Genomic DNA, 125,807 nt, shown 5'->3' with positions numbered 1-125,807 from the left:
TCACTTTCCCATCATGCGTTTTCTCCTCGTGGCCCCTGGGTAATAAATCTAATGGTGTAAACTTCTGCTACATCTCATTGCTGTTTCTCCAAAAAAACTATGCGCTTTATGTTCTCTCGAACTTCGTTACGCTGGGCCAGAAAGGAACGATTTCACAGGAAAATGTATATATCGGCTTTGATTTTTGTCTACTTTCTCGCAATATGGGCCCGCTTTAGTGGAATAAAAATTGATTTTTTTAAGCTTTTTGTGCATTAGCTTTTAAATTTGAGATTGTATTTGCAGAACCTGTTTGTGATCAATGGGAGAAATCAAGATTTATAGCTGTGATGTAATATAGGAGGAACAGTAACATCTGACAGCCCACGACGAGTATTACATCCTGTATTTGGACGGTGTTGAGTGTCTGTGCAGTCTGTCTATCTATCTATCTATCTATCTGTCTATCTATCTATCTATCTATCTGTGCTGTCTATCCTCTGTTATTGTTTTTTTTTCCGTATTTACCTTCTTTCTCTTAATTGCTTGCTCCAAACTCTTATGTCTTTACTTTACTCTTTAAGGGCCAAAGAGATAAAAGCGGTGAATCCATTTTCTCTCATCTCCTCCTAATTACTCCTCCTCATCATCATCTTCATCACCTGCCTCTTTTTTCTGTGAAAGCTCTTTAATAACTGGGTTTGATGTCCTGGCTGCCTGTCTCCAACTTCGGAGAGCTTCCTTGAAGACCAGCAAGTGGTCTTTCATATATATATATACACACAAATACTGTAAACAGTCCCTCACACACACAAACACACACACACTCGCACTGCCGCCCATGCTCCAGACTGTCCATTGTGTGTATCTGCAGCCTTGAAGAATCTTGAGGAGTGTCTTAAAAGCATGAAGGGGGTTCTAAGAGGGACACACAAACAAACACACACACTAATGGCCTCACATTAGCCATCAGTGGCAGGAGAGACACACACACACACACACACACACACACACACTTTACAGGGTCGTTTCTTCTGAGCAGTCTTCAAGAGGGGAGAACACTTACAAAATGTAATAATTGTTTTTTAGTTAGTTTGGAAGTAAGGACAAAAATCTCAAACTGTGTCCCTGGCCCTGAAAGTCTTGAGAGTAACTCGTAACTGTTTGTGTTAAATACCACAACTCTGTGTGTCAGTGGCTGTGAATGAATGTAAGGATGCTGGATGGGTGAGATCAGATCAAAATGGAAATCAAATGGCCAACACATAAGGCGCATACGTACATTTTATGGAAAATTCTTCCGAATGTTCAATCACAAAAAGATTATTTTCAACACTTCTTCAAATATCTATTTCTTAGATCAGAAAGTCAAGTCTCTTGACTATCTTGAGTAAGGACACTTTCCATGACTGGTGAGTTTGGTAAGGACAAGAAAAAAAATACAATATTAATGATTTCATGTACTTGAGCCTACGTACTTCTGACTGATTCGACTATAATTGAACATTGCAGGAAAAACGTAGTGTAATTCAGCTAAATCAACTGTGAGGGGTGAGCGACAACCCTAAAACACAGAAGGTATCAGGAATTGTGTGCTAGATTGTACAGATAAATTGCACATATAAGTTGAAGTCTTGGCTCATATATGAGAGCACCCATAAATTTAGTTTACATCCTGCAACACATTTCTCCAGAGGCTCATCATGCATGATAGGCTGATGGTGAGCGAGACTTCAGACTGCTCTCCTGCATTGTTCGTATGTGTACCTAGAAAAAGTAATGCACCACAGTTACAATATAACTCGTGTTATCATCAACCAGTGATTTGTGTAATTGGTAGGGCCACGTAACTAATGCACTGACGGGGGTAAAGATGGAAGTAGTGGTTAGGAGGCACATTGGTGTGGTGGATGGGTCAAACATCAACAACAGAGGACTTTCACCCAGGAGAACGGTGTTCAGAACCATGTGGAACAAAGTGAACTCTGCGTTATTTCTAAGGTAAGTGGTCACCATGTTTCTTTTCCTAAACCTGACCTACATAACTTTACCTGCCTAAACGTATCCTGACCTAACTAATATCATATGGACTATTATATCTGGATACATTAGAGACTCTATTACTTTGAACATTTCTGCTTTTGTAAATTATTGATTGTGACATTTCTATGGATCTACAAGGACACACCAGTCCAATGGATATGTGAGAAGTCTTATTTTCAACATTGATGTTACTGTAAAAGACAAACACAAAACATGTCACATGAAATTGAACAGTAGACCCTTAAAACTAAAACTACATCACTGGAAACTAAACCAAAAAAAAAATGATACACTTATGTACAACAAAACATAATTATCAATATAAAAGCTCTGACCTGACTCTTAAAAGTCCCTATACTTTTTGCCAGCTTCATAAAAAAGGAAGGCTGTTCCACATTATGGCACCATTAATACAAAAAAGGAGCTTCTGGCTACATTATTTACTCACTTTACATGAAAACAATCTGCCCCCAGTGTTAAACATGCAGGAGCATGGCCATTGGTGACATTGTACACACTGTATAATGTGTTTGAGGAGATGCACTCAGTAAATACCAAATAATGTTATTGTGCATTACCCACTGACTGTATTAAATAATGGATGTAGCTACTGTGATGTCTTCCATTAGTTTGTTGACTCCCATTTTCAAGCCTAGAGTTCAACATTTCGGCCGTCGCCATCTTTGTTTTTTGGAGCCAGAAGTGAAAGTATTGGGTGTGAGGCTGGCACCATGGAGGAGGGGCAGTGGATCTGACTGTGATGCTAAGGACACTATTGGCAGACAGCCTGTCACTGAAAGTGGCTGTGCCTTCAATTATGCATAACTTTAAGCCTTCGTTACATTTATACAGGTGAGTTATATTAAAATTCACCCTCCATACATTTGTCGCTCTTTTTATATTTTCTTCATATTTTTATATTTATTGTATAGCCTATATTTGTGTTGTCTACAACGTTTACATGGGCTATACCGGGACCTGAGAATCGAAATCTCGTTCCACTGCATGTAAATGTGATGTAAATGACAATAAATGATCCTTGAATCCTTGAATTATGAGGGGGGAAATTGGCTGCAGAGATGCTAACCATTTTTGTGCCTGGCTGTAAAATATGTTTATATGTGCTTTAAAGTTGGGTAATTTAACATGGGGGTCTACAGGGATTAACTCACTTCTGGTGCAAGACTCAAGTGGCCATTTTAGGAACTGCAGTTTTGGAACTTCTGCGATAGCTTCATTTTTCAGTCCCCAGGGTTGCTATTTGGCATCACCCTTAAAATGCTCATGAATTTAGTCGATTTAGCTGATTGCAAACAATAGAAAAACACAATTAAATGGAAATGGAAAATGTTTTAACTTCAGCATACCATTTGAGGTTATTCCGGGGCTTTATGAATCTGTTCCGGCTTATGGCCCTTTGCTGCATGTCACTCCCCACTCTCTCTCTGTTTCCTCATTTCACTCACTGTCCTGTCCATTAAAGGCAAAAAGCCCACAAAAATAATATTTAAAAAAAAAAAGAAAGAGCTGGTGAGTCCTGAGTTCAGTCAGAGGCTGAGTTGAGGACACAAACAGTGTACATGTTGCAAGCTAGTTTACAGCAGGTTAGTACCACAGACTGTAAAAATAATGGATGTAGCTAATGTGACATCACCCATTGATTCGTGGACTCCCATTTTGAACTCTCAAATCTGGCTTTGGCCATCATCACGTTGGTTTTTAAAACAAGAAGTGACCATATTTGGACATGAGGGTGGAGCTGACTCACAGACCGTGGTGACACCTTGCAGGCAGCTTAAACTGGCCATTCTTAAATTATGTGTAAATTTAAGACTTAAAAAAAGGTAAACAGTAGAGTCATATAAAAATTCACCCCCATACAGTTTTCATAATAGTAGAAATTAGCTATAGAGACCAAAATCTTTTTTCGTACCAGGCTGTAAACATGTTTATTTCCGCCGTAAAGATGGACATTTTAAGATGGAGCCAGCCTCAAGTGGCCATTAGAGGAAATGCAGTATTTGGCACTTAATGTTGGCTTCATTTTTCAGCTTTGGAGGCTGCCGCTTGGTTGGTACCGGGTACCATAAATATGGATGGTGCAGGCAGTGTGGTTGCACTGTGGTCCGTGGGGTGGAGGAGCACATAGAGAGAACGGGCCCTTGCAAGTGACTCAGATTGCCACCTTGAATGTATTCCTGTTTTCAAAGAAAAATAAATAAATAATGTTTCTAATTCTAAAATGGTGGCATTTATTATATATGTCCTCAAAAAGGCAAACCCATCTACATCAAGGTTTACTTTTTTATTTTAATTTCTTTAAATAGTCAGTAGCTATTGAAAATAAATTATGTGCTTTTTCTACATAAGATTTAAAATCTTTAAATTAACTATAAAAACTACTCAATTAAATGATTCTTGTCTTTGATATTATTGACAGATATGCAATGATGATTGCTGGGTATGTATGTGTGCTGATGGTGTCCAATGTCAAGTCTCTATTTGTGTCAAGACAATACATGGACGATAGCATACGCTAGGGCTGTCATGTGCACTGGGGCCATCATAATAGTGTGCATTGGGGTCTGCCGTAACTTCCCTATGCCACTGGTTGATACATTTGCTTTTGGAGGTAAACAAACATAAATGACTTCTCACTAATGTTGCAAGGCAGAAATTTGCTTCGCTCTCTGTCAGAACACACCTTAAGATAATATTCTAGAAACAGCAGATTCACAAGAAGTCCAATATGATCCCTAAATAATGAAACAGATGTTCACCTTCAGCACCTCCCTCTCACTTCTAAACAGGATCAAACTAAGTTTTATTAAAAGAAGCTTATTATTTATGGGCCTCTCTGTTACCCTAATCCCTCAGAATAGTGATGTTATATCTTTTCCAGATGCCACTAATGCGGAATCATTGGTATACAATAGATGCTTGCATTTTACAGCAGCTGGCATATCATCAATATGAAAAAACGATCACCTCCTGATACAGTTTAAATGGTGTAGTGTGTTAGCATGGCAGTTTGATTTTATTCACCTGTCATCCCTGCCATCTCCTTCAGCATTTCAGTGTTTATCACAGGTTGGTATCAAAAGGACGAATCCCTTCAAAATAATTCAAAAAGCCTTTGACAGTCTCTGCTCTCCATCCTATGAATCCCTGTCTCATGTTTTTTTCTGTATAATGTTTCACACTCACAGTTTTTATCATATTTCTGGGGCTTATTAAGACTCAGATGACGTTCAGTGTTTAGGCTCATGTGTCTTTGGTCACTGCCTGTTATCTTTAAAAGGACACATATACTGCATTTTACAACAACATACCATTGAACAAATGTCATTTACGCCTCACCATGTAACTCTGGATTTCTTTGAGAAGATGATGTCTCTAACAGACACATCCTGTAATGACACAGACCTGCTGAGAGATGTGAGACTGTGAGAGTAAATTACATTCCCTGCTCTTCAAACTCAGTGCAGGCAGTGACTATAATGTCGATATGTTCTGAATCTACTGGTTATATGAGTGTTATAAAAGGATAGAGAACTTCTCAGGATCATTTCCTTTTTTAAGCATTTGTCCACTATTATCAAAAATATCCAACATATACTGTTGTCCACTTCCTCCAGTGAAATAAAATCAAATAAACAGATTTAAGTCGCAAGGGCAACTTTTTTCTATTTTCGTGTCTTCCACTGTCTGTGTATGCATGTGCTGGCGTGTGTACTTGCATGGCGGCAGCCTGCTAGGCTGAGACTGCTGTTGGTGATGGGGGACATTGATTTTTTTTTTCTCCCCCCTCTGTTTTCTCTGGGATTTTGACAGAATCATAGCACCATGGAAACAAAGAAACTGCTTTGTGACAGAGGAAAACCTTTCATTTCAGCTGGAGTGAATGGCGGCTTGCCGCTGATAACAGCATGGGTAATCACACACACACACACACACACACACACACGCACGCACACACACACTTACAGAAATACACACGCACACCCATGTAAGGAACCACAAAGCACTCACATATAAGGTTAAAGTATGATTGTTGCACGTGATTGTGAAAATAAACAACTCAAAGGTCCCTTTTCACTAAGCTACAGCTCAGACACACAATCACAGCTATTATCAGCCTCTGCACGAATAGATGTCAGGCGAAGGGTTATTTCTTACCCTGTGTCACAAATAAAACAGATACATGTAACTAGCGTTTTATGACATACAGATCTTATTCATCAGAAGCAGTTTCCTTGTTGTAGCCTAATTTGGAATAATTTGGCACATGTTAAAGATATTGTCTTAGACCGTTAAAGTATTTCATTGAGCCTACTTTACTGTAATATTCATTTGGTAATCAGTGCACAACTGCAGAGTGTCATACACACTCTTTCATCTACAAACTTCTAAGTTTGTTCACCCACCACACAGATTTAACTGATTTAAATCGTAGCTGAGTCGTAGCTGAAAATGAACGCTGCCTGTTTTCATGCTGCATTTAGAAACAAACAAACAGAAATTATTAATTGGTTGGATTCAGATTTCTGATTTTTTGCCCAGTGTTTCTGTCAAAGACTTGTCAGTTTGGCAGCGATAGCTATTTTTGATTTTTCTTCTGACCCTTTTGTTTAAACTATGGACTGTGCCTTTAAACCTTACTCCAAGTAAGAGCTCAGTCAGCCACATGCCTAAAATGTAATTTTATTATTGAGAACCGTTTGGTTAGAGTTCCTTCAGACAATTCTGCAGTTATCGTTTTAAGATTCCCGTAATCTAACAAAGCATCTGGAAAAACAACATCCTAATAGATTGCGTGCAGTACGAACAGTGAAAGTCCAGAGTCAGATTGCTCTTCATTAAACGATTTGACCCCAAAATATTAGATTTCAGAGATTCTATTGCATTTAGCATCTTTTCTATCATTATTGAGATGACGAGGGATCAGATCGATTCTGTGTCAAATTAAGCTGAAGAACACCAGACTGCCAGCCTTTCTTTGTGTATGTGTGTGTGTGTGTGTGTGTGTGTGTGTGTGTGTGCATGTTTCCAGATGTGTTTAGGTGCACTTAAACAAAATTAATGTCTATGTGCAGGCATGTGTGTCTTCATATACAGTTAACTGCGATTGTGCAGTGCGTGCGTGCGCATGTGTGTGTGAATGTGTGTGTGTGCTGCAGCATGCTGAGTTTGTCTGTATTGAGCTGTTGGTGTAATCTGAACATCTCTACTGAGAGGCTCCTAACCTGAACCAGAACAGACGGACAGCAGTCAGTGGTCACTGAGAATGGACAGTTAAAAGGACAATCTGCTCTAAAAACATAACGCACCCTGCAGATGTTACAGAAGCTCATCGGATAGAAGGGGCCTCCACCATCAGACTGCCTTCTTAGAAAAGCCTTTGGGGAATTGAGGCCCCTGTTACTCCTGCTCAGTGACGATCACACCAGCCGTTGGGAGCTGCTGTAAGAAGTGAATTTATACAGCTTCCCTACATGACTGAATGGCAGCGTGTGACTGAAATGTTTTAAAAAGTTTCTCTGGATGATTTAAAGCTCATCCAAAGGGATTAGTGATTTGCACTTCATACAGTACACTTTGTTTTTTTGTGAACATCCTGATGGTAATTTTCAAAGATTATTTTTCCATTTATAGGTCTGAAACAGAGCAATTTAAAATGTACTAGTGCAGTTCAGAATGTGCCTGCTAGGAACAGAGCAATTGCCTTGCCTCTGGAATTGCAGCTTTCTCGAGAACAGCTCATCCAAATAACTTGTATGACACACTGGACACTACGCTTCCTTGTATCCTTAGCAAAACACCTGCCATGACATGTCCCCTAGCAATGCTAAAATAAACTAAGCCACCACAAATGGCATCCTGCTTTGAGGCCGATTTTACAAAGTGGCCAAATGTTGAATTATAATTTCCCATTCCATCATGTGATGCCATGGAGCCCAAAAGACATTGAGAAAGAAATGTGTGTCAACATGTGTAAATCAGTGGAGGAAATGACAAGGAAATGACTCTCTTCCTATCAGGATTTGATCCATTTGGTCAGATAACATTTCCAAAGTCTAGAGGAGCCATATGATTAAATCGATTCATCTCCATTCAAGTTAGCAGAGTAAACCAAAAACCAAACCAAACCAAACCAAAAGTTAGCCAATCAGCCGTGCTCTCAGTCTCCAGTGGGCCTGCTCTATGGGCCCACAATGCGGAAGATCTATGTGCCACTAAGTAACTTTCATGGGAATGAACAGGAGCCTGCCTCCAAAGCTGTATCCAGTTCTATTTATATATCTATGGAATATACACATCATACACATAGCTTTCTGAGACCAGGCTAAATCTGGAAAAAAAGTGTTCATTTCAAAAGTCACTGATGCTTGAAATGTTTGTGTTTAATGCAATGTAACATCTCCAGTCTGTCTTTCCTCATCTGTTCTTGAATGTACTGTATCAAATGACAAAGAGCGTGTTGTACCCAGCTTGCCATTCAGCAGTGTGACAGTTAATGGGGATCTCCTCTCAATACACTACAGTGTAAATATGTCCCATAGTTCTCAAGAGCTCACAATCAACACTGTAATTCTTTGGGTCCTCAACAATATACTTGTCAAGTGTTATATCAATTGAAATTGTTGTCGAGAAAATCGAAGGACAGACAGACAGACAGAGACTCTTTCCATTTTAGTTAGATATGTGCGTGTATTGGCTCAGACATGTTATACAGCAAAACTAGATGGCAAATTCAAATTCTGTTTAAATCAGCAGGGCAGCCATACAGGTGTCTCGTGATAATGTTGCTTCATTTGAGTTTTTGACCAATAACTATTCAGCCCACAAGCTATTGGCTGAATATGGGGACTGTTAGCTTGTTTAGCATGGCATGAAGCTGACAACGTAAACACTGTTTGAAGGTGTGAAGGCTCACGTTTCTATCTGTGCGAACCATTTTAAGGTCTCAATGCCACTGTGGCTGCTGCTCATTTTGTAGCAGGGATGCATACCAAAGAGGACCGTAAAAGAAAATAAAAATAGGCAAAAGAAGATCTACCAGGTTTTGTACAGAATAACTTAGACTTAGTTTGACTTTTTGTTCATAAATTCCAAAGAATAACCTCTCAGAAAAGACCAGGAGCATGACTGTAATCACAGAGGGTCAAGAAGGGCAGCCATTTTAGTTTGGGTATGCCATTTTCTGGCTTGTGAGAAAAAAGTCTGGTTTCTGTTGTGTGGTGCCCTCCCTAAGCACATTGCAGGCTTTCTTTACCTCAACCCACTCACTGTCTGAGCATCAGATACACTGCTGTACCTATATGTTTATTTTAACGCTAAAAAAATCAACAAATGACAACTATTAATTTAAACAGAAATCCATTTAAAGTTAAATGTTTGATCAAAATCTATTATCTTTGATCCAATACATAAGCTACAATCTCCATGCACATGAAGTAATATACCTCAGAGTTTGATGGTGAATTGTGGATTCATCCTGAGGGAAGGTCTGGACAGCGTTTGGTGTTTTGATGTGCGTTCGCTGCATCTCTCTGCCCTGGCCTTTCGAGGATGACTCGTCTCATCCCAAGCCACTCACAGCTAAATGTCCCATCTGGTAACATTTCCACGTTTCTCCGCCTTAAATCAATAGCAATAATTTTCCTAAGACCCTGATACGGGCACACACACACACACACACACACACACACACACACACAAACACAAGAACACATGCGTAGGTCCGCTTCTCTTTGTTTCAACTGCCATTTAATTTGATTGTTTTTTGTGTGTGGATCTCCGTCCTTTGAGCAATCGGCTTTGAATGTGCATTTCAGTTTGAAACAAAACAATATGCCTGTTCCTTGATGTGCACTGCATATCCTTCACATGTTCTCATCTCTCGATTTAATTCTTTGATTGTTTCCTCTCCAATATTGTTGATTTGTGGCTCATTCTTTGAGCGCTTTCACTTTCTTACCAATCCATACGACGATGTGATACTGCAGAAGCACAGGAGCTGACACACACATGCACTGGTCTCCATTTTAGCTCGCTCCTGCTGCAGGTTGAGCTGTGTGATGGCCGACACTCTGCTTCGAGGTGCAACGCATCGATGCAGCTTCTTTGAACATGCATGTTAACAAAACAAGAATGAATACACACAAATGCACACACTCTCTTTCGCTCTCTCACACACACAAACAACACACTTCGCTGTGATTGATCCGGGACTGGCGGAGCCGAGGTAACGGTGAGTGATGCTTCGTTATTAATGTATCCAAATGAGATAATTACTCAGCCCTTCTGCTCCTCCGCCGGTTGGCCAGTTAGTTAAACACGCGTCGGGGATTATGATGTCAGCCAGATTAAATGATCAATTACACGCACACAGCAGAGTGCACACTCCTGCTCCCTCTCTCTGAAAGCACACACATCAACACACAAACACAGGCGGCGGGATGTGTGTGGATGTTAAGTGTGTTTGTGTGTGGATACTGTATGTGTGTGTTTTGGTCAGTGGCCGGTTGGTTGGGGGCCCTGGCTTTTGACCTTGAGCTCAGGGGTCAGGCAGCAGACGGCCAGCCAGCTGGACATTTCCATCTCAAAGACCCCGAGGACCCCTCTCTCTTGTGCACACACGCACACATACACACACACACACACACGCACACACACACTACCTCTAAGATCCCCTCCCTCCTTTTACTTGTATCTCATTTTCTCCTGCTGTGGATGGTTGGATGGTTTATGAGTGCGGAGAAGCTACAGCCATTCATTTCTCCCTAACTGGGGGTCTAATGGAGAGGTCTACGCTGGAAACCTGAGCTCTCACTGAGTAATGAGCCGCCCTTTACTGTCCAGTGTGTGTGCTCGTAGGCTTGTGTGTTTCTCCTGTGTGTGTGTGCACTGCCCAGCCGGCTCTGTGCGGCCAGGCTCTGACCCTGTAAATGATGTCTCTCCTCCCCTCATCCACAGTGGCTCTTTACTGCTAATAACCTCTGATCAGATCTTAGATGGCAGAGCCCTCCGCTGGGCCTGGACTACCTCCAGCCCAACAGCCTGCTAATACGCTCCAATCAACCATGGGCTTCTCTATTGGAGGTTGATACGCAGGGATCCACGGCAGGGACGGGTCACGCCCAGCACCCCCCACGTAGTAGCCCAAACCAAAAGCCCCGCCGACTACCTTTGCCATCTCTGAAGGAGTGGAGGCGCTGGGAGGGAGCGGCAGTAGTGGTGTGTATGGGGGAGGGAAAGGGAGCCAGCCACTTCTCCACAGTCTAATGTAGTTAGGGCAAGGCCGATCAGTCATCCCGACCAATACTAACCATGTCGCTGGGCCTCTCCTCCCATCTTCTCCACACAGGAGCCACAGAGAGCAGCACTGTACATTTACCTGCAATTAGATTTGCCCGAGTATCCTGCTGGGAGTGATGGAGGCCCCTCAGACCCGGAGATGGCAACAACTCTTTGTGTGTGTGTGTGTGTGTGTGCGTGTATGTGTGTGTGTGTGTATGTATTTCATTCATATGTACGTGTATATCATGCTTGTATTTGCTTATTTTTGCTTGTATATTCATTCCTTTAAGATAATGTAACACTTTTAGAGAGTGTGTGTGTGTGTGTGTGTGTGTGTGTGTGTCAGTAACATATTAAGGACTAGTGCTGCTTGGTGACAGCCCATTAGTGTTTGCCTGGCCCTTTGCTAAGGTGGTGGATGGATAATGATTTAACCATTGAAGATTAGTGATCGGATGAATACAATGGAGAGGCTGATAGCTGCCTCTGTCTGTTTGCTCTGTCCCTACTGGGAACAAGGCAGATCACACACACACACACACACACACACACACACACACACACTGGTTACATTAGTTTCATCCCCTATCGCCGAGCTCAATGCTAAACTCAATGTAAGCATGCACACGACACAGGAGCACCTTAACTAGAGGGAGGGCTCGACTCTTGCGTGTGTGTGTGTGTGTGTGTGTGCACTTGTACAAGCGACTGTGTGAACCTGTGCTGTGTAAACACGCCTGCAGTTTCAGAGCGACGCTCTCTCTGCCTCGTCAGAATGCACACACACAGATTCCATTCCCTTGTCCCTGAACCTCCTCCCCTCCCTCTCCTTTCCTTTCGTCTCCCCTCTCCTCTCCTTTCCTCTCCAATCACTCCTTTCTTCACCTCCAGTCCCCCCTCCTCCCCTCTGGCCCCCGGTTTCTCTGTGATTTACAGCTCCTGGCCCCTCCCCACACCTCGGCAGCACATTAAGAGCATTTAAACTGTGGCCGTTACTAAACAGGGGTCTTTATGGAGCTGGTCCACACATCTAAAGCCCATTACAGCTACATCAAAGCTGGATAACAATGACTAATGAACAATAGATATCATGAGAGACTGTGCCAAATCAGTATTCACTGTTACCAAGAGTGTGTGTGTATGTGTGTGAGGGGCAATCATAGCTCCATTCATTTTTTTCTCTCATAGAATGTGTGTGTGTCTGCAGTGTGTGCTTTCAGTTGTGTAGCGGGACTGTAATTGAACTTATCAGCATGTGAGTATGTGTGAATGCAGCGATGTCTTTAAGGCACCATGTGTGTGTTTTCGTGCATCCAGTGGGTTTAAATTGTGGTTTCTATTACTATAGGGTGTCCATGTCTACGCCCACAAGGTCTTCACTGTTTGACTCACCAAACATGCTGTATGAAGAACATTTTTATCCACACAACACAGGTGCATACAGTCTTACCTTGGATTAAAACAGTGGGTTCCAGTCAAACTCCAACAGGCAGCTTTAGTGCTGCACTCTACCTGTTGACCTAAACAGGACCACCCTCATCCCCTCCCTTGTTGAAGGTGTGTGAGTACAGAGGTATTTTGAAGGCTTTGCCCTGCACTGCAGTGCTGAATAGAGAAGGTAGAAGTGGCGTCCTTAATCCCATAATGGCAGGTACATGATGACAGGGGGAACCCGTGTAATCCTCTTTTAGATGCAGCTATCATTGTCCTTACCCCAGCCACTTTCCCTACTAATCCCTCCACCTGCCCCGCCACACACAACCCCCAAACACACACACTGAAATGCAGCAACACACCTGTGTGCATTATACTCACCACATCATGTATGAAGATTAATGTGTACCCATACTTTGCACACAAGATAAATGCATGAAACTAAAACAACAGTTTTATTTCCACATGTATCCATGGACACTCACCTGCACTGACTCTGGAGCACATGTCAGCACACACATAAACCATAGCCACACACCTGCAAACAGTTGGACAGAGATCAGTTCACTTAATTTCTCCAATTATAAATATATTTGAATGATACTAATGATAGGAGTGGAAATATCCAATACTTCTCTAGAAATGTCATGTCAAGGTGATGACACCTAATAGCACACATAACATACTAGCCAAAGGGACCAATGGGCAATGCTAGATGACAAATTTGACATTTGGAGAAGTGGAAATCAATGAAATAAAAGATATTGCTGCCATCAACATAATCCATAACACCAATTTCATGCTGAAATGCTTATTTCAGCATGCTTATTTTTTTGAATCAAGGTTATTACCTGAAACTCTGCATTTATTATAGGCTTATGTACAAAAAGAAAAAAATAATTAACTGTCATCCAACTGAAAGAATCACCTTGCTGTCATAACACCACCTTGACTATGGACCATTATTTTAGAAATGTATTGGTAACATAAAACTCCATTCATCTTGCATCTCATGTCGAAATCTTGACATTAATGTTTATTAAATCTGGCAGAATTTCAAACCAATAAACCTCAATAAAACTGATTTTACTGAAGAAATATGTGTGCTTGCTAGCAATGATAGATTTCCTTAAAATGTGTCTATGCTTGTCTAGAAAATGTAGTGACCATGTTGACTAAGTAAAGAGAAGTTAAATGAAATTTCAGCTGTGAATATATAATGCTGTGTATGACCGTATGAGCCGCAGTTGCATGAAGAAGTTCACCTGTAAAGGTTCAGAAACACCCCACACCGTATAGCATACACCATGTCAATGAAGTCTCTTTCCTTCTCACACACAAAGACTTACACATCAACACTCGTAGTTTCATACACATGCTAGCAAGCACCTATTGTGCACAATGGTAAGCCACCTACAGCCATACACACACGCGCACACACACACACACACAGGAGAGGACAGTCTCTTGTTGACATAAAATATATAATCCTTCCCCTTTCTGAGATATAGATTTTCAGGCAAGTAAAGGACAGCAATCCTTGACCTAACCACTGAGCGCCTTGTTAAATCTGCACACACTGTGCACTGCGCACACATCACTTTTAACAGATGGAAGCCAGTTATTAAATATGACACTTCCTATAGTGTAAGTGGCTGAGAGGATCTTAACTGATCAAGAGGGACACTCCTGTTCAAAGCGTTTATTAAAGTTTAAACAAGCATATTCGCTTCTGAGCTTCTCGGCTTCATGGGACACTACAGAGAACTGTTGGTGTGTAAAAACTTCCTTATTTATTTCAGAATTAGCTGTCATACAACTTTACTTCTCTTGGTATTATCATTGTGTAATTGATTGAAATGATTAAAAACAACAATAAAACATGGATTCAGGGGGGGTAATTTTCTCATCATTTTATTTACAGCTCTGGCAACGATATAAACAGCCAAAAGAGTATTGCACCTTACTGGTCATTTTCAATCTGCTAGCTACAATGAGGTCATTGATTAGTAGATGCATATAAATATATAGGTAAATACAAATTAATTGCATCTTTCAGCAACCAAACTTAAATAAATTACATCTGAAATCACTAAAAAAAGCTAATTTAATGCTCAAAGATTCTCTCCTGGTATTATTATCTGACATATATGCTGTAAATATACAAATAAATACGGACAAGAAGTCCTTTAAGTACCTGAAATGGAAACAATTACATGCAGCTGAGTAAACGCCATCTGCTAATGAAGATCATGTGATATGGTCAAAAGCTCCAGATCAGCCATTAAATTAACCCTGTGGTGATGTTGTTTGTCAACAACATTGGGCATATTGTGTAATTCCTGTCAAAAACATTTAAGAAAAAAAGCTTTAAATTGAAGCAAACCATTTTGAAAGGGTGTAAACGTACAAATAAAATGCACTTCCTCCCATTTCAGATACATTTTAAATAGAGTTATTATATAATTTATTTTATTTAAGAGTAAAATCAGTATCTTTGTGTTAGCTATCTGTGCAAGACAATATTTTTAGAAGGAAAACATCCAGCTTTTTTATTTACCTTATATTCCCGTCCCCAGTGTGTACCTGCCAGCGGACTGACCACGGAGCCCTCAGGCCAAGGGGTCATCGACCCTTCACCCCTGACCCCCCTCAGCTGGTCAAACTCTAACCCTGGAACAGATGGATAACGGACTCTATGCTTTATCTCCTCCTGACCACACTCTCCTTCTCCCTGCCCTTGCCACAGCCTTTCCTTTCACCTCTCGTTGCCCTTCCTCTCTTTTCCTTCATCTTCCCCGTCCTGCTCTTGATTGCCTAAACTCTCAGATCCACTCCTGTCGTCACCTGTGCTCCACTTTCTGTGTGTTTCACCATTACTCTTTTTTTCCTCCTGCTGCACTCCTCCCCTGTAACAGTGCTCTCAGATATTTCACCCCCATCACTTATTGTACCTTTACTCTTTTTCATTTCCTCTCTGCACCTAACTTCACCCAGGTGCATCTTTTCTGCAGTGTGTTTTATCAGAGCTGTTTGGCTGCATGCTTTAGTGGGATTATCAGAATATGACAAACAGAGAGAGCTGTGCTGGGAAATGTGACAGCCTATTACTGTGAGCCAAATCATATGACTCCTGTGCAAAGTCATAAAACACTACTCAAAATTCAATGACTCATTTTGAAACAAGTGTTGACTCCTGTTTTGGGTCTGCAGAATATGTTATGTTAAAATGAACAATATAATTTCAGCCTTCAGTTTTGGGCAAAATCCAAAGGAGTAATTATACTTTCACACAAGCTTAGATAACCTCCATCACAGGCAAACGAAATCAATTACAGATTAAATATTAATTATAGCATATAAATACTTTAGTGCTATTCATATGATACACCCTGTGATTGTGTGTGCGGGTTTGTTCCACTAATAAAAATGTCTTTAAACTAAGTCTAAGTCTGAGTCTGAGGCACCATCCCCCCTGCAATCCTAAATTTACATTTTATTTATAAAGAATATTTTAGTTATATCTCAATAATAGTGCAGCATTTTCTCCCATCGCTGTGTGTGTGTGTGTGTGTGTGTGTGTGTGTGTTAATATATGGGGTCATTATAAACATTTATGCAGCAAAGGAGCCTCTCGTGCCAAAGGGGCTGACGCTCTGGCGGATCGAACCTTTCGATTGATACTGAAACAATTTGCATACTGATTCTCTTTCAGTGCGCACGGATCCATAACAACACCGGCCAGCTATTCAAATGCGCCTGCATCGAGAAAAGCACGGAGAGAAGCACGGCACCGGAGCAGGAAAAGAGAGGCTTTTTGCGGGACGGATAATTTGCGTTTGGAAACGGTGTCGCGTGAAGCGGCTAAGGATGTTTACCTCGGTCCGGATTTGGGACTGTGGCAGCTCTGGAGGAAAAGCTGGAAGCCGGAGGAGGAGGACGAGGGAAGAGGGTGGGACGGGGAAAAACACACACACGGAGGAGATGCGCGGATGCGAGCGCACCCTCTGTGTTTTTACAACTCGTATGTTTGGAGTTAAAGAGTTTCTGTACATTGATGCTGAAGCTCTGCGCGCTGCTGTTATGGGAGTGAGCTGGGAGGCTGTTACAGATGCATGACAGGATGGGATCCTGCGGTAAAGTCGGGAACTACAGTGTGAGTGTGTGAGTGTGCGTCCACCGTGCGTGTACGCGCGTGTGTGTTTAAGTGTGGCGCAGAAGAAGAGGAGTTTAAATGCAGACATTTTCCACCCTTGGCACCCTGTTGAGAAGAGACGTGGACAAAAGAGTGCCGTCCAAGTCTGACGCACTATTTCTCTGCACGCTGATGCATCTGCACACACACACACACACACACACACTTACACACACTTACAGCAGCTGCGACACATCTCAACCTGTAATATCTGCATACTGGCACTAGATCATGGCCAAACAGGTTGTCTGGAGGAGAGCTTTCTTAATTAAACACTCGGGTTCATTTAAATGCTGTTACAATAATGCGGTGCCAAACCCACAGTGGGTAATACTGGAAAGAATTGCTGATTGATTTTCTACATAATGCAGCTCTGTGTATCTGTAAAGCCAAGTTGCGTTATTTTAAATGCGGGTTTAGCTCACTAAGAGTTGCCTTCACGTTATGAAATAAGCAAAAACAAAAAGCTATTGGTGACAACAGCTGATTAATACATTATCCAGTATGGCTGAGCGTACGCGCGCAAGCACACACATACAGCTTTAGATTTTCTTGTAAAATAAAATTAGCCTAATTGTAAATGCATGTATCTGAAACATTAAAGTTTCTCTTGGTGACCATCAGGTGAATTTACATGCAAAGACAACGATGTACTAAAAAGGCATGCTGTCAAATCTCTTATTGGAAAGCAGCCCCACCCTGTCGTTGTTAGCAGATGGAAAAATATTCATGTAATTTACAATGCTAAAAAATAATCCCTAATTATCAAGCCTAAAAATTGAGAGGACATTCTTGTCTAAATTAGGAAATATTCAGGGAGGTCATTATTTGCTGTGTTTGTGATAAAATAAATAGACAACATAGTGTGGAAATTGTTCTTTTAGTGATTTTAGCCGGACCTGCTATCCTTGTAAATTCACAAAATATCAAATGTTTTCACAGGCAACTTACTGTTAAAGTAATTTAAAAGTATGATTATTTCCCCAAAACTATTTTTAAAGCAGGGAAATTAAGGCGCCAGAAATTATAGCACCACCCTACATTTCCAGTAATCTCCCCAGTAATGAAGAAGACGCTCCTCAATTTCCCAAACACTGATTATTGCTGCTCATGAAGGCGCCGTCTGTTTAGGGAAGAAGTCATTTGGCTGTTGAAGTGCACATTTAGAGCATCACGGTGGGGCTGGTTTGGCTATCGTTAACACGGTTTTGTTGTCATAATTGGAGTCTCACCAAAGTTACAGGGAGTAATTGGGCGGCATATGGACACCTTAATGTAAAGTGATGCCTTATTAATTTCACATGAGTGCGCGAATCAGAGCAAGTGACGCGGAATAACACGAGGGAAGAGGCAGTTGATTTACCCCTGAGCAAGGCAGCAGGTCCGGCATCTGCTGCTCGGCCATGAAGGCATTTAGATTAATTAGGGACACATTTTAATAAAGTAAATTCCTGAATCAAAGGGGTAGAAACTGGAGTGGTTTTATTATTATTATTTTAGCTCTGGTGCGTAAATGTTCCTGTTTGGTGACTTTGCTCACACGTTTTTACTTACAAAACTTAGACCAGCTCGCCTTAAATGCTGTTAAATGGGATTTAAAACTGTAGAAGCTTAAAGAGAAGATGATCTGTGTTTAGTTCTTAATGTAATCTTGGCTTATCGCCTGCTAGCTGATTTACCAGTGAGGTCGAAATGGTGATTTTTTTTTAAGTGACTTAATTTTACTTTACTGTTTCAGCCCCAGAATAAAGTACAACACATTTTAAAACCTTATTCTGCACAGCTTTAATACTAATTTAATTTATACATGTGTTTTACTTAAAGATAAAACTCGGCTGCTGATTTAAATAATAAGAATTGAATAAAAAAATATTTATAACACAGATACAGACGCATAAAATGCCAAGGAGAACATGTGCGTAAAAACGTTGATTTTAAGGTTTGGTTTATTCTAATAATTCAAAGGCCTTAGCCCGGGTTCCTCCAGGAATTATAATTTTATTCAGTATCGATTGGCGCGATGTGGTGTGTTTTCAAGGCCTATACTTCAAATATGCTGTATAAAGGCCAGCCACAAACACTGCAATGCACATTTTAAGAGCAGAGCGCAGTGAGGCATAATCACATCTCTTCTCAAATATTGCAACTTTTATCATATCTGTATTTTGCACTAACATGTTTTGCTTTTAGGGGGAGAATTTCAGGGAAACATGTCAGAGCAATAATATTTATGAAGCTGGAGACTTTAAAGGTGAACCAATAAATTAGTTTATAGGCTGAAAAGGATAAAAGAGCAATGTGATTTGTTTTTCAAAAGGCTAATTCAGTTTCCCCCCTTATATCACATAGGTCCATCCGCCATAAATGACCATATAGGCCAAACTCAAGTAGCCTCATTTATAAAAGTTCAGTTTCACCAGATGCCATTTAGCAGTGGCTTATTCCCAAACAGGCTGTAATTGTCATTTTGAACATCTATAAGGCTTGCAACGCTGTGTCACTTTGCAGAGCTGCCGAAATATTGATCCACGGTCCTCTCTGCGAGGCATTATATTGTTTCTGCTCGGATATGCTGCTGTGGGCTTCACGGGAATGACGCCCTTGATTAATAATCAGTGTGAAACCTGTAAGTAAATGACACGGTGCCTTCAGGTGCCCATTGCCTGGCCTCCGTTTAGCCATGGCACAGACTTCTCTTTTTCTCATAAAGATAGATTATATTTAAAAAGAGAATCAATCTATTTTTCTAAACTCGTCTGCATATCCACATCCGCACACGTGAGGCTCTATATTGGTCTGCGCCTCTGTTTCTTTTGTACTAATTGAATTGAATCCTGCTTGAGATGTATCTTCTTTCAGAAGTGCTCAGAAAAAACGTGTCCCCTTATATTCTCTGCAAAGCAAATGTCACCGGCTCGTAGGGCCAGGCCTATCTCGGCACAATGGCCACAGAAAGCCAACACACATAAACACACAGCTCAGGTCGTGCAGACATGGCAGGAGCCTATCGATCTGTATGAGAATGTGTAGATGAGGTTTGCTGCCATGTAAGGCCAAAGCTTGGCCTTTCATATTCCTCTGTCTTTCTGCATCTTGTCTCTGCGCGTCTGAGCGAGTGTGCAGAAATAAAAAGGGAATCATGTGGCCTACTCTTGAAAAATAAAACTTGTATTACCAGATGGAGAGTTATTTAAGGATAATGTAAAACTGTGTGCACTAGTTTTTAAAGTTAGAATTTAAAAAGTCGGATTAAATACAAATTGTGTCCCATAATATGGAGTGTGACACACCTGATTTAAAATTAATATATATATTAACAGTGTTTTTGTTTCCCTGTTGTCAGCCTTATTAGCCTGCCTCTTAAGTCCATTATGTCCACAGGACTGCACGGTTGGACAGCCACACTTCGAGGAATTAGTCCCCCTTTGTCTCGACACACGTCACACACACGCCGTTGACATTGACTTCACATCAGAGACAGTTTAACTTCTTCTCTTCTTTTTTTTCTTTTTTTTTTCTTTTATTTAACTCGTTCAACCGAGCGCTGGCTCTATTGTGGGGACCCTGACAGATGCGGGGCCCCTAGCAGGTCCTGGACAGGGAAAAGTCTGAAAGGTTAATCTGTCCCCCCGCAGATGTTGGCTGTGGGAGTCTTGAAGCGTCACCTTTGACATGTCCCTCATTCAGCAGGGGGTCCAGCAGGACACTGACCGCTGCAAGCTGTCACCTCGGGCCGGCTGAGGACGCCCTGCGCTACCGCTCTATTAGGCTAAACGGCCCCTGACATGTAAGCAGGGGCCCGGCTTTTAGGGGGCTGCAGGTTTTGGGGGGGGGAGACATAATGCACTACAACAACACGGGGATAGCAGTCATGTTATGTGTCAGCATGTCACTTCCGCCATGGTCTTGGATTTTATAGAGATGCTGTGAGTGTGTGTGTGTGTGTGTGTGTGTGTGTGTGTGTGTGTGTGTGTGTGTGTGTGAATTTGTATTATTTTCTGTGGACAAAAATAAATAAGCTCCTGCTCGAATAAATAACATGCTGGCGTTTTTTCTTTGTAATGTGCATGCGCAAATGATTCTTATAAACTTAAGGATTAAATGTGCATGTGTCCATCTCCAAATAGGACAGGCACACACACACACATACGCACACACATACACTGCTGGGCTTGGTTCGTTAAGCCTAATGGTTGAACAATAGACACATCTGCTCATCTTTTTCTATCAAAGGAGAAGGTACTACAGTCTCCTTGGTTTGGTTAAACCGCCACATATTTGGCAGGGCTGTGGGGGTGGTGCAACTGATGTAGCCTAATAATCAAAGAATGGATCCACATGGATACATAGGGTATAACTTTAGTGCTGCTAATTAAATAATTATGCTTTGTTGTAATTTCTGAAGCCTCCTTTTTGTGTTTTCCAGAGAAGAATTGAGTGTGTGTTCATCCGAGGTTTGGAGGTTTTTCTATCCCAGACCTCACTAGTTAAAAATCAACTCCAAATGAACCCGGAAGTTTACTTCATTTGCACTTAATCATTTAAGGAGGACTGAAGATAAAGCCTCATTATGGCCCTAATGAATGAAACATTTTGTAAATAACAATTGGCAATCAAACATTAGGCGTTGCATCCAGCCCATTTGCACGGGTCGATCCTGTGAGGGTTTTATCAGAGAGCCGTCTATTTGCATTTTTAACATTTCAGTAAAGTCTGGATGTGGCTGATCGGGGAGAGGAGCTTTTAGCAGGTGGTTTGATACCTCCCTTCCTTAATAAGGTAGCTGACGTCAGAGCAACGGGGCGGTGTGTGCGCGCGTGTGTTTGAGAGAGAAAGAGAGAGAGAGTATGGGAGGAGATGGGCGCTCGTAGTGCGCATGTGCAGACAGTGATCTGTGCTGCGGTGGAAGAGGGGCTGGACACACACAACTAGAGAGATGGCGCGGCACCCGACCGGAGCGCAAGGACAGCTGGTTGGCGGTGGGGGGGCTTGAATTATAAAGAGAAACAGAAATTTAATTTAAAGAAGAAAAAAAAAACAAGAAAAATATCGAGAAAAAAAAGGATCCGGAAAAAGGAGTTTCCATTCTGCAACACAGCGTCAGAGGTAGGAGAATATATGTGTATATAAGAACAGCATAGCAAAGGAGGCAGCTGCAAGAAGAAGAAAATAAGCAACAAAAGAAAACTGAACTTTACTGGATGTGAGGACTTCTGGACATCAGCTAACTGCGGTAGATCAGATAGATGGTTTGTCCACAGCGCTGCCCGGATCATGAACGCACAGCTGTCGATGGAGAATATTGGCGACCTGCACGGAGTGAGCCATGAGTCCGTGGCCGGTCACGGAGAGCTGCTGAGTGGCCACAGTCCGCATGCCCGTCCGAGCCCCCGGGGTCTAAGCCACCGCGCTATGGGCATGGCAACCCTGTTGGACAGCGGAGACTATCACCCCGGACACCATGGACACCTGCATCCAGCCATCAGCATGTGCGAAGCCCCCCCTGGCATGAGTGCAAGCAGCACTTACACCACCCTAACCCCCCTGCAGCCCCTACCCCCCATCTCCACCGTGTCCGACAAGTTTCCTCCCCATCATCACCACCACCATCCCCATCATCCTCACCATCACCCCCACCAGAGGATCCCCGGAAATGTCAGCGGCAGCTTCACGTTGATGCGTGAGGACCGGAGTCTGGCGCCTATGAACAGTCTGTATCCCGCATATCATCACAAAGACCCCTGCATGGGCCAGAGCCTCTCCCCGCTGTCTGGTTCCGGTCTGGCCAGCATACACACGTCCCAGGCCGGCATCCCTCCCTACGCTCATCCCGGTGCCGCCATGCCTGGTGAGAAGATGCTCACCCCCAGCGGGTTTGAGGCTCACCACCCGGCCATGCTCGGCAGACACACAGAGCAGCACATGAGCTCCTCAGCGGGCATGGTACAAATCAACGGCCTCCACCACCACCCTCACGCCCACCTTGGCGCGCAGGGGCACGGCCAGGGGCTGGGGAACAGCCGGGAGCAGGCCTCCGGGCCGGGGCAGCAAGGGGGCGGCGGTGGAGGGGGTGGTGTTTCTGGGGGCCAGATGGAGGAGGTGAATACCAAAGAGGTGGCGCAGAGGATCACCACAGAGCTGAAGCGCTACAGCATCCCTCAGGCCATCTTTGCCCAGCGGGTCCTGTGCAGGTCCCAGGGGACCCTGTCCGACCTGCTGAGGAACCCCAAACCCTGGTCCAAGCTCAAGTCTGGGAGAGAGACCTTTCGCCGCATGTGGAAATGGCTGCAGGAGCCTGAGTTCCAACGCATGAGTGCGCTCAGGCTCGCAGGTGAGCGAAGCCTCGGTAAAGCCCCCTTTTTGTTTTCATCTTGTGAATGTGTTGCTGAGAGAAACAGACGCTCAGACACAGCACAGAGGACCATTAGCCCTGAATGCTACCTTATACTGAGCAGTGGGTCAAGTGGGCTGGGAACCTGAACTGATGTTGTAGTTTTTATTATATCAGAGAAAAAAATAGACATTTTTCCAGCAGTAAAGTGTAATGAAAAATCACATCAGGGCAGCATTCAGGACAAATGTTCCCTCTGGGCTCATAGTTTGTTTTCATTCAAATATCATAACATAATGTCTCCTCTTTCTCCAAAAACCTTTATAATAAACAAAGCTGGTATAGTCAAATATTTTAGATGCAAGGTGAAACTGGGCCATGCCTCAGGGTTTGATGAACTGACCCTGGTTCCTTTAGATAAGGCCTCCAAATTAGAGCTCTGTGCATGGAGGGGAGGTCTGCTGGACGGTCAAATCCAACATTACACAGTATGTCAAACAACACATCCAAGTCGCTAAAGTTCAAAAATGCCTCACAATGCTGATGCTCGTGCACCAAAACGAGCGGCCTGATATCAATACGCATCCCTTTTCCGTCTCTACACTGATTTTGGGGTTGTGCGAAACAAGTGCTCATGTCATTTTACCTCAAAATATCGACCGCTGGACTGTGTGCGTAAGCTGATCCTGCGCCCAGAAATCGTTAGGAATGTGTTTATTTTGGTGTAGATGCAACTGATCAGCCTTTTTGGTGTTGCCCTTGGTGTAAACAGAGAGAGAGGAAAGTGTGCGTGCACGTGTTCTTGAGAGTGTGCGATAAACTAAATTTAAATGTCAAGTAAAGCTGGAGTCATGCATTATTTAGTCTGTGAAATGGGCTTTGTCTTTCACTTCGGTGAAATTACACGCCTTCATTTCAGCATAGGATAAAGTAGAGAGCATGTGTTTGTGTTTGGGTCGTAAACTAACCCTGACTTGACTGAGGTTTCTCTAATTAACTGATAGACCTCTGTATAAATTTGTCCCTGAGGTACGCACGAGTCAATTAGGGCGCGCGTTGAGGCCCAAATCGCACGTGCGCGTTCACAGACACCCAATGGATTTTTTTTAACGTTTATAGGTCTGATCAATGACCTACAAATGGGCTTTTTGACTTTTTGAAAAGTGAGGCTGTGGCCACATTGAAAGTGCGTGATTTTGCGTGTGTGTGTGTGTGTGTGTGTGTGTGTGTGTGTGTGTGTGTTTACGTGCATGTAGGCCTAAGTGTAATCGCAATTGATTACTTTTCAGTTTTCCCATCTGCTGCTGCTGCCAGTGTGTGTGTGTGTGTGTGTGTGTGTGTTAGCTGAAGATGAGATTTTATCACTTGTAAATTAGTAAAAAAAATCAAAGTTAACTTATGAAAGCTGGTTTTGTATTTGATCATTAGTGTATTTGATCATTACCCTATAATTAAAACAAAAATCATATCAGTACTCTGTTGATCAGTACTGACGAAGGTTTTGATTTTTTTTTTTTTTAAGAAGAGGAAATTCATACTGGCTATACTGGGAAATAAAATCTCAGGCCTGCTTCACTTCATTAATTGTTGATTAATTTGTTCATTAATTTTTCCCCTTCATGTTATACCCTGCCTTGTTTTTATCTCGCCTTTTTACTAGAAAAAAAAATCAGAATAATCAATATTAAAAATCTTCTCTCGAGCAAAAACTAAAAATATAAAATCGTGGATTTTACTTGGAAAACACCAAACCAAAAAAAGACTGAAACTGGAGAAAAATGTACAGTTAAAAACTAAATTAATTTGGAGAGAATAGGCTGAGCGGCGTTTTATTGATCCGTTCGTTCCTAGGTGAACTAGATATGTGATCGTGTGCTGAAGTAGATGTGATATACTTATTGATTGCAGGCTTCTGAAATTAATCTCGGGCCTTTTCTGCCTTTCCCACGTATTCAATTACCCATCTGAATAGAATAGAATAGAATAGAATAGAATAGAATAGAATAGAATAGAAAATGTTTTGAAGTAAGATGTGATTTGCACAGCACATGATTAATGAATTCAGAAATGAGAGATCAGTTTTGATCAGTAGACAATGTTGCATTTAATGTCGGTTGATTTTTCTGGTGTTTTTAGACATTGCACGCGCCAGTCTACCTGCTTACAGTAAATTAGGAATACACATTCTCCCAACAGTAGTCATAGGGTTGAATATTTGCAGCATTTGCAGCACAGAGGTCTGTTTGTTGTTCTCCTGTGCTCTCTGTGAGATTATAGAATGGAGGACTATCGTCACCCCCGTCTGTAAGGCCCTGTGTGTGCAGTCTGTGTGAGTGTGTGGAGTTATCTGTGTGTTTGTAATGATTAGCCGGGAGCAGCAGCGGTGTGTGTGTGTACGTGTGTATGTGTGTGTGTGATTAGCGTGATAACGAGGCCTCTTGTTATGTTCCCCGGTCCTGGGAAAGCTGCCTCTCTGGTCGGGCCTCCTGTACCGGGGCCGGGGCCGCTGTGTGGTGGCTCCTGCTGTCTGAGTGGCCTTCACTGCTGCTGATTTATAGCAGCCCTTACACGAAGAGCCGCGGTTCTCTGTTAATATTTACCAGCACTGGAGACACCGGGCTGCTCAAACTCACAATTACACTCCAGTTTATGGTCACGCGGGTATGTCGCTGCACTGTACTTTACCACACACCTGAGAGTGTGTGTGCGAAAATGAGGTTACAAGGTGGGATCAGCGATACCAGCTTCAAGACTGGTTTAATGAATGAGTTGATTTAAATCTATCTCTAATGAAGCTTTACTGCTACTTTACTATATGTGAATTTGGAATGCATAACACAGATATAAGCCTTCATAAAAAAAAGACCCAAAATATTAGAAAAAAGTGATAGAGTGATTATTTTCGAAATGTTTCTCCATATCTTGTTTGGAGAAAATGTATCTGAATATGTCTCTTTATTTGTGGGTTTTATTTACTTGGTTTACTTTGCACATTACTGTGTTTTGAGGGGTTTTTTTTTATAATGAGATTATTTTATTCACCCGTTGCATTTTGTGGTATTTATCAGTACTGCTTTAAGAATTGCTTTGTGGTGGGAATAAGCCGTTCATTAGTTTCCCCAGTGAGACTGGGCCTTGCTCCAGCAGCCCACGTCTGCCCCCTCCTGGTCTCTGCTCACCGATCAGCCTCAATTTGGGTGGCTATATGGGGCTTCAAAATAAAAATAATAAAACGAAATAACAATGAGAATCAGTTGAAGAGATGTCTGACTTGCTGTCATATGGATTCCCAAGGTCTTCTTTCCAATAAACGATGATGTGTAGTTTATTTTACCCACAGCTGTGCTATGTAGCAGCGCACCGTTGTTTTCAGCACCGCGGACAGCACTCATTGTTCCCGGCTGACAGACTCCCTGTCTGTCTGCTCTCTCTAGCGGAGCTCCTGCTCTGGTCCGTGGGCCAGCAGAGGTCTGTGGTGCTCCGTGGGCACAGGGGAGCAGTTTGTCTTTCTGTCAGAGATATATTCATTTTAACCCAAACCACATTCCCCCCCTAAACTTAACCGAGAAATCCCTAAGGCAACTCTGTTGGGGGAACTCTGAAGGTAGGGTTCTCCCAACAGCTCGTGGGCTCCCTGAACAATAAGGAAGAGTTTATTCCCGCTGTATTTCCCATGCACCCTCGCGGTTTATCCACTGAATGTCTTGGTGTTAAAGAGGGGTGCTTCTAAGACAGAAGGAAGAATAGAAGTTGGAAAGAAAGAAGAAGTTATGAATGAGTGTTAAATATGACTTTGACACTTTGTCCACTGATTCAGTTTCAGACTACATTCTGTGAACCCTAATTGTGCACTGTTTAATCCAGTATATATATATACTGCAGTACATTTATAACTATATCATTCTAATTGCAGTAGCTGTAAATGTGTAAACATAGACAGTGCAGGAAGTGAGGCTGCAGTAGAGCCAATTTGGGGGGCGGTACCCATAGGGAGAGTGAGCCTTCCCATGATATGTTGGGCAATGACCAGGTACTTGTAAGTGATTCATAGTGAGGTGCCAGCTTTCAGGGCATATCTGAAGTTTAAGGAGAAATGTTGCTGTTTCCTATGCTCCAAAAAAGGCAAACCCATCTCCCTAATGGTTTTCATCTTGTTTGGTAAAATGGTCAGTAGCTATCTAAAACAAAATTGCATACTTATTATCCATGAAGTCTAAAAAGAAAAAAACTATTTAATTGAGTTAATATTTTCATTTTCTTCAGTACATTTGTCATATACAGATATGCAATGATTGCTGGGTAATATGTATGTGTTAGAACAATATGATGTACCATAGCTAGTTTAGGGGCAAAATCTGCTTCATAACTATTGACTAGCATGCACTTTGGCCCATGACAATAGCATACAGCTACCTCACACCACTGAGTAGCTAGTCTTGCTAATTACAGTGACACAAGTTAAACCAGAGAGGAAGACCTGACATTCAGATCAGCTGTTGCAATTTTTGTTTGGGTTGTAGAGGTGCACAGGGCATTAAAGTGTTAAAACACTTCTTTGGTTCTTCATGTCACATTTGCAGTTACAGGAAACAAAAGCAATACTGCTATCAGTTTAACATGACTTCTACTGCTGGTAGAGGATCATGGTATTACCATTTTATCTTCTGGGATAATATCACTGGAACTGTCACATTAGCAATATAAAATGAGGTGTTGTGGTCTCAAAAGTAAGAATTAATCTTGATATAAGCATGAGTGAAAACCTTAATTTGTTGTGGACCTGCATCTGTGCACCAAACCAACCCATGTATGAGGTAGTTTGAGTCAAAATGGATTGGTAAATAGCTGATATTTGTATTGGTCAATAGTAATCACATCAGTGTGTCTCTGTTAGAATAAAATCACTACTATGTTGAGGTGGAATGGGGGAGAACCACTGAGATAACTCATGGGTCAATCTATGGATTTATTCAGGAGAGAAGATTCTCATGCAGCATCAAGTGCATTCTGCCCTCTCTCACAAACCCTCTCTCTCTTTCTGCTTGTCTCTTTCCTGAATCCATCACAGCATGTAAGCGTAAGGAACAGGACCACGGCAGAAGCGAGCGAGGGAGCGTCTCCAAGAAGCCCCGGCTGGTGTTCACAGATGTGCAGCGGCGGACGCTCCACGCCATCTTCAAGGAGAACAAGCGCCCATCCAAAGAGCTGCAGATCACCATCGCCCAGCAGCTGGGCCTCGAGCTGGCCACAGTCAGCAACTTCTTTATGAACGCACGTCGCCGGAGCCTAGACAAATGGGTGGACGATGGCTCCGGTCACCCAGCCAACTCTGGCCCCAACGCCTGCACCAAAGCCTGAAGACGGACTGATTTGACCAACTCATGGACTGACTTAACCTCGGTGGAAAAGCTTTAAAACTTAAGAGAAACAAAGAGAAACTTAAAAAAGACCTTGAAGCAACATTTTGCCCTTAAACCTGTACTATATTGATATTTATAGTATCCAAAGATGAAAAAAACAAACCAAAGACTTCTTGTTTGACCTGCTTTGAAATGTTTGTTTCAGCAACACATTTACGTGTAACATACTGCAAAAAGACTATAGTTTTACTCCCCCTTCACCCACACTCACTGTCACTGGTCTCTAGCTTTACTACACCCTCCCACATGCCTCCCCACCCAGTAACAATCTATCATTCACCATCCTTATCTTTAATCTGACTGGTTGGTTTTAATGATGGGTCCCTAAATGGAGGTCTAATCAGCCTATTGGCAGTCTGATCTGCAGCTGTCCACACCCTTGAAAAACAGCCAGAATGTGGAGCTCCGGTGGGATTGGCCAATCAACTTTAAAGACAAAAAAAAATCCTACAGGAGCGACTGGATTGTTGTGCAACCTTGTTTGGATCGGTGGACTGTCTGTCTATCTGTCTGTCTGTCCAGCTGTCTGTCTTTCTATCAAGCATTCCAGACAGACGGGGGAATGCCCATGCGTAGACTGCTAACCCAGAACCAAAAAAAAACCCCAACCCTGAACCAAACCAAAAACAAAACCCCTAACCTCAACCCACATGGTAGTGCTTTCTTCCAACATGCTGAAGCGTTGAATGATTTAAACAAGAGAAACCAAAGCCTTCTACACCCTGAAGCCTCTCATGCAGCTTAGAAATAAAACCACTTCAGAATCTGCTATGAAGTAATTTGACCAAAGAGTATATTTTGTAGCTGATAATCCTAAGAGTACTTTTACCTCATGTCCTCCCTTACCTGCTGAGACAGACTGTTAGTTTGGCACCACAGAGAAGACAATGTCACTGTTTATGGTCTATACGACATTTTGAGTTTAATTCATCTTCACTGCAAATAGAAATATTATATGACACAACCTTGAAAAGTAACTGACATTTGCCTTATAGATGCCTTTTGAATCAAACTAAATATTCCAATTATATCTTCAGAAACACTGAATGTTGTAAATGGGAAGATGAATCACGACAGATACGTCTTGTATCCTATTAGTCTGTTAAATAATGCTCACAGATTTAGCCCAAGATTATGTGTTCAAACACCAGCAGCTGGCAAATCTATTCAGCGGTGTGTTTTCTCTGCAAAGGTGAAAACAAAAGATGCTGGCTCTCATGCTTTACGTGTGGACGGGATACAGTGAGAGAGACAGACGGCCTCTTGTGCGTGTTTTTTTCATAGGATAAACTGTGTCACCACTCTATTAATAAGCATCACCGTCGTCCCTGTGCGCCTCATATGTATTTGGTTTTATCTCCTCATCAAAGATGTGTGGCGGAGGGGATGATATCAATGATCAAACCACTTTCAGACGCTTACACAGCAATGTCAGCTCGTCACCTGAATACAAAAGCACCCCAGCCTGCTTTTTGCCAATCCCCAGTTCCCCTCCCCACCCCTCCCACCCTGCCTCCGCTCTCCTGGTAAGCTATGCATTTCAGCACTAGGAGGAAAGCACTACACAGGGCTGGCCCAGGGCAGCGTATCATTAAATATATTGAGCTGGCCCCTTGCCGTCATCCTCCTCATGGCCAGGGTTAGCAGCTCTACATTCATCAGAACAAGCGCTGAAGGAGAGGTGAGAGGCAGCCGCTTCTTCACCTCTGGAAGAAAAAACAAAACAAAAAAGACGACAAGAAACAAAAATGTGTCAAGACCTGCTGATGTTTTATAGTGTGAACCAAAGATGCTACCTCACTCAAGTTCCATACGTGATTTCTATCACTTTGATGATACCAAAGATAACCAAAGATTTTTTCTCATTGCACGGCCTCTATGAGTGGTGTTAAAAGATGTTGTGTGTCTCCCCTCCCCCCATCTCCTCTCTCTTTCTCCCCCGTCTTCTCTCCTTTCTCCCCCTCCCACCTGCACTCAACCCATGCACCCCTGCTATGCGTGCTCTTGCTTCATCTGTGCTCTGATTACAGCTCCATAGATAGTCATGCTGATGTAGCTATAGGCAGATATGCTGGTCTAGACATAGATACACACAAGCGGCCATGCAGGTGCCTGCAGGATACAGCGAAGTTGCTAGCAATGTGATCGGTCTTTCTTTGTGCTTGTTAGCAGTACCACAAAATGTAAAAGTTGACATTGTGGCTATATAAAAAAAAAATAATGTTTTACTTTGGTTCATAATTAATTTCAAAATTATCTATGTGAATTTGACGGAGTACTCCGCTGGAGTTTTTTTGCAGCTTTATTTCTGCTCTGCCTTGCCTCTTAGTGTGTATCTATTGGTTGATAATATTGATCCACCACATAGGTCAGACATCTTTACATGACAATAGACAGACAAGCTGACATAGCCATTGGCAGAATTGTTGACTCAACTATAGGCAGACATGTTCCTGAAAGTAGAAGCAGACGTGTTGCAATCTTTCTAAAACTCCCAGGACGAGTGCCTTGCTTGAACCAAAGTGTTAAACCGCTGTTGACCTCTCACCTTTGACTCTGTGAATACCTCAGCCTGTAGAAGGGCCACTACTGAAGAAACAAGGAAAAGGTTTTGTTTTTTTGTTTGTTTTTTTTAATCACACCGTGGTGCTTTCGCCAGCGCAACCATGCAATGAAAACATACCAAAGGAATTTCTGTTGTCCACTTCTACAGATTAAACCAAAGGTCTTTGTTTCTCCTCTCCCCCTGCCCTCCTTTTACCCCTCCATCCCTCCTTCCCCCCCCAAACCTTCCTCGTCTCTCTGCTGTGTGTAGGAAGGCCCAGCACTCTGGCCGTGCATGTCTTTACCAATGTCTCTGAATACCTCATAGTAATAATTCCTTTGAGTTCTGCATTGAGACGTCTATCTGTGAGTAAGGCAGAACTCCACTCGTGTGGCAACTGTTATTGTTACTTCAAAAAGCTGTATGATTATCTATTTTGAAGTTTTGATTTTTGGCAGAAGTGCTCTGTTTCAAGTCACGGAGGACAAGTTTCAGGGTTGATGTATGAAACTTAAGGGATGGAGGGAGAAGCGTATTTTTTATCAGACATTGGGTTATGCCAATATTATGATGGTAGACTATTGCTTTTACAGGGTAAAACCAACTGCTGTGATATTGTGTTCATATTTTCCCTTTTCTCTACTTCTGTGTTGTGACTTTAATTTAATTGCATTTTTGTAATGGTTAACCACTGCTTTAATTTATGCATTTGTAGAAACTCTAGATTTGTATATAGTAGGTTTTTGAAAAGAAAAACAAACAAAAAAGAACAGTTTTATGTTACAGCCTTATTTCCCACGCTTAGATATAAAAAGGAGTAGTTTGTATTCTTCTTCAGCTAAATCCTAGCCGGCATTTCAATGTGTGTTTTAAACACTGCCAGAAACCCAGACAGTTGATTTGCCAACGCAGACAAAGTTATACAGGAGCTACTTTGTTGAACAGCTGGCAAAAAGCAGTGTGTACGTGTGTGTGTTTTTTCTATTCTTTTGACTTTTTAAAAGAACGGTTATTTTATGGGTATTACTGCACATCCAAAGATTTTTAAAACAAACCAAAAATTGGAAAAAAATACGTATAATGTTGAAAAGCACTGGCATTTGTGAGGTAGACTTGTTGAGTTTTAATTTGCCATTCGCACGGGTATAGAATGTAGAAGGCGTAGGGCTACGTAGACAAGCTTACTCTACCATGTGGGGAATCTCCTGTTCAATGTACAATCTGAAGCATTTGAAATGAGGGCTGCAAGTCCCGCTCACTTTGCTGTCTCATGCACAGAGTGAGGTGGAGCGGAGGCTGGGCAGCCGGTCTGCCAGGGGCTGTGCCACGGAGCTGGGTCTGTTTTTATTGCCGTGGCACTGCCGCCTCGCTCCATCTAGTATCTGTTCTTTTGGTACGTACTCGTGTAATGACTATGAGCAAAGTCTAATAAAACTGCAAAGAACCTTACCAAGGAATCAGTGTGTGAATGTGTATAGGGACGATCACCTGCTCAGTTCTTTTTCTGTGTGTGGATGAGTGCGAGTGTGTGTGTGTGTGTTTTCTTGTACTTGCTACAAAGTGAGGACCAAAAAAAGTTTTTAACAACACAGTGAGGACATTTTTGGAAAGTGAGGACATTTTGGCTCGTCCTCACAGGATTAAGATTTGGTTTTAAGGTTCAGGTTAAAATAGGGTTTAGATTAAGGATAGGTTAGGGTAAGGGTTGGGGTTTAGTATTTAACTATGGTGGTTAAGGTTATGGTAAGGGGCTGGGGAGTGTAATATGTCAAAGAGGGTCCTCACAAAGAGTGCAGGGATGTGTGTGTGTGTGTGTGTGTGTGCAACTCAAATGTCAAGTACTGCTGAGGTATGGGAGTTGTTTGTGTGCTCATTTGCATGTGTTTTTTTTAAACTGTGTGTTCGTCCATTGTAAAAATCTGTGTGTACTGCTGGTGTGTATGCATGTGTGTGGCTGATTGGTCCATATCCCAACAGTAAGTTTGACTTCTTCTGGTTGTCGGAGGCTTTACTGTTAGTACTGCTTCCTCTCTGTCATGCAGACAGCACAGTATCAGCATGTTATGCAGTCATTATATCACAGAATGGAGAATGTGAGCATTTTTCAGCAAAGTACAGGTGCTTACATAACAGTTACAAAGGTCTGTGTTAAAGAGGGAATAGATGATGCAGTGTGGATCTGTTTTTCCCCATTTTCACATTTTCTGTTATTTATTTTGTCCATAAGGAGTTCCCATATGATGGGTAGCTTGGCTACAAGTCTCATAACAATACTGCTGCGCCTAAGACAATCATCTGGATCTCTTACGCTGGGGAACTAGTTTCTCACCCGCAGAGGGGTGTCCTCCAGCTATTCATATACAAAGATGCTTGAAGGGTTTTGATAAACAAGCATATTTGTTGTCATTTAGGAATAGATTACAGTAGTAGTTCATCTTGCACTTGCATTTCAGAATGAAATCTCATTGCTCTTGTCAGCCTTGAGCTCTCGTCAACCTTGATCTCTTTCTGTTGACCTCCTTCTCAACTCACAATGCTTCTTCAGTTTTTCAGTGTGTGTGTGTGTGTGTGTGTGTGTGTGTGTGTGTGCGTGCGTGTGTGTGTGAGTGTGTGTGTGTGTGTGTCTGTGTGTATGTGTGTGCTTGTGTGCGCGTGTCTGTGCCAGAGAGGCGATGCTGTCGTTTTACTCTCAGATGTATAACTCCATGTCTCATGACTTGATTTGTCATTGCTGTTTCCCAGGCTTTGCTACTGCTTTCTCAGTGCCGTGCAATATCATCTGTTGTGATTGCTAAGCAAATGAAAAAAAAGGAAAGAAAATTGAGAAGCAAGTGATGATGTCATCCAGCTTTTTTCAGTGTTCAAAATGTTTCAACATTTCTGTAGTCACAAAAAGTAGAAAATAAACTGTTGGTATTTCCAGCTTCTGAATTATGGGTCTGGTTATTATTATTATCTATGTTAGTGTGTGTGTGTGTGTGTGTGTGTTTTGTTTTGTTTTGTTCGGGGTTTTTTTGTCTCAGACAGGCAAATTAAATCAATAATACATCAAATCAGATAAGAAAGTAGAGGAAAAGACAAGCAGGCATGTAAATCTGCATTGAAGAGGAACCTGCATGAGTAGCTCATATGCTGTCAGGGTCAGAGGGTTCATTTGCACTGTGGAGCCCCATCTTCAAAATATATGCAATTGTATTCCTGTAAACAAAGCTTGAATCAGTGTTCTCCCATGACATGTTTTTACTTATACATAGTATATACATTATATTCAGCCGCCTGAAGGAACAGTGTGTAATATTCAGTGGGATTTAGTGGCATCTAGTGGTGAAGATTGAAGACTGCAACCGGCTGAAATGTCTCCCTACTAAAATTTCTTTAGTGTTCAGCAGGTTTTTTATTGGAAGCCATGTTATCTGTAGAGGTCTTTTCCTCTCCAAAAACAAACAGACCAGGTAAATAAAACCATTACAAAATTTAAAAAAAAGTTTCATGTTGAAACTCAGTGTTTCTCCTACACTGTTGGCCACATTATAGATGGGCTGCTAGCCCAGCACCTACTAATGTATGATCACCTTATATCTGATCAAGATATTCAAAAGAATGTCACTCAAAGCTGAATTATCTTTCTCTCCAAAACAAAGGGACCGGGTGATTTAAACCAATAAAAGTGCTTAATAAAGCAGTTTCATGTTAAAAAATCTGTGTTTTTCAATGCTCTCCGCAAGGAAGGGCTGCTGATGCGAAAACACAGATGACCCAATCTAGAACCAGTGTTTGGTTTGTCCATTCTGGGCTACTGTACAAACATGGTGGTGCAACATGATGATCTCTGTGGACAAGGACCTGTCCCCTATGTAGATATAAATGGTTCATTCTAAGGTGACTAAACATGATTCTTATTTACAGGTGATTGTACACTAAAGAAAACATGTCATATTCCATTTCTGCTGTTATATCTCCCTTAATCCTACACACTGAACCTTTAAATCAATCGATAATTATAAACCATAGTATCTTGTAAAGGCCATCAGTAAGTTCTTAACTTTAAATTTTTATTTTATTTTTATATACTTTATTAATCCCCGAGGGGAAATTCAATTTTTCACTCTGTTTGTCAATTACACACAGGTCCGAACACACACATGCACAAACAGGACCTATACATGTACATGCACTAAGTGGAGAGATGTCAGAGTGGGCTGCCCATGACAGGCGCTCTGAGCGGTTGGGGGGTTTAGTGCCTTGCCCAGGGGCACCTCGGCAGTGCCCAGGAGGTGAACTGGCACCTCTCCGGCTACCAGTCCACACTCCATATTTTGGTCCGGACGGGGACTTGAACAGGTGACCCTCCGGTTCCCAACCCAAGTCCCTATGGATGTGAGCTACTGCCGCCCCAATGTGCATGAATAAAATGTGAGTTGTTAAATTGCTAATTTTGCAATAAAATTTTGCAACGTATAACAGTCCATCAGCAATGGTGAATCTATTCGAAATGGCTCAACCTGCAAAAGTAGATTTGTACAGAGCTGTAAAATCCTCACTTTTTCTTAATTTAGCCATCACTTTAAAAACTGTTGTGTCATGTAATTTAGGGTAAACCTCAACCCCCTTACATTGCATTTAATTCATACTATCCAACCTTTAGGATATGGATAGCACCAACAGCAATCGAGCCACCAACTCTGACAGTGCACTCCCATCTAGTAATGTTGCAATAGGTGTATTTAACCATTTGATTTCCTTTAAAATATGTTGTTGTAAATAGTCAAACAGATTTGAATTCCAAATGACAAAATAGTAAAGTAATGTGGCTCTTTAGATAACTTATATGTGAGCACAGTCATGACATCAGCAAAGTAATCTCGATCATTTAAGCCTTAATCATGGATGGATTACCCAACAGGCCTACGAGGCACAAGCCCAGGGACCCAAAGTGTCAGGGGCCCTCCTGGCCTCCACCTACAAAAAGTCACTCAAAGAGAGGACAGGAAGACACTTAAATAACCACCACCAAGAAACATAAAATGACAGCAGAGCAACAGAAACAAATAAATATAGATGCAAAATAGCTGCAAAGAGACAGAAGGAGACTCATAACAACTGCAAAAAGACAAAAAAAACACATAGAGGTGTGTAACAACTACAGAGAGATGCAAAACAACAAAAAGTGGCTAAAATCCTAAAAAGTCTGTGTGTCTTCTTACTCCTATGTAGGAGAGTTGGTGGGGCCTTTTGCATATCTGAGCCCAGGGGCCCAGTGTCTCATAATCTGTCCATGACATTAGTATATTTTGCCATCACTTACACAGAAGCACAAATGAATCAAGCCAAGCTGAGACATCCACACTTCAACCCCTCAGTAATTTCACTGATTTAACTCTGCAACACAACAATAAAACTAAGTAAATAGATTTTTCTGTTTGTTTCCTCTGCCTGTGCTGCTGAACACCATAAATCCTTGTGTTAGTAATCCATCACCCAAAAGCGATAAAGTCAGATTACAAACATTCCATTTGCATGTAAAAAAAAAGAGGAAGGACAGATACATTGGTGAAACAGCATGACTTCTGGCTAAATTTCCAAACGCAGGAAGTTGAACTGAAAGTCTTGATGGTCAAATGCCAAGTCACATATTCAATTTCTCAGTTAAACATTGAGTCAGTGGTAAATCATTGATCCTGATCAAACTGAGCCCCTGGACTGCAGATCCAGTTTCTCTGTGGGCCAATAGTTGGACCAAAATTTTGTTAAACTTGCCATAGAAGCCATGCTACTTTTCTTTTAAGATACAATGACACCAGAGAAGCAATGTAAGATGTCTCAGGTAAAATATGTTCAACAACAATTAGCCTGCTGAATATTGTCAAAAGAAAGATTATACTGTACATAAGACATAAGACAAATTATTGTGCAAGTCTGCCTTCGTGAACAACAATGATATATTTATTTCAGTCATCCACCTCACTTACAACTCTGAAGCTACATAATGCTCAAGAATTTGTTACCAGCTACAAATCAATAAACTACACTGTGGGTGTTTGTGACCTTACTGTGTGTTTGTATATAGGTTTCTCAGCCCTTTAAATGGGTCAAGATGTACTGAATGAAGGCACTGCAGTGCCACATAGATAGAAGGACACTTTCTTATTTATGAATGTACTTGCCTTGAATAAAGATTGAAGAGTCAGTGACCCACGGGAGTCTTAGCACCTGGCAGCATGTCTGTACCCCTTTCACCTCAGGTGCACTCTCATTTGTACAACATTTGGCTTTCAGTCCCTGGAAGTGTAGCCCTTCCTCTGTCCTCTTCTTATGGATAGATAGATAGATAGATAGATAGATAGATAGATAGATAGATAGATAGATAGATAAACAAATCATGTAGTATTTTTTTTTCATTTAATTTGCTGCATTAATAGCAAGCTGCCACTAGATGGGGCTATGACATGGATTTTTCCAAATACAACAACTTTGTTTGCATTTACAAACATTCACAAAACCCACACTAAAATATCATTTAATTCCATTAATATAAGTATTAATCAATTACTCTAATAATTTTGGACAGTGACATCAAAATGTAAAAACACAGACACCTGTATCTCCACATTTTAAATGTGAGCATCAACACTTGAAACAATGTTTGGTTTACTTACACTGAACATTGTGCACTATGGATGCAGATATTAAATCCAAATGAGGTTTACATGAATGCAGACCTTTCAGCTGTACATTGATAATGTCCCCATATCGCTCCAAAATCAGCACAGGTGTTCATGGCTTTCTAGGAGTTGCTGCTGTTTGCTCCAGGATTTACCTTTAAGTGGCATCATCACACTAACTACAGCCCTGGCTGTGTCGCAGGCCTTTGCAGCTTACTGCAAACCACAACTTAAAATGCCAGTTTCCCCTTCTCACACTTTTAAAATAACACACCTCTTTGTTCCAGGTTGGGCTGTGATTGGCTGGTTGTGGAACAAAATTACAGTTTTGGCAGCAGTGCAGCTCGATGTGGCTGATCTTCACAAAGCTGCCTGCTACACACCAAGCATGTCATTTTTAAAATTGGAATGAAAGTTAGTGACGGTGGAGTCTTCCCACCTCAAGGTTCGCAAGGCATTTCAACCACAGAGGGCTGCAGTCACTGCACAGTCACACACTCATTTCAAAAATTAACTAATGTGTACAATATTACATAAAAAGATATGTGACATCAGTTTTATTGTAGACTTCTCCTTTCACTATGAAGCTAATATTAGGTTACTGCCATGTCATGTTAGTCAGTATTGTTGTTAACCATTTATAAACTCACCTAGAAGGTTTTGTAACAATCGAAAAATGGCACTGACACAGTATCTCTAACCCCTAGCCACCACTGACAACCACCCAATCACCCAATCACAACACCCCTTACCCAGCTGTTTCTAAACTAAACACTTTACTTCTCATGTTCAGGATCACAGATTGGCTAGTGGCTTCATAAGACTCATCACAAAATGGAGGAACGACAGGTGTTTTTCTGTCTTACAGACTAACTCTGTAAACTTTGCTCCCATGCCAGATAGGCCACATGCCCATCACTATCTGGTAAATGTTTGGATTGTTATTGTGGACTTAATGACCCTACATTGTCTGGGTCACTTGTGTCTGGTATCAGAGGTAAAGGACAACTCAGTAAATTTAAGATTCAAGACCCTAATTCTTAAAAGAAAACAACAACAACGTTGCCTCCTGTCAAAATAATAGCCTCAGCATTTTTAACCTTTTCAGTAGGCTAATGTATCCAAAATATCATAATAACACTTGTAATTTTTCACCAGGTCAAGAGCATGTGTTCAGCAAACACCAACAACACACAAAGTGCAACTGCAGCTGCCAAACAGATTTGTGAGGCAGATTCTAGTGTCCTCATTTTGGCCTTTGCCTTTGTTCCAAGAGGGTTAAGCAGGGAAAGATTAACACAAAGAGCTCTCCCTCTGTTCTTTTTTATCTATACCAAAATAACAATGGACTAATCCTACATTTCTAAGAGTAGTGAGCAAAACCACTGGTCCTAGATTTATGTGATTTTTCCCACTTTAATTCCACATGTTAAAGTTTACTTTTACATTTAAAAAATAGCTTTTTTCATAATTTTAATGATCACTTTACCATGATTATTGTTGGGTGATAGTGGTAGTTCAGGGTTTTAATTCTCATTTGGTGTTTTCCATATATCTGGCATTTGCCACAACATCACCTTTGACCTAATTTTAGATCTTGTGTATAACTTTTCTGTCTCAATAGTGGCCTGCCATGGTTTGAATGTTTGTTTTTGTAACTTAAACCCATAGCTTTTTTTCTGTTTATTATTGCAACTATAGAAAATACAAGCTACAGCTCTCTTTTGTTTGACAACATAACAAGGGACACGTGTAGGGCAGGTTGTTTCCGTGAAGTATACACAAACAAAAACACTCCTTGGTTTCAGAAGTCAAGATTGAAAAGCTCCCAGGAACTCCTCTAGGCTTTTACAAGTCTCTTAGCCACTTAAGACATTGTGCAACATATGACTGCATCACCTTAAACACACGATCTTTGGCACCATACACGCCAAGCAAGCCAGAACAAAATGTTCACGACGGAAAAAAACGAACCCTCATGTGCGCACGTGAACGCGCATCGAATTCCACTGACCAATCAGCTTACAGAGCCCATCTCTTGTTTGTCCCCACTCACACGTCCATTGTCAGTAGTATTGCACAATTGTGAAGAAATATATTCAGGTCGTGGGTTTTATTTTTAAACCTGTGCTCCTCGCACACAGCGCGTCTCCCTCATAAGTTTTGGTACCTCTTCTAACTTTGCGGTTGCTATGGCTGCGAGTTCATGCGAGGCTGGCAGAGAGGGAAGTGACGACTGGGGCTGTTGTTGGGACACGTGACTGGAGCTGCACTGATCTGTTTTGACAAGCAGTGGGGAGGGAAGTGAGGAGGGGAGGCAGACTGTAAGCATCACGACTAGGAGGACTCACTGTTCCTTTCATCTGCATTTCGTCTGAATAATATCAATGTCGAGCCAGTCTTGTAGTTTTAGCAGTCTGCTGGCATGTCAACGGTAAAATAACGTCCGTTGCTGCCGAGTAAACGCTCGCGCAAAACGTCGCCGTCGTTTACGAAGCGTTGGAGTGAGAGTCTGGCTATTTGTTGTCGGTTTGAAAAGTTTTAATGAAGAACGCGAAGGAAGTCAGCACAGGTGGCGTTTCTAACGTTAAATAGATGGCGACGCTTGGAAGGCTGTGGGTGGACAGAAAGTGGACCATATCAGTCTGATATCACTGGTTAGCATTTCGTGAGAAGAATGATACGCTGAATATGTTCGTGTCGTAGCAGAAAAATACCGAGACCGTCCGTCATCGGTGTTTGCAGCCGAGCTGAGGCTACCTGCGCTACATTGGGGGTTGGGATGTTTTGGGAGGTCGTCGTCGCCAGTAGACGCTTAACCGAACAGTGACGGTTAAGTTAGTTAGTTGTGTTTGCTGTCGAGCTAACAGTGCTGAGTTAGCAACCCCCCTGTTTTGGCAGAGAGTCGTTGCGAGGAGCCAGTGTTACAGGAGAGGGGGACACTGAAATGCATCGCGACGTAACTATGGTTCAGGTGGTGGAATTTGAGACGAGTAGCCAGCTAGCTAGTTAAATTACTAGTAGTCAGATTGGTTACTCGCTAGCAAGGGGATTGACAACTCCATTACCTACCGCTAACTGTAACCGGCTATCAGCTGTCTTTGTGTTAGTCAGTCGGACAATATAGTGCGACTCGATGGAAGCGTACAGTAGCATGCTAACAAAGCAATGCTTTGTTGTTGGATAGGGGGCAGCTGGCACCAACACACAGGCTTCACAGCTGATATTATTGCTTAGCTAATACAGCAGGTCTCAGTCACAGAGGGTTTGGGGGGTCCAGACACCGTTGTGTTGCTGTCAAGGCTGTGTGTGAGAGAAAAAAGAGACGGCTGAGAAGACCCTGCAAGAGACCCTGAAGGCAACCTGATGACACTGGACAACATGAAGTCGGAGCGAGGTATGTGGAGCAACACAAGCACGCATTTTGTTTACATATTTGTACACAGACACATGTAGAGTGGACTTGATGGTCAGTGTGTGGGCAAGCTGTGCCTTTCCAGCTTTAGTGGACTGACTGTACCCATTCCCCTCAGAGAAAAATCAGGCCAGGGAATTATGTAACAGCTGGTCATCCTGGTCACTGGTTATGTGAATTAACAAAGCCTGACCCAAGTCAATAAGGACGTGCATATACAACAACACATTTGCTGCTCCAGTTTTGGATGCTGGCACGAATGTCAGCTGTTTCCTTTCCCCCATCTCCACCGCATCAACATATAACCTGCAAGATCCTCTCGTGCCAAATGCTATTCCCTTTTTCCAGTAGCTCTTGTTTTGACAGTCTCTTGCACGGGGCTGCTGCAAAATGTTCTTGACACCCACCCTGTTGTGGAAATCAGGCTCCTGCCGTATGCCTTGCAACCTGTTTACATGTCGCTGTATCTGCAGCAAGAGGTAAAACAGGGACAGAGAGGACACCCTTGTTTGTTTCAATGTGATTATGCTAATTTTATTAGTGCATTAATTTGTAAAGGGTAACTCAGTACCGTAATCCATGCCCTGACACAGTTATCATAAGGTGTTGTATAAACACACTCATTGTATAAGATAAATCATTCACTTCATGATTGATTGTATACTGTTGTTCGTGATCCAGGGTTAACAGCACCATACTTGGAAGCAGTGGAGGGACACTGTTCTCAGTCATGATGAGATTAGCTGCAGTCAATCAGGGATAGTCTGTGTTTTTGCATAGGTTATGAAACTGCAGTCAGGCTGCTGACTGGCCTGAGTGGGATCTTCCTTTAGAACACAATATGGTGGTAATGGGACTCCACAACACACACAGTAAACATGAGCCCTATATGGGCCTAGATGTTTAACCCTAGCCTTGCCTTGACTGTGCGATCTGAAGCCTTTATATAGAAGCACTGACCCAGACATCTGTGTGATGTGACTGGCCTGGGTAAAGGGCACACTACCTGACACTGTACAGTGTAATTATAGCCTAATAATGCAGAACAGCGTGCCGGGTCACCCGTGAATAGCACTGCTGCTGACGTATGTTCTAGTATTGGTTGGGATAATGGCTCTCAAATTGGGGATATTGAGAGGATTTACAAACAAATACTCAGTGTATCTGCCTTATATCAGCCAAAAAGACTGAAAACTGTTGGTCTAAGGCACATTACTACAGCAAGTCTGTTCTTCACACTTCATGGATTGTCACCATGTCAGGTTGGCTCACTCACTGTCACGTTCTAATTATGAAAGCTTGTGCCAGTAGAAGCTGCTCCACAGCAGTAGCTCCCTGTTTGACTGGCAGACATGATGGGGCTATTGTTATTTGGCACATACTGTATCGTTCCTGTGGTGGAGATACCAGATTGCTTATAGCCCACACGCCTTCCTTATTTTGCCTCTCTCCTCTCCTTGCTCGCAGAGAAAAGGGCCTGCAGTGGTGAGAGAGGCTGTTTACTCAGTAGCCTGGGCCACAGCGAAGTCAAGTTGAGAGCAAAGCAGGCAGTTTCTCTGCTCTGATGTTAGATTGAGGGTTGGAGAAACCAGCTATATTAAGTTTGAAGGGGTGACCTGAACAAGTCCAGACATGTCCATCTAACAATAACTGTCCTGCAACAAGCAGTCATGGGCTGTGACCTCCTGAGTCAGGTTGGTGTGAAAAGTCAAGCCAAGGCTTTGGGTGGGGGATGAGGTAGATTCAGCACCCTGCTATACCTTGGCTCTCGCTCCACCTTTAGCACCTTGAGGTGGGACTGTGAGAACTGGTGATGCTCAAATCCAACATAGTAAATCCATATCTGTGCTGATGTTGATCTTAATAAACAGATCTCATATCAGGCAAATGTGACCAATCTTAAATAAGTTTCTTAGTCAGTGCTGTAAAAACAATTTTATAAAACTTACAGAAAACATGATTTTAAAAACAATATGTGTAATAATGATGTTTGTGTATCAGAATTGGTATCCAATGAAAAGAACATAAAAGTCTAGAAGTCTCCAGATACCTGAGTTCCTGATGGAAACAAAGAATTTAGACTTTAGATCCGCAGATCAGCATCTTCATCTTTATGCACCATCTCTTTGTGAGTCATGCTTTTGTTGTAAAGGGAGTAGGCTTGTCACGGCAGTCGGTGTTACTGGTGTTACACCATATTCAGGCATACACTGATTACACATGTATTACATCACTTGGCCACCATTCCCACCATTGTTGCACTTTTTTGGTGAAAGTAAACCCATTTAGTTCTTTTTCACATATACATTCATCAAAAACAAAAAAACCTTGAATTTTTAAAACACTTGGCGTGTTATCAGTACAAAGTCAGCCGATGGACGCCAAAATTATGAACTGAAACCGTACAACAGTAGCAGCAGAGTCGCAGCAAAAAGCTCTGCCAGAATTAAGCCGACACCTTCTGCGCCAGGTAATATTCATGAACTCATGCTACCGAGATGACTACAACCTCAATGTTCAGGAGACCAAGAGGGTGATCAAAGAAGACATGGTCATCCTAAAGCAGAGAGCGTGCCCTGTGAGAGAAGAGGCAGATGAAGGTGAGGGGGAAGCCGCTAAACAGCCCGAGCCACAGCCTAATAGAAGAAAACAAAACAAAAACAGGTGCTGCCACAACCACACCAACTGTTAACTGCTCTCTTATATTCAGAGCATGTGAGGATCTAAAGATATAACATTAAAGATTAAAGTAAGCACTCTACATATATTAAAGGAGCAGTGTGTAGGATTTAGTGGCATCTAGAGTAGAGGATTTGCAGATTGCCACCAGCTGAAATGTCTCCTGTGTGCCAACCATACACTCCCAGTTAGTATGTCTCAAGTGTTCATTCTAAAGTAGGCTTTTACCAGTAGCCGAATTATCTGTAGAGGACTCTTCCTCTCCAAAACAATAAAGCAGTTTCATATTCAAAATCAGTGTTTCTTTGGCGCTGTTTGGCTCGTCGCAGACTGGTCGCTAGCCTAGCACCTTTTTCTCTGGTAACATAAGATCCAGACATTCAGGAGGTTTTTATCATGAACTGAAATATCCGCAGAGGTGTCTTCCTCTCCAAAATAAATGGACCCAATGATTTAAACTGATAAATACACAAAATAAAGCAGTTTTATTTTAAAAATCAGCATTTACCTAACGCTGTTCGCAGAGGGGCTGCTAACTACCGGGGCCGTATGATCTGTTCTGGGCTACAGTAGAAACATGGCGGTGCAATATGACGAATATCTTTTTTTTGTAAAATGTCCGGTGTAATCCATAACACCATTGTTGTCACATGTTATTAACCAGTGGGAAAATCTCCTCACCGTGGCATCCCAGAAAGGTTGAAGAGAAGCACTTGTGTTCTGCTCAGGGGCCTAACCAGAGTCATCTGCCCCCCTTTGTTTCTCTGTGAGTTTAGCTGTGACTCAGGATGGCGTGTGTGTGTGAGTGAGTGCATGCGGGTGTGAGGAGAGAGTGAGTGTAGCAGTGAGTACACAAAGCGATCGCTATTGGCCCTAATAAGTGCTGTACCGTTGAACCATGTGGCGCAACTGACAGCTTTTACAGGTCCCATAAAGAGCAGCAATGGAATACTCGGGACCTGTTTACACCAGCAGGGTAAAACATGGCCCGTTGGATCGGGTTTCAAACTGTTTCAGCTGAAGTGTGGTTAAGCTGTGTTTTATTTGTGTCCTTAAAGACATGATTTTGTTTTTGTGCTCATGTCTCCATGCGTAGAAGGGCAATGTTTGATTCTAAAACCACAGTGGAATTGTTTACATTGTAAAAATAGGCTGTTTTTGCTCAGCTGCGGTTCTCTTTACAACCAAACCACTGAAGGGAAATTACAAATAAGAAAGACTTTACATTTGATTGTGATATGAGGTCACATGGGGAAATGTATGAGCAAAGAGCTGAGGATGGTGACAGAGTGCTTCCTCCTTTTATGCCCTCAACCACAGCTCTCCTTCTCTCCCCCTTTCAGACACACATTAGACAACAGAGAGATGACCTCAGAGCTAGTCATCTTGGAGAGACTCAGTCAGCTGGCAAGCCTCAGCGCTGGGCTCCTCCTGTCTGTAATGTTATTCGGTGTGTTTGTGTGGTGGCGCTTCCTGTTTGGAGTCATTAGTCCTTTAAGGGGGAGTTGAATACAAGTCCACCACACCACCCGCCCTCACCCAACTTACTCCACTGCCTGCCTTCTGCCGCGCACTCAGCCAGATTACAGCTGCCCTGAGATGTCCCAGCCACATGCCAGCGGATCAGAGTATACACTCTCACTGACAAGAGATCCAGATAACCCAGAGCGACATACACTCTTGTCCTGTACAGCACCTGTCTAGTCCTGTGTTGTCTTTGCCTCCTCCTCCTCGGCAGTGATTTACCCCGTAGCAGGAGGTAGCCATAACAGGTGCTCTCCTCTTTTTTACTCCTCTCACACAGTTGGAGTCCATCTGTATAATTTTTCCCCTTTCTTGTTTCACTCATTTATTTACCGAGTCTCTGTTCTCAAGGATTTCAACTACAGCAAAACTAGCACTCGTTTGTGGTACTGTATTTTTTTTATTCCAAAACACATCCTGTCATTTGTCATTACTTATTATTCCATGTATGATAGTTGGAAACTAAACACAACAGAAACAAACACATTGAAAACCATGACTTTGTATTTATTTTTTTCACTTAAAGATATTCCTGTTTACTTATACGCAATCTTACATTAGGTATTCATTTAATCAGCTAGTTCAAGTCAACATAAGTGTTTCACCGTATTGCCTTTTCATTACAACACCAATGCCATTTGCTGACCCAGCTGCACTGAACATGGATATTGGACTCACCATTGTACAGCGAGATTCAGAGCTGCCTTTCGCAATGAATACCAATACAGGGTAGGCATTCAGCTGTGAATTACTCTCCAAGCCCACCCGGAGTAATCAGCCTAAATCAATGCTGTTGTGACAGGTTTGACTGTAAGTAGCCTAGCCTCGCCCGGCCGCAATATGGGATTGGCCGCCCAGTCCTCCCAGTCCAGCAATGTTCTTACATAATGCTGGGACATTTTTATTTTAACACACCAACCCTTTACACAAGGGCACTGTTGCCCTCTACGGATATATATATAGCCTAGGCTAATGCCTGGAGTCACTAAAGTCATATTGAGCTGTATCCACACAAACACACAGAGACGTAAAAGCAGGTGTACATGTTTAGTCCAGCTACTCCGTATTAAGTGTTAACAAGCTGTACGGACGCACATAAATACACCATCCAGACTTAGTGCTGGACTGGCGAAAGCTGAAAGTAGCAGCATGGGTCGTATTTCTGCTGCCAGGGTGCCACTGAGCCAGTGATGTCATCGCCTGTGTGTTCGTCACATCCTCCTGCCCCCGTGGCTCCTCATAGCCAACCAGCAGCCAGCTCTGCTGGAACAGGAAGAGCCATCTGGACCTGGTGGTTTTCTCCTGGTAGGGGTGGTGTTGTGGTGGGGACAATGTCCATTTTTTGTGTCTTTTTATGTCTGTTTTTAGCTTATTTAGTTTGTCTTCGGTTATACATTTGTGTCTCTTCTTCCAGGTATCAATCTGGGACCTGAAGAGTAGCTAAAATGTTATGAGGCTATGAGTTTCTTCATTTTTCATATACACATCAAGATTAATGTTGAACACACTCAAGATGGTTTTAGTAAAATATGCTGCTTATTGCTTGTTATGTCAACAAAGTAGCTGAAACTCAATAACACGTAGTGTAATATATTCCTGGTGCCCTCTATACAGCATTATTCCTTTTACTCTACTATTAATCCCTGGTGTGACATAAGTAGATCAGTGCAAGTTCTGCCTTATTCCAAAATCACATACCAAAAAAAAACAGCAACATCCAAGCACTCGCCTGGCATGAATGTTCGAAACATTTCTTTGACATGCTTTCACCATGTTTGTTATTTTTGTAACCGAGAAACCAAAATGACAGCTTCTTTTTACGCTCAGCCGTGTTTACGCGGGAGTATGTTTAGGGGATGTGTGATTATTTTAGTTATCCCTGCTAGATTTGTAAGGAGAGAAGACCTTGCACAGGCAATTTTGTTGTCCTCTCTGACCTTGTAGTGAATCAACGTTCCCACTCCTTGCTCCAGTGGTCCTCTTTTACTTATCCTACGGTATCTTCCTCTCCCCTCCTCTCTTTTTCTCTCCTGTCCTCTGAGTCACGTCGCATAGACTTTGGCTACTGTAACACCTCAGCACTTAACACCTTCACCACCACTATCTGCTGATAATATCTCGACAAAAAGCATATTGGCAGAAATAGAGCTAGGTTGACTTACTATCTGAGACACAAGAATTAAATAGGTGATAGTTGGGTTTGACAGATTTATACTGATTGCTGGATGAAGACATGAAAAACATGAAGCTCTCATTAGTGTTCATGGAGCACAACAGTAACAGAGTTCCATTTAAATTAATGAGTAAATAAAGAAATGAGTGCCTTGTCAGTCACTGAGTTAAAGTCTACTTTGACGGACAGCCTAGATTGTCTCTGAGGAGGGTTGACTCCTTTGTAGCTTTTAAGGTCTGTTACCAGACACCAGACATCTTCGGTTGCAAAGTGTATTATGCAAGCCAGCGCTTAAAATCAGGTTCATACACGAGACTGACACATAACACACATCAACGGTTTCTGTGTTCCCATCATGCTGCTGACAATGCGCTGTTGTGGTGTAGTACTAAAAGATCATAATGAATTATTAAGAGTTCAATGTCTGCAGACAGCATGAAGATAGAACAAGAAAATAAGAGAAAGTTTGGATGAAGAATCCAAGACGTGGTGTCTATGACTTTTAAATTAGTGTATTCACAGTGGGGGTTTTCAGTGTTTCTGATTAATTAAGAAAAATCTGATATCAACCAGTTGCTCTTGGCGGAGCGATGACTGATCTAACTCTAATGTGAACTATTCCTTTTAGGTAATAGAATCATGGTTACACGTACACGAACTCCCAGTCTCTTCACTGAGAGTACCTCAGGGGCTCATTGTGGAGGCGTTAAGCACATTGTTTATTAACAAGAGTGTGAGGTTAAGTTAATTTGAGACTCATCACACCTATCCCCTTTCCTTTTCTCCATTGTCTCATCTCATCACTTTCAGGCCAACAACCGGCCTCAATATCGAGTGAGGCGAGTCCTCCATCACCTCCAGTATTGCTTCATCCTCGCAGCAAACCAGCTGACAGTCAGTCGCTCCTGTTTGACTGGGTTAATGTTCTTCAGATGAGTCTCAGTGGTTAGGTTTTTGTTTGTTTTATGTGGAAACGTGCTATTAATAAATGTTGGGCTAAGGAGTCGCAACTTTGAGTTCAACAAGTCCTGACAAAAGAAGGCTCTAAAATGATAAGTACATGAGGTATAATGTACTAATGAACGACGAGAGGCACCCAAAAGGAGAGGAGAACAAAAGCTGTTTGATGGCGTTCTGTGGCAGATTAATCATTAAATACGGCTTTACAGTGAGAAAGGTGAGGGCTTTTTTTCCTTGCCACGTCAAGACTTTGGCCTTTATCTTCTCTGTCCCGAGCGGTTAATTCCAGTCACCAACCACCTCGATCTGCCTGTGACACAACTGACACAGTTTTCGTGTGGGCCTTGGAGCTACACCGCTCGGGTTGCTCAATTCAGACTCTCCTTTCCAGAAATTGGCATCAGCAGCACAGGAGAGGTCAAATGCCTGTGCATTCATGTTGGCTTTGGTTACAGGGAGACGCTGGTGTGTCCTACTGCCCTAGTGTCATGTAGATACCAGCAGTCAACTTGCTGAAATTGAAACTGCTATAGTAAAGATTTAGTGTCAGATGTTGCCATTCTAGGAGATAGGCATTGGTGAAGGAGACCCCATCTGCACATGCTTAAATTAAGTGGCCTACAGAGTGAAAAATGAGTAGCACGTTTCCAGAGCATTACTGTGGAGAATGACATTGATATCTTTAAATTAATAATATCAAAGAATTTTATTTAAATAAAGGTCTGTTAAATCAATATCTACTGCCACATAAGGTAAGACAATGGTGACAGACCCTATGGCCAACTGGTGAAATTCCTTGCATTTGCAGTATTACAAACTATGGCGAAATTCCCGGGAAAATTGCAAGGTGTTGGCAGTTAGTCATGCCGTTTCATCACCTATCAGTGGTTTGTCCACCAGAGAGGTTAGGCAGAGCTAGCGCAACAGACTCTACTGTATATTCAAATAACTTGTTTATAAATTGGTGTAATGTTTTTTTTTTCCCAGTCTTTGCCAGCGTTGCAAGTAAATGGTTACTACTAATACTACTACACCCGAAGAAACAAAGAACTGAATAATGATGTCACACAGGCAACACAGTTTTGATCTCTGGGAAGTGAGATCTAGCCTCGTAAGACTATCCTGACGACGTGAGCTCATTATTCTGTTTCGCTCTTTCTATCAGTCTGACCCCACTGTTGCCCCAAACACTTTAAGTGGGTGGTAGAACTCACCTTGACAGTCAGACTCCTTCAGCCGATTACTGTACCACCAACAGAGCCAGTTGATAAATCAAGATTTTGCCAAAGCCAGTGCCAAAGCGTCTTTTCCGCTCTGCGAGTACATACTCATTCTTGTTTAATTGATGTTATTGACTCTATTTCTGCAATAACTTCACTTATTGCTTTGTTTACTCTACTAGTGAGCGGGAGCTGTGTTACTGTTCTGCAAGTTGCGGCGTGGTTTTTACGGCACCAGTTACAACAGAGTCCCTGTTTGGCTGCTTACATTGTCAACTACAGTGTGGAACCCTGATTGGCCCCAATTGGATTTTAATTTCTGAAGTGTGTCAGGGCCAAACTGATACCGAGAGCGAAAGAAAATGTTGAGGTCATGTCATCAGAATGGTTTTACCAGGCTAAGTGAGAACCAAAGACACACCTGCAGTTACTGCTGTTTGCCAGAGGTGCCGCCAAAGAGAATGAAAAAACATTTTCGTTCTTCTGAAGAAATCTTGATATTGTTTTCACCCATGTATAATCATTACTACATACTGGAACCTAAGATGGCGTCTATTCAGTCCAGCAGAACTGCTTGCATAGCAAATATGCCAAAAAAGTTTCTACCCTCCAGGTTTACTTCAGCAGTATGTGGCCCACTGAATATGCGCAGTAGTGTTTCTCCCACTGACCCCGACTGAGTTCCCACTCGGCTCACAGACTTTACATTGTGATGATATCACAGATTTTTAAATAGCTTTTCTTGGCTCAAGGAAAGTTTTACATATATAAAACCTAATGGAGGTTGCTGTTTGTTGTTCAATGTATACAGGAAACAGTTTTACAGATGTCTCTTTTACAGTAGTGTTCTATGGGGAAAATGCTTTTTGGGCCACAGGCAATTTTTTTTTAATGATGCAATACTGCAAATGGCCACTGGGGGAAATTGGAAGCAAGACTGAGCTGGATTCCTGGGGGCCTGTTTTCATCTTCTTGCCAATGCACCTGATATTGTGATGTGCATTTACTGCTTTGTGGCATTTCTCTCAAATGAAAAAGTGTTAGGGTGTTTAAGTGTAAAGAAAAACTGTTGTGAAGGCTTTACTAGGCAGGACTGCGTGATTGTCCACTCTTCTGGGGCTTAGTAATTCCCACTTAGCCCACCTTGATCAGTATTACTGTACTCACTCCACTCCACGTTACGTAACAGGTTTTAATCAGACAATGAGTCTGCAAAGGACCACTACTACCCAGATAACAGGGGCTTAGGGGGCCCTAGCTACAGCATGTGCAAGTAAGGTCATAAAGGCAACTATGGAGGACACAACAAACCTTAGGTCACTGCGTCTGAGGATCATTTTTCTGGCATTTCAGAAAAGATGAGAGGTGTGATTAGGAGAGAGAGAGTTGTGATGAACAGTTATGAAAAAGTAAATGTCACACATGGTAGCCACTTAAGTCCCCTTTAGCCATAAGTATGCCTACCTCATTGAGTATTCATGGGTCTTTTTTTTAATCTCTTGAAAGTTTACAGCACATATAATTTTCAGCCTCACTCTGCTTGACATTTTCTCAGCCTAATGCATTCAAACCTGGAAGCTGCCCAGTGCAACCAGTCTCCCTCCTTTAGCCACCAAGTAACTCATCTGAATAATAGGGGCTTTAAGTACCTTACTCAAGGACTTCAGTTGCTATGGTTGTTCAAGACAGAGAGAGCATACTGTATCTCATTACAAACCTAGAATGTCTCAGCAGGTTTTAAGTTGCACCTTTGTGGTCGGAGGGTATTCAGGTTTTCTTGATTCAAATGCTTTAGCAGCTGATATTACCAACCTTTATCCAGCCTGGTTAAGGGTGTGTGTGTCTCACTCAGATCAGCTGGCATAGTGCGTAGCTGCAATGAAATCCTGCAGGCTCCTGGCACTCCTTCAACCATGGTTACCTAACCATAATAGGCCACCATTGTTACTGGTGCTTTCATCATATAGTACTGACCTAATACTGTAAGAAAGCTGAATAACACAAGTGATTTAAAGGGGTTTGTGTAAGTGAACTTGTTTACTGCAGTAAGTATGTGTTTTAACTAGATATACAACTATATTAAAATATATGTTTGACTACCATGTACAAAAACACAGGAATTTATCTATGGCAGTTTTACCCGCCAGAAAGGTGTATGGAAAGGGGAGACGAGAACAACCAAGTCAATCAAGGTGTAATTGACAGACATAGCATATAGGTGCTCTCTTATATCAGGACTCATCAGCTGAGATGAGTTTGTCTCTGAAGTGCTTAGCGCCTCATAATGAACAGTTTTTTCCAGAGGCTCAGAGCCTATTTACCACGTGACTCGACTAGTATGCAAGTTGCTCTGGTTCTAAACAACAGCTTTCTTTATGGCTGACAATGATGGGTGTGAGAGAGAGGGCAAGGTGGTGTGTCAGTCTGGGTCGAGTGCGTGTTTGTTTGTTGGCAGTGGGAGAATAATAGCAGCTGAGTTCACGAAACAGAGGAAGGGTTCTCCTCAGATGGAACTGTACGAACGCCTCTCAGCCAATCAGGGCCTGTTGCTACGTGTGCCGTGAATCTGCCCCTTTGTGTTGCAGGGTGGGAGAGGGACACACACACACACACACACACACACACACACCATGTATCCACAGTCCGAAGATTTGAAGAAACGTTTTAGTTAATTAAGTTAGAAGAAACTGGAAAAGTTTTGAGAAAGGTAAGACTATTAGACTAACACATGAAATTGGAAACTTTGATCACAGCAAAACTTCCTGCTGCTAAGTAGTAGTTCAGACAAAGGCCAAAGTTTACTGCTGAGATGTCCTGATATCTAGCTTAAAGGCAACTTCTGTATTTGTCACCTTGACCCTGTTTCCTCATGTTTTTGTGTCTAAGTGACTAATTGGAACAACAATTTGTGAAAGTGGTCCAGTACTGAGCGAGAGGGCCGCATCCCACAGCTGTAAAACAGGCTGCAATGTAAACACTCGCAGCATGTTCGCACCCTTAATGTATGTCCACTCAAAGTGCTTGTTTTTACCTCTGACAGACTCGGATCATTATCCTAAGTGTCTGACAACATTATGGAAAGGATTTCTACAGAGATGGACCTTTTTGTTAAAGAGTAAGATCCTTTTTTTAACCAGAAACAGCCCAGAAATGGCTACCACCAAACCCACCAGACTCCATTTAAATACACAGTAGTTTTAGCATGTATAGAGCCGGCATTTTTTCACATCGAACTGGGTGATTTAAGTGTTTATTTCAACCAAACCAGGGTTTGTGATTGTTAGACTAGTGAAAAGAAATAGAAATAGAACTTTATTTTGTTTCTGTTGACTTTGAATGAAGTGTGTTTAACAATGAGAAAATTACTGTTTATTTGAATTTAGTCTGATGGCTTTGGTGGTAGCATTTTTGGGGTTGTTTCTAGTTGAACAAAAAGGATCTTAGTCTGTAACAAAAAGCTCTGTCTCTATAGGGATCCTCTCTATAATGTTGTCAGACACTAAAAATAATAATCTGAGCCTGTCAGTGGCAAAAACAAGCACTTTTAGTGGATATACAAGTGGTTATATTGGGGCCCATTTCACATTTGTTGGCTGCATCTCTCTCACTCAATACTGGACCAGTTTCAAAGATTTTGGTTCCCATATAAAAGTAGAATTTAAAATAGCAGGGTCACATAACCTTTAATCAGCCATTTTAAACAAAATTTGTTTGATATGAGCACATCAAGCTGATTCTGGATCAGCTCTTGCATACCAGTGATCCTTAGCATTCTTTATAAAGACTTCTGGCAAAAACATGGCAGTATCTTGGCAGACCTCGCCACCAGTTACAGTGTTTTTTAATGTTGTAACACAAGGCAGACAAAAACAGGAAAGGTGAGCTGCCAGTGATGTGTGATTCATGTTACAAAATGCTACACAGCTGGCCCCATCATTACAATTGTAAATTGGTATCAATCCTTTGCTGCTTTGCCACAGAGAGGAAGAACAAAAGACACAAGAGTGACGTATACACTCACTTACTATAACATACACATCTACACAGACGGAGCTCAGCACACACACAAAGCGTGTATGATCACATTAACAGCTAACAGACACAACAGGCAGTCTTGGTGTCCAATGTAAGGACATGGTATACACTTGCAGTGGTGTGCTCCAACACAAAACAATCGTGTGCTCTATATACACAGTGCACATTACACACACACGCACAACAGGAGAATTAATTGTATCGAAACACTTTCTTGTCAAGCTCCAGCTCACTGTCACATGCAAAGATGCATATTGGTGCAGCTCATTCCCGCGCACAGACACTCTTCAATCACCGTGACGGGAATGTTTATCACAATGTCTCTGTTGCCTCGGTAACAAACCCCCCTTTTCCCTGGTCAACAGTTGTGATCGTAGATCACTGTTCTCCTGTAGTCCCGGGTCAGTCGGCCAGTAGAGAAATGACTGAGGCTGTGTATCCTCTTTCCCTTACTGCAATACCTCCTTTTATATCCGGACTTAAAAAGGACAAGTGATGTTGTTCAGGGCTGCTCAGTTAATTGTGTGTTAAATCCTACTGCACTTTGTGCTTTCACAGGAAATTTAGCAATATTGTTACATTTAACGCCCCCATATGTGCATTGTTAGAGTGAATGTTAGTTTGGATTTACCAGTGTGGTTAGTATGCGTGCTAAATATTGTTGTAATCTTTACTATTTGTAAATACTATAGAATATCTATAACTACTGAATATATCACAGGCATTGAGATCATACAATGGTATGTTTCTTATTTCTCGCTGGTGACCTTCTGCCTGCTCAAAATACATCAGTTGTACCTAATTAACATTAATTCAGTTGTCCAAACCTATGGGTGTCACTTGCCTGTTCACATGCTTTCGACATGGGAAGTTGAAGACACACTATGCTTGCAGTCATTGCTAGACACCTGACTACAAAAATAGACACTGCAAGACTTCTCCTTGGTCTGCTATCAAAATTGGTGATGTATTTTTTATTGCCTTTCAGTACCATTATGAGGAACATGACTAGACAATAGCGGTGGTGGTGGTCACCTTACCTCAGAGCTATCCAAATTTGCACTTAAGTTGTAAACGTCATGTCAGTCTGGATGAGCATGAACTCCAAAAAGCACAAACACTCTGGTTGCTCTCAATAAACTCGTGTATTGTGGGAATCTGTATTCACCACAGGAGTCGATTTCAGTTCAGGGTGCTATGACTCAAGAACAAAATGTTACGCTTACTCGCAAAATGCTGGACAGAATTTCTTTGAAGCATTGTTACGTAAGCACCACATATCCTGAATAACAGATGAAGTTATGTCAATGAAAACAGAATGTTACAGAGTTGGCTGCAAGGTATGTTACCATGTTGTGCTACGGGTATTACATACACACATTCACACGTGCATAGAATGCATGGGTGCATACTGTACATTTTGAGGGTGAGATGCTCACTTCTCTGCAGGCCTGTAGGTTTTATTATTTTGCATATTTCAGGACAGGAAGCATGTTTGTAACCACACTCTTGTTGTGAAGTGCTTGTAGAAAAAGAAAGCTGGTTAGGAACACATTCTCTAAGAAAAATATAAGCAAGCAATCCTGAAGATGTATAGAGAAAGGGAGATGCAGTTTAGTTGGTCTTGCAGACCAGCTGGTCTCCAAATATAGTCAGACTGCAGAACTGGCCGTGAAACAGAAAAGACGGCATTGCAAACAATTCCCATGGTGGTGAAAAGCAGTGGCCAGAGCTGCTGACACTTCAAATCTGCCACCTGCTTTGCTACCAGTGCATTTTAATACTTTGAAACCGGCTATGTGCTTTCATGGACTTGGGATAGCTAGTGGACATCAAACGCCCAGGCAGGTGGATTTTTAGGGGAACTCCTTTGTAATTTTTCAAATAATCCATGAGCTATTTGTGCTGCGCTTTGGGAAGAGGGTGGCACTGATTCATTAAAGGGTTAGCTTAGCCTACTAGCTATAGTGCGTAGAAATCAAAGGAGCATACTATGGCATATGTGTCAGCAGTTAAGCAAGTAACTCGTGGCTGTTGGAACTTTTCTTGCAGTCTTGCAATTATTTTTATCATTCCATAGTGTATGACTTCAGGCATTTACAGCATTAGCCCTTTTTTTAACATGGGTGGTGCTGGCAGACACCATCACAAAGTCATCAAATAATTGATTGTAGGAACTTACTCTTTGAAATCAGAAAGAGAGAGAGAAAAACAGAAAAATAGAGCTACCAAGTTGTGTCTATATTTATCTCACCGGGGGCTGCAGTAAAGAGATTTAGCATGGAAAAACTGTCAGTGTAATCTCCCCTTCTGCCTCTGTGTATGCACTATAGAAGTGCAGCTGTGTGTATGCAGATATATGTGTGTTAGGGCTGCACAATTCTAGATGTGAATCTTAAATTTCTCTCCCAGAATTTGGAGTGTGATTTTGTCACTATTCTTAGTAAATAAAAACAGTGCCTCTGTAATCTTACTGAGCCCAGATTAATTTGACTAGTATGATGGCACGCTGTTATTACAGTGCATCAGCTTCATCGTATTGTATTTTGTGGTTACTCTTTTATTTGATCGTTACCCCTGTGGTGCTTAAAATTATGGCAAAACAATATGAACAACACACAAAGTGCCTCACAACAGAATAATAACTAGAACAGCTGTTAAATTTAGATGTGTTGCCAATCCTGCTCCCTCTACCTATGCACAGTTCAAGAGGAGTGACACTGTCTTGTCATTTTGTTGAGCAGCTTAGGGAGAAATTAGAAGTGCTTTGTTTGCTGCAGCTGAGATTCCTGCTCATGCAAATATGGCATAATGCTTGAAGGATTTTGCATAGAGCTTTGAGTTAAAATTGCAGCTCCAATATCAGGTAGTCCTGTTGTGTATGTGTGTCATACATTTATTTAGGCCCATTTACATATCCACATCCATGCATGATTCAAGGTGAGGTTACTACAACATTGCGGTTTTTGCAATGTGCAGAAAAAGGCTTTTGCTTTGCTGTTTCCCATCGACGACATCCAGTGCTGTACCTGATCACAGCGAGGAACTTGAAGTCAGGAAGGTTGGACCTTCACTGTTTAGTTCCATTCAGAAGGAGCTAGATATCATTGTGTGTTAATCCGACACACCTCAGCGAGCTCGCAGACTGCTGCCACTGCTGCACTGAAGCTGCCTGGAAATGCCTTGAACACACAGCCTCCAGGCATGCTGGTTATCTAGAGTGTGCAGGTCCCAAAAAAATCAGAATGTCTTAAATCATATCAACTTAAGACCTCAAACGATTTTAAACGCGGAGACCAAAATAGCATTTTAAGTCTCAAATCTTAAAAATCCTCTGGTGTCCTTGCTGCGTGACTTTTCATTAAGGAACTGAGCAGACCTTTGTTCTCTTGGCTTTATTATTTATTCATCTCGAAAAAATTGACTCAGCCCCACTGGAGCAGTTAAGAGCTTTAGTGTCCTGCTCAGGGGACAGTAGCTGTGGACACTTATTTATTTACCTTCACAGCCGGTTTCACCATTTGAACTGGAACAAAGCGGCTACAAGTGTACCACTCAAGCCATTCTTTAAATTGTTTATTTTTGTCACACATTTAAATAAATTTGAATAAAAGACTTGGGTATTTCATACAGCAGGTAAGTGGATTTTAACACCCTGTGGTTGCGATCTCTCTCCCTTATTTGTCCTCCTGTCTCTCTGTCTGTGTTAATGTTGTCCTGTCTGTCTCGTTAGTCTGATTCCTCGTGAGCAGGGCTTTTTTTAATGAAAATGTTTGATAAGAAAACACCCACAGTCAAGTCACGATTTGTTCATTTTTGTAGTACAACAGTTCAAAGGTCGCTTGAGGCACTCTGTAATATATTTGTCCCCCACAGTCTGCCAGACAGGTCAGTTATGCTCTTGGTATTGCCAAGTTAGAGTTTAATGTATTCATCTTTAAGAGCTGTCGCAATTAAGACCAGAAACAACTCACTGCTTTTTAGCACACTTTTCTTGTGGATGTGTTTTGACATTCAGGAAGATTTTTATATCACCTCAGCTGATGCAAATGCCACCTTATTTTTCTGCAAGGTTCCTACATTTGCATGAAATTCACTCGACAGAAAGTTAACTCGAAACATCGTTATTATGACTTCCTGTCTGCCTTTTGAGCTAACTATGTGTGTTTCCTATCTGGCCTTTTAGACTACTCATCTGTCTTTTTCAATATCTGTGAGGACCTTCGTCTCACTCCTTCTGATGTGTGTCTCATCTCTCCCTGGCTGCTGCCCTGCAGTATATTATCTCATATTGTCTGTGTGTAACACTCTTTGATAACCAGTAGCCCAGTCATAGGTGAGCTTATCAGTGTTGTGTTTCCGCTGAGACTTTGATCTGTGTCTCTTTTTTTTTCTTTTTTTTTCTCATCTGCCACTGGCTTTTGTCTCCAGTCCGCCCAACACAGACGCATCACTAATCAGGAAAAACTGCCATGACTCTAGCTGTGCTCGCCGCTTCATTTAAATGAAACATGGTCACAAACAAATGACATACAGACCAAACCGCGCCGGCTGAACAGAGGCGGATGGGAGTGGTTTTTGCCATATGGGTACTTACACAGCATTCAAATTAGCTGTGAGTTTATGTGTGTGAATGTTGAAGTGTGTGTGCGGAGAGCAGAAAGAGAGCCAACCATGCAGTGATTGTGTGGCTGCAGTGCACAGATTAATGGGTCGGCTTATGTGAATGTGAGTGTGTCTGTCTCCCGCTTTGTGTCCCTCTCTTCTCCTTCTGTCCATCTTTCCATCTGTCTCTCTGTTAAAACAGACACGCCACTGCGCACAGAATGTAAAAAAACAAATCCAGCAACGTTTTCAAATCGCACGCTTCAGAATAATAAACACTGTTATAACTATTTCAACCATGCACTGACACGTTTGACGTGCCTCTCTGACAGGTCTTAGGTAACCATGAATCACTCTGAAGTGTGTGTCAGTGTGTGCCACAGTGTTTTTACTCTGAACACTGTTTGCAACTGAGGCTGACCTCTCCGCTGTTGTCCTCTGGGCCTTTTTCCATCCCACATGACACTATACTGATCTGTTGGCCTGCGGACACAGAGACAGCTGAGAGGTGTTTGTGTGTGTGTGTGGGCGGGACTCCAGCTGCACTTGGTGGCAGGCGGTCACAGGTCTAATAATAAGACGCCCGAATCTAAATCCGACCTGTTACATAATTCATATCACACATTATCGGGAGACGGAGGAGAGGTCACACGCACATGGAAAAGAGACAGATCAGTGTTCCATTGTGCGTTATGTACTTGGGTCTGGGTCCCTAAAGTGCAGGATGTATCAGCAAAGCCTCTTATTTTAACAGCCGACCTAAACCTGATTATGTTTTCCCGATTGAAACGTTTTCCCGTTTGCATTTCTCAAGCAGTGCTAGTAGTTGCTATGGTACTTCTCTAACTGAATGCATGGGGGACCAGCAGAGTTTACACACAGGTTTGGAAGAAGCAGAGACTAAATTACATTATGTACACACAGTGCAGACGGAGAGGGCTCAAAAACAAATTGGAGAAAGAGAGAAAATCTTACAGACACACATTAATTCAAACTGTACAAATATAGATTGATGAGAGGCAGGAATGAATTGGTCACGCTTCAGAGGAAAAGAGAGGAGAAGGAGGGGAGGCAAACGCCAGGATTGAACATTGAGCCCCGCTTATGAGGCTTAATGATTGGTAAACAACTCAGATTGTTACATAAATTCCCCAAATGATATTAACTGTTTGTGCCAAAGACAGGATTTAAAACACGACAGAGGGAGGTGATTTGAGTCTCAAGATCTCGGCATCCCGCATCAAGCTAAAACAATCAAATTGTTTGCTTTGGTTGTCTCAAGTCGGCTCTGTAAATGTGGTTCTGTAAGTTGAACACAGCTCTCTCTTTTGCTACAGAAAGGTTTCTTACTTCTCTGCCTTTTATGTGTTGCCCTGCATCCCGATCACCTCCCAGCTTCCATTTAAGCCGTGTTTCTTTCTTTGTGTGTGTGTGTGTGTGTGTGTGTGTGTGTGTGTTGGTGCGTGTGTAGGTTTCATAGGAATGTTCTATTCAGACACGACGCCCTAAAGAATGACAGCTCTCATCTATGGGCTGGGCCCCTAAACCAAAGCCTCCATCACTAGTCTTTTGTCCCGCATTGCACGTGTGTGTGTGTGTGTGTGTGTGTGTTTTCAGTTGATTCACATGTTTGGCGATGGTGTGTTTGTTTATCGCTGTGGCTTCATGTGTGTTTTTGTTAAATGTGCCTAAGGGTTGTATGTATGGATGTGTTCCTGGGTTTGCCTTTCCTAGAAAGCAGCAATCCGACACCCACCATGCACATATAATGGGGCTCTGTGTGTGTGTGTGTGTGTGTTCAAGGGGGGGTATACGTAGCACCATTTCTCAGAGGCTGTTTTTGCTGCTCCCTTAATCAGTCTTTTTCCTCCCTCCCTTCATCCATCCGTGCTTCCTTTCTCTTCTGATCCCCGTCGCCTCCTTCATGGAGTGTCACCTTTAGCCCAAATCCCCTGATAGGACCAGGAACTAGAGCCTTCCCCAGCACAGACGGGGATATACCTTAACGGCAGCTCACTGCTGCATATGTAGTACATTGAAGCCAACCATCATGTAAAAGAGATGGACTCTGTGACCTTGAATCCTTTGACCTTTGTCATATATAATTCCCTCTGGTCCGTCTCTCGCTCCCTTTTCCTCTCTCAACATTGGTTTCTTGCTGCCTTTGTTCAAGCCTTTCCGATTCTAGCCCATAAAGAAAAGGAGATTGTCCCTGAATATAGCCTCCATCTCTTTCACCCTGCGCTTATTCAGCCTACAGCTGGCTAACAGACCCCCTCCCTCCCCTCCCCTCCCCTTTCCTCCCCTCCTCTCCCCTCAGCCTCCCTCCACCTCATGTTTTGTGTTGGACTGCGCTTCTCTCCACGTGCAGCAGCAGCAGCTCAAAGGCATGTAGGAGGAGTTCCCTGAGAGGAATGTGCGTGACTGGCTGGCTGACTGCGATATGTACACACACACACACACACATACACACAGCAGCAGCAGCTCGTAGCTCACACTTCTGCAGAGCCAGCTGAGAGGGACTCTGTTCTAGCCAGCCTGGCTCTGGTGGGAGGAGGACAGGGTGTGTGTATTTGTAATTGTACTTCTAGCCTTAGGAGGACCTGGCTTATAATGATTAAGAAGTAGCCACGTAATTGTGACCTAATATTTGTTTGACAAAGACAGGAGGAGAGCTTGAAATTGTAGGGCAGGCAGGTTTTGCACGTCAGTGTGTTTTACTTGTGTGCTGTAAAGAAAGAAAGCTGTGATTCTCAGAGCTGCTGTGTATCAGCTGACCTCCTGCGGGAATCTGGGAGTTTTCTCTGGAGGAGCACAGAAGATAGAGCGCTAAGACGGGCTCTTCAACCTCCTGCTAAAAATACTCCTACTTTAGATCTAAGCTTCAATTACAGCACAAACAAGGCAGGATTTTGTTAATTTTGTTGTTGCAGGAGACAAAACGACGAGCCACAGCAGCCACTATTTGGCTGGTGACCTAATATACAACAGCCCCCATCTTGCCCCTTGTAAAAACTGCTATGAAATTGGTGATTGTGAATAATAGTGCACAGCAGAGTGGCTCAGCATGAGCTATAATTTGAATGTGACAACCAGCTGAGTATTCCTTGTTAGTTGTCTTCTGCTGCCACATAAAAGGTAATTTGAAAAGAGTCTTGCTGTTGATTCAGAGGGAAACAGGCTGTTTCCTGAATGGTGGAAGGTTGATTCAGCTCTCTGCCCTGCCAGGGCCTGGTCACCCTGCTAGCCCCACCCAACCACACCCTGGCAAAATTGGAGTAGCTGGTGTTGCAGCATGACTTCTCACTCTGTTCTTTACAGTTCTCATGTTCAGGTTGAGTTGTTGCCTGCAAAAGGTTTTGTAATAATGAGTGTGAATGACATCACTGTCAGTGTTGTCTATACTTGTACGTGTTTGTGTGTGTTTGTGTGTGCGCTGTATAAGAGAGCAGTCAGTGTGGCCTCAGCCCTCTGCTCAGCTGACATGGGAGGTCTAAATATATTGCTCTGAAGTGGCCAAACTGGAAAAGTTGTGTCATCCGCTGCCTTCCCCCACACCCCTTCTCTAAACAAGTCTTTCCAGCCAAAGTTAAATAGCTGCATCTCCGTAGGTAAAACCATTCAAGCATTTGTGTCTGTATCATGTTAATACAGGTCATTTTTATTGCCCCCAGCAGCTGTTACAGGATAGGCACATAAGTAGTTTACCTGCTACTTTCCTCCAGTTGGTTCCTTATTTTGTGTTCAGATGTGAAGGGATTTGGAAAGATATGCCGCTTACCAGCTGTTTCTCTGCCCTGTCCAGATGCAACGGAGGAGTTTTTCGAGTATGACGCGGAGGAGTTCCTGGTGTTCCTGACCTTGCTCATCACAGAGGGGCGGACACCAGAATATTCCGTGAAGGGCAGAACCGAGGGGCTGCACTGTCCACCAGCCCAGTCGGCCATGCCGCCTCTTCACAAGCACGAATGCAGCGACAAACTGCCCCAGGTAGCACATGCATACATGTGTGTACACGGCCTCTCATGTTTTTGCCTAACCTGTCAACAGAAGGCAGTCCCCCCTCTCATTTTACCAGAGGTTGTTGTCGCTTCATTTGCATTATTCAAGTTACCTAAACAGCTGGAACTCTACATCCAACACTAAAATATGAAATTCATAATTTAAAAAAATAAATTGACCATATAAACAGTGTGGTGTATGGCGTTCACAGCAGGCAGCCAGTGCAGCCAAAATGTTTACCACTGTGTTAGAGAGTGCGGGTCACAGCGAGGTTAATGTCAAAAGCAAGGCAGGAAGTATGGCGTGCGACTGAACACACACTGCTTTGCAGAGCTGCCTCTACACCTGTACGTCCCAGTAGACTTGGGCGATTGGACGAATATATCGTCCATCGGCTGAGTCCATCACGGTTGTTTTCATTTTTGGCGATTTTTTGGGCAATTTTTGTCATTTTATTTTGCTAAATTAATGGTCTGTCTCCACAGAATTCAACTCAGTACATATAGTCCATAATTACTATGTATGTATGTATGTATATGTATTTACTATGTAGAGCACAATTCAGAGTGTGTGTGTATTGGAACTGGCAGCTTTACACTGATTTCCGACGAGTCTTTCACAAAACACATCAGTGATGGCGGAGCTGAAAGTTACGGCCGGGGTCCACCGGGGACGTCAGCGGCGAGAGTCCCGTAGCAGCTCGCCCCCCGTTAATCAATTACAGCGGCTCTACCAGCAACGGCAGCGGCGCGACAACTTTCTATTTTAGGATGCTCTTCTATTTTTGTCGCGCTATGCTCCCTTACGCGACCCTCCAGCAGATAAAAACTACGTGAAATAGTGTGCTAAACGAGCACCATGTGTTTTTAAATGAATAAACCATTATCAGAGGTGATATGTGATGATTTTCATTTTCATGCATTTACCCATGTTTACCGTGACATTGTATTAATGTCCGTGGCGGACATTTGAAAGTGAGTAGATGACAAACAATACAGTAAACTTGTAGATAACTCAAATATATGTAATAACTTAGGTGGAAAATGCTTTAACTATCATGGCTCAGCAAACGGTAAACAAGATGCTTGATGTGACGCTGTTTGCAGCCGGTGGAACCTGGCCGTAACGTTAATTCATAAACCATAATTGAGAACTACATCAAAAAACGTGCAGTTGTGCACCCCGATCGTTATAGTAGGACAGGTATGTTATCCCTATCTCCCACCTGTTTGATGATGTAGAGGCTGTGAGCGAATGCGTCCTTCTGCAGCCATCAGACTCTTTTAAAATGGTGTCGGACAGTCGTCTTCAGCCCGTCTTTACAGCTTATTACTCAGCAAAGATCTCAAGGTGATTTTTTTAATGAATAAGAGTATAGCCTATAGGCTGTATGTTTCAGTAAAATTTCAATTCAATAATTCTGACATTAAAGACCACAGTCAGAGGATAAGGCACAGGTAAATTTATTCAAACAGAATAAACGGTCGGTCCACAAAAGTTACACAGTAACAATAGCCTATGATAACAAATAAGTAAATATAAACGAAGGACATTGGAAAAATAAAGTGCAAAAATCACACAATCACATAAAATAATGATGTCTACTCCCTTTGCGCTGTCTTTATAATAGCTAATGCCGTTGTGGACGTGGCAAAAAAAACTTAAGCTGTTATAGCTGTTCTAAAAGCCTCTCATAGGCTTATTGCTTGAATAAATAAATACAAATAATAATAAATATAGGTTAAACGAAGAACAATGGAAAAATAAAGTGCAAAAATCACACTATCACATAAAATAATAAAGTCCCTTTGCGCTGTCTTTAACTCAAAAACAGTGTTGTTTTTGGAGAGGAAAACGAGCATGTAAACCTTATCTGGCTTCAGCAAAGTGCGCACATGGTTAACAATGTTACCAGCCGTACTAAACACCCGCTCTGATGGCATGCTTGTTGCCGGTATGCACAGATATTTCCGTGCCGTGTTGGACATGAGTGGGCTTGCAAAGCACGCTGCATTTTTTGCTGCATTCATGTGGTGTCGGGAGATCTGAGTTGTTTTTCTGACATGAGGTGGCGTTCATGTGAATTATCCCATTCTGAAAGTCATTTTTCGATTCTTTCCGACATCACATGAATGCAACACCCCCCCCTCTTTTTTTTCTTCTCCGCCACACACACAACTGCCGAATATATCGGCAACCGCCGGTTGATGGGCTGACGGTGGCCGGTTGGAAATTTTTAACATATCGCCCAACCCTACGTCACAGCCTGCAAAACAGCTCTGCTGCACGTGCTTTATAAGTGAACTGATTCCACACATCCACAACCAAATTAGTTTGAAATAAAATGTGACAATATATTTGAATTGCATCACAAATAACTAAATATTAATTTTGTTTTAACATTTGTGAATTATGCAGTTATGTAGTTGTTAGGATTGTAAACCAACTGCCTTATCTGTGTAAAGAGATTATATCTTTATGGCCTCTTTTATCATTGTTTCCATGGATGTGAAGAGATTATATCTTTATGGCCTCTTTTATCATTGTTTCCATGGAAACAGTGGACAAACAAGCCTGCACAAAATTAAAAATTGGATTATTTAACTTTTTTCAACTCGTTCTACCTATTTGAACACTACTTTGAAAAGATTTTTAATATTGTGAACCGAGCAGTGACCTAAATAACATCACTGAGAAATTCCCCTCTAAGTGAGGCTCTTTGCGGGTCCCATCTGCTGTGCCCCTAAATTTCAAGGTCCCGGTGACATTCACTAATAAACACTAACCCTCCACCTTTGTCTGCCGGTGTGTGCGTATCCAGTGTCAGCAGGCAAGGCGAACCCGTTCGGAGGTGATCCTGCTTTGGAGGAACAGCATCCCCATCATGATCGAGGTCATGCTCCTGCCAGACTGTTGCTATGGCGATGAGTGCCCCCCGAGTGACCCCATCAGCGACCCGGTCATCAAACAAGATGCTCTGCTGCTGGAGAGATGGACCCTGCAACCAGTTCCAAGACAGTAAGGAGCACACACACGCACGTGGACAATGCCAGAGAAGAGAGCTACACAGACACAAAGGAGACTGTGCTCACCAACGTTTAGTAAAGTCTACAGAAAAAATGCTGTATGCTGTATTTCCAAGGTTGCTACCTCCTCCCATAATCCATTGCTGTCCTTGGTTATCTTTACTGTTTGCATGACTAATGCTTTCACATGCTTTCCATGACAGGAGTTCATTTGTATAAATAAGTACAACAAAAGAAGTACAGGCGGTAAAACAAACAGAAACTGTGAAATACATTGAAATAAAATGCCAAGACAATAAAAAGTGTCATACAATTTTCAAATAGATTACTATTCTATATAACGATGTGTTAGTATTGCTGCTTTTAGAGCCTCTGTCCTGGTGGCAGATGATTTTCTACAATAACACACCTTCTGTAAGTGTGTGTAAAAGCACACATGCCTTCACAAGAGCTGTGAAATCCTTACTTGTATGTGTGTTTAAGACATTTCTAATGAATTAATTTTAGGTTTTAGTGTTTTTATAATGTACAATATTGCATTATAAATGAGAGACGCATGAGTTTTTATCTTCCAAGAGATCCAAAGACAGGCAAAGGTGAAGGCTGAAGAAGCTATAAAATGTTAAAAATATGGAATAAAGTAATAATAAAACTAAAAGATGAAAAAAACAGGTAATTGCCTTGGCGCTCAGAGGGTTAATCGGCCTTACAAATTGGCCCACTTTCCTTCTAACGTGTAGGAACAGGGAACACTGTGCTTGGAAAAACACACACACACATCCTTGAACTGTTTTCTCATTAACCTGACACACTGGCACATTTCCACCTCTTTTTAACTGTGTTTTTAATAGAAGCGGCGATCGTTTCATTGAGGAGAAGACCCTGCTGTTGGCTGTGCGCTCCTACGTCTTCTTCTCCCAGCTCAGCGCCTGGCTCAGCGCCTCCCATGGTATCGTCCCGAGAAACATCCTGTACAGGTCAGACATAACACTCACTGAGGACTTTGACACTGGTGGGCTGAAGGCTTTTAGATACCAGATTATCAAAGCTGCAGGAAACTTTATCTAAGGTTGTGTTCTTTTCAAATTTATATATAGGTGTGAAGCTTGTGTGGTTGAAATTGAAACAGAGGAAGAAAAACTGATTTTCTGAAGGCTCTCGACAAATCCTAGAAGTTTTAAAGATCCCATATTGTAAAAAGTCGGATTTTGATGTCTTTTTTAATATGAAGAACATATAGGTGCTACACAAATACTCTGAAAGTGTCAAAGCGCTTAATCCACAGAGAAATGCTCGCTCACAGTCCGTATTCAGAAATTGTGCTTTTAAGTGAGCCGTCAGGACTTCTGTGAATTTGTGATGTCAAAACTATACTAGACTGTTTCAAACTTGAAACATGAACATTCTGAATGGTGCTTTTGTATTTTTCTGTTGGAGTGTTTTGCAGTGTATGTGAATGACAACAGCTGACAGGAAGTAAACATGGCCCCAAGCTGTTGCTAAGCAATGAAACTGACAATAGACCAAATCACTGTTGACTTCGCACTAACAACAACAGTCACTTCCAGATAGACAACTGGCTGTTGATTTCAGTTGTGTTGATGTTTAAAATCAGCAAACTTCTTGATTTCTTAGGCCTAGTTGTAACATTCAAGTGTATATTTTAGTTAAACTCTTTGGTCCGACCTATCTGATGTCTATGTTGTGCTTATTTTATATTCTGTGTTGCAATACGTATTTTAGCCACCTAGAAAAATGTGTATGTGTAAACTATATTTGTATATAGTGTACACTCTGCTTTGCCTTGTGCACTAATTAATCCCTGCTGTGGTAGCCCAGTAACTCCAGTGTTCTGCAAAGTAAAATTACTGGCTTTGTCAATGGTATCTTGTAGCTTTGATATAACAGCCTCAGTTTCCTGTCAGAGAGGACTGTCTAATGGCAAGGTAACGCAGTGAAAATATTCTAAATATAGTGCACAATTAAAATGATACTGATTTTTTTAATCTAGCCTTTTTCGATGGCAAAGAAAAAAGAATTGAGGCAGTGTTTGCTCAGCACCGTTTAATTTATTTTACATGATTGGAGGGTTTTCAAAAAGTTACTGTAAACAGACGTGATTTAGTTAAGACCATATGGACTGTTTCAAACTTGACAACATAAACATTCTAAATAGATCCCTTTGTATGTTTTGCAGTGTCTGTGAATGACATCAGCTGACAGGAAGTAAACATGGACCCAAGCTGTTACCTAGCGATGCTATTCCAGTGAAACAGTCAGTAAAGATAGAAAGTGCTGCTACAATGCCATTACAGAGAGCATACATGGGGAAGACCCAGAAACATTGACCAATCAGATTAGTGAGGGGCTTTTTCAGGAAGAGAGGCTTAGAGACAGGTGCTTAAACAGAGCATTTCACACGTAAGCTGAATCAAGGTATATTCAGGCAGACAGTATGAGAAAAATAAAGTGGTTTTTGAACATTAAAGCATGTAAATAGAAACCCAAAATACAAATATAAACCTGAAAATGAGTGTAATATGCGACCTTTAAGGTGTAAGAGTTAACTATGGCGTGTTAATTGAACCTCTCTCACTGTCTCTGTCAAACAGAATCAGTGCTGCTGACGAGGAGCTGGTATGGCAGTTCTCCCAGCCGCCTTCAGAACACATTTTCCCCGTCCCTAATGTGTCCCAGAGTGTTGCACTGCAGGTTCGTGTCCAGTCACTCCCCCGCCAGCCCACCTACCCCACCCTGGCCTGCAGCATCCATACTGGCCTGCCTCCACGTTACAGCAAGACCCCCAGCCTCAGCCCAAACCTCAACAGCCATGGTGGCCTGCCCACCCACAAAAAGAACCAGGACCCCAGTAAAGACAACCTCCTTCACAACTCTAACATCTACAGCAAAACCTCCAACTCCATGTCCGGCCTTCTCCTCAATGGATTACCCATTCCTAACCTTCCCATCAACAACATCCCCATTAACAGCCTTCCCCACACTGCTGTTCCTCCTCCTTATAGCAAGAAGAGCCAGGAGCCCGGTGAGGACCACATGTATCAGAACGGAGAGCTTCCGCAGGTCAACATCCCCCAGCGTCAGGGCTCCCCACTGTTCCAAAGGTCCCCTCACTCCCCCACGCCCTCCCGCTCCCACTCCCCCTCTCCACTTCCCCCAAGTAAAGCAGGGAAGTGGTTGTACTCAGCTCTCAATGGCTCATCTGACCCCACACAAGTAGAGGACTATGGCTCTGGCACCAACAGCAGTGATAGGTCAAAGGGGCCCCTCCCTGAGCCACTGAGAGCTTTTAAAAATTTCTCCTTGGCTGAGCCACCCCGTTGTCCCTCCCCAAGGCCTGCCACCGAGACAAACCCCCTTATTGGCTCCCTGCTGCAGGAGAGACAGGAAGTTATCGCCCGCATTGCACAGAGGCTCAACTTCTGCGACCCCACAGCACCGCCACTCCCTCCTGGCCTTTTTGCTTCTGACAACCCTCCCAAAGCCATGTGGGGCAGTAACCATGATGACATAACTGCCAGTAAGACCAAAGAGCCCGAGGTACCGCCCTATGAGTCTGTGGGACGTGTGTGGCCCGGCCCCTTCAACACACCCGTGACCGACACATCTTTCAGCAAACGGGAGAGCTCCTCCCCTAAACCTGCAGCCTGCAGGAAGCTGAGAATGACTGAGACCAGAGACGGAGAGGAGGAGAGAAATGGAGAGAAAGAGAAGGAGAAAGAGAGGGAGAGAGACAGCTCCCTGATCGCCCAGGCAGTACAAGACATAACTAGACTCATCCAGGAGAGACTGTCTGTCCCCTCTCTGTCCCCAAGGCACAGCAGGAGCGGCAGCCATCTGCACCATACACACACAACGACAGTCACACACACGGTCCGCACGTACTCACACACCACACACATCCCACAGGCCTCACACACTGCCACCAACGGCTACACCAACGGCCACATACCCAGCCATGAACCTCACAGAGGCAGCAGTCGCACCGCTGCCACACCTGCGCCCGTTTGCACAGACAAGCCCCGAGTTGATCCGGGGCCCGAATGCCATTCACCCCGGGCCCAAAATGGTGCTCACTTTACACTTGAAGAACCCTCATTGAAAGACCAGTCCCACACCCAGGCTGGTCGGTGTTTACGAACTCCCCCACAGGAAAAGCTCAGAGTCAGGACACCCAGCAGCCATGAAACCCCCCCTGCCTCCCCTGTCCTTGAGAACAGCCCAAGGAATGCCCAGATCTTCAGTTGGACTTGCAATGCTGCCAGTCCAGCCATGAACTGTAACATAAGCCACAACCACAGCAAGCCTCAGCCTCAGTCCCAGACGCAGTGCTGTGCACCAGCCCAGGCCTCTGCCCTGCAGGATGAGAACCAGGCACCCTCGGTGTCTGGATGCTCCAGCACCTCCAGTCCAGACATGACTCCCCCTTCTACAGTCCTGGTAAGGGACTCCCCATTTTCATAAGCATTGTTTGTCCATATATCAGTGAGTGATAGCCCATTAACTAATCTGCAATCATTCTATTTCGTCCCACCCTATCCCTGAGGCTTGGTTTAACTGCATCACTATAAAAGGGATTGTTTCAACATTTTGGCAAATAATCCTGTTAGCTTTATTGCTGACAGTTGGAAGAGAAAATTGATACCACTTTTATGTCTGTATGGCGAATATGAAGCCACAGCCAGCAGCCACTTAGCTTAGCACAAAGACAGGGAACAGCGGGAAACAACTCACCTGACTCTGCCCAAAAGTAGATATAAAAGGATGTTGTCTGCTCAGGTGCTCTTTGGGTACACTGTCTTCAGCCTCTTTTGGTGTGCTCAGCCAGACAGAAGTTTTTTTTTTTTTTAACAGATGTCATTCAATATACAGTAGAATGTTTTCATATAGAAAGCATGTGTTGATAGTCTTTTGTAAAAAATCTTTTCAATAATTGGAGAATTGTAATTCCTCACCGTATTTTTATTTTTCGGGAAAAAAAAGAATCACAAGGCCGACTACAGAAGTTTCAATTAAGTTAGTGAGTTATTGAGACCTTAAACAAGTGCAGACCAGACTGCACATGTGTTGTACCCCAATGATATGACACGATTTCACACTGTGTCCCAGCTTTCATTTAATATCCTTGGCTGTTAGCAGTAGACTCCTCTTCATCATGATATCAATCTTCTGATGCTCAGCAAGAAAGCAAGTAGGTGTGTCTTCTGAAAATGTTGAACTCTTCTTTTAAGTCATATTCTAAAAACAACATTTAGCTTCTATTATTATAGGAAATTATATATTTGATTAAACAAATAACTCATTCCAGACAAAATTGTTAAGCAGCCTAAATGATTTACTAAGGCATTGAAGCCTTAAGGGGAACGCCACCTAAATTAATAATTCCAGCATGTTATTTCCATGGTCTAAGAAAGTTAAATCAATATTTGTGAACATGAGCTGCTCTCTCTCAAAGCCAGAAACCACAGAAGTAAGTCTCAATCTTGTGATGTCATAGGGTATAAAGTCTGGAGCTTCTTCATAGACAATGAATGGAAGACTGATACTGTGAAGCCACAGGATGTTTGTTTTCTTTTTAATACCCAAATGAGCTTTATTCTATCATAGAGATCTCAGCTCTGAGACACAAAATGTACCCATATACTCAGAATGTTCCCCTGGGTGCTCTCAGTGTCATCTGGAACATCTTTCCCAATTCATTGTCAATGGAGCAGCTCCAGACTTTGTACTTGATGATATCATACATTTGAGCTTTGGCACTTTAGCTTTTGGTTTTGGGACAGATGTGTTCATGTTTACTTGTATTTGTGGACTGTCTCAGACCACAGGAATAACATGTATGAATTTTGAAAGTGTGCCTAGTTCCCATTTAATTTCCGATATCAGAGATAACTACAGCCATCACATTTTTCAAATATAAGATGTCAAACTGGAGGGAACCTCCTCATTTATACACACTGCTCAGTTTTAATGGGTGATTTTAATGAGTGTTTTGTTGGGAGCAGGTGGGACTGATAGGGTAATCAAGATGGCATACGATACTTGAGAATATGATACGATAAATGCAGATTTATTTCAGTTTACTTGCAAACCACCCTGATCCCTCTCCATCTTATTGCTCCAGCGAGCTCACAGCCCCTCCCCGCTGCGCCCCTGCAACAGCTGGAAGAAACAGAATCGCCACTCATTAGATGCCACAGCGACCAAGGCCTTCCACCCCTGCACTGGCCTGCCTCTGCTCTCCAGCCCTGTAAGAAACACACACACACACACACACACACACACACACACACACTCATCTTCACTGTGAAACTCACAGTCATTGTCAGTTCCTGCTTTGTCCATTTGTCCACTTTCTACACGCAGGCCCACAGTCACAAACATGTACTGACTCAGCCATCGTCGGTCTCCATGCAGTTGTGTTTGCCATAATACCACACTCACTCCCCTTTATTTCAGGCCATCTGAAGCATTACTCACAGTACTTTCACAAGTGTTCGAAGTGAGCCTGTGAATGCTTGTCGTAAAGAGACTTTGAAATATCTGGCAGTTGTTTTTATTGCTGCTGCTGCTGCTGCTGCTGGGCCACTGTGTTGTTAGCCAGGGTTAATGTACACACAAAAACACACACACACATAGGCAGGTGAGGCACGTGACTCATCTGCTCCTCATCAACCACGGTCAAGTTGTTTCACTGAGTTTGTCAGTTACCACACTCCCAGATCATCACAGTTTCCTGCCCTCTGATCGGTCTCGCTCACACGTGTAAACACTAAAACGTACACACAGACACTCCTGTGAACTCTCAGTCTCACACAGTCTTAACAACACACAAGCTCACACATATTCACATAGACATCATGCAGAAAATTCATTCATATGTTTGTATGTATGGAGTTTTTACACTAGATAGTGATTTTGAAAATACATAGTTTAATGAGAGATTTAAAATGTATTTTTCCTGTCATTTTAAACTCAGCTATTAACACATTTTGTCCTTTTAAATTCCTTTCCTGTAATCTTAATATTTCAATTTAAGAGCCCTATATTTTCAAAAGATGAAACTACTGCCTTGTCCTCCAAGCTCTTACCTGGATACTGTGACAGTTTGTCTGTGCTAATCATGTCCTGTGCATCTGCGGCAGGTTCCTCAGAGGAGAAATCAAACAGGCTACTTTGACCTGGACACCTCTGTGGCTGGCTGTAAGGGTTTGCCTTGGGCCTCTGGGAAAAGGTACACATTTTCTCACCTGGGATCTTTGTTAGCACAGTTACCAGACTCCAACGCAGTTTGTCCACGTGGACAAGGTCAGGATGCTGTCATGGGTTTGACGCAGTCTTAGTAACAGTTAAAGGACAAACAAGTTTTTTTGTTTTGCAGTTAACCTCCCACATCATCTGTTTATTATAGTACCATCTGGATCAAGTTACTCATACTGTGCATAATTTTAAAACTTGTTTTTCTCACTACGCAACATTTCAGCTGTTACAATGAACCAGTGCCAGCAAGGCAAACTCTGGCTTTGTTTTCTTTTATTGTTGTGTTTAAAGTTTAATATTTGTTCAAGGTTTTTTTTTTGTTTGTTTACTGGCAGTATTAATGACGCTATCCAAAGTCCAAAGGGATCTATATTAGAGACTCTGTTTGCTACAGCTGCCATACTTAAACCCTAACACGCTGACATAGCCTTGAATCAGCAACAGGTTTTAGAAGTATTGTCTCTTGTGTTGAGAGATCAGACAATAAGAGTGTTGTTCGGAGTGCCGGGGTTAGGTCAGCCCTGTTCTGCTGACTATTCCTCTCACGCTGCCACCTGCTGAAGCTCTGCTGTACTGTGGCTGCATCTAGAATCACACACATTCTGCTCAAAATGGCAGACAGAACTGAATTGGCTTTATATACACACAAGCTTCACGGCACTGCCTACACACACAGCAGATGTGGGTGGTAGCTCAGTGCAGCTTTTTATAAAGCAGATGTTTTTAGAGTTCAGCCTTCGGGGTGTAAAGTTCATTTTAGCCACCGGAGGAGATCTGTTCAATTTGGCTGCGGCTGGTAAAAGCCATCGTCATGCTTCTATGTATGATTTTCTTTCTTTTTTAATTCAAGGAAATGTATGATTAAAAATTTATATACAGAAATTGCATTTTTTCCTGTCTGTTCCTTCAGTAGATCAAGATATCAGAGTCAGAAACATTTAGAGATGACTGATTGCACTTTTGTTTACACACAAATGAAATTGAGTCTCAGATCATTTTATCTCACCCTGGATGCACGTCCACTTAAACATGCCAGAAATGCTTTTCACGTAAGCATCTTAAGATGCTCTGTCACACATCTCGCCTTGAAAACAAGTTGATCAGGTGTGTGTGTGTGTGTGTGTGTGTGTGTGTGTGTTTTAACCCTTCAGGGTGTGTCCAAAGAGAGAGGGGTACACCGATGAGTCACAGCAGCTGTTCAGTGCCAGCGCTCCACCTGCCAGTCTCAGTCTGCTGGGAAACTTTGAGGTATAACACACAGACACAGAAAAGTGTACTCACACTCATGCTATTTTTCTTTTCAATTCAATTACAACGATCAAATTAAACAAAAATTAAATGACATTATGATGTCTTTTCCCCAGGAGTGTGTGCTGAACTATCGCCTGGAGCCTTTAGGGTTAGTGGAGGGTTTTACAGCAGAGGTCGGAGCCAGTGGGTCCTTCTGCCCCAGTCACCTGACCTTACCCGTAGAGGTGTCATTCTACAGTGTATCCGATGACAATGCTCCCTCACCATATATGGTGAGATCTTTTTTTTTCTCAAGTTAGTCAATCAGTAATATTTCTTTTACAGGCCTGTGTGACTGAGCCTTGTTTACATGTGCTGTCCACAGGGTGTGATAAACCTGGAGTCCCTGGGGAAAAGGGGCTACCGTGTACCTCCATCAGGAACCATTCAAGTGGTGAGAAGACTGTCAGGGTTTTGTTTTCATAAATGTAGAAATTATCTAAAAGTATTTACCTCTATAAAGTATCTGCATCATGGTGTACACACATAGCTGAGAACAAAGAGCAAATTACACCAACTAACAAAGGGAAAGGGAGACCCCTAGTGGTCATAGAGAAAAATTCATCATGTAACAAGAGTATGTTTTTATTAATTTATGTACTTATTTTCTGAATTTGAAATGCATTTTCCTCTATATAATTGAAGTCCATTTCTTAGCATGATTTATGCAGGCACGTAGGGTTCTGTTGTGTTGTTGTAGATTGATGAAGTAAGGTCACAAAGAGTTAGAAACCTGCCTAAGTGCTCTCTGGTTATACCTTTCAGACCTTATTCAATCCCAACAAGACAGTTGTGAAGATGTTTGTTGTGATGTATGACCTACGAGCCATGCCAGCTGGACACCAGACCTTCCTGCGCCAGAGAACCTTCTCTGTGCCCGTCCGCCGTGACACAAACAATCAGACCAGCAGGAAGTCCCTCGGCCAGGGACGCACTTTGCGCTACCTCGTTCATCTGAGGTAAACTGGCTGTTAGTTTGTCTCTAGTGCACACTGAAACTGGAATGTATCCAGTAGCTGTGATGTTTCTTTTCCCTTATTCATCCTCTCTGTCCTTCGTCCATCTGTCCAAACCCAACCAGGTTCCAGAGTTCTAAGTCTGGGAAGATCTACCTCCATAGGGACATCCGTCTGCTGTTTTCCAGGAAGTCCATGGAGGTGGACAGTGGAGCTGCCTACGAGCTCCAGTCCTCCACAGAGTCCCCAATCGACCCACCGTTCTCTCCACGCTGCTGAGACCCGACTCCCTCCCTCCTCCCCCTCCTGGCAGGCGACTGCCGAAGCTTCAGTCACACCTTGATGCCAGCAAAAGACTCTTACGCAGCCCATGGCAAAATGAACGTCTCTAAAAGAGGAGCAATTTAAGGACTGCAGTCAACAAGACTCACCTGGCATGTGCCCAAAATCTTAAGTGTCATCCCTTCTGTCACCCAGAACTGACAAGTGGGGGTGGGCTAAGAGCCTGGGAGACTCGTCAGAATTGATGTTCTTTGTTAAGTGCACAACCTTGGATCAAAGAAAATGGGTCAAAGGTTACAGTTGTAGAGTGTGTTTCAGATCCTGTTCTCCTGGGTAAAAAGGCCTTACCAGATATGATGTGTCATTCTTTTTCCTGCTGTTGTGTGTATCCCCTCCAGCGTCTGGCAGGAGAGAGACCAGTGATCGTCTTCAGAATCAGTTAGATACTTAAATTATTTCAGCAGAGTTTAGGCTTCTTTACTCTGTTTGCTCAACTCAAAATGTTAATCGGACCTGTACTTGACAAAATGAATAAGTGTTCAATCTCAGTTAATTTAGTTATTAATGCAATACACGGCCCTTTTAATGATAAAACACTTTATTTTAAATTTGGAGATTAGATTGATTGAAATCAAAGTGAACGCAGCTTTGACCCTGTGATTGCTGAGCTTGGAGCAGAGGGAGCGCGCATGGAAGAGGAAGCGGGCGGCAGACTGTGGTGCAACGCCATTCCCTCGTCCAAAAAAAAAAACCCATACCATGGACCACTAAAGTTCAACAAGCAATCAAGCTTGAGTCAACTGAAAGCATCACAGCAGAAAATCAGTGCACTGTGGATTTTTTTTCTCATTATAACTGGAAATGAAACAGAAAATAGTAATATTCTAATACTTTTGTACTGTTACAGAACCACTTTATTGGAAGTGTTGCAATAGAAAGAGTAACCTTAGTTTAGTGTTTACACATTCACTTTTCAGTTTACTTACCATCAGTTTATTTAATATTTAAATTAATATTTCAGTTACTACTTGTGACGTCTGTCATGCTAAGATGATGTAGTGCAAACTGTATATCATAGTATGTATTTTTGACATTAATATTCAAATCTGAAAAAATATATCTATATATCTTCTAAAGCAATCTTGAAGGCTGCTCTGTCTCTTTGTGTTTTGTTTTGTTTTTTTTCCTCAACGTGTTTCCCACCACTGCATTTCCATACAGTCACACACTGGAATGAAAGGAACTAAACACAGGGGATTTCTGCTGCTTCTTTAGATTTAGTCCCTAACAACAGAGCTGTGGTGCAAGTTTGAGTTTTTGGAATTGCATCAGTCACAGATACCTTATGGATACATTTTTATATGACAATAAAGAACTTGAAAGTTGACATCATGGTAGTATTTCAACTAAGATTTCTGAATGCAAAGTTCAGTATAGTTTAGCTTGGTTGACACGGACATCACAGTAGCATCTGAATCATGCACAAGAACCAGATGCACTTTGTTAAGTGTTTGTAGTGAGACACTAATTTGCAACATCTGTCCACGGACAAATCAATTTTGTTTCTGCTGTGAGGCGTGTTACAGTGACACCCTTAACAGATGTAAACTCAAACAAGGTAGTGATAAGGGACCAAAAATAGCATAAAAGCACTGGTAACAGAGGGGCCAGAGTGTTTTTTTACAGGTGATAGGACAGTTAAGAAGTCTTAACACCACCTATCTGTAGACCGGCAGATTCTGAACACGTTTCTCTTGGTAAATGGGAATTATGTCAGTTAGTATACTTAGTATGTTTCATACAATGGCACAACCTTACAGCTGGCACATTTTAGAATCAGACGAAAAACACTAAATGCAACATGTGTCCAAAATATTGAGCCTAAATGTGAGAGAACACCTCTTAATAGGCAAAGATTGCATCACCCAACTTATTAACATTAAGACATATGAATAGCAGTCCCTTTATAGCACAGCACTGATATATTCCCTGACTCTTAATTCTGTGTGATGCAGCTTGAAGTCAGCACTACTTCACACCCATAAAACTGCACACAGCAGTTTACAACAGCTAATAGTAGTAGTAGCATGCTGTCAGTTTAGCACACACAGCTGCAAATATAGTAGGTGGTGGTCATTTATTATGGTGACCACTGGGTGCTTAAATGCATCTGCCCTGCTTAGCCATATGTGTATGCATCATTTATTTTTTGCATGGTGACAAAGTCAGGCTGTATGTCTGCTTGTGTCACATGTGTATGCTGTGTTGCTTAATTCACCTGTAATTTAGCACAATGTGAGCAGAGCTACTGCATATGCCAGTCTCTTAATACACTGCAGGAGGAGAAAATGTTGGTACAGGAAAATAAACTTTCTTTAATTTGACAAAATGAGCATGTAGAACACATCAGGTAATAACAGCACATGTAGAAAAAAAGTAGGAATGACATAAGTATATGTGAAAAGTTCAACTTACAGTATTTCAAGTCAATTTCGTAAAAATATATGATACATACAGGACTCAGAGAAACAAATTACATACACTTTTTGTTTTTAAAGAACTGAGTGATTTGAGAAGAACCTTAGATTCTAGGAGAAAAGATAAAAAATTCAGCAGTTGACTAGGATAATTTATGTTTGTAAATAAAACATTTAGCATTTAGAATAACAGAATTAATAAAATATTCAAGAGTCCTACTATCTGGATTTACAATAATAACAAATAATATCCTTAAAATTGAAGGAGTAAACTGAATTACAGGTTTCAAAGACATGAGATTCCAGATTGATCCAAAATCTTATGGATATTTAACATTAAAAAAGATGAAATATAGTTTCTATAGTCTATTATGTTCTAACAAAAAGAGCAGGTAGTATCAGTGTCTGTAAAGTTAGTTATTAGGCAACTGGCAGGGTATATTCTATGTACAATTTTGAGGTATACTTCTTTAGCCTTATTTAAGATACAATACTTCTAAGGTAAGAGCCAAGCCCCTCTCCTACTTATGTTCTCAGTTTTAGGCCTCCAGAAAAACTTGTGTGGGAACATAAACCGAGTTGATCAGCAAAGCATTCATCATAATCCAGATCTGAGGATTATTTGACTGAAATCTGGGTTTTTGTTACAGCACAGACAGGAGGCCTATGGCGTCGATTCAACGCAGAAGTATAAATTAGCTGTAACAACATGATGCACTCAGGTGCACCGGAGTTGAGGTAAGAAGAAGTAACAAGTTTTTTAAAACCGTCACTATAAGCATTAATTTCTGACTAAGGCTCTTAATAAACTACGTACCGCAAACATCCGAGTGTTCTGTGTAGTAAATAAAGAAAACAGACATATTGTAGTTATTGTTCTCAATTTCACCATTATAATTTGAGTAATGTTTGTTCTGGTTATTCTGCATATATTGTTTGACTGGTCCACAAAGCATTGAAATGTTTCTTAAACAGCTGAGCTGTAACTACTGGGTAAGAGTGTAAGATATGGCTGTTCATTGTGAGAATTTATTGTGTTGCTTATTCTGCTCAGACTTCTTGTTTACAACATAGAGTGGATTATTGATTGATTATAATTTTAATGTTGACAGTGACAGTGAAAATGAAAAGGTCATAGGCATCTTCCTTACAAGGTGAAAGATTCAATGCAGCCAACAAAAGCAAGATGAAGACATAAACAGTGTGTAACTGTGCAATCTAAAGAAAGTAGTTGTTTGCACCTAACAGTCTACCAAGCAATCAGATAACTGTGTGTATTTAGTATACTATTATACTGTATATGTATATGGTACATTATATAAGATTATATAAAAATCTCCTCCATCCGTTGACATAGGTGAGTGGTTAAGGCCATGATGATTGGATAGTTTGTGGTGACAACTGGGTCGGTCAGGTTTACAACCTAGCACTTGCCCTCAGTCACAAAAACAACTGTTCGTGGTCTTGTAAATATGTAATAACTCATTAATTAATTCATCATACTGCAGTTTATATCTTTAAGGTTACATTGTGATTTATTTTCATTCACCAAGAATAATATCAATAAACTTCTATCTAATCAATATCTATCAATACAATTTAGTTTCCCATTAAAAGATGACAACAGTGAGCCTTGTTGTGCGTCTAGAACCGGCTCGATCAGCTCCTGATGTATCTGGGAGTCCACGAAGTCCAACGGGGCCTGAACAAAACACATAAAAGATCTTCTATCACAAAGATAAATAACGTCTCTGTTTTCACACAGTGACGTCTACAGGCCTGATCATTGCTAACATACATTCAAAAATCTAATGACCTGATGCACAGCTAGACTCTCAGACACCACCAAATCATACTGCCATACACCATCCTGATCCACACTACCTTGATTTCAGACGAGTGAGAGGAAGAGCTCTTTCTGGTCGATGTAGTTCAGCAGCACAGTCAGTCAGGAGGGCTCTTCTTTTACACAGCGTATGGAAATACCTGTAAGAAGAAGATGTAAACAGACAGGTGGCTTCAGTTTATCAACCCAGGCTACTATTACACAGCATTGTTACATGTTATCTGAATGGTTGTATTTACAAGTGGATCTCTGGAGCGCCTGGAGCGTCCAACGTTCACCGAATCATTCAGTGAGGACGGACTGGTTCATGTGGGCGTGTCATACGGGGTTGATGACCATCCTCCCCTGTATGACGTGGACACTTTGGGATAACCAAAGCCCTGGACACTGCCACAGAAACGAGCTAAGCACTGAACATTACTCGTGTTAGCTCAAATATGTAAATAGTTTGTAGTTTAAGTTTTAGTTTTGTAGTTTTAAGGTTAAATTTTGTAGTTTTCAGGTTAAGTTTTGTAGTTTTAAGGTTAAGTTTTTTTTACTTTAAGTTAAGTTTTGTAGTTTATGGTTAAGTGTTGGAACTGTGTGCTGCAAGATGTACTCCTCTCCACCTCTGTCACACAGCCATCTACTGCCTCCACCCTCTGCCTGCATCTTTAACCAGCCAATTGCTGCCCCATGCTCCACCTGCAGACTCTGGAGGACAGCTATGGAAACAGCTCCACCAGCAGCCTCTGAAGTTTCCTGCTCCACCTTAGACCAATAGCCTTTAACAGCCACCATCAGATTCAAATTCTACTATCCACAGCCTCTGCCAGCAACCTGCACCTCCGCCTCCACCTGCAGATTCTGGCAGACAGCTGCAGCCATACCTCCATCTTCCGCCACTAAACTGTCTTGATCCAACCCACACCAAAAGCCTGTCAAAGCAACGTTCAGAGTTAAACTGGCCAAACCTCCACCTACAGTTTCTGCCAGTAACCTGCAGTTGCTGCCTCCACCTGCAGATACTGGCAGACTGCTGTGGCCAAACCTCCATCTACAGCCTCTGCCAGCAACCTGCAGTTGCTGCCTCCACCTGCAGATTCTGGTAGACAGCTGTGGCCGAAACCTCCACCTACTACAGCCTTTGCCAGCACGATGAGAAATAAATTAGCCAAACCTCCACCTATAGCCTCTGCCAGCAACCTGCAATTGCCGCCTCCACCTGTAAATTCTGGCAGACTGCTGTTACTAAACCTCCACCTACTACAGCCTCTGCCAGCAACCTGCACCTCTGCCTCCACCTGCAGATTCTGGCAGACTGCTGTGGCCAAACCTCCACCTACGGCCTCTGCCAGCAACCTGCACTTCCGCCTCCACCTGTAGATTCTGGCAGACTGCTGTTGCCAAACCTCCACCTACTACAGCCTCTGCCAGCAACCTGCACCTCTGCCTCCACCTGCAGGTTCTGGTAGGGTTAGGGGTTAGGGTTTCATTTTGAGTGAAATGAAAGAAATGAAAATGAATGAAAGTTCACTGTAGGAGCTTTAATCCCCTACAATGAACTTTAATTTTGAGTTGATTTTGGCGACCCTGTGGACAAAAGCGGTAGTGTTTTGCCGGAATGAAGCCTACATTTCCCATGAGCTCTAGTGCGTATTGTTGTAAAGACGTTTACCTGGCTCGTGCATGTGTTTGTTTTGGGGATGAATGAAACAACAAGATGGGAAAACTTTGCCCCCGCTCCTATCGGGGATCCCAGCTCCACCTCTCCGGCGTAAGCGCCACCGCCGCCGGAGACAGCGCACTAGGTGGCACGTCTCTTCTTCTTGGCCCCCAGAGTGGCAGGATGGGCGGCTTGCTTTCCTGGCGTCACACTGGGAACGAAGAGTTTCTTAGCCCACGCACCTTTAAGCTCCTGGGGCCTGCTCTGACCCCGGCTGCTTGCCGGGGGTTGGGGCTGAAGCTTGGGGATGCAGTAGACTGGTCGAGCCACAGCTTGGGCAAACGTCTGTTGGGGTGCAGTGGGGGGAGGGGTGGCACTTTTCTAGGGAGACACAGCTGGAGTGCTTCACCTTCCCTCTTCTTCTCCTCACAATGTTTCTGCATAGTGGCTACCGCTGGGCTGAATAGGCCTTTAGGGTCCACAGGGACATCGAGGAGCTGGGACTTCTCCTTGTGAGAGAGGCTGGACAGGTTTAGCCATCTCGCCCTCTCCTGAGCGACCATCACGGCCATGGCTCGACATGTCATCCTCCAACTCGGCCTGGTAGGCCAGCAGCAGTGACAATGCGTTCAGAGCCTTCACCGACGTAGCCACCGCCTTGTAGCTTTTTTCAGTGAGTGATGACTGAAAAGAATCCGCTTTGGAAGGCAGAGCTGGGCCCGCAGAGGTCATGGTGGATTTCTGTGTAGGATGGAGGTGAGAAGCCAGCAGAGGTTCAACCGGAGGCAGGTGGGAAAAACTGTTCTCCTCCATGTCGGCCCAGTCCAACGCCGCCCCTCCTTGGATGGGGTTTTTGGCAGTGAGAGGATTGCTCCATGACCGGGTCGCCTCTTCCAGGCACTCATGGAAGACCGGCAGAAGCTGTCTTGCAGAGGATTTGGCTTTAGGCAGCCGTTTACCCTTGTACCGAGACGTGGTGGTCTCAGCGGGGGTTTCTGGCCACACTACGCCCAGCTTTGCAGCTGCTCTTCTACACACTCCGTGCAGGTCCGTGCTGTGCATATTAACTCTTTTAAGATAAAAAAAACAACAAAAAAACGTGCCGCTGTGTCCACATACGTTCATGACCACATGAGCAGACGTTACGTCACAAGCTAAAATCTCACTCCGGCCCTCTGACCAAAGTTTGCAACCCTGATATTGTTCATTAAGAGTAAGGATGATGTCATTTTGCAGTTGCAAAGACCTGTGAGGGACACATTTTCCCTCATTTCTAATAGCCTTTTCAGAACTATTTTTTGCAGGATTGCAGTGCTCGCGTTGATCCATGACCATCACTGCCATATTGATTCTGAATAACTTGTTTATGTTGATCCAGAGGCCTGTATTACAAAGCCAGTTAAACTTACCCAGGATATCTTTTTTTTTACCCGGTCTGACTAACCCTAACATTGGACATCTTGATAACTGGTACGACAAAGCTGGTTACCAACTAGTTCAGTCAACTCTGGGTTTTCCTATCCAGCCATGAGCCCGTTCATTTGAAAGAGGAGGGGCTGTTAATGACAAGCGACATCATCAAAACCATGAATGAAGTCGGCTGCTTCATATTTTATGAGATGAAAGAGTGGCGAAAGTGTCTGAGACTGAGAGACAGTAAAATGTCAATGGCGTGGATGTAAATGACACACAATGATAATCTTAACAAAAAATATAGAAACACTGAAAACACTATCCACAACTTCACTGTCTCCCAAGATTTACCTTACCTGTAGGTATCACTGAGCTACATGTGACATTAGTAGAGAGTATTTTTTACTGTTTAGTTGATAAAACTCCTCTCAATATGTCACACAAACACTTTCAATTAACACCAGACTGTGCTGCTGAAGTAAAGGGTGGAAAAGTAGTTAATGATTAATGAGGTCCGTCTGACCGAAATGTTGCACTTATAGTAAGAGGAGCCAATTAACAGTGTGTGCATTATTTTACTAATAAAATATTATCTGTTTTAACCTAGTTCTCATCACACAGGTGTCTCATGTTATGTTGAGCTGCAGTGATGGGATCAGAGTGTGAAATAGCAGCAGTCAGAGGTCAGGGTGTTGGCAGGCTGTGATCTGTTACCCTGAAGTTAACCTGCTCCGGAGCAGGTTAGCTGCTCAGAATAAGTTACCATCACTCTTAGAAGAGATGTGTTAAAAAAATGACACAAAAAATGTGTTGTTACTTGTGTAACGTAGACTCACGGTGTTCCGGACATCACGGTAATCCGGACACTTGACCTTTTCCCGCAAATAAATGAATAAATACTTCCGGGTCATGAGTAATATATATATATATATATATATATATCTGTGTCATCTTTGGTTCCGCCTCTTTGGACTCTGACCACTCCCTTCTTTCAAGAGCCAGTCGTTTCGGAGAAATCAACGTGAGTTTCCAGTGTGCCCCTATGAACGTTCAGAAAGTGGCGGGGGGACGGTTTTACGGCCGGACGCTTCGTGGTGGGGAGGAGCAGACGGCCGGTTTTAAAACATGATAATCCGCCAGCAAAATGACAGAAACGTTTCTAAAGTACTTAGGAGTTACTTCTTGCAAATATTTTTACTTCGTGAAGGGATAAATACAAATTCTATTCTTAACTCAACTGTTAGGTAAGAATGTCAGGGAAAAAGATGTACACCAGGGAGACACTTCAGGCAGCAGTGGCAGAAGTAAAGAAAGGTTCAAGTGTCAGAAAGTGTCTGCTAAATATAACATACCCCGGTCAACCCTTGCTGACCACAAGCTGGGGAGGTTTGAGTGTGGTCCCCATCCCAACAGGGCTGTTAATCAGGAGGAGGAAGAAGCCCTGGTTAAATATATCACTTGGATGGCGGATCATGGGTTTCCCCTGATGAGGGCCATTATTAAAAGCCTCGCCCTGGAGATCATTAAAGACAGCGCCCGGAAGACTCTGGTAAACACAGAGAGGGGCCTCAGTGACAACTGGTGGTCCCGCTTTAAAGCCCGCCACCCAGAGCTGACCACCCGGATACCAGACTCCCTTGATCGGGCCAGGGTCCTTGCTGCCACACCTGAGGCAATAGAGAGGTTTTTTTTGCATTTTTAAGAATATCATCAACACGTACAGTCTCCATGATAAACCCCACCTGATCTGGAACTGCGACGAGACTGGCTTTGGGGATAAGCTGAAGTCCAGGGAGAAGGTGATGTGCCCAAAGGGAAAAAGGCATGTCTACCGCCAGCAGACCACCACCAGGGAGCACATTATGGTGCACATGGCTGTGAGTGCAGCTGGTACACATGTCCCTCCCTTCCTCATTTATCCACGCTGCCTTCCAAGCGTTTCCTATGCCCTGGATGGACCAAAGGATAGCTTATATGGTTATAGTGAGAAGGGCTATATGACCACTGAGCTGTTCAGGAAGTGGCTGGATCACTTTATTAAACACGCGCCCCAAGAGCGCCCCTTAGTCCTAGTTATGGACCAGCACGAAACCCACTGTGGCCGCCATGTAATAGACATGTGCAGAGCCAATGCAATTGAAATTGTGCTGCTCCCCCCACACACCACTCACATGCTCCAGCCGCTGGACATCAGTGTTTTCAACCCCCTGAAGGCTGTCTTCAGCACCCTGGCCAGTCGCATGGGGCTAGTGAGAGGAGACATGGTGATTGGGAAAAAGCAGTTCTTCTCAGTTCTCAAGCATGCCCATGAGAAGGCCGTCACAGCGGACAACATCATGGCCGACTTCAAGAAGGCAGGCATCCATCCTCTTTCGAAAGAGGCAGTGGACATGACACAGGTTAGCTTCTTTATTTTATTTCCTATAATCATTCATATTAATTTTATTATGCACCTTAAATCTTACTTAGTATGAAGAATACTAGTTTTTAACCTGAGAAATCTTTATCTAGATTGTAAAGCTCGGGCCCACCTCCTCCTCCACTGCGTCAACCTCCACCACTTCACCAGCTGCTGCATCTACATCATCCACTCCACCATCTGTGTCCCCTGCCAGTGATACATGCCTGACGTGTAATCAGCACACAAAGAATTACCTTGTCGAAGCTGGCCTAATCCCACACTCGCTCGCCAAGATACTCACAACACCCACATTTGGCCAGAAAGCTGGCGGGGTACGGCGTCGGTTGCCCTTACAGGCCAGGGTCATCACCAGCGACGAGTATGTTGCTCATTTCGACAGGCTGGAGGCGGAGGAGAGGGAAAAGGAGGAACAGAAGAAGAAAGGGAAAGCAGAATTGGAAAGAAAGAGAGGAGAAAAGAAGACCAGAAAATGCAACCCTTCACTGGACAGTGCCGGCCACTGTGCAATCTGCCGCAACACTGCACCACCAGGGTTAGATGCAGACATTGACGAGTGGGTTCAGTGTGAGCTCTGTCAACTGTGGTTTCACTTAGTTTGTGTGGATATGGATGATGTCCCGGATGGAGAGTGGCTGTGTCACAAATGTAGTGTGAATGTAGTGTGAATGTAACTGTTGTGTTAATGTGTCTCACACACACACACACACACAGATTAAATATTGTATATAGTATTCTAACACACACAGAGATTAGTGATTACATAATGTATATAGTATTCTCTCACACACAGATTAAATAATTATTAAATAATGTATATAGTATTCTCTCTCTCTCTCTCCCTCTCTCTCTCTCTCTCACACACACACACACACACACACACACACTAGCTGAATGTATATAGTATTATTCAAAGAAAAGTTAATTATGGTTACCTGTTATATGATGTTCATTCTTCTTTGTTCTTGTTTATTTGCTATGTGGGGAAAGGGGGGGAGGGGGGTTGGGGGGTTAAAGTTAAAATGTTTTCAAATTACTTAAATTTTTAATTATTCAAATTCACCAGAGTTGTGCTTATTAATTCTCCACGTGGTTTTACATTAGCAGTATTTCTAGCTATATAACGTTACCGATATGAATTTAAATTCTGACATAAAGTAATTTATCAACGTTAATACAGTTAATTAGCAGCTTTTTGGAGTGGTGCACCGTCATTTTGAACACATGGCCATGACTACGACGCAACGCCACTTCATATAAGCATTTGTCAACAAAAAAGTAATGTAGAAATGCTTAGAAATAAGAAATATACAATATCTGATTGTTATTCAACTAAAATGTGTGTTTTTATAATGTTAGAAATGACTCCTTCTTACCTGTCCGGAATACTGTGCGTTGAAATGGCCAGCCGTCCAGATTACTGTGAGCAGTCACTGTCATCCAGACAGCGTGACTACTGACTGTTTTTTCAACATTTCTCCCAAATGATTGGCCCAAAATGTGTCAATCAAACTTTGGTATGGGTGTAAGACCTGCCCCCAGAGATAGACACACCAATCAAGCGTATCTATCTGCGCTTTGATATCTTATGGGACTTTTACTGTGCCAAGTGTCCGGAACACCGTGAGTCTACGTTAACACATTTTGTGTAGATTGCAACACAAGTTGTGTACAAAATGCACAGAAAGCTTAACACATTTAATGTGCTGGACAGATTAACACAATGTGTATGTTACTTTAATTGGCGGCAACCAGTTTAACACAATGGGTGTGTTACTTTAAGAGGTGGGAAGGGGTCGCCCTTTACATTTAACGACATAGTCTTTATCGAGGGCCAGTTTCTTTACCTCCTCTTTGTAATACTTGGATTCATTCATCAGTTTTTGGAAGTAATCCGTCATCTTCTCCTGTTCAGTGTCCTTGTCTTTCAGCTGTTGCTTCTGTTGCTCTAGTCTCTTGGAGGCAGACGTGTTTTTTCCTGTCAGCACTGTTACCTCGCGCTGCAGCGTCTGCACCTCCGAAGTCAGTTTTTTGTTGATTGACTCAATATCGCGAAACCTCCTCAGTTCAGACTCCTTCTGCTCTCTGAGGGTCTTTTCAGTGGACAGTCTTTTCTCCACTTTAGCAACATCTGCAATCCTTTGCTGAAACTGTTTGAGCTTTTCGATTAAACTCTCCTCCTTATTTCTGGAGGCATCAAGTTGCTCTCGAAGGACTGCAATAATTGCATCAGGATTGGTGACGTTTTCCCTCTCCATTCTGATTGAACCAACCTGATCTCACAGAAATACGTGAAATGACCACGACCTTAGGGTCCTCTCCCGTGGTGGACACACGGATTCCCTGGATTCCCTGATTCAATCACGTCACGTCAACCTCGTTTTCCTCAATGATATCTTTAACATTCCTGTATACACACAAAAACGCGGAAGTGTTCTTGATATTAAAACGGCAAATACATTCCCCTGTTATAATTTCCCACCAATAATAATAATAATGATAATAACGTGATAGTTCGGCTGTTCTAGATATTTGTTATAGCCTATTCAAATATTCAATCACAAAAACGCCGTTTCTAGAGAACTTGCTAAAATATCTGAAATGAACCATCATGCCTACTTTTTCTTAACATATTTCATCTAGGTGCAGTGTCATTACTAGTTCAGCTTTACTAGACATTTGATATACTCGGTAGATGTATCTTTTTACGACCCTGTTTTACAACAAGCTGCAAAAAACCTACCGTCCCAAAAACGCCGTTTTTAGAGTACTATCTAAAATAACTACGATTAGCCAATATCCTTGCTTTTTTTCTTAACATAGTCCATCTAGATGCAGTGCAATAACTACTTCGGCTTTACTAGATATTAGATTTATTCAGTACATCTAGCTTTTTACAACCCTATTTTACATGCCGCAAACGAACCTACTGTCCCAAAAACGCCCTTTCTAGTGTATTAGCTAAAATATCGAAAATTAGCGGACATCTTTACTTTTTCTTACCATAGTTCATCTAGGTGGAGTGTAATAACTAGTTCGGCTTTACTTGATATTAGATATATTCAGTAGATCTATCTTTTTACAACCCTATTTAGAGCCCTACTTTGCAAATCAGAAGAACTACAACTATGTTGCTGATATGTATCAAACTGCATGGCGCGGTCCCAGGGAATTGTAGTTTTTTAAAAATCTAAGTGTTTTTCCCAGATTTGGAAGTTGTAAATATTGAATTGAGAGTACACTGTGGACTTTAAGGGGATGGTAAACACATTTGTGAAATCAGATTTTAAATATCTAATTTCTAAATGGGTGAAAATTAATTTTATCCATATTTTATCCATATCTGACAGCACCCACAGTTGTTGACTACACTCACATGATAGCTGAGGTCAAGAGCTCTCTGTAACAGTTGGTCCCATGTCTGTACCCCCTTTCGTTGCTGAGTTATAAGCCCTCAAACATGCACTGAGGTCAAGGTTCAAAGGTCAATGGCTGAAAGCAGGAGCCATGTAGAATCTTCATACTGACATATGTTACTCTCCAGGTTGAGACCTTTCCAATGATGCATTTGGTTTAGCTCTACGACGAAGTTTAGATTTTTTCATTTTTTGGACACAAGCCATGCCAGGCGTAGTTTCAGAGAGCACTTTGAAGGCCCCGTGTATAAAATGAGTTTTGTTTGTTTCTTTGCTTGTTTTTATCTTTTTTACTGTAGATAGTTACCAAAATGAGTCATCCTCAGACAATACAATACTACTAAAAAGTAAAACCAATAATAACAATAATGAAATAAGCAAAAATAATATTAAAATCATATTGAAATGTTAAAATCTATTTACAGAGTGGAATGGTAGCCTCATAGATAACTTAGATAATATTTATTATTGTTTAGACACTTTATTATTGCTTAGATACTATTTAGCCTATTATTGTATTTACTTTTAGCATGTTCTACTTTTGAGTAATTTCCGAGAAGTTATGATAAAAAAAATAAAAAATTACAGACTATAGGAGACAACCTCTTCAATGTCTCACGTCAATTAATTAACACGATTTGTCGGCTTTTTATAATGCCTTTTTTTTTTTTTTTTTGCTGCTGTCTCCAGTTGAGAGTGGTGATTTGCTAAATACGTTCTACAATAATAATTAGATTAACATTTGGTCTATAATATTGTTGGCTATATTACGCATTTTAATAAAAAAAAAAACGGAAGAATAAAAGAAATAAACACCGAAATAATTACTTTTTTTTATTGATACTCCTCTCTGACACACACACACACACACACACACACACATTGAACATGCGATTGAATGAATGAATGAATGAATGAATGAACATTGGAAGTGGTTCAGCCACAGTCCCACTGGCTGGCTCACATTGAGATTACATTTGTTTTTTACTACTAACAAAATGTTTTATATTGACCGTATGAATGGTTTCGTTTTCAAATAAATATTTGGAAACGAAAATATGCTTTGGTGTACTTTTACAGAGTTTTGCAATATGTATATAGCCTACCTGTATCAAAATGTATAATTTTCAGCAGCGGTTTGTGTGACAGCTGCCACGGTCAGCCGTATAACCAGCGGGGCAGCCATTCTGTGGCGCTGGCTTGGGGTCCACTCTCCCCTGGTGGAGTGGAGGGTGGCCGGGTTGCCAGGGGCAGACGGCTCCATGTGATGGTGTTTCCTCTCTGGTTCTTCCATGCTCAGCCTTATTTTTATCTTCTTATTTATTTATTTATTACTGGCGTTTGGATTCAGTTACGGCAGACGGATGGCAATCTGAAATGGAATGAAGCCCACAGGCGGTGGACAGCAGCTACAAAACAGTAGTGGAACGCACCCCATCCGCCCACAGCACAATGCTCTTAAAGCCCCACACTATCAAAAGCTGGCAAAATACATTTATTTTATTTTATGGCCTTGACATTAACCTGTCATATTGTTGAGTTTTCAAGGACACTTCCGCGTTTTTGTGTGTATACAGGAATGTTAAAGATATCATTGAGGAAAACGAGGTTGACGTGACGTGATTGAATCAGGGAATCCGTGTGTCCACCACGGGAGAGGACCCTAATTGACTTTACATTGGCATTGTTTTCGTGGTGGCAGCACATAATTTCAACCCATTACGTGCTGCCACCACAGAATGCGGTGTTAATAGGTCGTGGTCATTTCACGTATTTCTGTGAGATCAGGTTGGATTGAACCTAATAGTGAAATAGCAGCAGTCAGAGGTCAGGGTGTTGGCAGGCTGTGATCTGTTACCCTGAAGTTAACCTGCTCCGGAGCAGGTTAGCTGCTCAGAATAAGTTACCATCACTCGTAGAAGAGATGTGTTAAAAAATGACACAAAAAATGTGTTGTTACTTGTGTAACACATTTTGTGTGGATTTCAACACAAGCTGTGTACAAAATGCACAGAAAGCTTAACACATTTAATGTGCTGGACAGTTTAACACAATGTATGTGTTACTTTAATTGGCGGCAACCAGTTTAACACAGTGGGTGTGTTACTTTAAGAGGCGGGAAGGGGTCGCCCTTTACGTGTGCGTTACTCTGAGACAGACAAAGGGGAGGAAGATGGAGGCTGCTTCGCCTGGGGTGTTGTCGGACTCTTCGGTAAGTATCCATTACCAGTTTAATTTAAACTATCTCATCAAACTGTTTATCATTCAGTTAAATTCGACATGTGTGGAAACCACCAGCTAAATCATATCTCTAAGAAAATCCAGATACAGTAAGCTTCCCATTTTGTTCAGCAGGGCTGTCGAACAGTAAGCTAACGTTAACGTTAGCTGCTAATGTTAGCTTAAGTTCTACTGTGCTTGTTACCAAAATTACGCCAAGTAAAATGCAGTTCAGGACAGTATAGCAAAACAGTCGCTCATTCCATAAAGTCTGCAGAAACCTCATCTAGTTTACTTTAACAGTTAACTGGGTTTGAAGTCAATGCCACAGTAATTCATTCATTTAGCAATTCAACACCACCATTTTGCTGGTTTCACTGCAGAGTTGGGGGGAGGGGGGCAACCGTTGAGACTTACGGTAACGTTAACTTAAGTCATGTTTTCATTTGTATTTTTTCTTAAATTACATTTATTTAGTACATTCATTTAATGATACATGAATCGGGACCTGCCAGTAACGTCATTTGGGCATCTGCCAGTTGTGTTTTATGGTTAGACAGACATGTTTGCTTGTTATTTGAGTATTAACCGGGTAAAATAAAGGTGTATTCGGGCTGGAAACCTCTCATTTAGCGCACATGCAGGTCCATAATATTGCTCATTATTTTCTGCAATGACATGTCAAAATGGGAACCGCAAAAAGTGCCTATGCCCTGTATGCTCCAGAAAATTGAAGTTTGTCCTTAAATTTTGTATTGAAACGTTGCTTTTTCTTATGCAGCAGCTAAAATGGAACTCTCTGGAAATGACCATGGACCACCGCTGGACCCTGGACCACCACCATAGGCGTCATTTAGGTATGGCGAGGTATGGCAGCTGCCATACCTTGGAATCGGGAGAAAAAAAATGAGAGGTTCTGTAGTCATCTTACTTGTGAGTGTCCTTCATATTTGTTGCAAGTGATCAGATGTGATATGTTGGATAGTCTGAGGCGCACTGGCTGGTTGTTTTCATTGTATTGCACTTAAATAGGTCAATAATATGCTCATCAGTGAATACGAGTGTTAGTGAATACGAGTGTTATTGAATCAAATTGTTTGCCACTTCGCTCCACTATGAGTTATGTGAGTTATCTGTGTGTTGTAAAAGCATTTTGCTCTGCTGCTGTAGACAGCCTGTCTAAATGATGTCTTGAAGCCCGTCTGATTTTATGTGGGGTTTTTTTCTTCATGTCGGCATGTTGAGCTTGTATTTTCGGTCTCTGGAGACACTCCAATAAATTCGCCTATACAGTATTGTACCAAATTGGCCTTTGTTTTACTGTGTTTCATACACCCGACCCCTTGGTTATCTTCTAGAAATGAGCTTGTAATTAATTTATTTTCTTTATTTTCTGTTTCTTTCTGTGAAGTTAAAATGAAAATGAAATGAACTGTTGACCAAATGTCTTAATGCTAGGTAAAAGGTTTTTAAAGAAACTTTGAAGATTCATGAGTGAAACAAGACATGTTGACTAAATGTTTTAAAATGTTTAAAAAATATTTCTTGAAATAAATAATTTTTCAAAATGATTCCAAGTGGCATTTTCCTTTTTTATTCATTGTATTCTGCCATTTGTTTAGAGTAACACAAGCTTGTGTTCGATCACTGTGTAATTTTGAGTAACACATGAATGTGTTAATATAAGTTTTATGTATCAACACATGAATGTGTTAGTACTTACACATTATACACATCTCTGTGTTAATCTATGTGACACAGTCACTGTGTTGATATATTAACACACTGAATGTGTCAAAATTAACACAACACATGTTGTCCCAAATTCAACTCATTGATGTGTAGAAATTCAACACATGTTGTGTTAATATTGACACATTCTTGTTAAGAGTGATGGTGATTTATCCCGGTATAAAGAGAACCAGCTTCATATTACTGAAAACCCAGAGTTAACCCTGAAGTTACCTCGCTAACTCCAAACCCTCCTTGTTTTCAGTTTGTGTTCTACACCATACAACACCCAGCATTCATCACTCACTCACCCATTCACCTGCCGACACACTAACACACAGATTTACACACCTCATAACTTAACTATGTTTTTGCTATTATCTTTTGTTAACAATAAATCTGTGCACGTTTCAGCTGATACCATGTGTGTCTCCCATCTTTGCCATGGCCTATGAGCTGTGTCATGACATGCAGTTTGCTTGTATATTGTCTACTCAAAGTGAATTTATGAAAAGTGCTGGAGCTTGAGCAACACGTATTTCTAACAGCCTAATGTCTATTTAATATAATGAGTATGAATTTAAATGAAAAATCTCAGTTTTTTATTTCTGAGACTGTGAATTCTCAAAGGCACATTATGGTGATATTGACCCATTTATTTCAGAGGTGCTGTATTATTTACACAATACTGTTAAAAGTGTATTATCATCATGATATGTATTTTATTTTTGAATATCACGGTTTTCATCAAAAACAGTATATCGCAGCACCCCTCATTTGAAGAAAAGGGAGCGTTCATAATCACGACTGTTATGTTTTGCAATATTTTTATGTCTCTGTGCTGCCGATAGCTGTGGCCAGAGGCTTTATGTTTTCTGGTTGTCTGTTTGGATGGCTGTACATCTGTCAGTCCCATCCTTTCGAACATGTTATCTCAAGAACTCCTCAAAGGTGTTTCTTCAGATTTAACACAAATGTTCACTTGGACTTAACAATGAACTCAATAGTTTTAGGTGGTTGAAGGTAAAAGGTAAAGGACAGTTACTTAAATTTCACAGATAAGAAACAATAAATTGTGAAGACAGCAAAGCCTCCACAAAATTGCATTTTAAGTCTTGTGTGTGATTTATCCTGGCTTCATATGAGCAGAGGAAATCTCTGTTTTGTCAGTGAACCTTGTGAGCTGTAATGGAGCCAAATGATGTACCGTTACCTTTGTTAAATGTTGCTGTTGCCCCTGGCGGTCAATAGAGGAAATGTTTATAATATGTTTATATTTAATTTATACAATGTAAAATGCCATCGGTGCATGCTAATAACATTAGCATGTGGGATTTGTGGGGGAAACGTGTCCGGATAAAGACAAGTGCTTTGTCAGTGAATGCTGTGAGTTATAGTGAAGACATTTATGTTCTTGTGTTTGTAATGTGTTTGTCTCTTTTAAGCCATGTATAATGTGTGTTTAATGTGTGTTTTGAATCAACTAAACTTTAGGCTACAGCACTTCACAGAAACTCCACTGCCGACCAGTATTTTGGAGGTGTGACTGACTGCAGAGTGACACAGGCACACCACCACACAAGTATAAATGCTCACAACGGCGTAGGCCATGTGTGTAGGCTCAGCAGAGCTGAGGCACAATTAAGCAGATAAAATAATGAAGTGATGACATTTTATATCCTAAAGGTCAAAGGTCAGCTTCACTTTGACATTATAATGCTCTCCATAAAACACTTTTCTGGCTATTATTCAACATCATATCTCAGGAACATAAGGGGAGACATTTAGTCTGATATTTAATTGGTGACACTCATCATCTGTGCCCACCTTGAAACTCTGCTGTATAGATCTTCTGTGCTGTCAGGGAACAATGGGTGTGAAGCATCATGTTTTCAAAGACATGGATGTAAACTGTGCATGGAGACAAACAACCATAAGGTGGTAATGCCAATTGTAATTATTTTATTATGATTCTACTAAAGTTAGGTCATGGAACAGCTGGGGGTTCAGTGCCAGGAGAAGCCAGGAATCAGTAGACCCCTGCTTAACCTGCTGAGCCCAGCTGTTCCATGACCTAACCTGCATGTCTTCAAGTGCTGGGAGAACCGGAGCATCCCGGAGAAAACCCAACCTAACTAACTAAGTGGAGAACATGCAAACTCCACACAGAAAGGCAGCAGCCAGATGGAGTTGAGCCCAGGACTCTTTCTGTGGGTGCGTTTGCACTCAGGTTTTTTAATGCACAAGTTTCACACAAACGCACACAGAAAAACCTGAGTGGAAAAGCACAGACTTGACTTTTCGCGAAGCCCCACCCCTTTGTGATGGTCCGACAAGCTGTTGGAGTAAGCATATTGAACCAGCTGTGTGGCATCGCTGCCTGGCCCCCGGACCTCCACCGCCAGACAGGCAGGGATCTCCAGGGGAAGTCAGACAATGCGATGACACACAGCTGGTTGAATATCAGCAAAGTTCCCCTGCTTCCCTTCACGGGTACCTGTACACCTGTCTTTGCTTCACTGTTACAATCAGCATGTGTATATGCGTCCAGGGGCGGGACTTAGCGACAGGTCAATGAGCGACCACTGTAGGAGCCATCCAGGGTGTAAACTGTGTGTAGGTTGTTAATTTGTCCTGTAAGGGTCGCTGTGTTGTGTGTCTTTCAATACACGTCGGAAGCGTTCACTTACGCACAGGTGTTGCTCAAGAGGGGAGACGTTCTCAGACTGCAAGCTCAGGCAACCTCAGGTCAGGTGTACGCTGTTGAGTTGAGCGTGGAGGTGGCCGTGGCATGAATCTCCCCACACACAGCTGGATCGTTCTGGTGAAGGGGCGGATGACTGGCACATGACTAGACCTGTCTTCAGACTGAGACGGGGTCTCGTCAGCAGAGAGTGAAAAGCGTGTTTGCCTCGATGGCTGCTCAGGCTCACGCTGGGGCGCTGCTTTGCGTTTGCGCCAAGCCTCCACCTTCACGTCACTCAGGGCTTCTGACAGCTTCCTGTTTTCCTCCCTCACACGCTGATAACTCCCCTCGTACGCTATTTTTTCTCCTTTGAAAGCCATGAGCTGTTTCTTGAGCTCTCTGTTGTCCCACTGACACTTAACCAGCTTTTGGACTGCGTCATCCGGACGCCGTGCCAAAGCTAGCTTCAGCTCCTCAATCTCCTTTCGCTGTCTTTCCATGAGTGCTGCTTGGCGCTGCGCACAGCGTTCACGCTGGAAACTCTGTCTGTACTTATACTGCAGATGGGTGGAATTGGAAATTCGCCATTTATCGGCTGGGACGAAGACAGCTTTCTGGAGCTTAAGCTTGTTAAATGCCTTTGTCAGTCTGCTGTTCTTAGTCCCAGCCTCGCAGTTCTGCAGCGTGAGGGACTCGACTTCCTGTCTGAGCGATTTTACTGTCTGCTCTAACGCCTCTTTTGCAGCCTTCTGGACAGTAATGGTGTGACGCTGCTGTGATACCTGATGCATGGAGTGCTGCAGCTCTCTTTCTAATCCCTCCTTCTCTGCCAGGATCACCATGTATCTCTTCTCCTCCAGCTTTACGTCTTGTTTCACGTTGTCTTTATGCCTGCCCAGCAACACCTGTGTTTGCTCCAGTTTCTTACTGACCTCTATGAGCTGCTTGCGCGCAGAGTCATAATCCTTTTTGACCTGGTCCAGCTCTGTGCCCACTTTGTTCTGATCCAAAGTCATGGCTAGGATCTTCTGCTGCTGTTTTTCAACTGTTGATTTCAGCAGACCAATTTCCCTCTGAGCCTTGGACAGGTTCTCAAGGGTGAGGTCTCTCTCATTCTTGAGAACGGTAATCTGGATTTGTGTCTCTGTCTGCTCGTCCTTGTTATTTCTAATCTCAGTTTTGAGATCAGTTATTATCTGGTCCTGGTCCTTAACGCGCTGCTTTGTTTCATCAACATTCTTTTCCAGTTTCCTCTTGACTTTCTCGCTGATGAGCGTGTCACTTCGAAGCTTTGATATTAAATTGTTCTGTTTAAAAGCTTCATTTTTGTGCGTCTCAATTTCTAATTTGAGCGCATCCATATCTTTTCTCATTTTATCCATCTGGCTGCCCATTTCTTTTTGTGACAATTCAAGATCCCTTTTGTCACTTTCCAGGTTTGTAATTTGCCTTTTAAAGCAACCGATATTGTCCTGGTGAATTTTATTTAGGTTCTTTTGTTCCTCAATCTCCTTCCTCAGTTCTGCTGATTTTCGTTTGAGTTTAACGGCATAGTCTTTATCGAGGGCCAGTTTCTTTACCTCCTCTTTGTAATACTTGGATTCATTCATCAGTTTTTGGAAGTAATCCGTCATCTTCTCCTGTTTGGTGTCCTTGTCTTTCAGCTGTTGCTTCTGTTGCTCTAGTCTCTTGGAGGCAGACGTGTTTTTTCCTGTCAGCACTGTTACCTCGTGCTGCAGCGTCTGCACCTCCGAAGTCAGTTTTTTGTTGACTGACTCAATATCGCGAAACTTCCTCAGTTCAGACTCCTTCTGCTCTCTGAGGGTCTTTTCAGTGGACAGTCTTTTCTCCACTTTAGCAACATCTGCAATCCTTTGCTGATACTGTTTGAGCTTTTCGATTAAACTCTCCTCGTTATTTCTGGAGGCATCAAGTTGCTCTCGAAGGACCGCAATAATTGCGTCAGGATCGGTGACGTTTTCCCTCTCCATTTTGATTGAACCTAATAGTAGGTCAGTAAGTTAGTTAGTAGCGATGAAATGTCGGTCGTGTGTCCGTGAGCCGGTGTGGAGATGATGAGAACTAACACGCAGTTAGATCATAAAATATTTTGGAGATTGGGTCCTATTTGAAGGTTTGGTAAATTTGTTCTGTGATGTCACAAAGGCATGTGTGCGTTCTGAGCTTTGTGACGTCACGACACCCCGCCCCCTCTTGGCTACATGCTCATGACCTCACTTTGGAATTACAAGGTTCATCTGAAGTTTGTCAGAACTGAGTTTTCATACATTATTATTGTGTGACAACTTATTAACACTGGGTAAGTGGTTTTTTTCAGTCATATGCATTTTTGGACTTTTTATTTATAAAACAAAACGCTTCTGTCTCTCAAATCAAACTCTACCCTGGTTCCGTCGGTGACTCAGCGGTCTGTTTTGCGCATGTGCAAACCCGTCTGAGGCGGCGAGCCGCGAGCCGGAAGTGGTCAGAGTGCGGCTCGTTTAACCTGCGTATTGTAAACCCAAAGCCCTCCGGGGCCGCTTTGCCTTTTGCCACTGCATTTTAGCCCTCCAGGCTTGCCGTAGACAGACCACACGCTACATCAGTGGGGCGCTTAAAGAACACACTCTACGGGACTATGGCAACAGGTAACGACAACACGACCGGTGGACCAGGAGTAGTTTGGTTCGACGACCAAGAATGCAGTTCTCCAGAAACGGGACGAAGAAAACATCAACTGGAAACTGTCCACGACGCTCAGAAACACAAAGGTTTTCTCGCAGTTTTCAGGACAAATGAAAGCGAGAGGCTTCAACAGGACCGTTGTCTCGGATTTACCTGCGACCCTGTTAACTGGCGACTGCCGGCCGAAAGCATCTGTGGCTGTAGTGACAAGGGCTGTCTTCAAGCAGGAATATATTACGTAGCTGTCCTCGTGAATGTCTCTTTTTCAGTTTTCTATTACAATATGAAAACATGTAGTAGGCGGACCTGAGGACCCAGGTTGTGGGTCAGGAGATACAGCGGGACGTCCACCAATCGGAAGATCAGCCGTTCGATCCCCGCCTCCTCCAGTCTGCATGTTGAAATATCCTTGAGCAAGATACTGAACCTCAGATTGCTCCCGGTGGCTGTGTGAGTGTGTTAAAAACTGAATAGCAGGTGACATATTGCATGGTAGCCATGGCCACCAGTGTGTGAATGAGCAGTTTGAGTGGTTGGATGACTAGTAAGATGCTTTATGGGTGCAGTCCATTTACCATTTAATTTGACCAGTCAAGGTGAGAGCACCTGAGCAGTTCAGGGGCTCATGGAGCACAGGTGTGTGTGCACATGCTCGCCTGGTGAGCTGTTTTAAATAGATATTATTGTTAAGGTAACGTTAGTGTGGGTTTTTTAAGTGCTAATGTTACAGTTGTATTTTTAATTGCTAAAATGACAGAAAAGATAAACGTGTTGTGTTTATTTTATGTTATATTTTATGCTATTGTTTTGTCTGTTTTCTAGTAAATGGACCTTATTAACGTATTAACCTTTTAATCTTTGTTATGTAAATACGACCGAAGATCTGTTCAGCCATCTGTCTGATCTTGATTTGCATTCATCCATCTTGTTCCAGACATTCAAGGATTCACTCAGTTTATTGTCTGTTGTAATGTGCACACTCAGGTATGTGACAGGAGATTTGATGGGTGTACCATATGCTGCCACAAGATGGCAGTCATGTATCGCTGATTAGTTAACAATTGGTCAAATTCAGTTTTTTGAGGAGCCAAGAGCAAGGAGCTGAATGAGGGAGCAGTGGTACAAAGGGGAGGTGTAGAAAGGGGAGAGGCTGAGGAACACTATTGGAGTATGTTAAAATGTGTGAACACTCCAGTTTAACAGTATAAAAAATATATCGTTTCATAGTTTTAATTAATACATCCGTTTTTTTTTTCATTGGTTTTTATTTCTTCAGTTGAAAACTTAAACGCATGCTGTCCACCTGAGTGGACATGTTAAAAAAACTCCTTGAAAAATGGCATGACATGATTTTGCCATGTAGGACATGTTCCTGGATCAACATCCCACATCGCATTCCTGGACCAACCAAGCCTTCTGACATCATCAGTGTGCTGCTCTTTTGAGAAACATCCCCCACCATTTTAGACGTGCGCATGTGCGAGTACCAGGCTCCCAGTTGTACGTTCTACAGACTGAGATTGCTAAAAACATATTTTAGATCCTTGTTGTAAAAATAACGTTAATAACGTTAATAAAGCAGAAATAAAAAACTTTTCTACTACCAAGCGCACTAGCTTTCTAGCTACCGCTGTTTCCTTATTAGCTCTTTAATCATGGACCAACAGAAAATATAGCAGTTTTCACCACTGGTTATTTTAGGAGGACCACACCAAGCAAACATATTAGTTGTTTAGATTATCAAATGGACAATGGATCATAGACAAGCTGTCTATTTCCACTTTAAAATGTTGATTAAAATGCTGCCATCTATTGATACTTTTACTTGGATTAGTGCTAAAATGGATGATCTGGAGGAACAAGTCTGCCCGTCCAGAGGACAGGGGCATGAGACCCCTGGGGAAAAATTTGACAAGCGTCCTAGCTCTAAGCTCCTAAGGAGCCTCCATCAAACCCTTCTGACCCACATTGTGTTGTGCTCCTCAGCTAGAAGAACCAGAGGGAGGGCAGGACGTTGCTGAGTTTAGTTGGCTTTCCTCCAGTTTGCACACACCCCTGGACTTTTTCACTGTTTTCCCCGGAGGTTTTGTGCCCCTTCCCTCCGGACAGGTGGACTTGTCCTTCCATTTTAGCATCAGCCCTCGACAAAGTATCAACAGACAGCAACGTTTTTATCAACATTTTCAAGTTGAAATAGACAACTTCTCAGCTAACTTAGCTAGTATGCTTGTTGTGCTAGCTAACGTGTGTGCTAGCGCTAAAGTGCTTGCTGTGCTAGTTAATGCTGGTGGCCAGAAACAAACTTTGTTAGTTAATTATGCTGTAATTTAAACAAGGAACAAATTTTCTCATGGTGGTCCTTTCTGAAATGAGCAGTTGAAGTTACTATATTCCATTATGATCGGGGGTTGATACTTAGACAAAAGCTAGCACTAGCATAGCTAGCTAGTTATGTTGACTACTCCCACTACTGTGAATTGGTTGGCTGAATTTAAAACTGGTAAGTGTTCGACTGACAGGTCATTGTGAGCCTATGTTTGGCCACATTAAAAAATGATTGACAGAGACCCCGTCCTCTCGAGCTCGCGCACATCTAAAATGGTGGCATTGAAACTGGCACTTGCGCACGTCTAAAATGGTGGCTCTGAAACTGCGCACGTCTAAAACAGTGGCTCTCCGGCTCTACAGGGGGATAATATTGGCTCCTGTGCTTCTTTCAAAATGTCTGTGCTTCTTCAGAGCTAAGCTGGTTTTCCAAATTGAAATTAGTACAATTAAACAAAATCCTCAGTACTGAACAAAAACCTTAATCTACTACAGGGTTACCGAAAAAGCTTGCTTAGGTTGGCTACGCTAATGAGTAATGCTGCGTTCGATTGTACTCGGAAAGATCCGGGTCGGAAATTCCGACTTCGAGGTAAATGCATTTCATTGCGCAAGCTCGGAAAACATGGCTGGCCAGGTGGTGTTTGTTTGGGTGCTTTTCAAGCATCAAAAAGTACTGCTGGGGAAGTATATGAGCTACTTGAGGGAGAGAGAGAAAGAGAAATGTCATATGCTGTAAGTATGACTTAAATAACTTCCGCTCTTCTGCAACACACAGTCCTGAACACACCAGCGAGGGGAATCCTGAATGCCTCATTGACCTTATATATAACCTTACCTTATTATATAGTATCTGCATCATGGCGTACACACATAGCTGAGAACAAAGAGCAAATTACACCAACTAACAAAGGGAAAGGGAGACCCCTAGTGGTCATAGAGAAAAATTCATCATCTAACAGGTATATTTTTATTAATTTATGTACTTATTTTTCTGAATTTGAAATGCATTTTCCTCTATATAATTGAAGTCCATTTCTTAGCATGATTTATGCAGGCACGTAGGGTTCTGTTGTGTTGTTGTAGATTGATGAAGTAAGGTCACAAAGAGTTAGAAACCTGCCTAAGTGCTCTCTGGTTATACCTTTCAGACCTTATTCAATCCCAACAAGACAGTTGTGAAGATGTTTGTTGTGATGTATGACCTACGAGCCATGCCAGCTGGACACCAGACCTTCCTGCGCCAGAGAACCTTCTCTGTGCCCGTCCGCCGTGACACAAACAATCAGACCAGCAGGAAGTCCCTCGGCCAGGGACGCACTTTGCACTACCTCGTTCATCTGAGGTAAACTGGCTGTTAGTTTGTCTCTAGTGCACACTGAAACTGGAATGTATCCAGTAGCTGTGATGTTTCTTTTCCCTTATTCATCCTCTCTGTCCTTCGTCCATCTGTCCAAACCCAACCAGGTTCCAGAGTTCTAAGTCTGGGAAGATCTACCTCCATAGGGACATCCGTCTGCTGTTTTCCAGGAAGTCCATGGAGGTGGACAGTGGAGCTGCCTACGAGCTCCAGTCCTCCACAGAGTCCCCAATCGACCCACCGTTCTCTCCCCGCTGCTGAGACCCGACTCCCTCCCTCCTCCCCCTCCTGGCAGGCGACTGCCGAAGCTTCAGTCACACCTTGATGCCAGCAAAAGACTCTTACGCAGCCCATGGCAAAATGAACGTCTCTAAAAGAGGAGCAATTTAAGGACTACAGTCAACAAGACTCACCTGGCATGTGCCCAAAATCTTAAGTGTCATCCCTTCTGTCACCCAGAACTGACAAGTGGGGGTGGGCTAAGAGCCTGGGAGACTCGTCAGAATTGATGTTCTTTGTTAAGTGCACAACCTTGGATCAAAGAAAATGGGTCAAAGGTTACAGTTGTAGAGTGTGTTTCAGATCCTGTTCTCCTGGGTAAAAAGGCCTTACCAGATATGATATGTCATTCTTTTTCCTGCTGTTGTGTGTATCCCCTCCAGCATCTGGCAGGAGAGAGACCAGTGATCGTCTTCAGAATCAGTTAGATACTTAAATTATTTCAGCAGAGTTTAGGCTTCTTTACTCTGTTTGCTCAACTCAAAATGTTAATCGGACCTGTACTTGACAAAATGAATAAGTGTTCAATCTCAATTAATTTAGTTATTAATGCAATACACGGCCCTTTTAATGATAAAACACTTTGTTTTAAATTTGGAGATTAGATTGATTGAAATGAAAGTGAACGCAGCTTTGACCCTGTGATTCCTGAGCTCGGAGCAGAGGGAGCGCGCATGGAAGAGGAAGCGGGCGGCAGACTGTGGTGCAACGCCATTCCCTCGTCCAAAAAAAAAAAAACCCATACCATGGACCACTAAAGTTCAACAAGCAATCAAGCTTGAGTCAACTGAAAGCATCACAGCAGAAAATCAGTGCACTGTGGATTTTTTTTCTCATTATAACTGGAAATGAAACAGAAAATAGTAATATTCTAATACTTTTGTACTGTTACAGAACCACTTTATTGGAAGTGTTGCAATAGAAAAGAGTAACCTTAGTTTAGTGTTTACACATTCACTTTTCAGTTTACTTACCATCAGTTTATTTAATATTTAAATTAATATTTCAGTTACTACTTGTGACATCTGTCATGCTAAGATGATGTAGTGCAAACTGTATATCATAATATGTATTTTTGACATTAATATTCAAATCTGAAAAAATATATCTATATATCTTCTAAAGCAATCTTGAAGGCTGCTCTGTCTCTTTGTGTTTTGTTTTGTTTTTTTTCCTCAACGTGTTTCCCACCACTGCATTTCCATACAGTCACACACTGGAATGAAAGGAACTAAACACAGGGGATTTCTGCTGCTTCTTTAGATTTAGTCCCTAACAACAGAGCTGTGGTGCAAGTTTGAGTTTTTGGAATTACATCAGTCACAGGTACCTTATGGATACATTTTTATATGACAATAAAGAACTTGAAAGTTGACATCATGGTAGTATTTCAACTAAGATTTCTGAATGCAAAGTTCAGTATAGTTTAGCTTGGTTGACACGGACATCACAGTAGCATCTGAATCATGCACAAGAACCAGATGCACTTTGTTAAGTGTTTGTAGTGAGACACTAATTTGCAACATCTGTCCACGGACAAACGCTCCTTATCAATTTTGTTTCTCCTGTGAGGCGTGTTACAGTGACACCCTTAACAGATGTAAACTCAAACAAGGTAGTGATAAGGGACCAAAAATAGCATAAAAGCACTGGTAACAGAGGGGCCAGAGTGTTTTTTTTACAGGTGATAGGACAGTTAAGAAGTCTTAACACCACCTATCTGTAGACCGGCAGATTCTGAACACGTTTCTCTTGGTAAATGGGAATTATGTCAGTTAGTATACTTAGTATGTTTCATACAATGGCACAACCTTACAGCTGGCACATTTTAGAATCAGACGAAAAACACTAAATGCAACATGTGTCCAAAATATTGAGCCTAAATGTGAGAGAACACCTCTTATTAGGCAAAGATTGCATCACCCAACTTATTAACATTAAGACATATGAATAGCAGTCCCTTTATAGCACAGCACTGATATATTCCCTGACTCTTAATTCTGTGTGATGCAGCTTGAAGTCAGCACTACTTCACACCCATAAAACTGCACACAGCAGTTTACAACAGCTAATAGTAGTAGTAGCATGCTGTCAGTTTAGCACACACAGCTGCAAATATAGTAGGTAGTGGTCATTTATTATGGTGACCACTGGGTGCTTAAATGCATCTGCCCTGCTTAGCCATATGTGTATGCATCATTTATTTTTTGCATGGTGACAAAGTCAGGCTGTATGTCTGCTTGTGTCACATGTGTATGCTGTGTTGCTTAATTCACCTGTAATTTAGCACAATGTGAGCAGAGCTACTGCATATGCCAGTCTCTTAATACACTGCAGGAGGAGAAAATGTTGGTACAGGAAAATAAACTTTCTTTAATTTGACAAAATGAGCATGTAGAACACATCAGGTAATAACAGCACATGTAGAAAAAAAGTAGGAATGACATAAGTATATGTGAAAAGTTCAACTTACAGTATTTCAAGTCAATTTCGTAAAAATATATGATACATACAGGACTCAGAGAAACAAATTACATACACTTTTTGTTTTTAAAGAACTGAGTGATCTGAGAAGAACCTTAGATTCTAGGAGAAAAGATAAAAAATTCAGCAGTTGACTAGGATAATTTATGTTTGTAAATAAAACATTTAGCATTTAGAATAACAGAATTAATAAAATATTCAAGAGTCCTACTATCTGGATTTACAATAATAACAAATAATATCCTTAAAATTGAAGGAGTAAACTGAATTACAGGTTTCAAAGACATGAGATTCCAGATTGATCCAAAATCTTATGGATATTTAACATTAAAAAAGATGAAATATAGTTTCTATAGTCTATTATGTTCTAACAAAAAAGAGCAGGTAGTATCAGTGTCTGTAAAGTTAGTTATTAGGCAACTGGCAGGGTATATTCTATGTACAATTTTGAGGTATACTTCTTTAGCCTTATTTAAGATACAATACTTCTAAGGTAAGAGCCAAGCCCCTCTCCTACTTATGTTCTCAGTTTTAGGCCTCCAGAAAAACTTGTGTGGGAACATAAACCGAGTTGATCAGCAAAGCATTCATCATAATCCAGATCTGAGGATTATTTGACTGAAATCTGGGTTTTTGTTACAGCACAGACAGGAGGCCTATGGCGTCGATTCAACGCAGAAGTATAAATTAGCTGTAACAACATGATGCACTCAGGTGCACCGGAGTTGAGGTAAGAAGAAGTAACAAGTTTTTTAAAACCGTCACTATAAGCATTAATTTCTGACTAAGGCTCTTAATAAACTACGTACCGCAAACATCCGAGTGTTCTGTGTAGTAAATAAAGAAAACAGACATATTGTAGTTATTGTTCTCAATTTCACCATTATAATTTGAGTAATGTTTGTTCTGGTTATTCTGCATATATTGTTTGACTGGTCCACAAAGCATTGAAATGTTTCTTAAACAGCTGAGCTGTAACTACTGGGTAAGAGTGTAAGATATGGCTGTTCATTGTGAGAATCTATTGTGTTGCTTATTCTGCTCAGACTTCTTGTTTACAACATAGAGTGGATTATTGATTGATTATAATTTTAATGTTGACAGTGACAGTGAAAATGAAAAGGTCATAGGCATCTTCCTTACAAGGTGAAAGATTTAATGCAGCCAACAAAAGCAAGATGAAGACATAAACAGTGTGTAACTGTGCAATCTAAAGAAAGTAGTTGTTTGCACCTAACAGTCTACCAAGCAATCAGATAACTGTGTGTATTTAGTATACTATTATACTGTATATGTATATGGTACATTATATAAGATTATATAAAAATCTCCTCCATCCGTTGACATAGGTGAGTGGTTAAGGCCATGATGATTGGATAGTTTGTGGTGACAACTGGGTCGGTCAGGTTTACAACCTAGCACTTGCCCTCAGTCACAAAAACAACTGTTCGTGGTCTTGTAAATATGTAATAACTCATTAATTAATTCATCATACTGCAGTTTATATCTTTAAGGTTACATTGTGATTTATTTTCATTCACCAAGAATAATATCAATAAACTTCTATCTAATCAATATCTATCAATACAATTCAGTTTCCCATTAAAAGATGACAACAGTGAGCCTTGTTGTGTGTCTAGAACCGGCTCGATCAGCTCCTGATGTATCTGGGAGTCCACGAAGTCCAACGGGGCCTGAACAAAACACATAAAAGATCTTCTATCACAAAGATAAATAACGTCTCTGTTTTCACACAGTGACGTCTACAGGCCTGATCATTGCTAACATACATTCAAAAATCTAATGACCTGATGCACAGCTAGACTCTCAGACACCACCAAATCATACTGCCATACACCATCCTGATCCACACTACCTTGATTTCAGACGAGTGAGAGGAAGAGCTCTTTCTGGTCGATGTAGTTCAGCAGCACAGTCAGTCAGGAGGGCTCTTCTTTTACACAGCGTATGGAAATACCTGTAAGAAGAAGATGTAAACAGACAGGTGGCTTCAGTTTATCAACCCAGGCTACTATTACACAGCATTGTTACATGTTATCTGAATGGTTGTATTTACAAGTGGATCTCTGGAGCGCCTGGAGCGTCCAACGTTCACCGAATCATTCAGTGAGGACGGACTGGTTCATGTGGGCGTGTCATACGGGGTTGAAGACCATCCTCCCCTGTATGACGTGGACACTTCGGGATAACCAAAGCCCCGGACACTGCCACAGAAACGAGCTAAGCACTGAACATTACTCGTGTTAGCTCAAATATGTAAATAGTTTGTAGTTTAAGTTTTAGTTTTGTAGTTTTAAGGTTAAGTTTTGTACTTTAAGTTAAGTTTTGTAGTTTAAGTTAAATTTTGTAGTTTTAAGGTTAAGTTTTTTTACTTTAAGTTAAGTTTGGTAGTTTTAAGGTTAAGTTTTTTTTACTTTAAGTTAAGTTTTGTAGTTTATGGTTAAGTGTTGGAACTGTGTGCTGCAAGATGTACTCCTCTCCACCTCTGTCACACAGCCATCTACTGCCTCCACCCTCTGCCTGCATCTTTAACCAGCCAATTGCTGCCCCATGCTCCACCTGCAGACTCTGGAGGACAGCTATGGAAACAGCTCCACGAGCAGCCTCTGAAGTTTCCTGCTCCACCTTAGACCAATAGCCTTTAACAGCCACCATCAGATTCAAATTCTACCATCCACATCGCCTCTGCCAGCAACCTGCACCTCCGCCTCCACCTGCAGATTCTGGCAGACAGCTGCAGCCATACCTCCATCTTCCGCCACTAAACTGTCTTGATCCAACCTATACCAAAAGCCTGTCAAAGCAACGTTTAAACTGGCCAAACCTCCACCTACAGTTTCTGCCAGCAACCTGCAGTTGCTGCCTCCACCTGCAGATACTGGCAGACTGCTGCGGCCAAACCTCTACCCACCTACAGCCTCTGCCAGCAACCTGCACCTCGTCTCCACCTGTAGTTCCTGGCAGAGAGCTGCAGCCATACCTCCACCTACCGCCTCTAGTGTTCTGCTCCACCCTACACCAAAATACCGACACAGCCTCGCTCAGGTTTAAACTGGCCAAACCTCCAACTACCGCCTCTAAAGAGTCCTGCTCCACCTTACACCAAAAGCCTGTCACAGCCACCATGAGAACTAAACTAGCCAAACCTCCACCTACAGCCTCTACGAGCAACCTGCAGTTGCCGCCTCCACCTGCAGATTCTGGTAGACAGCTGTGGCCAAACCTCCACCTACTACAGCCTTTGCCAGCATGTTGAGAAATAAACTGGCCAAACCTCCATCTACAGCCTCTGCCAGCAACCTGCAGTTGCTTCCTCCACCTGCAGATTCTGGTAGACAGCTGTGGCCGAAACCTCCACCTACTACAGCCTTTGCCAGCATGATGAGAAATAAACTAGCCAAACCTCCACCTATAGCCTCTGCCAGCAACCTGCAATTGCCACCTCCACCTGTAGATTCTGGCAGACTGCTGTTACTAAACCTCCACCTACTACAGCCTCTGCCAGCAACCTGCACCTCTGCCTCCACCTGCAGATTCTGGCAGACTGCTGTGGCCAAACCTCCACCTACGGCCTCTGCCAGCAACCTGCACTTCCGCCTCCACCTGTAGATTCTGGCAGACTGCTGTTGCCAAACCTCCACCTACTACAGCCTCTGCCAGCAACCTGCACCGCTGCCTCCACCTGTAGGTTCTGGTAGGGTTAGGGGTTAGGGTTTCATTTTGAGTGAAATGAAAGTGAATGAAAGTTCATTGTAGGGGCATTTTGAGTTGATTTTGGCGACCCTGTGGACAAAAGTGGTAGTGTTTTGCCGGAATGAAGCCTACATTTCCCATGAGCTCTAGCGCGTATTGTCGTAAAGATGCTTACCTGGCTTGCACATGTGTTTGTTTCAAATGCAATTTTTTTCCCGTCAACACGACGGGAAAACTTTGCCCCCGCTCCTATCGGGGATCCCAGCTCACCTCTGCCGCGCCCCAGCTCCACCTCTCCGGCGTGTGCGCCACCGCCGCCGGAGACAGCGCACTTCTTCTTGGCCCCCAGAGTGGCAGGATGGGCGGCTTGCTTTCCTGGCGTCACACTGGGAACGAAGAGTTTCTTAGCCCACGCACCTTTAAGCTCCTGGGGCCTGCTCTGACCCCGGCTGCTTGCCGGGGGTTGGGGCTGAAGCTTGGGGATGCAGTAGACTGGTCGAGCCACAGCTTGGGCAAACGTCTGTTGGGGTGCAGTGGGGGGAGGGGTGGCACTTTTCTAGGGAGACACAGCTGGAGTGCTTCACCTTCCCTCTTCTTCTCCTCACAATGTTTCTGCATAGTGGCTACCGCTGGGCTGAATAGGCCTTTAGGGTCCACAGGGACATCGAGGAGCTGGGACTTCTCCTTGTGAGAGAGGCTGGACAGGTTTAGCCATCTCGCCCTCTCCTGAGCGACCATCACGGCCATGGCTCGACATGTCATCCTCCAACTCGGCCTGGTAGGCCAGCAGCAGTGACAATGCGTTCAGAGCCTTCACCGACGTAGCCACCGCCTTGTAGCTTTTTTCAGTGAGTGATGACTGAAAAGAATCCGCTTTGGAAGGCAGAGCTGGGCCCGCAGAGGTCATAGTGGATTTCTGTGTAGGATGGAGGTGAGAAGCCAGCAGAGGTTCAACCGGAGGCAGGTGGGAAAAACCGTTCTCCTCCATGTCGGCCCAGTCCAACGCCGCCCCTCCTTGGATGGGGTTTTTGGCGATGAGAGGATTGCTCCATGACCGGGTCGCCTCTTCCAGGCACTCAGCGAAGACCGGCAGGATTTGGCTTTAGGCAGCTGTTTACCCTTGTACTGAGACGTGGTGGTCTCAGCGGGGGTTTCTGGCCACGCTATGCCCAGCTTTGCAGCTGCTCTTCTACACACTCCGTGCAGGTCCGTGCTGTGCATATTACTCTTTTAAGATAAAAAAAACAACAACAAAAAAACGTGCCGCTGTGTCCATGTACGTTCATGACCACATGAGCAGACGTTACGTCACAAGCTAAAATCTCACTCCGGCCCTCTGACCAGTTTGCAACCCTGATATTGTTCATTAAGAGTAAGGATGATGTCATTTTGCAGTTGCAAATACCTGTGAGGGACACATTTTCCCTCATTTCTAATAGCCTTTTCAGAACTATTTTTTGCAGGATTGCAGTGCTCGCGTTGATCCATGACCATCACTGCCATATTGATTCTGAATAACTTGTTTATGTTGATCCAGAGGCCTGTATTACAAAGCCAGTTAAACTTACCCAGGATATCTTTTTTTTTTTACCTGGTTTGACTGGACATCTTGATAACTGGTACGACAAAGCTGGTTACCAACTAGTTCAGTCAACTCTGGGTTTTCCTATCCAGCCATGAGCCCATTCATTTGAAAGAGGAGGGGCTGTTAATGACAAGCGACATCATCAAAACCATGAATGAAGTCGGCTGCTTCATATTTTATGAGATGAAAGAGTGGCGAAAGTGTCTGAGACTGAGAGACAGTAAAATGTCAATGGCGTGGATGTAAACGACACACAATGATAATCTTAACAGAAAATCTAGAAACACTGAAAACACTATCCACAACTTCACTGTCTCCCAAGATTTACCTTACCTGTAGGTATCACTGAGCTACATGTGACATTAGTAGAGAGTATTTTTTACTGTTTAGTTGATAAAACTCCTCTCAATATGTCACACAAACACTTTCAATTAACACCAGACTGTGCTGCTGAAGTAAAGGGTGGAAAAGTAGTTAATGATTAATGAGGTCCGTCTGACCGAAATGTTGCATTTATAGTAAGAGGAGCCAATTAACAGTGTGTGCATTATTTTACTAATAAAATATTATCTGTTTTAACCTAGTTCTCATCACACAGGTGTCTCATGTTATGTTGAGCTGCAGTGATGGGATCAGAGTGTGAAATAGCAGCAGTCAGAGGTCGGGGTGTTGGCAGGCTGTGATCTGTTACCCTGAAGTTAACCTGCTCCGGAGCAGGTTAGCTGCTCAGAATAAGTTACCATGGTGATTTATCCCAGTATAAAGAGAACCAGCTTCATATTACTGAAAACCCAGAGTTAACCCTGAAGTTACCTCGCTAACTCCAAACCCTGCTTCGTAGCACAAGCCTGTGGTTTTCAGTTTGTGTTCTACACCATACAACACCCAGCATTCATCACTCACTCACCCATTCACCTCTCGACACACTAACACACAGATTTACACACCTCATAACTTAACTATGTTTTTGCTATTATCTTTTGTTAACAATAAATCTGTGCACGTTTCAGCTGATACCATGTGTGTCTCCCATCTTTGCCATGGCCTATGAGCTGTGTCATGACATGCAGTTTGCTTGTATATTGTCTCCTCAAAGTGAATTTATGGAAAGTGCTACAGCCTAATGTCTACTTAATATAATGAGTATGAATTTAAATGAAAAATCTCAGTTTTTTATTTCTGAGACTGTGAATTCTCAAAGGCACATTATGGTGATATTGACCCATTTATTTCAGAGGTGCTGTATTATTTACACAATACTGTTAAAAGTGTATTATCATCATGATATGTATTTTATTTTTGAATATCACGGTTTTCATCAATAACAGTATATCGCAGCACCCCTCATTTGAAGAAAAGGGAGCGTTCATAATCACGACTGTTATGTTTTGCAATATTTTTATGTCTCTGTGCTGCCGATAGCTGTGGCCAGAGGCTTTATGTTTTCTGGTTGTCTGTTTGGATGGCTGTACATTTGTCGGTCCCATCCTTTCGAACATGTTATCTCAAGAACTCCTCAAAGGTGTTTCTTCAGATTTAACACAAATGTTCACTTGGACTTAACAATGAACTCAATAGTTTTAGGTGGTTGAAGGTAAAAGGTAAAGGACAGTTACTTAAATTTCACAGATAAGAAACAATAAATTGTGAAGACAGCAAAGCCTCCACAAAATTGCATTTTAAGTCTTGTGTGTGATTTATCCTGGCTTCATATGAGCAGAGGAAATCTCTGTTTTGTCAGTGAACCTTGTGAGCTGTAATGGAGCCAAGTGATGTACCGTTACCTTTGTTAAATGTTGCTGTTGCCCCTGGCGGTCAATAGAGGAAATGTTTATAATATGTTTATATTTAATTTATACAATGTAAAATGCCATCGGTGCATGCTAATAACATTAGCATGTGGGATTTGTGGGGGAAACGTGTCCAGATAAAGACAAGTGCTTTGTCAGTGAATGCTGTAAGTTATAGTGAAGACATTTATGTTCTTGTGTTTGTAATGTGTTTGTCTCTTTTAAGCCATGTATAATGTGTGTTTAATGTGTGTTTTGAATCAACTAAACTTTAGGCTACAGCACTTCACAGAAACTCCACTGCCGACCAGTATTTTGGAGGTGTGACTGACTGCAGAGTGACACAGGCACACCACCACACAAGTATAAATGCTCACAACGGCGTAGGCCATGTGTGTAGGCTCAGCAGAGCTGAGGCACAATTAAGCAGATAAAATAATGAACTGATGACATTTTATATCCTAAAGGTCAAAGGTCAGCTTCACTTTGACATTATAATGCTCTCCATAAAACACTTTTCTGGCTATTATTCAACATCATATCTCAGGAACATAAGGGGAGACATTTAGTCTGATATTTAATTGGTGACACTCATCATCTGTGCCCACCTTGAAACTCTGCTGTATAGATCTTCTGTGCTGTCAGGGAACAATGGGTGTGAAGCATCATGTTTTCAAAGACATGGATGTAAACTGTGCATGGAGAGAAACAACCATAAGGCGGTAATGCCAATTGTAATTATTTTATTATGATTCTACTAAAGTTAGGTCATGGAACAGCTGGGGGTTCAGTGCCAGGAGAAGCCAGGAATCAGTAGACCCCTGCTTAACCTGCTGAGCCCAGCTGTTCCATGACCTAACCTGCATGTCTTCAAGTGCTGGGAGAACCGGAGCATCCCGGAGAAAACCCAACCTAACTAACTAAGTGGAGAACATGCAAACTCCACACAGAAAGGCAGCAGCCAGATGGAGTTGAGCCCAGGACTCTTTCTGTGGGTGCGTTTGCACTCAGGTTTTTTAATGCACAAGTTTCACACAAACGCACACAGAAAAACCTGAGTGGAAAAGCACAGACTTGACTTTTCGCGAAACCCCACCCCTTTGTGATGGTCCGACAAGCTGTTGGAGTAAGCATATTGAACCAGCTGTGTGGCATCGCTGCCGGGCCCCCGGACCTCCACCGCCAGACAGGCAGGGATCTCCAGGGGAAGTCAGACAATGCAATGACACACAGCTGGTTGAATATCAGCAAAGTTCCCCTGCTTCCCTTCACGGGTACCTGTACACCTGTCTTTGCTTCACTGTTACAATCAGCATGTGTATATGCGTCCAGGGGCGGGACTTAGCGACAGGTCAATGAGCGACCACTGTAGGAGTCATCCAGGGTGTAAACTGTGTGTAGGTTGTTAATTTGTCCTGTAAGGGTCGCTGTGTTGTGTGTCTTTCAATACACGTCGGAAGCGTTCACTTACGCACAGGTGTTGCTCAAGAGGGGAGACGTTCTCAGACTGCAAGCTCAGGCAACCTCAGGTCAGGTGTACGCTGTTGAGTTGAGCGTGGAGGTGGCCGTGGCATGAATCTCCCCACACACAGCTGGATCGTTCTGGTGAAGGGGCGGATGACTGGCACATGACTAGACCTGTCTTCAGACTGAGACGGGGTCTCGTCAGTAGAGAGTGCAAAGCGTGTTTGCCTCGATGGCTGCTCAGGCTCACGCTGGGGCGCTGCTTTGCGTTTGCGCCAAGCCTCCACCTTCACGTCACTCAGGGCTTCTGACAGCTTCCTGTTTTCCTCCCTCACACGCTGATAACTCCCCTCGTACGCTATTTTTTCTCCTTTGAAAGCCATGAGCTGTTTCTTGAGCTCTCTGTTGTCCCACTGACACTTAACCAGCTTTTGGACTGCGTCATCCGGACGCCGTGCCAAAGCTAGCTTCAGCTCCTCAATCTCCTTTCGCTGTCTTTCCATGAGTGCTGCTTGGCGCTGCGCACAGCGTTCACGCTGGAAACTCTGTCTGTACTTATACTGCAAATGGGTGGAATTGGAAATTCGCCATTTATCGGCTGGGACGAAGACAGCTTTCTGGAGCTTAAGCTTGTTAAATGCGTTTGTCAGTCTGCTGTTCTTAGTCCCAGCCTCGCAGTTCTGCAGCGTGAGGGACTCGACTTCCTGTCTGAGCGATTTTACTGTCTGCTCTAACGCCTCTTTTGCAGCCTTCTGGACAGTAATGGTGTGACGCTGCTGTGATACCTGATGCATGGAGTGCTGCAGCTCTCTTTCTAATCCCTCCTTCTCTGCCAGGATCACCATGTATCTCTTCTCCTCCAGCTTTACGTCTTGTTTCACGTTGTCTTTATGCCTGCCCAGCAACACCTGTGTTTGCTCCAGTTTCTTACTGACCTCTATGAGCTGCTTGCGCGCAGAGTCATAATCCTTTTTGACCTGGTCCAGCTCTGTGCCCACTTTGTTCTGATCCAAAGTCATGGCTAGGATCTTCTGCTGCTGTTTTTCAACTGTTGATTTCAGCAGACCAATTTCCCTCTGAGCCTTGGACAGGTTCTCAAGGGTGAGGTCTCTCTCATTCTTGAGAACGGTAATCTGGATTTGTGTCTCTGTCTGCTCGTCCTTGTTATTTCTAATCTCAGTTTTGAGATCAGTTATTATCTGGTCCTGGTCCTTAACGCGCTGCTTTGTTTCATCAACATTCTTTTCCAGTTTCCTCTTGACTTTCTCGCTGATGAGCGTGTCACTTCGAAGCTTTGATATTAAATTGTTCTGTTTAAAAGCTTCATTTTTGTGCGTCTCAATTTCTAATTTGAGCGCATCCATATCTTTTCTCATTTTATCCATCTGGCTGCCCATTTCTTTTTGTGACAATTCAAGATCCCTTTTGTCACTTTCCAGGTTTGTAATTTGCCTTTTAAAGCAACCGATATTGTCCTGGTGAATTTTATTTAGGTTCTTTTGTTCCTCAATCTCCTTCCTCAGTTCTGCCGATTTTCGTTTGAGTTTAACGGCATAGTCTTTATCGAGGGCCAGTTTCTTTACCTCCTCTTTGTAATACTTGGATTCATTCATCAGTTTTTGGAAGTAATCCGTCATCTTCTCCTGTTTGGTGTCCTTGTCTTTCAGCTGTTGCTTCTGTTGCTCTAGTCTCTTGGAGGCAGACGTGTTTTTTCCTGTCAGCACTGTTACCTCGTGCTGCAGCGTCTGCACCTCCGAAGTCAGTTTTTTGTTGACTGACTCAATATCGCGAAACTTCCTCAGTTCAGACTCCTTCTGCTCTCTGAGGGTCTTTTCAGTGGACAGTCTTTTCTCCACTTTAGCAACATCTGCAATCCTTTGCTGATACTGTTTGAGCTTTTCGATTAAACTCTCCTCGTTATTTCTGGAGGCATCAAGTTGCTCTCGAAGGACCGCAATAATTGCGTCAGGATCGGTGACGTTTTCCCTCTCCATTTTGATTGAACCTAATAGTAGGTCAGTAAGTTAGTTAGTAGCGATGAAATGTCGGTCGTGTGTCCGTGAGCCGGTGTGGAGATGATGAGAACTAACACGCAGTTAGATCATAAAATATTTTGGAGATTGGGTCCTATTTGAAGGTTTGGTAAATTTGTTCTGTGATGTCACAAAGGCATGTGTGCGTTCTGAGCTTTGTGACGTCACGACACCCCGCCCCCTCTTGGCTACATGCTCATGACCTCACTTTGGAATTACAAGGTTCATCTGAAGTTTGTCAGAACTGAGTTTTCATACATTATTATTGTGTGACAACTTATTAACACTGGGTAAGTGGTTTTTTTCAGTCATATGCAGTTTTGGACTTTTTATTTATAAAACAAAACACTTCTGTCTCTCAAATCAAACTCTACCCTGGTTCCGTCGGTGACTCAGCGGTCTGTTTTGCGCATGTGCAAACCCGTCTGAGGCGGCGAGCCGCGAGCCAGAAGTGGTCAGAGTGCGGCTCGTTTAACCTGCGTATTGTAAACCCAAAGCCCTCCGGGGCCGCTTTGCCTTTTGCCACTGCATTTTAGCCCTCCAGGCTTGCCGTAGACAGACCACACGCTACATCAGTGGGGCGCTTAAAGAACACACTCTACGGGACTATGGCAACAGGTAACGACAACACGACCGGTGGACCAGGAGTAGTTTGGTCCGACGACCAAGAATGCAGTTCTCCAGAAACGGGACGAAGAAAACATCAACTGGAAACTGTCCACGACGCTCAGAAACACAAAGGTTTTCTCGCAGTTTTCAGGACAAATGAAAGCGAGAGGCTTCAACAGGACCGTTGTCTCGGATTTACCTGCGACCCTGTTAACTGGCGACTGCCGGCCGAAAGCATCTGTGGCTGTAGTGACAAGGGCTGTCTTCGAGCAGGAATATATTACGTAGCTGTCCTCGTGAATGTCTCTTTTTCAGTTTTCTATTACAATATGAAAACATGTAGCAGGCGGACCTGAGGACCCAGGTTGTGGGTCAGGAGATACAGCGGGACGTCCACCAATCGGAAGATCAGCCGTTCGATCCCCGCCTCCTCCAGTCTGCATGTTGAAATATCCTTGAGCAAGATACTGAACCTCAGATTGCTCCCGATGGCTGTGTGAGTGTGTTAAAAACTGAATAGCAGGTGACATATTGCATGGTAGCCATGGCCACCAGTGTGTGAATGAGCAGTTTGAGTGGTTGGATGACTAGTAAGATGCTTTATGGGTGCAGTCCATTTACCATTTAATTTGACCAGTCAAGGTGAGAGCACCTGAGCAGTTCAGGGGCTCATGGAGCACAGGTGTGTGTGCACATGCTCGCCTGGTGAGCTGTTTTAAATAGATATTATTGTTAAGGTAACGTTAGTGTGGGTTTTTTTAAGTGCTAATGTTACAGTTGTATTTTTAATTGCTAAAATGACAATTAGAAAAGATAAACGTGTTGTGTTTATTTTATGTTATATTTTATGCTATTGTTTTGTCTGTTTTCTAGTAAATGGACCTTATTAACGTATTAACCTTTTAATCTTTGTTATGTAAATACGACCAAGGAGAGAAAGATCTGTTCAGCCATCTGTCTGATCTTGATTTGCATTCATCCATCTTGTTCCAGACATTCAAGGATTCACTCAGTTTATTGTCTGTTGTAATGTGCACACTCAGGTATGTGACAGGAGATTTGATGGGTGTACCATATCGCTGATTAGTTAACAATTGGTCAAATTCAGTTTTTGAGGAGCCAAGAGCAAGGAGCTGAATGAGGGAGCAGTGGTACAAAAGGGAGGTGTAGAAAGGGGAGAGGCTGAGGAACACTATTGGAGCAGTTAAAATGTGTGAACACTCCAGTTTAACAGTATAAAAAATATATCGTTTCATAGTTTTAATTAATACATCCGTTTTTTTTTTCATTGGTTTTTATTTCTTCAGTTGAAAACTTAAATGCATGCTGTCCACCTGAGTGGACATGTTAAAAAACTCCTTGAGAAATGGCATGACGTGATTTTGCCATGTAGGACATGTTCCTGGATCAACATCCCACATCACATTCCTGGACCAACCAAGCCTTCTGACATCATCAGTGTGCTGCTCTTTTGAGAAACATCCCCCACCATTTTAGACGTGCGCATGTGCGAGTACCAGGCTCCCAGTTGTACGTTCTACAGACTGAGATTGCTAAAAACATATTTTAGATCCTTGTTGTAAAAATAACGTTAATAACGTTAATAAAGCAGAAATAAAAAACTTTTCTACTACCAAGCGCAGTAGCTTTCTAGCTAACGCTGTTTCCTTATTAGCTCTTTAATCATGGACGAACAGAGAATATAGCAATTTTCACCACTGGTTATTTTAGGAGGACCACACCAAGCAAACATATTAGTTGTTTAGATTATCAAATGGACAATGGATCATAGACAAGCTGTCTATTTCCACTTTAAAATGTTGATTAAAACCTTGGGCGTAGGAACCGGGGGGAATGGAGGGGACGTGTCCCCTCCAATATTTGAGACAGGCGCATTTGTCCCACCCAAAAATTATATGCAGAGGAGAAAAATATTTTATTTTGAAATCTTTAACTCACATGCTTTTATTTTGAAGGCGCAACACAGCGTCATGTCACTGCCCTCCATAGACATATATATAAATATATATGTCTATGCTGCCCCCACCCCCCCACCGGCTCTGAGTGTTTGGGGGGCGGGAGCGAGTCGGGACACAGCGGCCTGCAGGCAACACAGAGGATGAAACGACAGCAGCAGCTCAGTATAAGCACTTTCTTTCTCATGGGAAAGAAAAGAAAGAAAGATAACGTGAGTTGGTAATAATTTTGTCCAGGAGGATAATTATATTTTCTGTCTAGACCTGTTGATGTTTAGCTGACGTTGTGATTCAACACCTACATTAACTTGTAACGTTACACTCTTGCTAGGTAAACTTTAATGTTGTTACCATTAACGTTACTAGCTAACATTGGCTCGCGAAAATATGACGGCGTTTCCAATAACGGAAAAAAGCGATTTGACACTAAATATTTAAGGTGTTTGTAAAACAACATGATTTTTCTCTTAACCCATGTAACAACTCGAAAACGAGTACACACCTCCAATATCTAGAAAGGAGTTTGTCTCTGTGTTTTTTGCTTGTTCTTGGCTTTCCCATCAGTATTTTTGTGCACCTTATAACGTTACATGTCCACTGCTTTCATAATAGAGATCAGATGAACTTCAGCTGGCCACTGATGCTAGAGAGGGCGAGGCAGGGAGAGCCAGCACTTCAGAGTGTCAGGTAGGTCATATGTGCTATATAAAGGGTCAGGCGATATATTCAAAACTCATGCTGAGCTGCCACAGAAGTTATTGTCAGTGACTTGTTAAATAAATTAATCAATCAATTTGAAAGTGATCAGTAACATCGTCTTTGATTGAGATATGTTAAAAAAGTCAAACTATTTTCTTTTACATTTTTTCATTAATTAAGATGGAGATATAAAAAGAGTAATTGGTAGAAATAAACCAAATCTCAGTATCATCTATAAAATATTTTTCTCTGTTCTTTGTAAAAAATATTTTTTAGCTGTTTTTTTTATGTTGTGCATGTAGATAAGTGTGTAAGTCATGTATTTGAATACATGCCTTCATATTTTTTAGATCTGTGAATGTTTTTAGTGTCAGTCTTTCTAGTATTCAGCACTGATCTGTACCTGTATCAGAGTATAAGATCCGTGGTACTTTATATATTTCTGTATACTAAGAAAATTCTAGGGCTGGGTATCGATTCAGATTTTCCAGATCGATTTGATTCGATTTTCAAGGACTCAGTTCGATCTGATTCACGATTCGATTCAATTCAATTCAGTTCAGTTCAATATCGATTCAGTCAAGTATATTTCAATTATGATACAAAATTTGCTTGGATATTAAGATATTTTCTGAGAACTAACTAAGTATATTTAACAAGGAACCCTCTGACCTGGTGCATTACTATTAAAAATACTGTTTACATTAAGAATTGACCCCAAAGCAGTACATTAGTCATCATGTACTTTTATTTAACATTACCTGACCAACACATACAAAATAAATATTTTAAATTAAATATAATCACAAGGCAGACAATTTAAATGAAGTGGCTACAAAAAATGTAAACAAAGGACATCCACAAGTTTGCTGCCTGTAACCGTCTTATAAAGCTTTTGTGCAATACACTACAGTGGTTGTGATGCACACATTGACTGTATCAGAAGAGAAACAATATACGTAGGTGAACCCTGCAGCAAAGTGAACCCTCTTCCTCAGAGAGGATCTTTGCCTCCCAGTTTGTTCCTGGCGGCAGAGCAGAGTGAACCGTCTTTCTTCTCAGAGGATCTTTGTCCCATGAGAGCAGGCAGCTGTTCTCCTTGTCCGCAGTGTAAACAACGTTCGCTGGTGATTTGACAGTCAGTGTTGCCAACTTAGCGACTTTGTCGCTATATTTAGGGACTTTTCAGACCCCTCTAGCGACTCTTTTTCAAAAAAGCGACTAGCGACAAATCTAGCGACTTTTTCTGATGTTATTGAAGACTTCTGGAGACTCTGTTGTGAGAGCACGTATCATTCTTCTCAACGGGCAGCGGATGCTGCCGTGAGCTCCTCTCTCGCCCCAAAGCACTCACAGACGGCCCAGTCCTCCCTCCCAGCAGCAGTCAGAGCAGGAGACGTTAACCCCTCCACGTCCAGACTGCAAGTGAATCGCACAGGCGCGGAACCGCCGCTGGCTGATCTATCGCTCTGATCCCGACCTGGTTTACAGTCAGGGCGGGATGTAAATGTAAAATTTTCTTTGTCTAATATAAATCACTGAAAAAAGTTTGTAGTTCTAAACATATTCAGGGTGTTTTTTTACTCAGTTTTTGTCTCTCCCACGATGTTATTCCTCTCTCCTACAGCATCCATTACAATTACATGCATATGGACAATTATGCAAATTAGGCGATGACGTCATTTAGCGAGTTCTAGCGACTTTTAGGACAGCCAGTAGCTACTTTTCTTACTGAGGAGTTGGCAACAGTGTTGACAGTCACTAGAAACACATTATGACCCTTTGTAAAAGTTTCTGTGTGGTACTTGTGTTGTACATGAGCTAATGTTAGCGGCTAAGGAAGGACTGAGAGGCTGTCCGGTATGTGTGTGTGTGTGTCGGAGTGTCTGAGGAGCGCCAGTACGTTAGCTTGTTAGCCGTAATGTTAGCCTTGCTGTTTGTCATGTTAACATTATCTCGGCAGCCCTGAATAGCTTGTAAAGCTTTAGCATAGTTAGTTAACACATTTGTTATCGGCCCATGTGTTTACTGCTACAGAAAATTAATAAATCTTTGGTTTATTTGCACAACGTCGCCTCTCTGCTGTCTTTTATCACGCTTGCTAACGCTAAGTTAACTTTACCAGCAGATCTGTATGAGGTACAAACTGAGGCTACAGTTAGCAGTGTGCTGGTGCTTAGTGGTATTTCTTAATCTTTTCTGTGAAACTGATGTGCATTTAATAAACATTCGTACATTATTAGCGTTATATTTTTAGGGGAAAATGCGAGTGAAAATACTCGCACCGTAGACCCATGCCTTCAGTGGACGCGCTCCCACCATTGTTTGCTGCTCTGTCTTCATTCAGTGTCCAGCCGCCTCGCGAGATCTCTCGCCATGATCTCAGGTGCTAAATGCTGATCTCGTGATACTACCTGGGTTGATAGTACTGCAGACTGCTGCAGTCTGCGACTGGCTGTACAACACGTCCACGGAGGAAAATAGTTATAGTAAAAGATCGATTTTTTAATTAATGAATCGATTTTGTGCCAATTAAAGGAAAATCGATTCAAATCGATTAAATCGATTTTTTTCAACCCAGCTCTAGAAAATACATAGGAAACACATGTAAATCATGTGATATGTTGTCTGTTTATGATGAGAACATATATCTGTTGTTACAATAGAATAGTATAAATAATATAAATTTGAAGTTAACTTTGTTGGTAAAATGACACATTCTGAACCACTTCAGGGCTAAAATGAGCTTTTCTTTGTTTAGAAAAAAATATGATGCTAATTTTTTTTTTTTTTTTTTAAAAAAGCAGCCTTTTCACCACTTGGGGCATTTTGTTTTTTAAAGCAAATTGTTGTATGTGCCATTCACTGAATGGCACATACAACATAACATAATTTGAACATAAGAAAGTAGAGATAAATAGCCAACGAATGTAAAATAACATGACGTAGTATTGTAATGGAACCAGAAAGGAGACCAGGTGTGGACTGATGTCAAGTTGCTGCCTGTTCAATGCCAGTTTCCTCTGAATCCCCCTTTAAATTTATTTTCAAGCAGCTTTTCAGTTCTGTGATGTCAGTAGAAGACGGGACCTATCTCTCTGACTTCTGAGTATATGTGAAAATACAGAAACACACACCATACAGTTACTTCTGATAGATTCTTTGATGCCTCCTGCACTCAGCTGCACTATAACACAAAGAGAGAGTAACATGTAACAGTAGATATTTTATAAGCTTTCACAAAAAAGGGGAAAAATGGGATTGCTTGCTTGTAGTAAGTGCAATCTCATCGCATTGTGTGACATTGTGACTTTTTTCCTTTTAGGGTGTTCAGAGCAGGGACAGACAGCTGAGAGACACTGATGTCAGAGGACAGAGCCATATCAGCCACACCCAAAATTCATAGACACTCAAGTTCTGTCTAACAGAACTCTCTCTTTCCAAGAGAGGTGGTACAAGGACTTTCCCTGGCTATATTATGAAGCAGTGCAGAAGGGGGTCTTGTGTTTTTATTGCAATAGAATTTACTAGGACAAACTCACACCATTTGCTGTAAAATCAGAGCCCACCTTTATCACTTCTGGATTTAAAAATTGGAAAAAAGCTATTGAAAAATTTAAAGCACATGAAAATAGTCATACACACTGTCATGCTGTCTCTGTGACTGCACAAGAAAGTCACCCTGTAAATGCACAGTTGTCCAGTGCTTTGGCAAATCAACAAGCAGACAACAGGCACTGTCTGGGGAAAATTGTGAGTTCAGTCAAATATTTGGCACGACAGGGACAGGCCTTGAGAGGACACGAGGATGAAAACAGTAATTTGTATCAACTCTTGAAAGACAAGGCAGAGGATGATGTCCTTTTAGCCAAATAGTTGCAGAGGTCCCAGAAAGAGTACATCAGTCCACAGATCCAGAATGAAATTCTGTCTGCAGTGAGCAACAATATTGTTGTTGGAATAGCTGATACAATCAGACATCTATCAGTTCTTCAGTATGCAGTTATTATGGATGGAACACAAGACATTTCTGGGCAAGAACAATAAAGTATTTGCCTGCGTTATGTAGACAATGACCTGAAGCCCCATGAAGAGTTCATTGGTTTGTATTCTGTTTCTGAAACAACAGGAAAAAGCCTTGCTGGAGTAGTTAAAGATGTGCTGCTGAGATTAAACTTACCAAGGCATGGTTTACGAGGTCAAACTTATGACAGGGCAGCTAACATGTCTGGGAAGCACGCTGGTGCACAAGCACTGATAAAACAAGAGCATTCACTAGCACTTTATGTTCATTGTGGAGCCCACTGTACTAACTTAATTGCACAGAAAGCTTGCTTAGCCTCTGTTCTGATCAGAGACTCATTGGATTGGGTCAACCAGCTTGGAGTCCTTTTGTCTCATTCAGGGAAGTTTAAGGCAATCCATGCAGCAATAGCACATGCAGAGAATCCATCATGCACTGCCATAAAACCCCTCTGTCCCACAAGATGGACAGTACGGGGCAAAGCCATCACAGCTGTTTTGTCACAGTATGGGTCAGTGCTGGCTAGCTTGCAGGATGGCATGTGGTGCCTCTAATACTGCATCTACTGCTAACGGCCTGCTAGGGCAGTTTAGGAAAAGCAAAACAGTTTTGGGTCTCCTCCTTGCCTCACCAGTAATTTGTGAGCTTGAATGCCTGAACATCTCTTTTCAGAAGAGAACTGAAACCATTGCTGGCATGAGGGCTGCTGTCGAAGTTGTGAGGACCTCACTCAAGGCCAAGAGAGATGAGGCAAGTTTCAAAACTCTGTTTGAAGAGGCAACGGCTGTGGTTCAGTCTTTAGGCATTCAGCCCATTACCATTCCACAGACCAGACCGCCCCCAAAACGCTTCATTGAAGGAGCTGAGGGACATCAGCCTAAAAGTGCCAAGGACCACTACAGAGGTGAATTCTTTAAAGTCCTGGATGTTGTAGAGGCACAGCTCAGTGAGCTATTTAACCAGGATGACTTGCTGACTTTGCAAAAGTTGGAAAAGACCCTTCTGAGCGGAGAGATTGATGCTGCAGTCATTGAGAAATACCCAGAGTTGAACAGAGAGTCACTTTCAGTGCAGCTTTCTATGTTTCACCTGAACTACTCATTTAGCAACAGTGCAGAGGCTGCAGGGATCATTCGTAGATTGCCTGTAGAGGTACATAGACTATTTGGGCAAGTGGAAACCCTGGTCAGGTTGCTTTTGGTAGTACCTGTTTCATCCTCTGAGGCAGAGAGAAGTTTCAATGTCCTCCGCTGGCTCAAAACTTGGCTCCGGTCTACAATGACTCAAAACAGATTTAACCATGTTGCTGTCTATCATGTCCATCAGGATAAACTTGACTTACTGGACAAGAAGTCAATTTGCAAGCAATTTGTGGCTGCAAATGACACGAGTAAAAAATATTTTGGCTCCTTTGCCTAGGCCAGTGTTTTTCAACCTTTTGTGTGCCACAGCACATGTTTGACACTGAATAATCACACAGCATGCAAATTATTAAATGTAGGACTGTGCAGTGCTATCCGACTTTTATTTGTGACAGAAAACTACACAGGAATTGATATTTATCAGTTCATTACATCCATTCTAATGTATTTTCCTTTACCTTTATAAATGTATCTTTTTAGTAGAATAAAATATATTTGTGAATGTTTTGCAGTGTAGTTAATTTATGACGTATTTCTGCTCAAACCAATTTACGGATCTGTCAGGTTTCCGATATGTGTCCCCCCCCCCAATATTAAACTCATTCCTACGCCCTTGATTAAAACGCTGCCATCTATTGATACTTTTACTTGGATTAGTGCTAAAATGGATGATCTGGAGGAACAAGTCTGCCCGTCCAGAGGACAGGGGCATGAGACCCCCGGGGAAAAATATGACAAGCATCCTAGCTCTAAGCCCCTAAGGAGCCTCCATCAAACCCTTCTGACCCAGATTGTGTTGTGCTCCTCAGCTAGAAGAACCAGAGGGAGGGCAGGACGTTGCTGAGTTTAGTTGGCTTTCCTCCAGTGTGCACACACCCCTGGACTTTTTCACTGTTTTCCCCGGAGGTTTTGTGCCCCTTCCCTCCGGACAGGCGGACTTGTCCTTCCATTTTAGCATCAGCCCTCGACAAAGTATCAACAGACAGCAGCGTTTTTATCAACATTTTCAAGTTGAAATAGACAACTTCTCAGCTAACTTAGCTTGCTGTGCTAGCTAACGTGTGTGCTAGCGCTAAAGTGCTTGCTGTGCTAGTTAATGCTGGTGGCCAGAAACAAACTTTGTTAGTTAATTATGCTGTAATTTAAACAAGGAACAAATTTTCTCATGGTGGTCCTTTCTGAAATGAGCAGTTGAAGTTACTATATTCCATTATGATTGGGGGTTGATACTTAGACACTAGCTAGCACTAGCATAGCTAGCTAGTTGAAATGTTGACTACTCCCACTACTGTGAATTGGTTGGCTGAATTTAAAACTGATAAGTGTTCAGCTGACAGGTGATTGTGAGCCTATGTTTGGCCACATTAAAAAATGATTGACAGAGACTCCGTCCTCTCGAACTCGCGCACATCTAAAATGGTGGCATTGAAACTGGCACTTGCGCACATCTAAAATGGTGGCTCTGAAACTGCGCACGTCTAAAACAGTGGCTCTCCGGCTCTACAGGGGGATAATATTGGCTCCTGTGCTCAGACACGTCACGTCAATAGAAACCGAGGGGGCACATGCCCCCTCAGATTTGAGGGATGATTTTTTTTTTTCCAACCAATTTTATTTTACTTACTTTACCTTACTTATTATTTTACCATCTAGCTATGATCAGTGGTCATATTGAGTGAAATGTATTCTAAATAATCTCCTTCATCTCAGGCCCATTTAGTGGCCATAACTTGCATAAAATGCATAAATGGTAATTTACGCATTATTTATTAGGATTTAGGGGAGATTTCCTGTTAGTAGTGATCACACACGGCAACAGAGCAACCATCTTGATAATAAACGATCTTTGGCCGATCATGTGACCGCTCACAGCTTTCCCATTGGATTTTAGCCACCCGGGTCTCCCATTGGACAGCCGATCTTACCGGCTTGACATCTAGGCTAAGCTATAAACACACCGATGGGATCGATGTAAAGGCTTAAGTGTCCTGCTTTCATTAAAAAAAGAATAACGTCGCGCTTATTTTCCGGAAATAGACGCGAAAGAGTACCCCCCCCCCCCCGGTATCGTTGGCGATGACGGCGATCTAACCTAAGGGGGTGGGCAACGTCCATTCCGACATCCCACCACTCCGACATGGGCCTCTAATTGTCTAAATGGCAACACTTAATTTTCCATCAAATGTCCCATCATTCCGACAATTTTTTTCTCCTATGGTCGGAATGACGGAATTTCTTTTTTTTTTTTAAACATCCTGCCTTTCCAACAATTCCTTTAATGGCCTATTTTTTTACCCAAAAGATTTTGCACTAATGATATGCCGGCGCAAATATGCCCCTAACTCCACAACCTCGCAAACCAACTTTAATAATATATTATCAAAATCTCCTGAAATGTCAAATATCAAAATACAGGTATTAATGTAAT

The 125,807-nt window shown here is 42.4% G+C and overlaps 4 protein-coding genes and 1 long non-coding RNA gene across 16 annotated transcripts; 3 read left to right on the top strand and 2 right to left on the bottom strand.

Annotated features, from left to right (window-relative positions):
- Positions 1-21,885: 21,885 nt before the first annotated feature.
- onecut1 (one cut homeobox 1) lies at positions 21,886-29,352 on the top strand. 2 transcript variants are annotated; one of them, XM_033626039.2, is made up of 2 exons: positions 21,886-23,300; positions 28,354-29,352. In XM_033626039.2, the coding sequence occupies exons 1-2, from the start codon at positions 22,229-22,231 to the stop codon at positions 28,641-28,643; spliced, it is 1,362 nt and encodes a 453-aa protein (XP_033481930.1). In that variant the 5' UTR covers positions 21,886-22,228; the 3' UTR covers positions 28,644-29,352. The 2 variants fall into 2 exon arrangements, with proteins under 2 accessions (XP_033481930.1, XP_033481938.1); XM_033626047.2 differs by having other exon boundaries at positions 21,930-23,285.
- A 10,666-nt stretch (positions 29,353-40,018) lies between these two features.
- Positions 40,019-76,742, top strand: atosa (atos homolog A). Its single transcript, XM_033621645.2, has 12 exons — positions 40,019-41,309; positions 62,329-62,513; positions 65,347-65,543; positions 66,403-66,528; positions 68,164-70,009; positions 71,694-71,819; positions 72,715-72,803; positions 73,981-74,077; positions 74,194-74,352; positions 74,445-74,513; positions 74,885-75,078; positions 75,201-76,742. Exons 1-12 carry the CDS (start codon positions 41,279-41,281, stop codon positions 75,352-75,354), a joined length of 3,273 nt encoding a protein of 1,090 aa, XP_033477536.2. The 5' UTR covers positions 40,019-41,278; the 3' UTR covers positions 75,355-76,742.
- Positions 76,743-77,712: 970 nt separating this feature from the next.
- On the bottom strand, positions 77,713-86,635 carry LOC144458558 (uncharacterized). 7 transcript variants are annotated; one of them, XR_013487947.1, is made up of 7 exons: positions 86,534-86,635; positions 86,093-86,133; positions 85,270-85,540; positions 84,910-84,984; positions 84,481-84,687; positions 79,719-79,820; positions 77,713-79,536 (listed from the first exon to the last, which is right to left on the bottom strand). XR_013487947.1 is itself a non-coding variant. In XM_078161041.1 (7 exons), exons 3-6 carry the CDS (start codon positions 85,504-85,506, stop codon positions 79,800-79,802), a joined length of 369 nt encoding a protein of 122 aa, XP_078017167.1. In that variant the 5' UTR covers positions 85,507-85,540; positions 86,093-86,133; positions 86,534-86,635; the 3' UTR covers positions 77,713-79,536; positions 79,719-79,799. The 7 variants fall into 7 exon arrangements, 5 of the variants coding, with proteins under 5 accessions (XP_078017167.1, XP_078017166.1, XP_078017177.1 ...); XM_078161041.1 differs by having other exon boundaries at positions 85,441-85,540; XM_078161040.1 differs by lacking the exon at positions 84,481-84,687 and having other exon boundaries at positions 84,910-85,107.
- An 11,034-nt stretch (positions 86,636-97,669) lies between these two features.
- On the top strand, positions 97,670-103,234 carry LOC144458572 (atos homolog protein A-like). 5 transcript variants are annotated; one of them, XM_078161070.1, is made up of 3 exons: positions 97,670-98,345; positions 101,372-101,565; positions 101,688-103,234. In XM_078161070.1, exons 2-3 carry the CDS (start codon positions 101,405-101,407, stop codon positions 101,839-101,841), a joined length of 315 nt encoding a protein of 104 aa, XP_078017196.1. In that variant the 5' UTR covers positions 97,670-98,345; positions 101,372-101,404; the 3' UTR covers positions 101,842-103,234. The 5 variants fall into 5 exon arrangements, with proteins under 5 accessions (XP_078017196.1, XP_078017198.1, XP_078017199.1 ...); XM_078161072.1 differs by lacking the exon at positions 97,670-98,345 and adding an exon at positions 98,352-98,531; XM_078161073.1 differs by lacking the exon at positions 97,670-98,345 and adding an exon at positions 98,352-98,554.
- Positions 103,235-105,478: 2,244 nt separating this feature from the next.
- On the bottom strand, positions 105,479-106,661 carry LOC117263701 (uncharacterized). Its single transcript, XR_004502199.2, has 2 exons — positions 106,220-106,661; positions 105,479-106,037 (listed from the first exon to the last, which is right to left on the bottom strand). It is a non-coding gene; the product is annotated as an uncharacterized LOC117263701 (long non-coding RNA).
- Positions 106,662-125,807: the final 19,146 nt, after the last annotated feature.

This window comes from Epinephelus lanceolatus, chromosome 2 (assembly GCF_041903045.1).
Source record: "Epinephelus lanceolatus isolate andai-2023 chromosome 2, ASM4190304v1, whole genome shotgun sequence".
Classification (NCBI taxonomy): Eukaryota; Metazoa; Chordata; class Actinopteri; order Perciformes; family Serranidae; genus Epinephelus; species Epinephelus lanceolatus.
Note: the sequence above shows the minus strand (reverse complement) of the source record. Positions and strands in the feature narration are given on the sequence as shown.

What these genes read in the sequence shown, in the direction of transcription:
- onecut1 (XM_033626039.2), top strand. Translation starts at nt 22,229, where the DNA reads ATGAACGCACAGCTGTCGATGGAGAATATTGGCGACCTGCACGGAGTG. An exon ending in CGCAGGTGAGCGAAGCCTCG is followed by an intron (nt 23,301 to 28,353) that starts GTAAAGCCCCCT and finishes AATCCATCACAG; the next exon opens with CATGTAAGCGTAAGGAACAG.
- atosa (XM_033621645.2), top strand. Translation starts at nt 41,279, where the DNA reads ATGACACTGGACAACATGAAGTCGGAGCGAG. An exon ending in CAACATGAAGTCGGAGCGAG is followed by an intron (nt 41,310 to 62,328) that starts GTATGTGGAGCA and finishes TGCCCTGTCCAG; the next exon opens with ATGCAACGGAGGAGTTTTTC. An exon ending in CTGCAACCAGTTCCAAGACA is followed by an intron (nt 65,544 to 66,402) that starts GTAAGGAGCACA and finishes TGTTTTTAATAG; the next exon opens with AAGCGGCGATCGTTTCATTG.
- LOC144458558 (XM_078161040.1), bottom strand. Translation starts at nt 85,316, where the DNA reads ATGCAGCAGCTGGTGAAGTGGTGGAGGTTGACGCAGTGGAGGAGGAG. An exon ending in TTGACGCAGTGGAGGAGGAG is followed by an intron (nt 85,108 to 85,269) that starts GTGGGCCCGAGC and finishes CTCTTTCGAAAG; the next exon opens with AGGATGGATGCCTGCCTTCT. An exon ending in CTCACTCGTCTGAAATCAAG is followed by an intron (nt 79,537 to 79,718) that starts GTAGTGTGGATC and finishes TGTTTTGTTCAG; the next exon opens with GCCCCGTTGGACTTCGTGGA.
- LOC144458572 (XM_078161070.1), top strand. Translation starts at nt 101,405, where the DNA reads ATGTTTGTTGTGATGTATGACCTACGAGCCATGCCAGCTGGACACCAG. An exon ending in CACTACCTCGTTCATCTGAG is followed by an intron (nt 101,566 to 101,687) that starts GTAAACTGGCTG and finishes AAACCCAACCAG; the next exon opens with GTTCCAGAGTTCTAAGTCTG.